Raw genomic sequence first — 132,072 nt, forward strand, 5'->3', positions numbered from 1 at the left:
AAAAAATCAGTGGGAAGTACACTAAGCTGGCGAAAAGAGGGAGCGATATTGAGAGAATCATCGTGGACGACGTGGTCGCTTGGATAAACAGTGAGCCGGAAGGCACAGAGGAGTCGCTAGTGCGTGAACTTGTCCAGAGATACAACGAAGCCATCAGCAACATCACGATAAACCCTTCACGATTGTTCAGCATGAACATGAGACGAATAAAGCACAGGCCGGTGAAAGAGCAGAATGACGCCGAGGCGTCGGAACCCGAAGAATCGCAAGCCAAGTCTGAATCGAAGCCGAAGACAAAATTCGAATTTGCCATTGGGATTCAGCCTGGAATGAAATATGCACAACAGCGTATAGAAATCACGCCAAAAGGATTGACGGGGGTTGAGGTATGGTCCACGGGCAAGGTTAACGAATTGATGTTTTTCGTTGGTGCGGCCAAATATAAGCGGGAACGTAAAAGAATGAGAGCTGTCGGTCAAAGTAAGGCACTCTCGGAGATCTTCAATAAAAGGTTGACTGTGGCCACACGCCACCATAATGCCATCATTGTACCTGCAAATGATCAAGAAAAGAACGACACCATTGCTAAAGTTATAGCGTGGATTAACTCCATGCGCCACGGCCCAAGCTACACTGACCCGACTAGGCGCGTGGTTGCGGAGGCTACCCCAGCTCATCAAACGGTGCCCAAGCTCCAGCAGGAATTGGCCAACATGTGCGTGGGCAAAATGCGACGTCTCACCCCTTCAACCATCACTGACTTGCTCCAGAACGCCGGTTACATCTCCATCGGTGACGATGACAAAGTGACCTACTGTCTCCCGACCAACCGAGGAAGCAATTCGCCCTCCTGGCAGCAGAAGACAGTCGAGTCAGCCGTCAATAGCTGCAATCTCTCAAGCCTAATGAGGCAAGCCTATCCTCGTTATAAACGGAATGAGTGCGGAGAGAAGATTTTGAAAACGTCTGGGCACTGGCAACTAGTGAAAGGTCCAGGCCAAGAAGAGCCAGTTTGGAAGTTGAGACATAGAGATGATCCAAATCATTGCGCACAGCAATAACATGAGACATTGAAGTCATACAATATCGTAATTTGGGGTCAAAGGGGACAATAGACTGGTTTGGATCAACATTGAAATAGACTTTCGATGAGTGATGCAAGGATAGGAGGGAATCCCACAATGAAAGAATCAAAGAACTAGAAAAGGGAAACAAAATTTAGAAGAACGTTACTTTTTAAATTCTACCTTACTAATTTAGGGAACTTGTCTAAATACATGTATCTCTTTGCCGCGGCGTCGCATCTTTTAAGACTCCTAACGATCCATTCCATATTGACTAAAGGTGAAAAGTGCTCACGGTATTAAAAGAAAAAAAGGGGGACAATCTCACTAAAGAAAGCCTATTTAAAAACGAACCTGGCACTTTCTTGTATAAAACATCGTACAAAGTATTTAGGATAAATGTATTTGTGATTATTTCAGATATCTAGTCATCACTCATCAAGTTTGAGCACTATATCGTAGCTTATTTGATGTTTATAAAAATGTAGAATGTTTTTGTTGTTGTAAATTCCTATTCGTCGTTATTAAGCTAAGCTTTAAAGACCAGTGATTTCTTGGATATTGCAGTTTGGTGCATTGTACTTGTAGAATTATACTTACTTTTTAGGAATTTGTATGATAACTTTTGGGGGGAGAGCTGTGGTTTTTCGACCCCCCCCCCCCCTCTGGATCCGCGCCTGAGTACACACTGTTTGTATCCAAGTTGACCAGCCAGCATATGCCCTTTTATTTTAACATTATGACAATGTACGTCCCAATAAAAAAAAATGGCCTGCCCCCTTGTCGAGGCTTCAAGTATAACTGAATCGAAACCAGTCTTTGTCTTTTTCTATATGTAAATTTTCCACCCGTCATTCGCGCCTGTCTGTTACGTATGTTATTTCTTGACTAGTGACTACTGGTATATACAATTTAATTATACGCACCAAAACCAGTTCACAGGTTTTTCAGCTTTCGGCGAAGGATTACTACATTCCTTATGAATAACCAGCTACCCATACATTTTGTATTTAATAAGCCTTTTGAGACATTTCGGACACAATAGCAGGGCGCCATTTGGTTTGGGTAAACTCTTTTGCATTTTTTTTACACTATCCACAAAGTGCCCTCGTGTTGTGTGTGTTGCTCCCTCCGATTCTGAAACTTCATCTAAAAAATCCACCCCTCCCTTGCCACACATGGAGGGGATATCTTTGGAGCTGAAAAAAGTGGGGTTCGATTGAAACATCCAGAAGACACCTGGCTTGGCTTTTTCACAGTCTCCAGAGTTTAGTTACCGATTGTTTTTTCCCCGTCGTGTTCTGATTAGATGATATTGATACACACGTCACAGACACGTATACGCAGGGGTTTGGAGGGGGGGGGGTTGCTACTGGACGCTAACTGACTTCAGGTGGCGCTGTTCAAACCTGTATACATGTAGTAATTATAGGCATAAAAGTATACGTGCACTTCTCATTTTTACTGAACTTCCCCAGTACGTAATGCTGAATTTACGCGTAAATGGGGGGGGGGGCACTATCAGAATCTTGGAGTTGGAGCTAATGTGCAAGAATATTAATATTTAGGTAAGTTGGATACATCCTCTATGCACTCGGAGCGTCTTCTGCCAAAGGTCTACCCCCCCCCCTCCAAAAAATTAAGAGGAACAAAATATTGTAGGCCCCTACCTCGAAATTCACATGAGAAATAATTACTCGAAAACCACCCTGTTCCAATTAATGTATTGTTCTGTACACGTTCATATCGTTCATTGAATTGAATGATTTTTCATTAGTAATTTTATCGTTCAAAAACAAAGCCCATTTATTTTGAACCGAAAGCAGCGGCATTCAAGATAGTCTTATCAATATTTTGATTGGTTGGCTGCTCATAAAACTCGCATAAATTGCTCACAGAATATAGCAACTTATAATATAGTCCCTTTTCCCCTCTTGCCCACATGTTTTCCTACCTATATGATCACGGTAAAAACCCGCTATACAATCGTTTTCTGCAGCAAAAAAAACTTAGAAAGCTGTCTTTTGTGTTGTGCAAGCTGTGCAAATACAGCCAGCAGCATGTGCACCGTACCGAATAATGACCCATGACACGTATTGTTGCTATGGGTATGGGGAAATCCCTGATGAGAAATACATACCGGTAATGTCATATGCGTGTCGATATTGATCTGTCCGCATATCCGCAGAGTACCAGTCAATTATTATGCACACGTACGTACGTATACATGTACATGTACATGTAGTAATATTTTGAATGACAATGCAATCATTTCAGTGTGAATAATTCTTGTGTACTGGGTGCGGTTATGAACGTTCTAGTACATGAACTCGACTGAAACAGGATCTGTTGTAATTAATTACAAACAAGTGAACTTGGAATAATGGCGTCCACACGTAGCAAACCTATGGAGCATCAGATTGACAGGCAGAAATCGGGTACAGCAATAACAGGTGAACTGCTGAAAGATGCCAATGATTGTCTCATTGATAAGGCACTGAGCACGCTCGTGGCTATGGCACAGAACAAACCCAAACTCAGTTCAACTCTGCAGAATGCGCTTGTGCCATGCACGGTAGTTGCACCGTACATGAATCCACTGGATGCGCTGGCTGCAGCTAACGAGACATCCACTCAACCAACAGTCTCCGTCGATGTTCCTCACGCAAAGAGGCGGGTTTACACGGTGCTGGAAACGGTGCAGAAGGCAAGCAAAGCATGGCTGGGATTGAAAAGATCGGAGGGGCGGAAGTACGATTTGGCACCGCGACAGAGCGACATAGAGAAGGAGATTGTGATAGGCGCCATCGAGTGGCTACAGAGCTTACCTGAAGGCACTGAGGATTCCCTGGTGGCTGAACTTGTCCAGAGATGCGAGAAAGAAGCAGACTGCTCCAGGTTGGTTCTAAAAAAGTTCCAGAAGGCAGGTTATTTGCGATTGGATGAGCATGGTCGACTCACGTACCACTTGCCGCAAACTAAGCCAGGACCGTCATCTCAACCAAGGGGCGCCCAAGCCCGTGTTCTTTGTCGCCTGCGTGATTGTCCACCCACAATCAGGCCAGTGACAGAAGCCAAATTTCTTGAGTTTGTCCAACCGGTCTGTAAGGCGTGGTTCACTGTCCCACCTGCTAGATTTCTCGGAATGAACATGAAACGAATAAGGCACAGAAATGTCAAAGAGAGCAAAAAATCTGAATCGGGGAAGAACGATTCAAAATCTGAGCCGCAAAAATCGAAACAGTCAGAGACAGAATCGGCATCGCAGATGGAAACCGAATTTGCTATTGGAGTATACACTGGAGAGAATAATGTCCGAGAGCACATTTCCATCACCCCCGGCGGAGTGACCGGTATCGAAGTATCGGTTACTGGTCAGGCCACCCTAGCCAAGAGGCTTAAGAAACCATCTGCCAAGAGACTGGATAATGCCAACAGGATGCGCGCCGTCGGTCAAACCAAAGGCCTATCTGACTGCCTCACTCAACGTATGACCGTCGCAGTACGTGGCCATAATGCTGTCCTTGTGCCTGCTAACGAGGAGGAAAAGAAAAACATCATCTCTAAGGTGACAAGTTGGCTTTCATCAATGCACAACTGTTCATCTACATGTACAGGACAATCTGCACAGCAGCAAACGGTGCCCAAGCTCCAGCAGGAACTGGCCAACATGTGCGTGGGCAAAGTGCGACGTCTTGCCCCTTCAACCATCACTAACTTGCTTCAAACCGCTGGTTACATCTCCATCGGTGGAGATCACAAAGTAGCCTACAATCTCCCGACCAACCGAGGAGACAACACAAGCAAGACGGCGACGCCTACCTGGCAGCAGAAGACAGTCGAGTTGGCTGTCAAGAATTGTAATTTCTCGAGTCGTCTCCGACAGGCTTTTCCTCGCCGTAAGACAAAGGGTGCGAAAGAAGTCCCAGTCAAGAAGACTAAAAATGTCCAAACACAGCAGAGCTACACGGCTGCTATGCTTCAGGATGATGAAGACATCGGTGACGATTATTTATGTGGTGACTACGGTCTCGATGATTACGGCGATGCCTACGATGATGGTATTGGTAACTTTGATGATGTTCTCGACTGTTACGATCCATATGACGATTATGGTTGTGAAGACTATTAAGGTGACGTGATGGAAAAAAGGGGGAAAAATTGAAACAGTGCATCATAGCTCTCTGATTTAGGGGTGTTGGTATAGCTTCGTATACGATCAACAGTAACCTTTGAGACCGGCTTGTCATTGCATGCAGTGCAATGTCAGCCCTTTATTACTTCGGCCGCGTAGATTTTTTTTGTCGCCCCCCCCCCCCCAAAAGGCGAAAAGTGCTTGTGATTTTAGCTTTCTGATGTTTTGGAATCTACTCTACGAAAATGCCTTGCAGATGCATGTATACCACTGAACCCTTGATATAAAGGGCGAGTCAAAAAAAGCGGAACCAAAACCCAAACAATTATATTTCATATGTAGAAAAATATGTAGCACCAAAAATAATAATGACTGGAAAGTCATCATAAGCTACTTTTAGATGAAAAAAATTACTGAAATTGCTCATTCCGTTCAACGAATATCACCATTTAAACGCAATTACCCTAAAACCTGTCTCGTCAAAAAAAAAAGCAGTATATCGTGTGTTTTGAATGTTTGGAACAACAAAAAAAATGACACAAAATACTTTTTTTCAACAACTGTCACCAACTGTAGCACACAATAATATCTTTATTAACAACCCTGGTTAGGCCAACAATATGATTTATAAAATCTGCTTTTTTTTAAGACGAGCCTTCAAAAGGACTTTGTTGAATATTGTAAACGTTTAAAATGAGATTTTATCGCTGGTGATGTTTGAAGACAATTGTGACGACGATTCTTGAAATCGCGTTTTTTGGACGAGACAGGTTTAGGGTCATTGTGTTTAAATGGGGATATTCTTTGAACGGACTGACCAATTTCAGTACTTTGTTCATCTAAAGGTAGCTTATGAAATGGGCTTTCCAGTCATTATTATTTTGGGTGCAACATATTTTTTTAAATATGAAATAAAATTGTTGGGGTTTGGGTTCCGCTTTTTTGACTCACCCTGTACATATATTTTTTAAAATAAGTTACCATGATCAAAAAAGGATATAACTTCAATGAACCAACATGCAATGTCAAAAGTTGCATGATGTTGCATGTGATTTGTTCTTATCAAACGTGGTCAAAAATTGAAGTTCATTATTGTGTAAATTTCGACTTATTACCTCATTGTAAATATAAATCCATATGAGCGATCCCATGAAAGTAAATTTTAGGAGAGAATTTTTTTTTACATATCCGCAAGGTGTTGAAGAAAATGATAGAATATTGTAAGTCATGCGGTCTTGTGAACATGTTTTAATGGGCGTTTTATACATAAACATAATGGATTTCCGGACTGGGTCACACAATGGGGACAGAAGAAACGAATGTCGGACTAAAAGTACTATTTCGACAGGAATGTGTGGCGCGGACTGTATATAATTACTAAATTTTGATGTTATGATTGTAAATTTAATGTAAATTTAATGTTAAAACACAAGATGCTTTTGTAAAGATGGACGTTTACTGATTGACGTTTTACTGGTTGAAACGAGTTACTGGGAAAAATTGTTGTCCTTTATTTTAATCACTGATCTTTATAATGTTGAACAATCTGCCGACAACTTGTGGTGTACGTTCTCTGCTTCTTGCGTCTAATTATCAACATGCCTGGAAATGGCACTATGAAAATTGAAAATATAGTTGCACGGGCTCGATTTGCACTCCAAGGGTTTAATTTTGTATAAAACCTGTTACATGGGCCCTTAAATGGTCCATGCGATCAATATTTCTTTAAGAACAAAGTTTGCCTAATTTTCTACTCCCCTTAAATGTATGAGAACCATTTGACATCCTATTTTAATTAATTTTATAGAAACATGCACTTATTTAAGCCTAAACATTTAAAATTGTCCGTGCTTTTATTGACAACTGAGGGTGTTGTTGCTGTGAAGTCATTTCAGGAAGACGCTGGTTAAGTTTAGGGATTTTCTGTTCACATCGTGAACCCAAAATTTGCTCGTTAAAAACATTTGTAAGAGACGGTAGCTCATTGGCTTACTGCCATGTACTTAACACAAAAATGAATCGCCAAAGAAAAGAACATTAATTTATGACAGCAAAATATCCAAAATTCTAGCAACTTTTGGTGCTAAAATAGCTGTTACATTGAGGTTTCTGCCCCGAATGACTTCACAGTTTTGCTCATGAATATGGAAATTACCATTAGCATGAAAATCGAAATACACCAAGATTATAACTTCGTAGATCAGCGCATTTTGAACCAGTATGCATATCACCGACGTATACATTAGTTCTGATTTGAATATGTCTGGGGAATATATGGTTCTCACTTCTCAGTTGTTCATGCAAATTATTCCATACAATTATTTGCACCACTCACAGCGAAACGTGTGGCATAGCATTTCCTTTTTTTGGCGAAAGGGACTTTCAGTGCCATGTTAGTTGATTATCTTGTTTCACTAATGTTTTGCGGTGTGAAAAGATTCGTCATGTACGAGGAGTCATGTTGTTCAATTAAGTGACTTAAAGTTTATGATTTGTATTGAATTCCTTAAAACAATAAGTTTCTGATTTGACATTGCAGCAACAGCACCTTCTGGTATTGTCATTCAATAAGTCATCATTTTTGTTTTTGGAAATAAAATGAAATGACACCAGTAGTATTTATCTGAAATGGAAAATTGTCCTGCATGTCGTGTATTTCCAACGATCGACTAAAATACATTGTAATCTAAACAAGACAGGCGAATCTAAAGAAAAGATGCAGAAAAGTTGCAGAAAGAAAAGTTGCAGAATGACGGATCAGAATTTTTGGGGGGCGGGGGGCTAGCAGTTGCAGGATCGGCTGCAGCTTATTTGACGCAGCAGGCGTGCTCTTTCCTGACCCTTTTCCTTTCCTTCTGTCTCTATTTCATGAATCCGTCAAGGATTGGGGATGATTTAGCATCGATTGAAAACAGTTTGTTCACTCCTGTTCTGGTCTCTTACCCCCCCCCCCCACCAAAATAAAGATCATTGCCATGGCCCCCTGACCACACCCCTTTCGGATCACCAGTGATTAACAAGTGCGTGACCGATGGTGCTACGTCGTAGTACTAGCTCATACGATCTATCAATTCTCCCAAAGATGCCTCTTCTTAACCCAGACTTTCAATTTTACGAAGGCGAGTGCCCGTGCCCCTCCCCTTTGGGGCGTGGCTTCAAATCCCACAAACATCGCCCCTCGGCTGGAATTACCTTTCAAATAATTAAATCAAAAATAGCAAAGTAATGAAAATGTATAGTGATTAACAGAGGTGGCAGCAAGCCATTTTTTGCAAGTCCAACAAGTCAAGTCACAAGTCATTGTTTGCAAGTCCAAGTCAAGTCACAAGTCATTAGGTCCAGTCACAAGTCAAGTCACAAGTCATTAGGTCCAGTCACAAGTCAAGTCACAAGTCATTTGGTCTAAACACAAGTCAAGTCACAAGTATCTTTGTCAAAGAACACGTCAAGTTGCACATTATTTTGTCCAGCTGTAATAAGCTAAAAGAACCTGGCGTCAACTTACGAGTTATTTTGAACATGCCTCCTTAATTCCCCTTTTTCAATGTATTGCAAATATATTCTTGTAGTTTATCACATATTTGTCGGATATTAGCCCTTTGTATACTTTAATAAATTTACTTTACATTGTAGAAATAAATGTTGAGATGACATGAAAAAATACTTCACTCACTCGATTACATGTAGTATACTAACACTTTATTGTTCCATTTTCATGTATACTAAACGCCTACCAATGGGTTAGGCTATCCGGTATTTTACATGCAAAACAAGCCACTTCCAAAACCTTTGACCAGCACACATTTGTATTGTTGCCATGGAGCTTTACATGCAGACATGCCCGATCTGGAATTAGGGAAAATATACATTCAGTCAATAGGGCAGATTTTCAAGTACTAGAGGCTAGAAGTTATTTAGATTCAATAGCCATGTACGCGTACGCAACGTAACAGCTCAGCTCACTGATAATGATCTACAGCTGCAGCTGGGCGAAGTAGAAACCGCGTAAGCCAAAGTCCGTTTTTTAATGCACGTAAGGCGTACTACCGAATAGCTAATTAAAAGTGTAATAGCTTAATTAAAGTGTATTGGCCATTGGGTCGCTCGAGTAGCGTCTGACTTGGGTTGGTAACAAGTCATTTTTTGCAATCCCAAGTCAAGTCACAAGTCATTGTTTGCAAGTCCAAGTCAAGTCACAAGTCAAAGCTGGTATTTACAAGTCAAGTCACAAGTCACAAAAATAGCGACTCGAGTCCGACTCGAGTTCAAGTCACATGACTTGAGTCAGCAACTCTGGTGATTAAACGCACTGAAACTAAATGGAATGGTGAATAGGTCTCGGACAAAACGGGAAGTACACAATAAGCCAGGTTGTTTGGCGTAAAGAAGGGAACACAGAATAATAATGCTTGGTGGGGGGGGGGGGTCAGTATTCTAAAGGCCATCAAAATGCAAAAACAACAGTCAGCTTGATAAAGTTGATTCTTCTTTTTTATTGAGATGTAGGATAGCACGTTCAAACTTCTAGTCCCAATGAACTTGAATCATCTATTAGGCCCATTCACAAACGCCCTCCCCACAAACAACCATTCCCGCCATGAAGCATCTTAAAGGGAATAAACAACATTTGCAAACATCGAAAAAAAATTAAAATACCAATTTTTTACGAAAAACCTTACTAGGATGTTGGTAAATGACAGTCTAAAGCATCCTGTAAAATTATGGCACCCGGTGTGAAGTCATTTTCAAGAAAAGTGGTATTTTTGTATTCAGTTTCAATTACTGCTCCAAATTTACCATTTTTTTTCAGTCCAAATATTGTTTGCTATTGGTTACATGTTCATGAACGGGTGCAGGCCAGCTAGACTGGTTCCCTTATACCGTACAATTTTCCGGCATCTATAAATTGATACATTTCATAATAGTGGAGTCAGGGAGCCAGACTACTTGAACATTTTTTGTTTTTGTCTTGGTTTTTCCCGCATTTTCGAACACAAAACTTCACAAATGTCAGTGTAGCAATATTTTGATCTAATTATACTAACCCGTCAACTAGTTCATTTCTGAAAATTACAGCAAAAGCCAATAATGTACATTCCCTTTAATTGAATATTGAAATTGTAACATTCAGTGTGTACAAATATTTACAGGTTCGGAATTATTTAGACAAAAGTGTTTATAGGAAAATGTTCGACAGGAATTGTTTAATATAATTGTAAGAGCGTAAGTGGAACACTGAAAATTAATGTAGGCCGCGCCGGGGGGGGGGGGGGGGTTACGTGGGATGCGGACGCCATTTTCCGTGTTCCACGCACTGATCTCTGAGGCCGTTCACACCAAAATCATAATAAAAAATGTATAAATCATTTAGTAATATTGTTGCAAATGCTTTCAACAATTTATTTTTATCCATTCAGCAGTTAACAACTGTCGACTGCTGTGATATTGAATGTATGGCGATTTTAACACCCGAAGTGGCTCAACTAAGCGCCCCGATGAGGGTGTTATAAACGGCATTATCCCACTCGCAAGCTCAGCAAAGCTTTCTTATATCGTGCGGTTCGAGCCAATTAGTTAAAAAGATAAAAGTTTTAACTTATCATTGAAGAAATAAAAAATTAACTTCACTGCAGTTTAATCTTTTGTTTACTGTTTGCTTTCTAGTTGGACATGACGGTTAGAGGCGCGCGAGCCCACGCATCATTCACGCGCGCGCAATATTATGCAACGCGATGTGCATAAGATAATTCATATGCAACGCGGTGATGAAGTAATAATTTATAGGCAATCCAACGCAGAGTAAAGTATCAACCGTCATTTATATAGACAGGAAACGTGGCCGTTCTAGACCAGTGACTAGTATCCAAGACTCTATGTGATAATTTAATAAAGTTCATCATCATCATCACTAGATTCCAAGTGTTTCGGCTTCTTGTTCATTCGGAGGCAAGCCCCGCCCCGTCGTTGCTTCCTCTTTCCGATCTTCGTTCTCGATGGCGTACGCGCGCAGACGCCGGGTGGGAATGCACGCTTGAAGTAGACGGAGTAACACTTGCTCACCGATTGCCTGAATTCCTCAGCGTGTTGCTGCCACGGGGCCAGGCCGGCATCTCTGCGCACCGGGCCTAGATGTGTTCTGACGTCAGTTATGTTGTAGGTAACCTCCGGTGATTCTCCACTATGAACGGTAACGTAGCCGCTCTTTTGCAAACAGCGCACGATGGTCCCCGGGGCAATTCGTCTTGGTCTGATAGCGCAGAGGCCAATGAACTCCCTTTGCAACTGCTTGATGGATTTTAGTTTCCTCAGTGGGACTTTGTCTCGGTCGTCATGGCGAGCGGGTGAGCGGTGTGCATCCACCCACTCCAGTATGCGCGAGATCGTCTCTTCCTTCTCACGTTGAGACGCTAGGACTGGAACGGCATTACTATTCTTGGCCCTACGTGTCAACTGCTCGAAGAGGGTTGCCGCGAACTCCTTTGACAAGCCATTGGCGCGTGGCTTATCTCCAGGAAGCCAGTTGGGTGGAGAATCCATGGGCGTGGTTTGATGCTCACTGGGATTGACACGTGCCATTGGTTCTGGATTTGGGGTACCGATGTGAGCGTGGATGCCAAGTAGGCCCTCTGGCGTCAGAGGAATCAGCTCCTGTGCACTGGTCTCGCCTGGTGCTATGCCAAGCACAACCTCCGTCCGCACCTGGCTTTTTTGACCACCTCTGCTTTTCCGACGCCTCCCACCACTGCCTCTCATGTTAGTGATCTGAATCTTCCTGTGTCTTACCCGACTGGAATTCTTGTGTAGAATTTGCGAGGGTGGGACGGCTAAAATCAGGCTCTCCGGTTTGATGAAGTTAATGAGATCGCTGAGGGTATTTGGTCTGTCCTCTGGCGGCAAACAGGACAGCAAATATGCAACAAAAATGTCCCGGAGGACATCTTCAACTCCATCTCTGGACACACTACGAAGGGTGCCATGATTTTCTGCGGCATCGTCGCAAGAATGTTCATCGGTGTGCTGCCGGCGACTGTTGTTGCGGCCCCAGTGCTCGACGTCGATTAACTTGAAGCCACCATAAACACTGTAAACATTCTGCAGCAATGTGTTCGAGTCCAGTTCAAGGTAATCTCCCGTGCAATGACCCTGGTACAAGTGAAACAACGTGAAGATATTTTTGCTGGCGCCACTGTTCCGGAAATCCTCCAGTATTCGAGACTGTTCGCTGTCGAATTCCGGAAGGGAGTAGCTTACTTTGTCTTCATTAACCTTCCAGAACCCCCTAGACTGCAGTCTTGAGATGATCTCGAATGAACCGCGGTCTACCTTCTTCTGGCAGCGCTCGAAGAGTCCCTGGACAAGTTGTTCTTGCGTCCCCTCTCGCGTTTCCCACTCGCTCAGCCACGCCAAGGCGTTTCGAGTGATTTCATCATGGGTCTCCCCTCCCGGCAAAGCGAGGTCGTAATCTCGCTCAGACTCTTGCGCATTCATAAGCACGCTCGTCTGAAAATCGTTGTCACTACGGGGATTGCTGTAAGACACCTTTACCTTATTGTGCTGGACGTTCAGTACATGAGGCTCCAGGTGTTGAGACCTTCTGTTGGCAATCTCAAGCGCCTCCAACGGGTCGACGTAAGGCGCGACCATCGTGCACGGGCGGAGGACATTCTCTAGTTTCTTCAGTGACTTGGGTCTGCCGTGGCTTCCCATGGAGATGAGCATTGACAAGGCTTTCTCGATGAGACACGGAACGGAGGAAGATTCCATGCTCTCAGTTTCTGCAAGCATGTTAGCGACAGTCTGTTGAAATTGATTTGTACCGAGCTGTAGAAGTTAACTTTATAGAGGACCCATTATATAGGCCTATGAAAATCTTGACGTTTATAAAACGTTTTTTTTATAAGCTACATTGAAGCCTAACGTCAGACTGCAGGTTTGCTGACAACACAAAACTATTGTTGGTGAAGGCCTATATGCTTATTCACCGACGACAGCGAATCGTTTCCGCATGAAGGTGACTTTGTATTGTGCAACAGACTATGAGTCATCAGACAGCTGCTAGACTTCACTCGAGTCTGACTCTTGCTCGATCATCATAATCGCACCTAATTCGCGAGATGTGGCTTTTTAATAACAACTTGAACTAACGAGCAGTTTTTTCACCCGCCGGTACTAGTGGCTTTAAAACTCTGCAGTAATAAATACGGTATGCTCTAGATTCGGTGTGTTTTTTGCCGATTAAAAAAAACAGCAGGCTCACAATAATAATAATGATCGAAATTTCAACTCACGAGATACACTTATACTTTTCGGAAGAATTAAAAACTGTGAAAATACATTTTCGTTTTTATCGAAGCAAAGCAAAGTCAACCTTCAAATTCAACTCAAACTGAGTTGGCCTAAGCCTAGACTATTGCTTAAAGGCATCAGTGGCGCACCTAAGGGGAAGGGGGGGGGCCCTCGGGGGGCTTAAGCCCCCCCCCCCCCAACAGGTTGTCCTTTTTAAAAATTATTGTTTGGGTCAAATCTTTTTTAGTCCCACGATTTGACCGTGGTGATGTATGTGGCCTATTTTCGAGTAGTATAATATGGGTGTAAATGCCGCCACAAATAGTCCCCCCCCCCCAAAAAAAAAAAAAAAAATTACATTTTCTGCAGCCAACAATTTTGGGGAACATTTCTGGGGAAAAAATCAAACCTCTAAAAAAGTGGGAGCCCCCCCCCCCCCCCAGCCAAATCTTGGGTGCATGCGCTACTGTATCATTTAGGCGCAAACCCATGCGGCGTTAGAATTTCTAAATGAATTGTATATTGGTCTCACATTGAATTTTAAGATAAAAACTGAAATGTATTATAGTTTAATAAAGTATATAAGTATGTTTACTACATGTTTTTGAAATATGACCTTTTCTCAAAAAGAGGTATTTGCCGTACGTGCTATTTTCGACGTTTATTCCGAAAACAAAATTAGGCATAGGCTTACTTTTTTAAATTGCTATTTTTTGAATAGCAATTTCTAAATTAATTCACTTTGAATGCGACCGCGACATCGACCGACAAAACTTAAAGCGGTCGACGGACGTTTGATTATTTCAAACGGTCGGCCGTTTTTATTGTTTCGAGTGGGCATGCATGCACTTGGACCACATACAATAAATTATAATTATGTCTATGACTTGGGCCTGCAAATATGCGGCATTCCCGCGGGGTAGGCTGTAGCACGCCCATAGAGCTATATATGAGCACGCCCCACTTACGAACGGGATCGGGAGCGTATAGCAGCTCAAGGCGGATTTGTTTGTGTGTCGGACCTTTTACAGGGGGTTGCACAGACCCCCCCCCCCCCCCAAAAAAGAGAGAAAACAACAAGTAACAAACAACCAACCCAAAGCGAAGAAGTGTTTTTTGTTGGGGGGGGGGGTGGAATAAAACATACAAAGTGAACCTGTATTTAGAATAAAATCGAATTTGCAGAAGATCACGGGGACTGAATAATTGTCGAGTTGCATTTTTATCACTTCCTTTACGCATTGGGAAAAAAAGGAGGACTCCGCTAAAAAAAAAGTGTCCCGTATATCCGGCATGCATGCACCACGCGTAAAGGCAATGTATGGATCATGCAATCTTTATCATGCATCATAAACAGGCATATCGATGTTGATGTCGTAACCTTGGCCTTCCCCCTTCCCATCATGCATCATTTCAAAATGGCCGCCAACCGGGACTTGTTTCAACGGTTGCCTGTGAAATACCAACTTAAGTCTTACAATTCAGGTCCTTAAGCAGCCACAGACATACCGACGGTAGAGTTAAAGCAGAAGACAGTATGTTTAAGTATAAAGCAAGCAAAAGAAGCTCTTCACAGCTTCCTCCAAAGAAGAAACTCAAGGTGGAATTGGAACCAGCAGCTGTCGACGGTGAGATTTCATTTTTCGCCGTGGATATCGTTACGGCAGTCGACTGTATGGTTCCCTGACGTGACAGTATTCGACGTCATGATCTTTTGGTCTCGAAACCAGACTATCAATCGAATGGTTCTTTATTTAAAAAAAATACTCTGGCTCTAAAGCCACGGATCATCACCAAAAAAATATGAAAAGGAAATATAGCCTAGATCTATGCCAAGGCTACTTTTAAAAAGTAGGATTTGGAAAAAAATGTTGCAACCTGACGTCAATCTCAGCTCAATGAGCATTGAGCTTGTGTTGAGGGTCAGTCATTGCAAAAATGATGATAATATTAATAATTGATAAGACATGAATCTGACTGGGACTGAGAAACATTTCCTATTTTGTTCGGAAATACTTTTAAAAAAATTCTTGACTCTCCATAGACTTTGTACACAACCGCTGAAGTGGTGTCAGGTTGCAACATTTTTTCCTAGGATTGATGAATTTAAAAAAACAAAAACAAAAACTAAAACAAAAACTAAACAAAACAAAACAAAGAAGAAATTAATAAGAACAAAATGACAGCTAATAAAGGCAAGCAAATGAAATATAATTCTACATATCAACGACACAGCCCAAAACATCAAGGTACGACGCAATTGAAATACGTAAACCCAATGAAAGAAAGACATCACACAAGTAATTTAGCATGTCAAACGAAAGAAACAAAAACAAAAGAGACACCTATACAAACTGCCCAACAAACAAACAGAAAACGAGCAAACCAAAAATACCCCAATAAAAAGCAAACAAAAACCCAACAAACAAACATCAGACACCCAATTACCCCGCAAACACCCCAACAAGCAAACAAAAAATAAACAAACAAACACCCCCTACAACCCAACAAACAAACAAACACCCTGCAACAATCAAACAAAAACATTCAAAATCAAACAAACAAACAAACACCCCAAAAAACATAGAAACGAAATGCTACTTAAAAACACACACATAAAAGAGGAGTTAGACTTAGAGATATTTTATATCAGGTGAGCACCATAGAAAAGTTATCCAAGATCTTGGAAGTGGTCAGACCGAAGCAGGTCGTTTCGTACCCAAGTCGTTTCGTACCCAAGTCGTTTCGTACCCAAGTCGTTTCGTACCCAAGTCGTTTCGTACCCAGTCAATTATGATGCACTAAGGAGATTAAGCCAGCGAATGTAAGTAAGAAAACAATAAATACAAGCATTTTTTGATGCACAAGGGTTGTTGAGAGGTTCTTTGTAAAGACAGACAAGATATAAGATTTTTATTTTTATTTATTCAATCAGTTTTTATTGCCGATACAATTTTTAGGGTCGCAGCCTAAAAATAGGGTCGGTCGGGTAACCGGAAGCAGAACTATTCTCTTTTTTTTTGGCCTAATTATAAAAAGTACAATTTCGAAAAACTGAAAAGCAACCAAAGAAAATCACGCTACAATATAGAAGACAAACATCGTCGATCATAACCCAAGCTCAAAAGACCCACAAACCGCAGGGTAGATAAAATCCAAGCTCCTAGAAGAACAAAAAACATGCAGTGGCAGGTTAAAAACATCAGACAAAACACACCGCAGCGCCGTCAACACAAGTCCCGTGAACCACCAAGAGTGATTGACAGTAGCATTGTTGTTCAATAGAAAAGGATTTGGAACCCTTTGTCACGTGTGCAATGAATCCTGGGTGCGAAACGACCTGGGTACGAAACGACCTGGGTACGAAACGACCTGGGTACGAAACGACTTGGGTACGAAACGACCGACATTCGGTCAGACAGGCTTCTGTTAGATGAACTTAGAGAGTCAAGTGTAACTGAGTCTTTAATATGAGAGGGAAGGTTGCTCCAGATGCATGGAAACGAATGGGTGATGGAGTTCTTGAGGAGGGCAAGAGTTCTGGCATACTGGTGGTTAAATATGACATGATCTTGGTGGCGAGTGTTTACTGTTATATTGCTACAAACAGAATGGCAGTCAATGAGACCATACAGACATTTCACTACATATGTGATGGACTACTTTGTTCTCCAAAGACATCCAGTTCAGGGCTTGAAGTCTCTCCTCGTACGTACATGTAACTATAGCCATTAGCAGTTGAGAATTGCATTTCGGCTGCCGTAACGACAACCACTGGGAACTACGTTGATTTTTCCAACATTCTTTTATCAGGGTCGATCATCGCATGTACATGTATGTGTTAAAGGGAATATACAACATTTGCAAACATCGAAAAACAAAACTTTTTGCGAAATACCTTACAAGGATGTTGGTAAATGACAGTCTAAAGCACCCTGTAAAATTATGGCACCTGGTGTGAAGTCATTTTCAAGAAAAGTGGTATTTTTGTACAATTTTCCAACAGTGGTCGGCCAACCACCGTTGGAAAAACCTAACTATTTTTCAACTACTGCTCCAAATTTACCATTTTTTGGTCCAAATTTTGTTTGCTATTGGTTACATGTTCATGGACGGGTGCAGGCCAGCTAGACTGGTTCCCTTACCTTACAATTTTCCGGCATCTATAAATTGATCCATTTCATCTTTAGTGGAGTCAGGGAGCCAGACTATTTGAACATTTTTGTTTTTCTTGTTTTTTTCAGCATTTTCGAATACAAAACTTTGAACATATTAGTGTAACAATATGTGATCTATTATACTAACCCCTCAAATAGTTCATTTCTGAAAATTACAGCAAAAGCCAATGATGTACATTCCCTAAAGTTTAAGGGAATACAATGTAGGCCTAGGCCCAAACAACATTTGCTTGTGCTGTAATTTTCAGAAATGGATTGATTTGGGGTACTTCTGAAATCGGAAGGCTGCCCAGCAGCCTTCTGATTTCAGAAGTTGATTTGGGGGGTTAGTATTTTATGGCAATTTTTGTGACCTGTTTGAAGTTTTGTGTTCATAGATGCTGGGGGAAAAAAAAGAAGGAAATATGCTGTTCTTGTAGTCCGGTTCCCTGACCCTACTTGGCAATTTAAAGCCGTCGGATAGGTCAAGGAACCAGACTAGCTGGCTTGCACCCGTTCGCGGATGTGTAACTCGTTGCAAACAAATTTGAACCGACTAGATTGGGTAAACTGTGGGCAGTATTTGAAAAATTAGTCCCAAAAATTCACTACACATAGTTCAGTGGGAGTGCCGTTGCAAGAGCCAAAAAATCAGGGACAGGCTCATGGTCAAATACCGTGTGCACTGCTTTTTGGAAAATGAGAAAAATGGGGAAAAAAATAATAAAATGTCTTGTACATGTATTTACATTTGTCTATTTGCAGCATTTGAGTTCACAGACTCCGGCAGTGACGATGAGCGGATGCCATCCTTCAATCTGAATCGCAGGACCTCCAGCAATGAAGCGATCAGCCCAAGCCTGGCCCCAGGCCAGGGCCAGAGCCTTGACCATTTCTCCCCAAAGGTGGACAGTTCTAGTAGCCTGGGTAGCCAGCTGGCCAGCCCAACCTATGCACCATTTGCTGAGTTCAGGGAGTCCCTTTCCCCTGAGGCCCGGCCCAAGCTAGGCCACGGAAACTCCAGCGGCGACAGGTTTGTCCGGTCAGAGAGCCATTCCTCAACAGACGACTCAATGTCTGAAAAGGAGGTGTCGCCTTCCTTTTCCCATCCGCCACCGCCAGTGCAACGGGACACAAGCCTTGATGGCAACTACAGCAATATGGCACAGAAGATGATGGTAGGTAGTGTATTGTGACAGTAGATCTCTTAGAAATAATTCATCTCCTAACATTAGTACCTAACTTAGCTTTTTACTGGCAGTACAGTGACGTGTCTCTCTCAAGGACACAAGCATCCCTGATGATTAAAATATTCTCTGAGCATCCTGCATCGTTCACTGAGATGTAACCACCACCCCTCCCTGTCCCATTACCACCCTAAAGAATACTTGTTCTAAACTTCTTCTTTTTTTTCCTGACCCAAGGAAGATCTTGTTGATCAATCAGCTACATACAAGCACTCAATAATTATGTACATGTACATTTTATAGAGTATCATGTCTATACAAGTAACTTTTTGCTACCAAGCATCATATTGACATGAACGTGAACCTAACCTCTTCGAAGCTTCAAAATAAGTCAAGATGTATTTTCCTTTATTGGATCACATAGCTCCTGTTTGGTTGTAGCTGGGTGTCTGGGTCTGTTACACAAATTTCCTGCTTATTCTTGTCAATGCAGTAGGGCCATTCCAGTGTTATGAAGAAAATGTAATGTAAGGCCCAAAAAAAAAAATATTCGGTCTCTGGTCAGACCAAAGTTCCGGAATTGACGCGGGGACGCGGCTTTTTTTTTTTTTTTTTTGGCTTTTTTTTTTTCTTCAAGCTTGGATTGTACAGACAAGGTGGGGTACTATTTTGCTGTTTGGTGTCCTCATGTACATTGGTGTCCTCCATAATTTGCCTTGGTGCTCTTGATCGTTTGCCTTGGTGCAATTTCCCATTCCTTGGTGCTCTTTGCGGCAATAGAGGGCGCTGTTGGAGCTACCGCGGAACATTTTGGGAAAAAAAAAGATTGACGCGCATGATTAAAATCGACGCGCGCGCTGACCAGAGACCGACCTAATTTTTGTTTGGGCCTAAAGTCTCTATTTTTGGAACTTGCGTGTAGAAATGAAAGCAATGAAACCAACTTTCATTACAAATGAACACCAGTCTGCTGATGAATAATTAAAAAATTGTGATGAAACGCACCCTGATGTTTTAAGCCACATAGTAAGAAAATTTAAAGTGAGGCTTGGAACGCACTCCAATCATAAAATTGTCTGGCACCATCCCGTTCAACAGTGTACAATTTATAAAATAGATTCAGGGGACATGATCAAAAATGGTTTTTTGAAACCAACTTTCATTACAAATGAACACCAGTCTGCTGATGAATAATTTAAAAATTGTGATGAAACACACCCTAATGTTTTAAGCCACATAGTAAGAAAATTTAAAGTGAGGCTTGGAACGCACTCCAATCATAAAATAGTCTGGCACCTGCACTAGAATGCAGGAGGTCGTGGGTTCGAGTCCCACCCGAGTGATTTTTTCCAACTTTCACTCTGGAGGTAACACACTAAGTATACAGTGTTTAAACGTCGGTGAAGGGCAAAACCTAATTTGATTTATATCACCCCGACGCAAAATTCCATCTTATAAAAATGGTTTTCTCGTGAACAAGATCTATTTGCCATGATATCTAATTCAAAACTGATCCATAACTCCTAGTCTGTGATCTCCTTGACCATTACTTAATGATGTACGTATATGATTTGAAAAATACATGTTTTAGTGAGCCCTAAGCTCTGTCACAAACATAACAAATGCTGGATTTCCCAATAGATAAACATTGTCTGCCCATTTCACAAATGTAATGACCCTCTAGTTTCCCACTGCATCTTATGGTCAGTGTAATTGCTAACAACTTTTGAAAATGTCTGCAGCACAAGAAATAATTGGTGCACAATAGTTGCTTTTATCCCCAACCTCAATACCTCACTGCAATCTTTTTGATGCTAAATGACCCAATTAAAGGGAATATACATCATTTGCTTTTTGCTGTAATTTTCAGAAATGGATGGAATTGGGGGGTTGGAAATATATAGCAAATATCGTTACACTGACTTTTTTTAGGTTTTGGGTTCAAAAATGCTATAAAAACCAAGAAAAACAATCAGTTTCCTGTAGTCTGTTTCCCTGACTCCATTTAAGAAGAAACAGAGCAGTTTACATACATTGGGGAATTGTAAGTCAGGGAACCAGTCTAGCTGGCTTGTACCCGTTCATAGGTGTGTAATCGATTGCAAACAAGTGCGATGGTCAATTGGGGCCAGTATTTGAAAAAAAGCCAGTTTTTTTTCCAACGCTGATCGGCCGATCAGCGTTGGAAATTGATACAATAATACCACGTACATGTATCTTGAAAATGACAGTATACCAGGTGCCATGATTTTACAGGATGCTTTACACTGTCATTCACTAACAGTCCAGCAAGGTATTTCAAAATGATTTGGTAGTTTTATATTTGGATGTTTGCAAATGTTGTATTTTCCCTTTAATGTGGATACCCCCTACCCACATGTACGTGTATTTTGTCAGTGGCGGCTTTTAGACTTGATGTATAACTTCTCACCACGTCCATGTTTTTAATCAGAATTTTTGTTTTTTAATATCAGGCCAACATGGGATACCAGAAGGGCAAGGGTCTGGGTCTTCGCGGAGAAGGTCGGGTGGACATCGTTGAGTCATCTAAGCAGCGCGGGAGGCGTGGCTTGGGTCATGTGACTGAGGGATTTGAAGCCAGCGATGACCTAGTGTGGGAGGACAACGAAGAGGTAAGGAATTTTTATTTAATGGCTTTGGTACCTGAGAACCACTTCTATTTTAAAAAAAATGGAAAATTTTCAGAACTCGCAGTAAAATTACAGGCAAAGTATTTTTAAGACAACAGTAATGAAAAGTTTGTTAGACTTAAGATTAACAACATATGTGCTGTATAGGAACACAAATTTTAAAATCAGTGATCAGGTGACCTGTGATGAATTGTCTACAACTCTGATTAACCCCAGTGTATATACTTTAAGAAATTTGATACATTTGCACACAGAAAAAGATAATTTAAGATAAAAATTAGTTGGTTTGAAAATAAAACCAATACATTCCATTTGTTGTCAATAACCCTAACAGTCTCCATCAAGTCAAAGTCCAACACCAGGGTTTGTTGGAATCTGTTGGAGTGAGGACTGCACTAGTAAACTGATCATGCTTTACATGGGGTCAGGCATACCACCATAATCAGAGTCCAACAGTTTGGGTGTTGAGTTTACCATATGTTGTTGGATTTTGCAAGAGTAGGGATGGTTCCTAGTAAATTACTCAAGGGGATTAGGGTTAGGTGTACTTAAAAATAATTATCAAACTGCTGTTTGGTACTGTGTGAAAGAAGAATCCTGAAAATGTGTGATAATACCTTAATTTATTTTGAAAATAAAGGTTTAAAAATCTCAGTCCTTCAAATTCCCCAGGAGGTTTGTAGGAAATCACAGGACTATGGAAGTACGATCATAACCATCAGTCATTAACTTGAGTCTGCAGATTTGGGGATTGGAAGGAATGCATAGGGTTAAATCTGATTTCAAAGTTCCTTTGTACTGTAGGATGTACAAAATGAAAGACCTATATGGAAGCAATGCTGTCAGGGACCTGTACGTCTGCCTCGGTTTGACCAGTGCAGATCATAGTATTTTGCTGGTGTTTCCTTATAGGTTTCTGCCCACGAGACGTATAAATGGATGCCTCCCTGCAATCCAATAGAGGAAGCGGAATTGGCTCAGTGGAGAGACTGGAAGAGAGAGAAGGTACATGAATAGTCAACCTAGTTGAAACACAGCCTCAGTATCTCTCACGGCAGATAAAGAGTCAGACAATGGCCAGTGCATCATTGACTTAATGACCTCTGACATGGGTGTCAACATTCAGCAAGTTCGGGCTATAGTTAACCATAGTTCGACTAACTTTGCTAGAGCTAAGAATGTACGGACTACTCTATCTAGTCGACTATTTGGAAACTGAGCCTGAGGCACGGTTTCATCACTGGTTACCAATAGCCACGGGCATCGTAAAGCACAACGGGGAGCCAGGACTTTTGACCATCGTTTGACTAGAGGCATTTGCACGTTGCTGTTAGTGCGCAGGCTTAAGATACGTCACAAATCAACCACTAGTTGACTAATGGTAGACGAAAAAGGAGGCCATGTAGAACAATGTGCTTCACACCTTACTTAAAAGAATTCTCATTGGCTTTGTAATGTTGCACATACAAAGCCAATGGGAATTCTTACAATAAATCCCTAACCGCCCTGAATCCTCCAAAATCCTTTTTGCAAATTGGAGGAATTTGCAGGATTGAGGTTACATGGCAAAAGTGCGTTGCTGATTTCGGAGTATGCACTGTGTCAAGGTCTTGGGTCGGACCTTGTGTTGTTTATGCTCAGCCGTGCATAAATTTAGTCCTTGATTATACTTGACATCCTCTGCACTGCTCCAGGATGTCACTGCCTCTGCCTCAACCTATTGACAGTCCTAGCCGGAGGATTTTGCAGGATTCAGGCAGTGGTCACCCCTCCATGGACCATATTCAAGAAATAACGGAGGAATTTGCAGGATTGAGGCTATATGCTATTTTTCCATGAGGCCAATTGGAGGATTTTGCAGGATTGAGGCTACATCCTAGCAAAAAGGCCTAGGGAGTTAGGGTTTTAAGGTATGACACACGTCGTTCCAGATGGCCTCCTTTTCCGTCTACCGGTCCTCGCCTGAACTTGCTCTTTGATTTCCAGGGGTGTGTGCATAGGGCACTGCCTTTTGCATGCAGAAATATGCCAATTATACTAGACGGGGGAGGTTGATCAATCATCATCAAGGCGCATTTGGCAACCAAGACAATAAAAGATACTTTGAGAACATTGCCCGTCCTCCCATGCGTGAATGACATGCAATGATGATATATTGTCAGGTCGCTAGTCTATTGTGATCCACCCACTGTTGGTATGCCATTTGTCAAACAGATTTTTGAGACGTTTTGACAAACAGTATCACCAAATCAATTCTATCAGCGTTTATGTTATTTTTGATCAACATTCATTTTGTTGTCCTTTCTATTTTTCCTTCTCATGGTTCTATAGGGTGCCTCTCTCTTACCACTATGTCCAGCTCATGCATTAATTACCTGGGTCTTTGTTATTTCTTTGTCAGAGAAAAGACTACATTGATGATGAAACCCACTTCTGTGACCCAGACATTTTGAGAAAACTTTTGAGTGCAAAGGTAGGACGAAGCTGTCTGTATTATGGAATTTGCAAAGGGGAGATGTTGTTTTTAGGAATCGGGTACCCAATTGAAACTAACACGGGGACCCTAACCCTAACCTTCCCAAATCCTCCAAAATCTTCTTTGCATAACAGAGGATTTTGCAGGATTGACGCCATATGGCAAAATGTGCAGCTGATTTTGGAGGATGCACTGTTTCAAGGTCTTGGGCCGGACCTTGTGTTGTTTATGCTCAGCTGTGCATAAATTCAGGCCTATATTGTACTTGAAATCCCCCGTACTGCTCCAGGATGTCACTGGCTCTGCCTCAACATAAAGACAGTGATTGCTGGAGGATTTTGCAGGATTGAGGCAGTAGTCATTCCTCCAAGGGCCACATTCAAGGAAAAAACAAGGATTTTGGAGGATTGAGGCTGTATGCAATTTTGACATGGATGCAGTTGAAGGATTTCGCAGGATTGAGGTTGCATCCTAGCAAAAATGCCTAGGGAGTAACATGTAGGGTTAAAGGTAGAGAAGATCATTTGCAGCCATCCAAAAAGTAACTGACAAAATTATTGTTGAAAGTAACGGCAATAAGCTCCCTGCAAAATTATTCTTTCTGTCATTTTGATGAAAACAATAAAAGAAGGCAATTTCCAAAGATGCACCAAGTGACGCATTTTGGGAATTTCCGCGCATGTAGCATGTAGTTGGTTTGTAATTTGGCAAATCAGTGAACAGGTGTTTACACGACGCACACACGCCCGCGGTTGCACGATTATTCATCGGCTCTGTGAGTGACATTGCGTACATGTAGCTGCAATTGGCTGAATGAGAACGTGTCCTGAATGCTGATTTCCGGCATAATTCAAAACATGACTCTGCAACTTGGAATACCGGTATACGGCATTCACTGATCTAAAACTTCATATTAATTGTTAAGCACCTGTCATCCGATTTTGAGCACTCTGTTGCCCCAAACATTAAAAAAGTGCCCAAATGACAAATGATGTACACTACCCATAAATTCATGGATAACAGGAGCATTTTGAAATACACTGCCCCACGGAGGCCACTTTTCAACAGGAGACATACGGTGAATTGTATTGAATTATCCTGCAATCAATTATTCTTCATTGTTTTTCACATGTTGGTTACACACAAATGCAAAGGCATTTAGAATCCTTAACACTTAAAGGTGTCATCATTGAGGGAGGTTAATTCGGTTTGTTAGTAAAGGGGGCTTTCACGCGCGCGCACCACTGATTACTAGCGCCCATTGGACAAACGCTCGAGTTGCGTTAGTTTCCCGGTTCCAATGGTTCCAACGCTACTTTAATACGTCACACTAACGAACCGGATAGGAATGTCATTGCCTTGACACATGTTCGGCCTAAAGGCAAATGTATTGGCTGCAAATTTGCAAAGGCTGACCCCATTTCAATTTGAGCAACTTTCAGCAGAAACATTTTGTGACATAAAAATTGCACTTGTGTTTTCATTGATGCTGTGTACGAACCAGTGCTAATAAGAAATAATGTAGGAGTCATCTCATTCAGTATCTGGGATATGATGTGAATAAGTTTACCTGCAATAGGCTGATTGAGTTGAGTGTTGACTGTGGGATTGTGAGCAGCTTCAACAGAAACATCCTGCAATGAAATTATGAACATTGTCTACAATGTTATTGCGGGAAGATTCCAGAGAAGTTGCTCAGAATCCTTCAACTACATGTAGCACATGATACAATGGGCCTATCCGGTTCATAAGTGTGACCTCATTTCAACTTAAACCACATCCCCTACACACGGAGTAGCACTAAAAATCAGTGGAACCATTGGAACCAGAAGAAGTGTAAAGTTGTGTGTTAAGCCAGTGGGTGCTAGTTATCAGTAGTGCGCGAGCGTGTACGACAAAGTCACTTACGAAACGGATTGTGGAGAAACTTGTCCACAGCTTCCCAAATATTGAATAAAAATGACATCTAAAAATCCATCGAAGCTGCTGAGTACCTGTTGCAACTTGTGAAATGATATGCCGTCCTTGTTGATTCCCAGTCAGCGTTTGACAAGCTTGACGATCCTGAGGAGATGAGACAGGCCCGGACTCGGTCCAATCCCTTCGAGACGCTCCGCGGTGGAATCTTCCTCAACAGAGCTGCCATGAAGATGGCCAACATGGACCAGGTCTTCAACTTCATGTTCACGTCGCCCAGGGATGGGCATGAGGTGAAAGATATTTGGATGTTTTCCCCCCAGAGACCAGAGTTGTGAACAGGTCCATCACAAGCCAGTCACTAGTCAAATCACAAGTAAGGGGCCTTGTCAAACTTACAGGCTGTTGGCTCCAGACAAGCTGCAAAAGGAAAGCAACAGGCAAATGGTTATTTTCTAAGGAATTTCCATAAACTGTCAGAAGAGAATGTGTTATTTCAGTGAAGATTCCTTGCATTTGGTTGCCTGTAAAAATTGACTTGTATGACTGGGCCCATGGTCTTAAGTAAAAAGGGATGAACAGTTCATATGAGCAACCTGTCACTTGATTAGAATCTGGAAGATGTGTCCAGCAGCAGATTTCACAAACATTTACGCAATTGCATATTAAAGTTAACACCGCCACAATTTATTTTGTAAGTTGCGTCACATTTCATGCTGGGCAACATTTCTGTAACGACAATTTCACGAATGTTTCGTAGTGCATAAGTCTGTGACTTTCGCAACAAATGATGGCGTAACTTGCATAATAATTTTAGGTGACTAAGTTGTGGTGTAGCGACTGAAAATGAACTATTTTACCAGCAAATCGTGATCGTCGTGGAGCCTGTTATTGCGCAACTTATCAAGTTTGATACAAGACACTCACAGCTTTGTACTTGAAGTAAACAAATTGCTATTTTTAGAGTTGCTGCACGATTCCGAAGAAAGTCAGACAAAAGTATTTTCAAAATGGCAGGCAGAGGTGATTTAATGACTGTTTCATGAATGAACAAAATCATTCACAAACAGCCATCGTAAATGCTGTTATTATCCTCGTCCAAGATGTTTAGATTATTTAAAATGTTGCACAGCTACGCCACATTTCGTGAAATCGATCGTTAGTTTGTTGCGCAGCTGCGCCGCTGCGCAGCAACAAATTTGTTGCGTAAGTCCTACTCAACGCAAGCTACGGCCTTTTTCGTGAAATCGGCTGCTGGACTCATGATTGACTTGTGAGGACTTTAATACCTACACATCTGGTCTTTTTGCATTTCATATTTTGGTATTGTGCCAGGGCAGGGGCACTCATTTCAGTATTCTCCAACCTGTACAACAAACCTGGCACCCCGCCAAGCTAAAAAATATAGCTCATGAAGAATGTGAAGCATGTACATGTACGGTCAGGATAGTCAGGTCCGTGATAGGTCAGGAACAGTGGCAGACAGTGGTTATACAGTCACATAACAGTTATTTCGTAAATTAACAGATCTTTCTCTTCCTGTGTTTGGGCAGAGACCTTTGGTAGGCCACAATGACCTGCTGTACTTTGCGGACATCTGTGCTGGCCCCGGTGGCTTCAGTGAGTACGTCCTCTGGCGTCGCAAGCACAGGACCAAAGGGTTTGGCTTCACCATCAAGGGACCCAACGACTTCAAGTTGGAGGAGTTCTTTGCTGCATCGCCTGAATACTTTGAGCCTCATTACGGTGAGAAGAGATCAATCTGACTCGACTCAAATCCATCGCAAGTCAGTGATAAGTCAGATAAAGCAACAAGATGGAATAAATAGTATTATGTTGTCACGCTCCATTTGAATAGCTTGTCAATTGAATAATTTGCCTGGCTATCAGTCATCATGGCAAGACCTCAGTTTAATGCTCAAGGGCAAATGATTTCAATCCCCAACCGAAGCAGCCCCTTTTCACAGTGTGAAGAATTTTACACAGCTTACATAACAAAGCACTGAAATTGATTAAAGGCAAGGAACTTGGTCACAGTGTCCAAAAATGTTGTTGTGATCAATTGACAATTGTGCAGTGAGGCCTAAATTAGAAACTCATAGGGGTTGAGGCCCAGGATTTAGGAGTATCTGCACAATTCCAAAAATTCAAAATTTACTTTGTGATTTTGTTGTTATTTTAAAAAATATTTCTGGGGAATGTACTGTAGAGTAGATGTCTTGGGAGATTGACTTGTCAGAACTTTTGTATTTTTCATTTTGTTGGAGGAGGGGAAATGTTGTCCGTTGGACCCACCTGCTTATACTTGTACGTTTTCTTTGTTGCCTAGGTGTGAATGGTGCCAATGGGGATGGGGACATCATGAGCAGTGACAACCAGATAGAATTCAGGAAGTTTGTCTTTGAGAATACAGACAACAAAGGGGTGCACTTTGTCATGGGAGATGGGGTAAGATACTCTGTCATTGACCCCAGACCTCGCCTTTGAGTTCCTGTAGACATGGGCGTCGCGAGGGGGGGGGCACTTGCCCCCCCCCCCCCCTGGAAAAGCAACCAAAAAAAAGAAGAAAAAGAAAAAGAGGCGCGAAGACAAAGTGGTGTAAATTTAATGAGTTGGGGGAGGCAAAATATCCCTGCCCCCCTCTAAAACTGACAAATCGAGAATGTATTGAGAAATACAAGCATTTTTTGGCAAAAAAAATTGTTTGCCCCCCTCTAGAAAAAATCCTGGCGACGCCCATGCCTGTAGACTCCATGCATGATAAGTAGATCATGCTTTGTGACCATCAAGAGCTCCCGTTTGTAGAACACACCTTGTGTGTGGTAAAGCATTCCTGACTTTTTGTGCAAACCATGAGGAAACAAAATAAAAAACAATCATGTGATAGGTATAGACAAATCCGGCGGCAGCCTTTTTCTGTGGTGGCCCCAGGCTCGTGCGAGTCACGCTTGTGGAGTACGCACACTCTCTGGGCTCCTTCGACCAATAGGAATACCACAATGCCAGTACGTCTCGTCTTTAAGAACACATGCAGCATGCGAGTGACACCACGGCAATAAAAGCTTCTAAATCGGGTCGCCGGATTCCACTGTTCGCAAACTATTTTGAATGTCAAATGTTTTTCAAAAGAGAGTCTCCCAAAGACCCATCAGTTTTTTCATAGACAAGATAAGTTTGCGGTAGCACCATGTGAATAAATCTCTTTTGTGAGTATGTGTGGTTCTGAAAAGAACCGGAGGGACTCAACGTTTCGAACAGTATGCTCTGCCCGTCGTCAGTCTAGAACCACACACACTCACAAAAGAGATTTATTCACATGGTGCTACCGCAAACTTATCTTGTCTTAGTATCTTTTCACCATGCAAATCTTCAAATCTCAGTTTTTTTCATGTTTCAGAAATGTTTTTGTTTATGCGCAGGGGTTTTCAGTGGCCGGTCAAGAGAACATTCAGGAGATACTCAGCAAGCAGTTACTACTGTGTCAGTTACTGGTCGCCCTCTCTGTACTCAGGCCAGGTAAATTCTTAACCAAATCTTTCAGATCTCCAAACTGTGTGGCCTTCTCATGAGAGCCAGTGTGTGAGGGACACAGTTGAACTGGTTTGTGCATGTAGTTGTGTGTATATACTGATTTGTTTTGGGGGGTTTTCCGTTGGAATCCCTCAGTCTCCTGACGACGGTCAGAGTATACTATCCGAAGCATTGAGTTTTTCCTGGTTCTTTTCATATATCATATCTGAGATGTTCTGAGATATGATAAATACAAACTTTTCGGTCCAAAAGTCAAAACAAGTCAAAAATTATAAATTTCTAACGATATTTTTTCAACAATTTTACTTCATGTTTTTAGAAACACCCCTGTAGCTGTATTGTGGTAGTGTCCATGTCGTAATCAACGCCTTATATGGAAATTGGTGCGTGCGTCGCGCAGAACGCAGCTGTGCTCGTGTAGTGTGAATTTAGGACTATGAAATACTGACTCACTGGTAGTATTGCACATGCCTATGTGTGCATTGTGAACGTTCAACCAATAAACCGGTAACTAAAAGGCATCGGATTTCAAAGGAATCACAATTTCATGTGACACTGGAAAAGTGTTTAAGACCAGCCAGCCATGTCTTTATCAACCGTTTAAAACCGGCCACGTGACGGACTCTCGACCAATAGGAATGGGTAAACTGTCTTAGGTATTTATGAATAGCATTTTACTGATGCTGGGAGGTGCCTACTTTACTGAACTTGGAAACTAATAGGTTAGCCCTGGGCCATCACATTTGTTCCTAGTCCATTTCATTGATTGATTTGCATATTAATTGTCTTTGCAGGGGGTAGTTTTGTATGCAAGACCTTTGACCTTTTCACGCCCTTCAGCATCGGCTTGATGTATCTCCTGTACAAAGCTTTCTACCGAGTATCCTTGTTCAAGCCGGTCACAAGCAGACCTGCCAACTCAGAAAGGTATTGTTGATTTGTAATAAAAAACAATTAACATCAACAAGAAACAGAACTTAAAGGCATTATAGGGGCAATTCCATGGTAACTAACATTACATTTAACAGGGTTCTTCCATCAACTCTGTGCTGTTATTCTATAAAGAAGATCCCTTGAAGTTAAGTGTCTCAACTACAAAAAAGAGGCCAACAAATTAAAGTTTTGTTGGTTTGGCAATAAGTTTTTTATTGGTAACTCACGTTATAAAGAATGGACATTGCAAAAATGTTAATATCCGGCATTTGAAAGTTTCTTCATACTGTGCACTGTTAGTAGAATCTTGTCAGTGCCCTTGCATCATTAGGGTGTAATTTGTATGCTACCATAACAATTAATCAAAAAGAGAGTCCATCATGAAATCTCTTAGAGGGATATATTTCAGTAACTCACTTTACGGTAACACGTGCAAGTTAACACATGCAAGTTAACACATAAAAGAAACTATAAATAATCAAACAAAAAAATCTTTTTACATAGAATATGAACCTCTCTCTCTGCCTACATTTGACCCATATTCCATACCACATATTTTCAACTTTTCAGCCATGTCCACTTTTCCATGGAATTGCCAAAATGCAAAGTAGTTTTTTGTGCTTGTAAAGCTGACAGGTCATTTGATGCACCATTGGGTAGAATACACATACAGCAGGGTTTGAGGGGAAGAAGTGGGAATTACTGGTCCTGAGGTGTAGGTCAGCTTGACTACCTCCTTACGGGAAGAAGCCTCACTGTCTTTTAGTAGCCTCATTGTCTTGTCGATAACAGCCTTTGTAGATTTTGCATCTTTATTCAGCACACTTCAAATTCTTCTTCACAGCATGAAATAGTCTACTGCAGTAGTAACAAGGATTACAACAACAGACGGGTTCCGCAAAGATATAGACTACATGTCTAAAAGGCGGGTTCCAGAGGGAATTTGTGGTGCAACCAGAAAAAAAATATCGCACCGCAGTGAGCTGGATAGTCCCCGGGATGACGTCACCTGGGCACGTATCGTTTTTACTTCCCGGACATGCGGCGTAATCGGTCAATGACGCGCTGCAATTTCATCATGAATATTTATGAGGTGTAGTAATAGGTTCTAGGGACAATTTCATAGAACTGCTTAATGGTTAGCAGAAATGTTGTGCTAACTACATGTCCATATCTGGAAAAGCTGTGCTTACCGAAGTGTATTTCAGATGAGCTAATGGTTGCAAGTGCATTGCAAATTTTTTTTTTTAATTATTTGTGGGACAAATGGTCTCTAAACACTGATGATGATGATGATGATGATGCATGACTATTTGAAGTGAAATTTGGCCGCCTGAGGTTAGTATGCTCTTTGCTGTGCTTAATACTTAAGTTCGCCATTAAATGTGGATGCTCTGTAAGCAGAAAATTGTGTGCTTAGCAGCGCCATGAAACTGGGCCTTTGCAAAATGGTCTTTCATTCATGTAAAATTTCTAAGCACAAATTGTGTATTTGAAAGTTGACATGAATATGTGTGTCACAATGCCTCATTGTGACACACATATTTGACTTGGAATTTTCATTGATGTGAACCTCCCTCTTTCCCTCCTTGCGCCCCCCCCCCCCCCCCTTGGCTTCACAGGTACGTGGTGTGCAAAGGCATGCGGACGGGCGCCAACCTGATCCATGATTACCTGTTTGACTTGAACAAGGCGATGAACAGACTGAAGAACACCGGCCAAGACATCTTGGAGTGTGTTCCCCTGGATGTCATCAAGGCAGACGCCCAGTTCACTCAGTACATCAAAGACCAGAATGAGAGGTGAGGCTCCTTCATGGCAGTTGAATTTTCTTTCTACAACCAGTTATTGTAAATTTCCATAACGAACACGCTTCAGTTTTCAGCGGAATGGTTTTGTAAATTAGTCGTCTAAAAAATCCTATCAGATAGATAAATTCAACCAGTGAAGCAGCATCACTGCTTCCATGTATGCATGAAGCAAGGGCATGAATGTATACGGGCAATTCCACTGTTACTCACGTTACATTTTCGTAACGTGAGTAACCGATGTTGTGCGTCTTGTTTATCATACATAACACATTTTTCTGGATGTTATCTTTGCCGCTTAGGTAGGTCTAGGTCTACTCTATCTACCATGGGGATAACAGTTATTAAACCTTTTCAGTAAGGTAATTACAGCCCAAGGAAACTCAAAACTACATCAAAAATGTAACGTGCAGTGCATATGGCCGTAAACTACTTACAGCACTGTGCATTTACACCACAATAGAGTGGTTTTGCATCCAAATGGATCCATGTATACATACGCATACGTTTAGCTACCCATAACCGTTATCGACCATTCCATTGTTTGGCATCATATACGCGTATGCATACGCTTAGTCATCGAAACTGTTACCAATAAAAGCTGTAATGTAAAATGGCAGCCACCAATGCAAGCCTCGTATCTGCGGATAATCCTGCTTTGAAACGCAGACAAATGGCACATTATATGTTAAGCAGTTCATCCTCTTTCAATCAAATCTTACATGATTCAGTAACTTATAAAAGAGGGTAAAGATCGACAGTTTACTATGCATTTTGCATTGACGCACGATATCTGTGCCATGTACACGCGTAGTGGATAGCGAGTTGCATATGATGTCACGAGACCACAAAAACTGATGACTTATCCGGTGTGCTATTTATGTTTGCTGGCAAAAACCTCTCTAATATGCCCATTCGGTGATACAGTTTTGTTCGTCTGTAGTTCTGTATTTTGTAAAGTGAAGCAAGATGTTGTATGCTGTTGTTGTAATGGTAGAACAAACAGCAATAGTAGCTGTCTAATAATTGGCCAAATCTGTCTCTCTTCTGCACAGCCAAGCTCGAAGCCAAGCCCAGGGTCTTGCCAAGATCCAAGCCTTCGTCCGCAACACCACACTGATTGAGCCCAAGCAGGCTGATATGAGGGAGGAGTGCCTTAAGCTGTGGGGGGTAAGCATCGCCGGGCCAAAGCCTGTCAGTTTGATTCAATGACTCAAGATGCACTTGGAAACACGAAAGCTTCAAGATCTTTAACATTTATTTCTGACAATATTTAAGATTCTTCAAAAAAGCCCACAGGTTTCTTTTTTACGCTACGAATACAAATCCAGTTTCAAGACCCCAAAACTTGTGCATATGTTTTTTCCCCTGTTTCTCAATATGTATAGTATCCACTGAGCTGAAACTTCAACAAGTCAGCTATGCACCCTTCTTAATATTTTTAGCAATTTTGTTGCTTTAAAAAAAAAATCACAAAAAGCCAATGATCAGTTTTACCTTTAATGGATGTTGGGCATCCTAAAGAGTCACAATAATGTAGGGAGTTCCAATTGTGAATGTTTGATTTACCGTTCAAAGAGCTGTTCATTTTAAGAGCTGTACTACATTTTCCAGATGGCATTTCGTGATTAGTTTCTTCTTCACCGTTTTATGCTTATTCCGCAGGTACCAGGTGAGACGAGGTCCACCCCCAAACTTCCAGACCCGATGACAAAGTTTAATCAGCTCAATAAGGTCAGAACTGAACGCTAAGTGGCCTTAGAGAATCTTGTATGGTTGAACTTATTGACTTTGGCGTTATTTCCATGAATTCTTCAGAATTGAAGCAGTAAGAAATTGATATTATCCAAGTATGAACCGAACACAGTGGCGCACCCAGGATTTGGCTTAGGGAGGGGGGCTCACAAGTTATGAATTATTTTCAAAAAATGTTGCCCAGCTTTTTTGGTCGCAGAATTATTTTTTTTTTTTGGGGGGGGGACTTTTTTTACATTGGTGGCGCCATTTACACCCCTATTATACTACTCGAAAAAAGGCCACATACATAATCACCACGGTTAAATCGTGGGACTAAAATTAAAATTTACCCAACAAAAAAATCAAATTGACAACCTCTTTGGGGAGGGGACCTCAAGCACCCCCCCCCCCCACCCTTGGGTGCAGCATTGGCTGAATGTTTCCAGCAGGTGCCATCTTGAGCTGTAGATAAAGTGTTGAAACACTTACTGAATGTTCCAATAAAAAATACGACAACCAAAAAGAAAATTCTGTGCCTATCAAAACTTTTGGCGGGTTGTTAATCACATGTAATTTAGTTATTTGCGGCGCTCAAAATTGAAGTTCCGTTCCATGGTAGATAGAAATTCGCTTGCACAGTCACACTATTGTGGCATTATAACGGCTTTTATGTTTCTATTGACAAGGATTTATTCAGGCGTTGTAAAATGAACGTTTCATGTTCCTGCAATGGAAAGAATAATTTCATTCTGTGACACATGCAATGTTCCATTCCATAAGGCTTCACCTCGTAGAATGGAACATTCCATCTGTCACCTCGTGACATTATTCTTACCATTGCACTCATAAACATTCGTTATTCATTAGTTGTATAGTAACTCTGGCAAATGATCATTTCTATATTCTACTTGTTATGCTAAATTGAGTAGATTTGGAAGAATTCCTTTATTTTATCTCTAAAAGACTGTTTAACTCTTTCGCTACGGAATTTAATTTACCTTTTTCGTCCCAACTGGACGTAATTAAAAGCTGAAAATTCCGCCGAGCGTCGATGTGGGCGCCGCCATCTTGAAATGTATCTCCGTAAACAAACTGCTCACAATAACCAAAAGCGCACCCCGGCCAGACGGAGAGCCGCTGGCAGCGGCTCAAACTAGGGTCAGAGGTTATACGATATAAATTATGTAGATATGGCCCACGTCATGGGGATACCCTGTTTTTTCATAGCGACGCAACCGAGCCGCTGCCAGCGGCTCTCCGTACGACCTGTACAATTTGTATGGGCCGCTGTCAGCGGCTCGCCGTAGCGAAAGAGTTAATAGAAGGTTGTGGTCTGATGTTTCTGGTCATTCTCTTCACCAGGATGACAGTATCGAGTTCTTCCATCATCCCCCCACGGTGCTGGACAGGGAGAGCCTAGGTAGAAGCATCCGTAGTATCTTTGACTATCGCTGTATGGTGTCTGGTGGAGAGAGGCTCTTCATCATCGGTATCGGGGTAAGACACTCAAGTCACAAGTTTCAGTGATGTAAATTTTTGTCCGGGAGATTTTAATTCAGTATAGACCTTTATCATGCTGCCACCATTTCAGTCATGTTCCCTGTAACCAGTAACGGTACTGAATGATAGTGTGTTTTGTGCAAAAAGGAACCAGACTATTTTTCCTTCCAGCCTTGCTTTGGTTACGTTGATTTGAATGGGAAAAAATCAAGATGGCCGCAACATGATCATGGTCCTTTGGGTTTTGCCCTTTCGCGACGCATTTTCACAAACTCTGCGTACTCTCTGCTGACTGAGAGATACGTACAAAATGTGGATGGGACCAATAGATGGGACTTCTACACTTGCAAGCTGGAGGTCATGGGTTCAAGTCCCACCTGATTGAGCTTGCCAATTTTTTTCTCGCAATCTCTAGTACAGCACCGAGTATGCAGTGCGTGTAGAATTACATCAGCTTAAGTGTAAAGCCCAACATTGAAGCCTCAGACTGTTGCACCCTCTAAAACAGAAACGATTTTTGAGACTACTGTTTATTATCAAAATCAGTTTCCGTTTGTGGTTTATTTGAACATTTGTAATAAAAAAACCTGTATCCGCTAGCATTGTGACTTTGGGCGTGATCCCTGGCTACATGGGATATACAGGTTTATGGTTTCTGACTAGCGTCCCTTGAACAAAGACATTGACAAATTGCGGATCCGCCAATGTAGGACTGGATAGCTCAGTTGGTAGAGCACCAGAATGGCAATCTGGAGGTTGCAGGTTCAAATCCCGCCCCAGTCAATTTTCTTTGTTAACCTTTGTAAAAAATTATTAACAAAATCATAAGACGACTGGACTCACTCACCATGGACATCACTAGTAGAAGTCTCGGTCAGTAAAGTAAAGTCTCGATGGGTAAAGCAAAGTAAGGAAAAAATTCACCCTTAATACCTTCCGAGTTCCTTAAAAACCACCAAAATTTGGAGACTTTTGCAGGTTTCAGGAAAGAAGAGATTAGCCGCCTTGGGATGTACGGCCCTTGAAAGTTCACATACAAAAATGCGCCATTGGTTTCCAACACACCAGGAGGATGGTGGAGGATTTAGGATGGATTGTAGCAAAATAGTTCTTTGAAATTGGGCTTGACGTGAATATTGATTAATTGTGTCATTGTGGGACAGAGATCACATGTGTTCCAGTGGGACGGCAGGCCTGGCAGCAAGTGGAGCAAATTGCAGCATTGTAACCTACGGCTTCCTGGAGACACGCTGTTTGAGGCTGAAATGATGGAGGAACTACGAGGAGAGGTTGGTTGGGATCATAAAGCCATAATTATTACCGAGAGCTAACTCACTGTACACAGTGTAGCCTGCTGGGCGACACCATGTTTGCACACAAAACAGAGAGCTCAACAATTTTCTTGGGGTTTTTGTATTGGTATTTGTGTATCTACATTTGTGATGTGATCAAGCTAAATGAGTCTTTTGTCTGGAATTTTCATTTGGAGATTCAGGCCAAAATAGGGCCACTTCATCACATCACTTCATCACATCTCTTGGTGTTCCGACTTCCATAATTTTTGAACTAAAGATGGTACCAGCATGCGGTTTCCACACAGCAGTAATGCTGAGATTGTGCTCTTTTCAAACCTGTAAAAAAAACAGGGTTAACAAACGACTCATTTAGATTGATCGCATCACATTTGTGTTTGAAACTGATACGTGAATAAAGCTGATATCTTCAAAACTTCCAAAGTCTCAGATGATCAGAGCATTCCACTTGTTTCCTCAGGGCTATGGCCAGAGAAGGATGTGTGCCTTACACATGCTGGATGCTATGTGGTTGGGAGGTGAGGATGTCAGGCAACTTCATTTCACTGAGAGGTAAGAGAGACACATTGCGTGTACCTGCCACTGTTTGATGCCGTAGGGGTTAGGATGCAACCATACCTTGCACTAATAGCAGACTTCTGCTTGAGTCACCAAACATCGAGTCCGAGTCCCAGTCACCTATTCCGAGTCCTGAGTCATGCAGAAATACATGTTTAATATGTCAAACACTATCAAGTTTGCATTTATGCAATATCAAGAATGGACGCTGCGGTACATATTTCGATACATTGATTTCCCAAATCAATATATCGGAAACAAGCCAGCCGCACGCGCTGTGTATGTACATCACTTAGCTGCGTTTCCTCTGCACTGCACTGACTGTATCGCTTGCTCATGAGAGGATCGTTTTTCAAAATAATTTACAGTTACATTGTTGAAAAAAAAAAAAAGTGATTTGTAGTAATTTTGGTTGAATCCCGAGTCACGCAGGTCGAGTCATTAACCCTTACTCTCTGAGGGTAGTTTACTGCATGTCAGTTGGTTATGCCAATGCCCTCCAGCTGCAGTTTATCGGAGGATACTTTGATGTAGCAGTGAAGGCTCCAATTGGCAGGAGTTGGAGGCCCTGGAGGGTGCCTGATACTGACCAGCTGGGGGCACTTGATTGTTATCAGAGGACTCTCATTGTTCTCTGTGGCATGTATTGGAATGCCTGTCCAGTTACCCTTGAAATGATATGGCAGATATTGGAGGGCCATGCAAAAAACATAGGAGATTTTCTTGAGGCACAATTGGCATGCGTTGGAGGGTCTAGTAGGGTAAGGGTTAATCATCGTGAATCGAGTCTGAAAATGGGACTCGAGTCCGAGTCCAAGTCATGAGTCGTAAAAGTCTGACTAATAGCCATTCTGAATACTCACAATATAAACAAGAGCACATGGCAGGTCTCACCAGTTTTCACGACGACTTCATGCCAAAAGTAATGTCTATAACACCCGCGTCTATCCATCAACAACTCGACACTGAAATAGCCTGCCATTCCATCCTTCATCAATGCCCCCAAATCTAGAACAATTCAAACATGCCATCCCTGTTTTCTGTGCAACACTAATATCCCTCATGGCTCCTCTGAGTGGATGCAACTGGGTCATTCCTTGCCAACTGTCCTAAATTTATGAGAATTTTTCTGGTCACAAATTTATTTCAGTCTCCATAGTGGCTCCGTGCAAATTGGATGAACCCCCCCCCCCCCCACACACACATAACCATTTTCCAGACAGATATCTTGCTGCAATTTTGAGATGTAGTCATTTAAAAGTGAAACAATCTCCAGACACAACAGAAAAAGTGAAAAATAGGGGCTGGGATCGTATTTTTCAGGGGGTCATACCATACCTTAAAGTGATGTCGGCAGCTAAATTTTTTTCATAAGAACCATAGAAGTATATTTAAAAAAAACCTTTCATCCTAATTGGAGTCGGTGACCTGACAACCTCATTTTGCTAGAGAAACGCTGGTTAAAATACAGATACTTTGCTGTATCAAACATTAGACTGATCCATTAAGCCTTGTCCACTGCGCACGTGGGCCACACCACTTGTTCCTCGCCAAGACCTTCCTCCCTGTTTCAGCTCTTTGTATCATGCGAAGGTGCAAGCATGTCGGACTATTGTGCAAGCATGTCGGACTATTGTGCATGCATGTCAGACTATTGTGCATGCATGTCAGACTATTGTGCATGCATGTCAGACTATTGTGCAAGCATGTCGGACTATTGTGCATGCATGTCGGGCTATTGTGCAAGCATGTCAGACTATTGTGCATGCATGTCAGACTATTGTGCATGCATGTCAGACTATTGTGCAAGCATGTCGGACTATTGTGCAAGCATGTCGGACTATTGTGCATGCATGTCAGACTATTGTGCAAGCATGTCGGACTATTGTGCATGCATGTCAGACTATTGTGCATGCATGTCGGACTGTTGTGCATGCATGTCAGACTATTGTGCATGCATGTCAGACTATTGTGCATGCATGTCAGACTATTGTGCATGCATGTCGGACTGTTGTGCAAGCATGTCGGACTATTGTGCATGCATGTCAGACTATTGTGCAAGCATGTCGGACTATTGTGCATGCATGTCAGACATTAATCGCCAGCATGATTGGACACAACACCATAGGTCAAGGTTTAATGGATTGGTCTTTTGCCTTGAAGGATTTTTTTTTAAAAGAATGTCTGCCCATTTTCCATTCCATGAATACAAGGATGGTTCATGCACCACCCGAAAGAACATTTGAATGTGAATTGATGCTTTGTAACAAGAAATTCAAGGCGTTAATTTACAAAGGTTTACCAACTTTGAACTCCGGTAAATTTTGAAGTGAATGTTTGGTGAAAGCAAATTGATTGACATCTGCAGTATGAACAGGTCTAAAGTTGAACTGGTCTAAAATTGTATTAAAATTCACGTGTATGAATTCTGATTTAAAAAACACAATATTTTGAAATTCAAATGTTGTGCTCAAGGTATGTTCTTGATTGGGTGGTGATTTGTAATTGGGATTTGTTTGTCACAGGATAACCAAAGCCGAGCTGTTTGTCAAGGCCATCCACAAGCCCACCAAACCCACCCTCACTCCTCTCAGAGTCAAAGAAGTCTTCAGATTTGAAGAAATTCACAAAATCTTTGACAGGTAAGTGAAACCCCAAAATATGCAATCTATGATTAATCTATAAGCTTCAGAGCAGTGTCCAGAGTGAATATTTTTCAAGTTTTAGGAGCATTGTATTTATGATTACCTTTTTCCCAAGGGGCAATTCCACGGTTACTCACGCTACATTTTTGATGTACTTTTGAGTTTCCTTGGGCTATAATTACCTTTCTGAAAAGGTTGAGTTAACGTGAGTAACCAAAGAATTGCCCCAAGGCTTTTTTGGGGGGCAGGGATTGAGGACCCTCTCAAATCCTCAAAAAAACTTTGGAGGATTCGAGACAAAATTCTGTGTACTTGAAACTTGGTAGGTGCATCGAGCATCATTTTTGTAACAGTCGCTGGGCTACAGACCAATCCAGTCACAGAGTTGCTGTACACTCACAGTGGCCCCCATTAATGGCAGAAGCACTGTGTCGGTCACTGTTTAGAATAACTGTCATGGCATGGTGGTTGTGCACAGAACATGTAGCTGACACAATGCTCCCGCCAATGCTGAGGACTACCGTGAGTGTAAAGCAACTCTGTTCCCAGATTGCTCCTTACCTTCCTTACTCCTGAAAATCCTTCAAACCTCGATGTGGGTTTTGGTAGATTTGGGGGTTTTAAGATCTGTCTTGCTTGAGACAGTGTTGAATTTGTTCGTGAATGATAACCGAAATACAACAACAAGTAGCTACAGATTACCCCTTTTCCCCTACTGCTAAAATACAAAGTTTGTTTACAAACATGACTTTTCCTATCAGATTTTACATCACACTACAGCCAGCGCTCTTAGCAATCTAATATACCAGTGAAGACCTGTAAATTAAAATGAACCTTGTAAAGATTGGAGATTTTTAAGCTCCATTGATGAATTTCCTCAATATATGTTCCACTCGACAGACTGGAATTCAAGCAAGTGAAAGGATCTGGAAGGCAACAACGTTTGTGCTTCCGAACCAACACAGAAAGACACTTCATTCCCACCGGTGTCTGCCTGGTCAAAACTATCAACGGTGAGTTGAAAACGTCCGGCAGCTAACGAAACAAGTCTGGCACAATTAGGGGTCAATCTCATGGAGCTGCTATGCACAGAAATGTGCTGTAAAGCACAGAAATATGTGCTAAGCATTTATGACTATACGGCTGATTTGTCAGACAATCAGCTCATTGCTTTCTTTGCTTGTTGACAGCTGATTGCCCAACAGTTATTTTCTGCTTAGGGCCCTAAGCATCTTTTGATCACTATGAACCAGGAATATCTGAAACCTTTGTTTTCCTTACAAACTGTCTGAATAATGAACAATGGCGAGTATATTTAAGACATTTGGTCACAGATTCAGACATTTTTGAATCCCCTCAATAGTATTTCAGACATTGTGAATGTCTGAAATGTAAACCTGTTAAAACCACTTACATTTCAGATGTTCTGTTAACCTCAAAATATCCCGTTAGCTCAGTGGTCGAGTGGTAAGACATCTGCACTAGAACGCAGGAGGTCGTGGGTTCGAGTCCCACCCGAGTGATTTTTTTCCAACTTTTACTCGGGAGGTAACACACACTGAGTATACAGTGTTAATACGTCGGTGATGGGCAAAACCTAATTTGATTTACATCACCCCGATGCAAAATTCCATCTTATGAATACTCAAAATATCTGAAACATCAGCCTATCAAAAAAGTGGCTATTTTAGGTTTCAGAGATTTCGGGCAACCTACAACTAATTATCTCCAATATATTCAAGGCCTACTTGGGGATGAGGACAATGTGTTCTAACCAAGACAACTGGCCAACCTTGATCCTAGTGATCCAGTGATCCTAGTTGTTGGAAGCAACTTGTGGTTGCCTGCAGAGCAGCTGAACAATGATGATGATGATTGTTCACGTTCAGACATTTTGTCCAGAACAAACATGCGTTTTCAGATATTCCTGGGTCATAGTGTTGTAATCCCATTTCCCCTCCAGATCCATGGACGATGCACTGGAGTAGGACTAACCAGAGGAAATACTTCTACAATGCAAGCACTCGGGAGTCCAGGTTTGATTGTCCACCTGACTGCATTGCATCATTCAAGTAAGTCACCGTTGTGGGTGTTGATCAGTGATGTTAGGGGACAAACACTGGGAATGTGAAATTTACAATACTTGACTGCTGTGATTTGGGTCATTGATGTAATACTAGGACCCATACTTAATTTTGAGTTGCTACTTTCTGTGATGCTTATTTCTAAAACGAACATTTTGTACTTGCTAGTGATAGAGTTAGAAAGGTTTTTGTTTTTCAGTATTTAACCATTTCCAAACTGATCGCAGATTATTTTGAAAAATCCAACTTATTTCCATTCTACTATATTTTCACTCTGACTTGTGGCATCTCCTTTGGTCATAATTACAAACCCCACAGTTTTCCAGCGGAAAAAAAGATTAATTATCTTTGATTGAAATATACCAAACTTGAATCTTAAATTTGTTTTTTTGTACTTGTAGAGCTTGCCATTTGAACAGACTTCAGTGGGTTTGGGAGGAAGGGGTTCAGATCCACGAGAGGCAGTTGCAGTATGACCAAGAGAAGCTATCCAAAGATGACATGCTGGACCTGGTAAACAGACAACGGGTGGTGTGAACCTTGAACCATCCTCAACCAACGGAAAAAAACAAACAAAATTGGTCATGTCAACTCCATGCAAAAACAGTCGACGGGGCTGGTACATGTATATTAAACCAAATCATCAGGCTACAGTGCATGCCTGAACTGGTTTAAGCACGGATGGCGTGGAGTACGTACAACCAATATTCATCTGACTGTTCACCAGCCCGTACCATCTTCCAAGAGGAATGCACCGGACTGTTGGCACATTGCTCCAAGGGAGCTACCAGTGTCCTTTTGGTCGCATTCATTAATTCTCATTGTTGAGGGGGCTTGTGTGCATGGAGACCACAAGCAACCAGATAATCACCATGAACTTTATTTCTCTTCAAGGAGAGATTTCCAAGGATACTGCGTGAGGCCAGGAGAAAATGATATGCTGGACTTGGTGAACAGACAATACATGGTATGAATCTGGATCACCCGTTCCCCCTCCCTTCCCCCTCCCCCCCCCTCCCCCCCCCCCCTCCCCCTCCTCCCTCCTAAAAAAAAAATGTCTTAGATGTTAGCCGCATCCAAATCTCTTGTCAAGAGCCGTTATCTAGTTCTTGGACAATAACACCCATGTGGGCACATGCTGACAATAGACGTAGCCGCAGCTCTAGGCGCCTGTACCAGACACGGCTTTGCATTGGAAGGATTTTAGGGTCAGGTCAGCATGTTGTCACAACTTTGTCTCAGACTCTTTGGATTTACAAAGCATTGACCTTTTTTTATGAAGGGTCTGGTGATGAAAATCAAAAGCGAACTTCAGCTGCCCGATTCCTTCACCAAAAAAATGTCACCCTCTCAAACTTAGATTCAAAGGTTTCTTGACGAGATCAGCATGGTGTCCTCACCAAACTATTTTCAGAAGTACATGTATTGTGAACAGAAGCAAATTTGTTAATTTCAGTGCGAATGCTCTGTATCGAGGCCAACATATTGAATGTTTCAAGACAGGGCTGTGCCAAATATATCAAATATTCAAATTTCCAGTCATCAACTGAATATCCCGATAGCATTTTAATTTTTTTCATCGATTCAAATATTCGAAAAAATTTGAGCGGTATTGAGGAGATCATAAAAAAACATCAACAATGTTATATTAATCGTATAAGTTGCGTGGCTGTGCTGTATGTCAAATCCAGATTTGGAAAGCCACTTTTGCCAATGGTTTGAGAGCTTCCATGAGGACTATTAGCTCAAATTGCATCTCTAAACAGGTCAAATATCAGCCAATCCACTCCCTGTTCTTAATATTATATCATTTTAATAAGTTCTTTCACAATTTTCAACAGGTGCAGACGCACGCAAATCCTAATCTGTGGCCACTTTAGAATGGCGCATGTTAAACCTGATCAGCGGTTGTTTGAATTTCAAATATTCAATCAAGTCCAAGTTAGAATAATAGTGCACTAAATTACTCGAAAATGCACAGCACTATTTCGGGTGTATGCAATAAAGGTGTGATTGGACTGCCAACTGATATTCCCATCGACAAAAAAAAAAGGGAGGAAAAGGAAAAGCAATACATGAATGTGGGCAAAAATGATTTCGTTGTACAAACAACCTGATTGTCGCCATTGACGACATGCCTCCTAAAGGAAGAAGAGATTTCCTAGAATACTCTGTGAGTCCAAGTCACTCATTTACATTAAGGTTTTTTTTTAATTTGTCGTCAAATTAAAAATTGTAACAAAAACTAAGACCATTCTTAATTGATCCATTGACCTAATAATAATAATGTGTCTTAATAAAGTGCAGGTATCCACTAGTATTGGTGCTAATAAAGGCACTACATCATTATTACCCTGTTCATTGGGCTAATGAAAAATTCAAAATACCATCTCAGCTCCCTGGGGAGTATACAGCTCGATGCTGCCATTTCGGCGCAGAGCAGCTAAAATCAACCACAATAACCATATCTGCCCTCAAAGCTACCCATTTACTCCTGGGTGGAGAGAAGCAATGAGTGACAAAGTGCCTTGCCCAAGTGCACACGCACCATAGCCGCAGACTGGAATCGAACCCACAACCTGCAGAATTACTCGCAGACCACGAATTCAATGCTCCAGACCACGAGGCCATGTCACTCCACAAATATAATAATTACCATAATAAATATCAAATATTGAAATATCAAATAGTTACCTAATAATGATCATAGGCCTGGACTCACAATCCTGGTTCCGATTTTGGAGTCAATTCTTAAGCCTAAGGCTGAAAGTGGGAATGATTAAAGAGAGGAATTCGGAGAAAGACTTTCCTCCAGATTAACCCGTTACAAGAAAATTGGAGATAGCAATGATTGCAAATTGGACCAAATTCTTGTTTTCTGTTGCATGTCAGGCGTAATTGTCATGAAAAATAACATCTTGCATATTTTTTTTGCAAGTTCGTTAATCTAGAAAATTTAGGATTTCATAGGTATCATTATTTGGTCGAGTTTTTCTCATAGTAGTGTAAATTAACCATGCAAGATGTATAAAGATTTGATTCATTTAAGGCTGTTCATAGCAATTTTTTTCCATTTGACAGCTAGCCACAGTGATTAACTGCAATGCTGTTGAGGTATTAACATGGAACATTCTAGGTTTTTTTTCTCCAGTTAACAATTTTTTTGGTTGGCTTCATCAATGGTACAGTTCATGATAAGAATTTCTTTATAGTAAGTATTTCTTTCATTGCGATTGTCTCAACATAATTATACTTGTGAAATAATTTGGAGTTTAAGGTCTTTTGAAAACTTGCCACTTTTTTAAATAATTTGAAAATTTGACATATGAATGCCTGGTGTGTAGAATGCACAGTGGAAAATTAGTCTGGTGCCGCAAATTAATCGTAGAGTACCAATGAGGCTTAGTCTAGTAACCCATATTCCACCGTCCTCTTGGGGTTTTTTTAAGCGTGTTTTGATGTGTTCCTTTTAAGCTTGCCAACACTCAACAAGAAAACCAACTCTAACACCATTGACACTTTCGCTTGGCTAACTTCCAAATCTTATCCTCCCTACAAGAAAACAAAACTGCAAAACAAGAATATCAGAGATATATATTTTTTTTTCAGTTACCTCCAGCCATCTTCTCGCATTAGCCCCGAAAATTTTCCAAATATTTTGATACATATTTGGTCTCCTGACCACCTTTAAAATAAGAGGGAAAACAGTTTTATATGTGTATAACAGAAACATAATATAGCTTTTGCATGTGATGCAACGTATGTTTCAAAAGTTCTTTTCTTCAGTTCCATGCATTTTTCTTTTGTAGTTTCCCCTAGTGTGCAATTTTTACATCTTTTTACCAACTTTTTTGTTTGTTTTTGTTTAATACGTTTCCAAGCCATCACAAGTGGATGTCTTAAATACTAGAACAAGAAGTCCCCAAGTGACTAGTATAGAACACATTATACATGGAAAATGGAAACAAAGTTTGTTTGTTTTTGTTTTTTTATTTTGTGGGACGGATTGAGTAGTATGGACAGTGCATGTTATATATATTTTCAAAACATCTAACTCCACTTCATTCATACTTGCGTTTGTATTGTTGGGTCAAACCAGTTTGACTAGTTTGAGCTATAGACCAGTACGAGCATGCTATCGAGACATTGTGCTAGCTGTTGTACAAATCAACTTCCCCATGACAGATTAACTGAACAGAAGCCAGCACAATGCTTTGGCCATTGCAGGGGGCCCTCTTTGAGTTTACAGTGACAGTGTGCTCGCATTTGTCTATATCACTAGCATGGCTTTTATGTTGCAGTCGATAGGAGTTTATGTGACCATAAAGGCCAGAATTTCAATGCTTATAGCGGCATGAGCATGAAACTTCACGGTGTGTAAAATCTCGGTCCAGTGTCATGGAGTGCTTGATGGCAAATGTTGCAGAGCAAATGTATGTGCTTGGACACAGTCAGCAGCTAAGGCACAGTCATAAACAGTGTTTGAGTGCATGAACATTGCATGACAATTTGGCTAGTAGACTTTTTGCCGAAATTTCTGTACTCAACCATGTCAGCGGCACTATGAAATTAGCCCCTGTTGAATTTGCTTCATTTAAGGAAATGCTCTCGGCATACAGCATTGCACAGAAAAAATGTGATTAGTAAAAGGGTCAATTATTGGTGCACAATTGTTGCCACATTGATGCCTCCGTCATGTGGTACATACGATCCTTCCATGGTCTTTCTGTCGGAATGCTTGCAACTTTCAATGTTTCACGTTGGACAGCCTCTCAGATTTACCCATTTTGTTCACTGTATCGTTCAGTGTTTCTCTCGTTCCCACGTCACATTCCCAAGACTGGTTTGTGAACCCAGACCCGGAGGGTAGTGACCGACATCTGCCGGGCAGATTAGTCTCAGCATCCGTGATTTGCAAATGCAACCCCCCTTCCTTCCTTCCTTCCTTCCTTAACCATGGCACGATACATTCATTTCAAAGAAAACCAATTCATGTAGTGTGGTACATCCATCACGGTGACTCACTCAGTGCTGAAAGGAAGAAGGCAATCTTGGTGGTTTTTTTTTTTTTTCCTTTTTGGGTCCCCTCCCCCTTTTTGGTAGACGCATTACAGATGAGACGTCACAGTGCTAGCGTTGTATCCATGATCCGTGCGTGGGAAACCTGTGCCACTTCTTACTTCGGAGTGTGGGCTGTAAATGTTGTCTTCCATTAGATAAGATCTTTTTAGGGCCAAGGGGATTTTTCACACTAACTCAGTTTGTCTGGGCCCCGGGTATTATGACTAGATGTCAGGGCTGAAATTAGGGCTAGATTGTGCCCTGGTTTGGGGACGAGTTGACCCAGAAAGCTGCTGAACAAGAAAGACTTGAGTCGAAACCACTTGATGCAAATTCCAGAACTCAAAAACAAGTATCTCCTGTACAATGACATCTAAACCAAATGTTCAGAAAGTTTCTCATCTGGAACTGTATTTCTTCTGACACTACGAAGTTTGTACTTTGGTTCTATGTCTAAAAAAAAAATGTCGCTGAGCAGAAAGTCCAGAATTTGTCAAAAAGTGATCAGGGGGCAAATGATTCCAAATTGCCACCTATTGCTTAGCATCTTATTTTATTATGCCATTTGTCACAAATAATGCAAAATAGTGCAAAATTACATAGACAGAGTGGCACTTATTTTGTTAGCTGTTGACATTATAGCTTGGCTCATGCTCTCATTTGTTGCATGAAGAAAACACTTGAGATAAAATGCAAAAATCATGCCATGATCAAAAATAATACAGTTGAGATGATAAAGTAGGATTTATTTCTTAAGGCCCAAGTACAAGTATGGAATATGTTTTGTTACAGACTGGACTGTATTTTATAATAGTAGCATTGTTTACTCAGATTTTTAACTACCTAGGCGTTAACTGTTTTTTATTTGACCTTTGAATGTTTCACTTGTCTTAGTTTTTGCCTTGTAATTATAGCATGCATGCTTCTGTGTTTGTATTTATCTGTTGTTGCATTGAATGGCGGTGCATAAAGAATAGCTTCAAAAGCACTTTTGAAGGGTACTGTTTTGGTAGCTGCCAGAAGTAGTTTACTTAAAAATATTACAGTAAAGTGTCACAAGTTTGTTTGACAACCCAATCATGTTCAGAGACTGGTAACGTTTGGCAACAATTCTAATCAATCAGACGGGTATATTCCGTTGTCATATTTCTTTCAGGGGATTTGCTAATCTGGGCACAATTTTTTGGGGAGCTGCCGTGTTCAAAATATCATGCTTGGCAATTTCCTGTCCTAAGCAAGCCAGCTGAGAACTATTTACTGGCAATATCTGCGTCACCTGCTAATCATGGCTGATAAGCTGATATTGCGAAGCAATCTGTGCTTTACAACTCCTGTTGAATTTGCCCATGGATTATTTGCCAATTAGAAATTAATTGTGATTTCAGGTTACCTTATTTATCAGGTGTCTGGGGGCGCTGTGGTCCAATGGATACGGTGTCAGATTCATGTGCTGTGGTACGTGGGTGCGAACACTAATGAGGAACTTGGTGTTTGTGCCCTTGGGCAAGACACTTTACCACAATTGCCTCTCTCCACCCAGGAGTACAAATGGGTACCTGTGAAATACCTGTAAAGGTAGAGACTAAATGGCGCATGGTCTCGAGCTGCTGCAGAAAAAAAAAATGGTCTCGTTCCTGATGAACAGGGACAGTAATTGTAAAGCGCTTTGGAACCTTAGGTATAAAGTGCTATGTAAGCACCACATTATTATTGTTATCTAAATCAAGCTTAGAATTGTTGACCAATTTGACGTAGTCCTCTCTTTATAATGCCAGTCACATCTCATGAGCTCAGTTATCAATATTTTGCAGTTTTGGAGAAAAATTTCACGCTACAGCAATCTCTGCATTGTGCAAACGGTACCAGTAGACCTTGTTCACGAGGAGCCATTTTTGATCGTGTTCCCTGAATGTATTTTGTAAGTTGTAAACTGTTGAATGGATGGTGCCAGACTATTTATGCGTTCCAAGCCTCACAATGAATTTGTTTTTAAATGTGGCTTATAACATTAGGGTATACATGTATTTAATCACAAATTTTTGATTATTCATCAGAGCAGACTGGTATTAATTTGTAATGAATCCTTATTTCATTGCTTTCATTTCTTCTCACAAGTTCCAAAAATGAATAATTTACCTCGCTTCAATTTAATATGGCCGACTTGTGAATAAAGCCTATCAGGCCCAGTTTCATGGTGCAGCAAAAGCAGGCATTAGGCCTATTACTTGTGCTTCAGTTAACAGTATGAGAGCAAGTCATATGGCCTTTTTACTGTGAACAAAACTTTTGTCTCACCGGTTTCACAAAAATGACCATATTGGGAGTAATAACAGTGTTCATTGCATTATCATCAATAGTCTATGCTTTTGTTTAATAATGCATTGTAATCCAAATGCTGCCTGTGTATACCATTGTATATATTAAACAAGTGTAAATAATTTTCAAAGATGCAAAGACACACAGTGACAATGATGAAGATGAAAACTCAACTCAATAAAGTGATCTGCAAGTATGATTTCCAATCCGAGTGGCTGAATTTGACTCTGTGGTGATTCTGTTTCGCACTATTATGATTTTAATGATTTAGTTTGTCAAGTTGGACCAATAGTAGGGCAGATATTTGGGAGAAATTTTAGGGGGAATCGTGCCTTTAATGATACAAGCGTGGCATTTGGTACACTAGTCAAGGGTATGAAGTTGATTTTGAAAAAAAAAATTGTCAAATGATTTGACATGACAAAGGGCACTCTACCTTGGACATAGGACACTGCCCAACCAATTTATTCCCTGTTAATAAACTACTGTACAGTAACTACAAATACTTAAATATTTTCAGTGTTCAAAAACACTCTTTAATTACCTGGTGCACTGGCCATACTCCCTTATATACAAATATACATGTCTATTTATGTACATTTTCCCCTGGAATTTTAAATACGCTGAATACAGACTATCAAGGGAGGTCATGAACATAAAACTGTAAGATCAAATCTTTGAGTTATTGTTAGATTCATTCGTTAAATAAAGGTCCTGGCATTGCTCATACAAGTGAGGCACAAGAACTTAGATTTGCTTTGAAAAACCAAAAAATTAGGAAGAAAAAACAAAAACCAACCAAATTGTACATATTGAATGAAATCTATTCCTAATTTCATGACTCATCGATTGGGGACATCTGGAATAAAATTCAGAAAGCCAAGTGCCATCATTCCAGAGTCGCCGACTTTCAGGCATTGTACTGAGGTGTCAGATGTACTATCAATATTTCTCTGAAAGGTGACAATACAAAAAGTTTATCAAGTCAAACACTTGTAAGGGTGAAAGGTTGCTTATCTTTAACTGTTTGCAAGATAGCAGCGACATCTCAAAGCTTGATCGTTTTCATCCGAACTGTTGAAAGTCATGTGTTTTCACTTCCATGTTCAAACCAATAACAACTTCAGGGCAAAAACAAACATCAAAACTCAAAAAGTTCTTTCCCCGGCGGACAACGGCACGAATACAAACAGAAGAAAAACAAGTTCAGCAGGGAGGTCGGTAACCGGTTACTGACCACAGCTCATCCCAGGGTACATTCACATGAGAGTGCTTCCAACATGTGTAAGAGTTGCTGTATAGCTAGGCGACTCCCCTTACATTCATTAACCCATATCTCCGCAGAGAGGGCCGTGAGTGCAAGCGATGGTAGGTCTTTCACCCTCGTGCGCGAGAGCGAGACGATCCCCACCTGTCAACGCTTTCTCCCCCCCCCCCCTTCCTTCGCTGATAGCTTGCAATGGGAGCCTCATGATGTCTAATCTGGCCCAAAACTGACAACAGCCCCCCTTCCCCCCCATGGTGTGCCAAGGTACAGGCAGGCGTCGTAATGAGTTAGTGCTAACATACACAGACCAACAAAAGCCTGACGCTGCTGATGTAGGTGATGATTTCCACTCATGACTCGCTTCATGTAATCCTATCTAAATCCAATCAGATATGATCAAGCCTGCAAGTAGGGCATCATTACGCACAGTACACACACAGAGGTAACCATGACTCATCTCCACTTCGCCCCATCGTCCCTTTCTCTACATGTAATTCACACGTATCACATCCCCCGGTTTTCTTTCGTCAAGTGTCTTATGTATTTCTGTATTCTTCTTTTGTCTCTTTAATCCTCGTCCCAGGCTCTGTGTCTCTGTCGAGTGATTGCACATTTGGGGGAGGAATCCGATTTGATGATTTAGTGGATTTATCGCGAGCAGGCAACGGTGGGAAATTTACAGTACACCGGGCGTGCCTACTTTCCACAAAATTTGATTATGCTTCAAGACGTAAAAATAAAACATGATGTCCTAGTTACAGCTCTGTAAATCACAGTGGCTGAGCTACACAACGGAGCGTGTGCTTCAACTACAAATTGGCTGCTGACTATAAAACATAATGTTTCTCCCAGTAATTTGGCTTTCTGTTAACAGGGGCCACATTTTTTTTTAAACTTCTTTTTTTTCAATTATAAATACAGTATGAGGCTACAACAGTCCGACAACAAATGTCCAATTCTTAGGATCTGATGGTATGACAAGAAATGCTATGATAAGAAATAACATTTTAGTCATTGACAATTAAGTTCTGGTTTAACCATGATCCCTTTTGTTTTCAACAAAGACAAAAAAGCTGATTCTGATCTTGCAACTTTTGTGGCTTTACACACACCTCCGGAAAAGTCAGTCATTTGAAACCTGTGGCAGCAAACTAATCAGCAGTTTATTGCAGAATGAAACCTTCCTTTAATTTAGACTCCACTTTTTCTCTGAGGAGACATTATAACAAACAAACAAACAAAATAACAATACCCCCCAAGAAATCATCTTCAATAAGTTTTCTGAAACTTTTTGTGGTTACTGAAAGAGTCCAGTTCCATCTGAGAGAACAGAATCAATCAGATGTCAATCACAATTCAAATCTCAAGCCAAATCACAAGTCTGGCCACATACAGGAATGCCTTTGCTGCAGCTAATACTGCAATAGGTTGTGACTTAATAAGACTGGGAGAGTGCTGAACTTGTGATGGCTTGTGGTGACCTGTGAATGAGGCCGCATCCAAGATACGTGGCTATGACTGGCGATAACACACGCGTCTATTGGAAGTGGATGCAGCCTCATCCGTATGTGTGTTAGTTATTAACGGCTCTAGCAAAGTAATTCGGACGCGGTCTGACTCTAGAAAAAAAAACAGTAGTCTGGTGTATATAGATGTGCATGCATGCGTGGAATCCTGACCGCATTTTAACGTACATTGTAGACGCTGACAGATTGAATGAAATACTGTCCCAAGACACGAGTCCCAAAGATCCAGACACTCAACATGTCAACACTCAACATGTCTGGAATTCGCCTCAATTTCAGTAGCCCACCCGAACTCTACTTGAGTCAAGACCAACTCTAAATGTAGCAGCACCTTTTTTCACGTTGAAGCCCCACCATATTGATATATTTGCATCATTGTAGAACCGCTACTCCAAGTCATCCATTTCAAAGCCATCTTGGTAGTCATCAATTCCTGTATAATGAAAACCAAAAAGAAAGAAAAAAAGGCTAGAAATTCTTCATATCAGTAAAGTACATTAAGTACACACCGCACACCAAAACGGTGAACTGGACAACTTCATTGGCAGTTTGGCGTGACGAAATGAAACATTCACAAATAAACAAAGGAAGGGAGAGGGCGATGAATGAATATGCCGACTCATGACAAGTGTTGGCATAGCTGAGAGGTTCCTGCAACATAAAAACACATCAATCTTTGGGAAGCTCATCAGATTTTTTTTCATAACGAAAATTCCTGCCAGCTGTACATTTTCCTTTCCCAGGTTTCATCAATCAATTAATAAAATGGAAGGTATAAAGGGGGAATTTTAATTGGTGTGAAATGAGGAATTGCCTGCTGAAATATGTGTGCAGAATTATGTGCACTTTAGGCTCAGTGCTCTTTGTCTACACTGTGCTTCTTACTATGAAAATTTGTACTAGCGTAAAAAGAAATAAGATTAAATTAAAAAGGTCATCAATTACTAAAAAAAAAAATCATCAGCGAATAAAAACAATGTAATACAATGTAGTACAGGGGTTAATCATGGGTTAAGAGTAAGTAGGGCTGTGCATCGGAACCGGGTACCAGAGTACCCGACCGTCGATGTCAGGAACCGGTTCCAGATTATGAGATCGGGTCCCCGTAACAAACTTTTCAAATAACTTAGTAACTTCTTAGACAGTGGAAAAGAAAGATTTTGAATGCCATTTGTGGGGAATTTTCAAAATGAAAATCAGGCAACATGGGAAAACACAACATATTTCACGTTTATGACGTTTGCGAAAGTTGCAATTTACACCGTAAAGCTATAAAGCTCACTGTACACAATTTTATCTTGCTGTATTGACGCACCGATGTAGTTGTAATATCACCGATGTAGTTGTATTATTATGAACAATCTGAGCAGCATCTTTCAAGATTTGAATTTTGGGGTTGTTTTCTTTAACAGGTACTCGCTACTCGGGTACCCGGGTACCCGGGTACCCGGGTACTCGTGTTTATTTCAATCGGGTACCCGGTTCCCAAACTACCTGTAAATGCACACCCCTAATAGAAAGGGGTAAAAAGAAGAAGCAAAAAATGGTAAAATGGAAATACAGCTTCATACCTAGGAATCTATGTTACAAAAACATCACAACACTTTAAAGAATAAAACAGAGGGAAAAAAAGTTGATTGGAGAGAGAAACTTTGGGTCATTGACATTTATGTTGTGACGAGCGTCAGCAAAATGCCTGGAGGCGAAACATTTTCCTGAAGAAGTTCAGGTTGCAACAGTAGAATGTGGAATTAAACAAGCGTTCTCCTGGAGATGACAGGGAGAGAGACGGTACTGATTGAAGAAAGGTCAAGTGAAATGGTTCGTAAAAGAGCCATTCTCTGGGGGAAAAGACTAGAGAAACTAATTCTTATTATCTACCAATCTATTGCTTTGCTAGGAAAATTTCTCTTCGTTTGAGTATTTTTTTAATGGTGTTAAAAACAGATTCCCTAGCCCAAACTTCCCGAGCCCAAATTGCTAAAATTCACTTCCGCCTGAACTTTTTTATTTACTTTTGATTATTCTTTCTCTTTTGTGGCATTCAATAATGAGTCGTGTGCGGCATGAAAATCTTTTCGCCAAATCAATGTTGAAAAAACTGAGCTGAACCCCAATTTCATGGAATTGTTAAGCACAAAATTGTTATGTGCTTTGCAAAACAATTAGCCGAGGAAACAGTCACAAACAAAATATCCTGTATGATGTTTTTAAGATGGTAACTTGTTTAACCATTACAAGTACTTAGTAGCTCGGTGAAATCTGCCCCAGATATTAACCAGACACAAGTTTGGTATGAAATTTAAGATGCATCTCCGACAATAAGCAGCACATACACGGATGCAAACACACGCTGGAAAAAAAAAGACTATCGGCAAGAAAAGAGAGTCCACTGAAGCATCTAGAGGTTTAATGAGAAGCGACGGTGCATACACCTGCATCGTCGCAAACACTTCTCCTACCGGGGGGGGGGGGGGGGGGGGGGGGGGGGGGGGGGGATGGAGGAGCAAACTTGTGATCCAGAATTAACAGGGGACCTAGGAGAAATGAACATCCGGATATTGAGCAGATGGAACATTTGCCAGCGCGCGGCTTCCATTAAACTGTCTGAGTAGATACGTCACCGACGGCCGGGCATGTCTGGGGGGAGAGAGACAGAAAGAGATCAAGGTGTCTTCTCTCCTGCGAGCTGACAAGTTACCTGCAGCCAGCCGAGGTCAACCGAGATCTGGAGCAGGGGAATCTAGACCAATACACGCAGTGTGTTCTCATTTCTAGAGTGATGTTGATGTACGCGCAGCCTAGTGGCATAGTGACAGAGAGAGGGTTCGACTAGCGATTGGAACTCTAGAACTTTCTCTCCCATCCCCCCGCAAAAAAAACATAAGGGAAAAAGAAAGATAGAAACGTGATCTGAAGCAAATATTTTAATGTGAATTCAATTTGACTGTAAACGCAGCTCTCTACATGCATGTAGTCTATTTCATGAAAACCGCCCCTCTCCCTAGTTACGGAGGACGTTTTCCCAGCCACTATTCCAACTACCCTCCCCCAGAAAACCCAAACACACAAAAACACCCAAAAACCAAAACACAAAACAACAAAATCAAAAACAAACAAAAACCAAAGCACCCAAAAAAAAACAAATTTAACAAATATTTAAATAATCATTCCATGACTGAACAATGTTTTAGCTTCTAAACTTTTATCAAAGCAATAATAGTAATAAAACAAAAAACACGAGTAATGTTGATGAATCCTCAATCAAAAGGATGATTGGGAAGACCAAAAAAAAATATGGAAAACCTATTACTATTTCTTCATCTAACAGGAAAATGTTGACCCTATGCAAGAAAATGATTCTGAAATCATCAAAGCTTCTTTGAGTAACGACCACTTTTGCAAAACTTCCACTTTGAAAACAAGTAGGAATTGCAAACATTTAGACCCACAAACAGATGTCAAAAACTGCGATATACAAAAATGAAGAGCTGAGCATACTCGTTTTGATGTAAAGAACTCATTAATTGAAAAAACTTGATGAAAATTGAAGAAATTAATTCACCTTGATGGCCCATCAGCTGAGCAGCACTTTGCAATGTTGTTTCTTCTTCGAAATATTCCCCTCCTACTTCCTCCTCCTCCATTCCCACCCCTTCAATAGAATCAGCTGGCCCGTCTTCTGTGGCATACTCCACTGGGCCAGACTCCACCACTATGTTCGAAGGAGTGGATTTCTCCGGTCGAACCCCCAGTTCTAACTTGAGGTGCTTGACAGCAGACATCTGAAATACATGTAGAGTAGAATGGAATGAATTCACATTTACAAGTCAATCACAGAAGGTCCTTTGTCAACATTTGCCCCTTGTTTCATATGAGCTCACTTATCATATGACAATTGACGTGACTTGTGGTTGACTTCAGATTTGACTTGTGAATTCACTTTTGATTGACTTGATATCCATTTGTGACGATTGACTTGACAACACTGCATTTGGACAAGGGCGGATCCAGAACAGTTTTTTGGGGTGCCAAAAAAATTTTGGGTCCCCAAAAATGGGTCCAAAAATTACGGCAAGGGGCTCGGGGCCTGCTTAAGGGCCCAAATTTTTTGATTCTAGATGCTCTGTGGTGCGATCTGAGGCAATTTCTGACCACTTTTAACCAAATTTTTGTAAGGAAAAGATGGTGGTGTACACAGTGCCTGCCTTTTTTCGCGAGGCCATTTAAAAAAAAAAAAAGGGTTTGTTTTGGGGGGGGGCCATGGCCACCATTGGCGCCCCCCCCCCCCTCCCCCGGATACGCCCTTGCATTTGGATGCATTGCCACATCTCTGGGCACGAAACAAAAACAAATACAGAACAAAACACTGAAAAGAGAGAGATAAAGCAAAGTAACCCCAAGCCGATTTACCTCCTTCTTAGCTGAGGCACCTAGGAGGGGCCTGGGTCTCTTGTTTACAGAGGCAGCTGGTCTCAGCGGCAGGGCCTTCTTGATAGGGCTCTCCAAGATAGTAGGGGTGGTGGGTGTGGATGGTGGCTGCTGACCTATTGCCAAAGAGAAGGTTTCCAAAATAACATTTTCATGAAATTAGAAACAAAATGCACCAAATTGTCAGTTGAACCACAAACTGACATATCTTGTATGCTGGGTGCACCCAGCATGCCAAGAAGTGAGATAACTGGTGAATGAATTTGATAGGCAAGTTTGTGGTATACCCAGATTATGTTTATTGTTATTATAATTTGAGGTGGATTTATCTTCTACTTAGTAAGACTGACCTAATGAAGTTAGATGAGGTCAAAGGTCAAAGATGAGGTCAAAGGTCCAAGAGTCTAATACCTCACCTGATGACCTGTTGAGGTCTCGCAACACCTCATAGTTGATCTTACTGGATATCTTCCTTTCTATCAAGAGTTTCTCGATGGCCTCCCCCGCCGTGCTTGCTTGTATCGGTGGCTTCCGCACATGCTTTTTCCTCTAAAAGAAAAGAAAAGAAGGAGATTGTTTGGTAATGTTCATCAAATGTGACTTGCTTCGTTTGTGGAGATCCTTTGTGGAATACCTGTCTTGATTTATGGGGCACTTTACTGTTGGACATGAGCAAGAGATGATGACAGCAGAAAATTGGGAGCCTCTACACACGGGAGTGCTCATATTTGGTGCTTTACCGTAAGTTTTACGAGGACTTCAATTGATGTTTCAGTGTGCATGTATGTCTTGCCTGAAGTTTATTAAGCTCGGCAACTTTCTTTCTTTTTTCAAAATAGTGATAACTTTAAACATGAGTTGAGGCAGTTTTAAGATGGTTTCAAACTATTTCTGCAAATTTTGTTTAGCAGGTTTGGAAGTGTTATGGCAAAAAAAATTTGACCATAAATACATTTTTATGGTTTACAACAAATCTAATTTAACCTCCATTAGGTTAAATTACCCCAGTTCCCCTTGACATTTCTTTATGAGCTTCTTTATAACATGATTTTTTTTATGAGCTTCTATGTGGAGAGTCAGGTTAGCGCAGTGGTGCTTTCCTCGCCTTTCAGCTCTATGGCCCGGGTTCCATTCCTTCCTTGGTCCACATGTGGATTGGGTTTTCAGTCCCTACCCAATTCCGTGGGTTTCCCTAGAATATTCTTCAGGGGTTTTCCTCCCACGTCTTATAATAATAATAATAGTTACTTCTGTGTCTGGTGCTGGATTAAGTAAAGTCCGTCATGAGCCAATGTGGCCAATCAGACCGGCATGTACATGTACATGTACAATGTATCTCCGGTTTCAGTAGCATGAAACGACTGAGAAAATTTCTATTCCCCCTGGATGGGATGCTAGTTCGTCGCAGGTTAATCCCCAGCTAATGTCGGTACCCATTTATACTCCTGGGTGGCGGGAGTCAAGTGGGGATGAAGTGGCTTGCCGAAGGACACAGCATATGACCAGCAGCTGGATTCGAACCTGTGACCCTCTGATCATGAGACACGAACCCTAACCACTTCGCCACACTCCCCCTGGATTATGTAACCTGGGTTAATGACAATTTTTCCTCAGCATGAAGATTTTCATAGCAATAGGTCGTGTCCCAATTGCTTGGCTACGGGTTGAAATTATTCACGTTTCTATGGGAAGTGGCTGCCCCATAGACTGGTGTGTGATATCAAGCCCTATCCAAACACGACCATAACCGATACAAACTGTTACTGGAACTTGGATAATTCTTCTTTTTTTGCCAAGCACACAAAATTTGCTGAGCTGCTTAAGCATGACATGTCGAGGATTAACCACCGAGGTCTGAAGCTAGCCACAGCCGCTGTTGAATCCATTAGTCCCTATACCGCCCTCAAGTGCTCTACCTGTTACTCCTTTTACTGCCCCAAAGTCGCTCGTACCCCCCGCCCTGCAAACAGGACGCTGGGATACTCTGATGAGCTGCACAGAATCTTGTGAAGGAAGTGGCCTATGACCTATGTATAAAGCATCTGGCTACAGCTGTTCAAGACCGCAGTTAGACAATGTGCGCAAATGCTATCCAAAAACTTCCCATGGAATTGCGCACATTCCATGCCGGATGTGATTTCTGTTTCATCGCGGACCATGTGGACACAATTTTGAGCGTCGCATAATGCAATCCGACCGTTCGTGATTCGAAACGGAGCCTGAGCGAGTGACGGGAATTGTGAATTTACAACACAGATAAGTTTTACAGAATTTCTTAAATTATTGCGCTTTTCAACGAGAAAAAAAAAATCTCTAAACTGGAATAAAAGAGTAATGAATCAGTCTTAACGGCCGTTTCAAACCTTGCAGAGTCATGACCTTGATGACGCGCAGGTCACTGGTCACGCATAATCCAACCAATCAGAGCGTGAATTCATCAGAGTATCCCAGCGTCCTGTTTGCAGGGCGGGGGGTGCGAGCGAATGCCCCAAACTGCCTCAATAAGCTACATGTATGGTTGTATGGATTCAACGAGGAGTTTAAACAGTGTAGTACAATCATGCTAAAAGATCTATTACCTTCTTGGGTTCTTTCGTGATTCCTTGTTCTTTCTCAAGCTCCTCTTTCGCTTTTTTCTCTGCAAAATAAAAGACAGAATAGACTTTTCTAATCACTTTCATCCCCTTTAAACTACAGAATACATTGCAGTTTGACAGCACTGAGGTCCAATGGTTACGGTGTTCGACTCACGTGCCGCGGTACATGGGTTCGAACCCTGGCGGGGAACACGGCGCTTGTGTTCTTGGGCAAGACACTTTACTACAATTGCCTCTCTCCACCCAGGAGTATAAATGGGTACCTGTGAAGGTAGAGACCAAATTGCGCTGATCTCGAGCTGCTGCAAAAACTGGTCTCATGGCCTGATGAACAGAGATAATAATTGTGAAGCGCTTTGATACCTTTGGTATAAAGCGCTATATAAGCACCACATTATTATTATTATTACTTCCCCAACAAAATTCTTTTAAAAACTTGTGCAAGGGATTTTATTTTTAGTCGAGGGTGAAGATTATGACTAGCAACCAATATTACCAATAATTCCTGAAGTGAACAATCAAATGTGGACAGTAGGTGTCACAAGTTATTGGGCAAATTCAGCATATCAATTCCAACTTGTTGAATTTTACTTTGGAATTTGTTTCACCCATTTATCCCCAATCAAAGCAGAGAGTTGTCAGAAAGGTGTGTATATCATTTAAAAGCCCCCCTCCCCTTTTTTAAAACTCCAACCTCATCAGGAGCATGCCATTTTTCTAAAGGCTTCCAGCCTTCCAACACAAATCAATTTATGAACCACACCGGGGTCTCGGGGTTCTCGTCGAATAAAAAAGCCACAATTTAGCCAGCCCAGTGTTCCTTAAATGACCTGGATGATTGGATTGGACTGGTTAAATTGATTCTGGCAGTGGCAAACAAGCCAGACAAATTGATGGCATTAACGGCAGCGAGGTATTCAGAGGGTTTCAGCCCGGACACGGAAGCCCAGTGCCAGACAACAAACCTGTGAATGTTGGTTGATGCACCCCAGGCGTAGAAATCATCAATATAAATCGCCAAGTGAGAGAGAAATCAGGAATCTGGGAACTCGAGCTGTTGTTTTGGTGCGAGTATGTGAGTGTGAAGAGATTGGATGTTTTTGCCTTGGGTGCGTTTTCAACATTCGAGTGCCTTTTTTGCCATAAGATGTGAACTGTAGAAGACATGTTGGGATGAGAAATTAAAAGCTCCTGTGAAGTTTGATATAAACAGACACAGGGGACACTTGTAAGACATGGGGTAAATATCTTAAGAAACATTAGGTCAGTGTGTTTTTTTCATGGGGGATGCGTGTCTCTTTACCTTCCATTAGCTTGAGGTACTCGGCATTTTCTTTGGTCCATATCTCCGTTTTGATTGCAACTTCAGCTGGGTTCAATATAAACTGAATGAAATAAAGGAACAGACAATAAATGGTGAAGTCTGTCAACAAGATGTACAAAAACTTTACTAAGAAACGAGTCATGTGACATGTCAATTTATCCCCTCAATACATAACGTCATGTACAATTACCCCTTGGTAGCCATCGTCATCTGTCTTTGTTATTTAAAGTTTAATGTGCGGATTAAATCTCAGAATATTTTGTCCCGTCCAGGGCTCACCTTTGAAGGAGAGACCTCAGGTGCGAATCCAGAGGAGGGGTTGCCCCCCCCCCCCTGCTCTGACAACCCCCCCCCCCCAAATAAAATAATAGTAACAATGTGCTGCATTACCAATACCAACATTTGGACATTAAAAAATCCGACGGGCCAGTACCCCCCCCCCCCCCCTGCAAAAATTCCTGGATCCGCTCCTGGACCTTCAAAGGACATTTCAGATTTTGTTCTTGGTTTGTTCTTACTATCCTAACAGACAAAATCATATCTTGACCCCAGGTACATTGGCATAAAGAAAACAACTACACCAGAAAACAGTTTGTCATGATTCATCAGTTAAATTTGTTTTCCCTTTTTGTAGAGGTGAGATACAAGTCAGTAAGGCCAGTAGAGCAGCCTAGACGCCGAATACAACCCTTGAATACAGAAGATGGTAAGGTAAAAAGCCAAGCCAAGCTCTATCCCACATTCATCATGATGGATTAAAGCCGCTGCGGCTGTGACAATCTTCACTTAGCGATTCCCCACTACCCTCCCCTGCCTGTTATCATCCCCTATCACAGGCAAATTAGCTGGGCAGCGGGACAGATAGACCATAGCATGTCTGCCAGCACCAGCGGTGTGACAAGAGTGTTATGTCTGGCCATGTATACAAACACTCAACCGGTCCAGCCCTGCTAAGACTCTGAACTAACCCAAATACCCAGGGCAGCAAAAATCACACAAGGGCAGATTTATCACACGCCAGCAAATTTATGGCGATTCCTGATTATTTCAGCAATCCCATCTCGGAAACCTTATCGCTGAGCAACATTTTTTCTTTCCTTTTTTTTTTTTTTTTTTTTTTTTTGGAAAGGTAATTTAAGCATATTGAAAAGTTTCCCAAGCATAATGTCAACAATTTCGGAATAGGACACCAATCATCCACAGAGCTGACATGTGCTCTCTTGAATCGCAAAATCATTTCGTCTTCAAAACATTTAGTCTGGATATTCTGTTTGTTAATATAATATAAACTCAGTGTGATATAGTGGGAGCCTGCTTTGGCATTTTGATGTTGTAAAATTTGCCTCGCCTTTAATCTTTGTATTTCTGCCCCCCCCCACACAAAAAAAATGTACCAGGCAAAATTTTAGAAACTTTGGTATGATATATGACCTGCTGCAACAGAATGAGAGGAAGTTCCCAAAGCAAGCAGAAAAAGAGCTCACAGTACAGTACGTACCGGTGTACATGTACATTTTTTTGTACAGTGTATAATACTGCTGATGCAAAAGGTTTTACTGGAATTTTGCAAGAAATTACATCACTTCTGTCATTACACTTTACAGTCTTAATGTAACAAAAACTACAATTGTTTTCAGGCAAAGGACATTTGACCACATTTTTTCACACATTTCATTACACTATATACAGCAATACTTTACCCAAAACTTTACTCGTAAATATACCAGGTCAAACAAATATCAACCACAAATAAAATGGATGAAAAACATGGAGACAAACCGAATCAATTTCTCTGTCGTCGATATCCGTCAAGTCCAAATCACCAGACTCCTCTTCAGTGCCTGTGAAAGGGGAAAATAATACTGTTCATAAAAAGATGCCCCATCTTAATTCTGGTGACTACATCTGTCTACAATTTGATATATGCATGCAGTTACAAGTAAGTTCGCCCAGTATTGGTTTTGTTGCTGAGTGTGTTTTGTTTTGGTTTGTTTGTTTTGTTTTGTTATGTTTTAGTTTGTATTAATTTGGTCTCTAGCAGGAATTGTACTCAGTGCAAATTGAAGATATGAATTTGTCATGAACTACAAAAATTGCAGAGCATGTTTTTTTTTAAAGGTATTTAAAACAAAGATTAAAGTTTGTTTGCTGGCTTATTTCTGTCCAACCTATATTCCTAAATATTGTTTAGTGATACCCAAACATAATACATGGTATCAAAAAAGAAGGAAAAAACAATAAAAAGGGACAGTGTTAATGGGGGTGGCATCCAGGGAAGGACTGGCCTTCTGTAGTAGAAGTACACAGGACTGCTGTCGACAATTACATGTATGGTTTTTTTTTACATTTCAACATAGAAAAAAAAATACATAAAAATGAATTAAGAGCACAGTGACCCGCGTTTCACTGATAAATTATCACAAAGAAGTCCGGCTGACACCACACTCCTGGATACAACACCAGAGAAAGATATCTTCTAAGATAGGACAGCACAGGAAAAAGTCTTTCTGAGATAGGCTATCACAGAGTGACGTCTTTTTGAGATACAATTTCAGGGTTTTACGCAATGATGTTGAATCCTGAAAGCCACAGACACAGTACATCGTCCTCCCCTGATAATTTATCGTGGAAAGACAGATAGTCTCATGCTTGTATATATGACTGCATGACAAGACGAAATTACCCATAATTTTATTCATGCACATGTATGTATTTGCATGCATACATGTACGTATTGTCTTAATGGGTGTACAGATTTTCCCAACCGGATTACTTTGATTAAACCTGACAACGTTGATTAGGCCACCAAAAAAAATAGTTCTGCTTCCCTATTTGAAAATAGGGTGGGTAGGTAGGGATTTCAATTTTTTTGGGGGGGGGCCAATTTTTTTGTGTACAATCATATGGAGGTGTCTGCGTGTAATCAAGGGTAAAAGGTAGAAATTGATGGTTTTCAGGTTTTTTTCCTCATTTTTCTCCCAAAAAAAATAGGGTAGGGGCTGTCAAACCAGGGTAGGTAGGGTAACCGGAAGCAGAAGTATTATTTTGTTTGGCCTTAATGACGGTATCCGACTACCATGAATGATGTACATGTACACATGTATTTGTATGCTGTAGTCCTTTTTCCACATTTAGTTAATCAAACTTTGTTCTAGTACAGTCTTCTTTGAACTACACCATGTAGTTACAAATTTCTTGTACACTGTGCAGCTGAATGCCACCACCATTAAGGCAATGAACATCAAAGGGTCCACAAAAAAAGAGGGGTAGTAGCTATTACTTTGTGTATACTACCTCCGGCTGATGGATCCAAAGGACTAGAGATGTTTGCTTCAGCCTTGCGCTTGGTAAAGTACGATTGTTATATTTTTTATAAAAGCATCATTCTAGTACCTAAGTTGTAAACGTTTTGTTTTATCCCCTGCACACCCTAGGGAAGCATTCCGTTGTAAGCAAACATGCCACAACGTTACCCAATCTGATAGCCACTTGCGGCTGTCCAAACACCTTGTGAGCTCTGGTGTTGTTGTCATAACAACCTCAATCTAAATAGTGGCATTATGGGCATGAGCGGTCATACTCTGGTATAACCACGGGCGGCCACTTAACTTTAAGCCATGGATGTCACTCTGATTGGGTCACAACGCTGGTGGGGGAAAAAATAGTTTCTTGTCCATCACAGTGCTCAACAGATGGAATTCGAGAAAAAAAAATTGAGGATTTGAATGCAGTACGGCTGTATTTAGGCCATCAGTGTATTGCAGTTTGCAGCGTTCCCACAGAAATCTTAAAATGAAATTCCATAACTTTTCCCGGCCAAAATTAGGGCTTCCAATGACCAATTGTTACGCTGTTTTTTTTTGACATCTGGCCTGCAGTCATCACACTGGGGCAAGGAACGCCACTGCCAGACTTGAAATGCCCAGAAGTGTTAATTGCCTTTCTTTTTTCAACTTTTCAGACATCTTTTGTGCATACTGCATTGCACACTGAGAGAAGTGGGTCACTAAAAGGTTAAAGATCAGAAATGGATCCTAACTATGTAGTTTTTCTTCTTGAGAGTTCCCATCATCAGGAAGGGAAAAAATGTGCCGTTTCATTCATAAAAATAATAAGTTGACTTGCTTCGTGAGAATAAACAAAGAATTTGTGTTTGTTTTGATAAACCAATGGACCCGGCACCAGACTGGGCATGACAGGCATAACACTATGACAGCTGGGGAAGGTCATGTCTGTTCTTGAAACAGAATTCAAAGAATGGTAGAGGGTGAGTTTGGAAAATGGAATACGAATGTTGAGAGTCTTTTCGAATCAGTCGTTGAAAACTTTAAACTCTTCATGGAATACCACGTAGGCTTCACCCCCCAACTCTCCCAGATCTTGAGGTTTTGGCAGATTTTCAAGGATTTCACAAGATTGAGGAAGATGGGTCATGTGCAAAAAATCAGGCATTGGATTCATGCACAGTGGTGGATAAATGAGGATTCAGGAACATCCCTCATCCAAAAACGTGTTTGTTAAAGAATTAGTGTAAAGCGCTCATGTAACCAAATGTGTCTAATTAACTAATTATCACTGCAACTTTGCTGAAAGAGTGGGCCAAAAAAAGAGAGGAAAACAGTGTTTGCTTTCCTTGTAATATTTTATTGCAGTTCGTAAGGAGCATGAGAAACAACACAAAGTTTGACTTTGACTCTGACCTTTCACCTCGGGCTGTCGCATGCACTCCTCGATTGTCTCAGTCAGGCCTAGAGACAGGGCCGAGGGGGGCAGGCCCCGAGGGGCCTCTGCCCCATTACTGCCCCAGGGTGGGGGCATCAGCAAGGAATCCAGCACATCACCCGCCCCACCGCAGGAGTCATCCTGGGGAGCAGGGACAGGCGGGTCAACAGCCCCCGAGGGCGAGTCTGTCCGCGTTCTGGCTTTGGCCTCCTCCTCAACCAGAACGGCGGAGGTACATGTTTGCCCTACTTCTGTCCCTGGCACCCGGGTCGAGAGTTCGTGGCCTGATTCCGGTCGGGGTTCATTCCCGGCAGGGGAGCAGCTCTGTCGCTCTGTTGGCGTATCCTGAGGGGAAGTGGAGGAAGAATTCTCCCAGTGTGCGGCATCTTTGCCGTCCCTCCTCAGAGGATGTGGAATGTGGTTCACATCGTTCAGTCTATCAATGATGTCAGAATCATCCTCGTCATCGTCACCCATTGATGAGGTAATGCTGGCATCTACGAGTGAGAAGGAAAAAAAACAGATTCAGTCCAAATCTCAAAGAATGTATACAACTTAATCTTTTGCAGAGATAGTCAGGTGATGAAATGATAAGAGGGGTGTACATTTTATACATGTGATCAAATATGACTACATTTGTATTTAATTAAATAAAAATTAAAATCTAGTCTCAAGGTGATTTGCTGAATCAAAATGCATATTATGGGTATTTGTGTGTCTCCCTTTCTGAAGATAAAGCTGCAATGGAAACCGAACAGACATTTATTGTATGGGCAAAAATGGACAAGACGATCTGCACAAAAATATGAACATTACATGTATTCTATTTTCAATCCATTAGTACCGTCGAGAAATTTGCAAGTTTGTCATGTTATAGATTTCTCAATTTGACTTGACTGATTTTCCAAAGATTTAGTATTCGCACTTTCAGACCTGGGGTGAATCACACCAGTGGGGATTGGCAGGAAAATGAACATGTGGCCAGTACACAAAAATCGTTTAAAACAGTTGTTCATTTTTTTTCATTCAGTTTTTGTTGAAGATCATATAGGCTCTATACATTCACAGCTAAGTCAGATTGGCTTCACGCGCGGGTACATGTAAACTATAAAACAAGATTTTGCCATTTTGCAGTCCATACGCAGTTATAGAAAGAAAATGTTGGATGGCTTAAAGTGATATTTGAGGAAAACTACTGTCTTTAAGTCAACTGCAGTAAATGTTGGATATTGGTATACTGGATGAATTTCAGGAGTTGTCAATGCTAAATACACTTTCTCAATATGAAGGCAAATCTGATTTTTGTTTTTAGGGACAGGATGGTGTGGGGTGGGATCTACAACATGTCAGTGTGGATAATTGAATAGAAAGATTAAAGATATCCTAGAGTTCTAAACTGATGCCATTAAATGTATAAAAGGGACTGGAATCTGTGTACGACTAGTCGACTGGTCGCCAATGCTCAAAAGCATTGGTAGTCACGACTATCAATTTACTCGACTAGTCATTATGCCTCGACTGGTTGTTATGCTGCGACTAGTCATTCCGCTGTGCATATTTTCCATGCTCTACAGTGCTATGCAGCATCCCTACATTTGTTCTATGAACACATGTACATGTATGTGGTATTACTGGATAAATAAATGTGTTACTACATGTAGTTGCGACTGTTGAAATCACCCCCGTAAATTTTCAGTGGACTGCTTTTGCTTCTTTCCGCCAGGCCCATTAATGCACATGTTCACATTAAGTTGAATTTATTAATAAAAAAGGTCCATTGACCAGAGGTATTACTGGAGAAATAAATAATGTGTTACTAGTCACGACTAGTCGCCGGCAAATTTTGTATCGCAACTAGTCGCAACTATTGAAATCGTTAGTCGCCCACGCCTATGTCACTCTTGTCACTTGAGGAGGAAACGTGGACGAACGGGATCAGTCAAGAGGAAACATTTCTTGTTGGTCAGGGAAAAAAATAGTGATGGATGAAGGTGATTTGACAATCTGATGAGGAAATTGGTTTGACACATTTGCAGTTGATATGGTGAAGAATGTATCACATCATTGGATGGAGGCATCATGGGCTCATAAATGATGCACACATAGGCCCATTAGAGTGGCGAACATTCATCGTAGAATTAATAGGGTCTAGGATCATGTTAAAGGCTTTGATCACATACATGTGCCTGTATGTGTTCAGTGCACTTATCAGATAACAGGACAAAATGAACTAACACAATCTATTTTAATATGCTTTCACACGCAGAGTGTCACATTCCCAAGATTTCATTGAAAAAAAAAAAGGTGAGGGAACACATCTATTTTTGCTGAGGCAAATGTACAAATCGAACGTCTGTAATTGTCTGACCATTACTTTAATCCTCTGTGGTACTAGAAACGTAGGCAAAGGCATACAAATGCTGCTTCAGAAAACTTACTTTTGTTTAGATTATGGAAATTTTTATTGAATTTACACGATACTGTCTTCACTCTGTACAGTAGACTGTCTGGTCGATTCTAAAAGACCATTTTTATCGTCAACATTAGAAAGTGAACCCTCTTTGACATACATGTAGATGCGTATATGGTGCAATTTATTAATTTTTTTAATTCATGGAAAAAAATACGTTAACTTGGCAAAACTTACATCTGAGCTTTTTCTAGCTCCAGAATCATTAAGAAGCCTTTAATTTGCACAACAAAAAATTGAGAGACTCTGGAGTTTGGCCCAATATTATCATGATTATAGGATTTTATGTTCCTGAAGTAAAACATGAATCTATGAGCCAGAGTCCCCAGAATGGAAGGGGGTGGGCGGCTGACGAAATCTCATGGAGCCAAAGCTGAAAAAGGAACCATGGTTTCGAAACACATTCCCCTGGATATATATATTCAACATTAATCTCACACTCTGCCAGGGAATGTACCGTAAGCTAGAAATCATTGGACTCTCTTATAGAGGGCTCGGAGTGCACAATATTTATTGGGTTCAGCAAAAGGTTTAGGCCTTCGAAATAGATACCAAATGGAATCCATCTCTAGATCTACATGTATGCACAAATGAAAATGGATCAATGCTCTTTGTGCGATGCCATGAATTACCGGCCAGAGATGATGAGGACAACAATAACTCAAATTTATGGCACGAAACAATGTGGAATTTACAGTGCGGTATGCTTAAAATAGAAAACCATCTTTCTTAAGTAAATTATACGTACTTCATTTCAAACACTACAGTAAAATGTCAACATATTTGAAAAATCCCATATTTTTTATATCAAGAGAAACAATCTATTTTAGGCCAAACTCTATGCATTTGTGTAGAGAATCTTCATGACTTCTTCAAACATCTTGTACATGTATTTCCTTGCTCAACGTTTCATGCTACCAGATTTCGTAAGTCAACCAAAAACACAGAACCTCAAATTTCCCACATCAATGTCCCACATCTCCCACAAAAGTTACACATCCTTAATATTTATTTTGTCCCCTGCTTTCCCACCACCACCACCACCACCATCGTTTGGGGGGAAGAAATGTAGGATCCAGCCCCATTCCCGATGACAGGTCACGTTCATGTCCCAAGCCTCCCAATGCATTAATAATGAGTGTCATCTAATAACACCGACAGCTCATCCATCACACCATGTGCCACACATATATAACTCACAGCCCAGGGAATGTATGAGGTCTGGTTGCATGCCGACACCCCTAGGGCAATATTTCAACCAGGCTGGAACATTTCCATCCATCTCAACTTTCACGGGGTACTTAAAATTTAGAGTATCACATTCGTATTTCTTAATTCCCCTTCTCGTCCGTTTTCATGATATACACGTAAACCAAGACAGACTTCATGACTTTCTTTGTAACTCGACCGCGTGTCATCAGTAACAAATGTGCAAACTTTTTATGCATATTTGCCCTGAACAAGGCTAAAAGCCACTCAAGGTACAGGGCTACAAGAGAAATAAAAGGAAGAGAAGGTACTCAGAAAAACTGAAGGTAGGAATTAACATTCCTCTTGAAACTGGACAGATCGTATGTTACAGGGAAACAAGCACCAGGCAAGAATTTTTTTTAAAAAGACGCAGCACGTGGGAAAAAGCTAATGGAATATCTTTTTGTTCAAAATGTACATGTGGCTACCGTACTACAACACTCTATGGATGAGAACAGGCAGAAAACTGAGTTTCTCTCAAACACTCTGATTGGTGGAACCAGGTTGGATATAGACTAGTGGAGCAATGACCATGAAAATATCTGTAAAACAAACTGAGGCTGGCAACAGACCTATGGAGGGAAATAAGGCTGTAATAACAAGCCTAACTCCACACCAGCCAGATTAGCTATACGCATGTAGGCTCCTTATAGCTACAGTCCATCATTTGTAATTTGTGCATTTTGTTCGTTTGAAGCAACAAAAGAGTTCAAAATCTAATGAAAGATACTAAGCAACTAACCTGATGAAGTTTCAGCTAAGCTTCAGCTGTACATTCCGAGAAAAACAGCATTCTAAGATCTCAATTTCAAATCAAAGGTTACTGAATCATGTTTTGAATTGTTTTGAATTGCAGCTATACGCGGCGTCGCGCACTGATCCGACGAATTATAACAACCGCGCGCGCGTGTGCGTCGTTCCAATACTTGTGCGCGCTGCGCTGAATAACAAAACGAACTACTAATTTAAATTTTCCTACGGTGCTTCTTAAGAATCACCGTTGGAAATGCCTTCTTTCGTTGATTACTTCAAAATGACAGCTTCCCAGAAAGAATAATTTCACAGGGAGTTTAGTCCCCTTACTATCTTTCAACCAAGTTTGTTTTTCAACAGTATTTACGCCAGTTACTTTTCCGATGGCTGCAAATGATGGACTAGGCCTATAGCTTTAAGTGACAGGCAGAAGCTCCAGCCCAGACAATGCCAGATGTGGCAGCAGTACTCCATATACAGACCCTTTTACACTATTAAAAATTCCCTTGTTGGTCCCCAGTCAAACCCTGAGATTTTAGCCACCCCTTTCACACTAGCAAAATTCTGACACAGCCTCTACACAGGTCCAACACTCTTAATAGCAGGTGAAATTCAGCCGTGATCGGGACCAATTTGAGAGGCTCTACCTGGGTAGAAAATCCAAAATCTACGGCCTACCCCTGAAAAAAAACGTGTTCAATTAGACCTGTGATGATTTCAACACCGAAAGGCAAATTAATTTTTCTTTGAGAACGATAAACGGTGATGTACCCGGGGAAACTTATTTATACCGCAGAGTCCAGCAGCTCGTCATACATGAACTGTTACAGTATGTCACATGAACAGTTCTCAACCAATTAAATTGTAAAATCGTTACCATGGTCAAACAAAAATACTTGTTTTACAAGCTGTAACAATTTGGTTCAGAGGACCTCTTGTGTTGGGGAGGAAAAAAAGGCAAGCTGGCTACTGGCAGAGAACTGTGCACAGTGCCCCTGTCAGCCTGTCAGGACAAATTTACGAGTCCTTCTCGGGTACTGCACATTTCTAGCCCAGTTAGTGCATTCTGCTGCTACTACTACTAAGTCTTCATTAGACCGCAGTCTGCAGGCACAGACACAGCACAAACACACACTAGAATGGTTGTGTTTTTCCAATACCTCGACTGAGAATTGAATGATGGGCATGGGTGATGGCACGGTTGGACTGCAAGTCGGTCAACAGCTGTCAAACCAAAAAAACCTCAACAAAATACAAAACTTCTGCGGCCTCTGCAAGATGTGCAAAAGATTTCCTGTTGTTCATGTTATTCAATCATAATATCAGCATTTTCTCATTTATTTTTATTTTTCTGACTTGGTTTCCTGATTTTAAATTTTAAAAATCACTAATGCACATTCAGCATTGTATATTTTGTCATTCGACATTACATGTTTAACATCAAAGCGAAGGAAAATATGCCTGTGAAAATGATGTTGAACACCATGCTTAGGCTGTTTTGGGATTTTTTTTGGGGGGGTTGTTGTTTCCAGTTAGGTGAAATTAAACAGAAAAAAAACTGCATAGTCAAAGAGACCTTACACAATCAATTTTGAGTTGTCTCATGCACGGTAGCATGCACTTTCAGCACCAAATTTTGTCCGGACAAATACAGGTAAATGGTCATCATTTGACTGGCAACTTTAATTTCACCCTCTCAAGGAGTACATAAAGAATGAGACCCATACATGTACATGAGATACCGGTATGTTTCAGACATGTGTTTCTTCTGGGACTACAATTGAAACAAAATTTTATTAGTCTCTGCTAACAGTTATTTTCATACCAGAGTGGACATAATTTTATAAGGAATAGTGACCCAATAATTCAGCAATTCCCTGGAGAGTTCTGAAGCATTCAGATCAGGTAAATACCTGGACCAAGTAAAGCTCAACACCCCTCACCCCCCCCCCCCCCTTCACACTGTACTGTAGTCCCTGTGGACGACCACCCCTAATTGGAACTTCAAAGAGGAATGCCGCCGTACTAGTACGTGTAAAAATGGAGGGGCTCGAAACGAAGAGGAAGGGAAAAAAAAACAAGAATCCTAAGAATTCCGCCATTTTTATGAGGTCTTTCAATGCGGCTTTGATGAAGACACCTGCCCAGAATACCTTGGCCGTGGCAAAATTACGATCTATTTTCAGCGTCGTGTGGATCTCGGCTGCACTGATTGATGGGGCAGAGGAATACTTTAAATAATTTTGTTGGTCTTTTTTTTATGTTCGTTTTCCTTCCTGGAAGATCAATAGCGGCGACCCAAGTGCTGCATATTCTTTCAAATATCAAATATCAAAAACACTTGTGCTTAGGGTTCGGTTTGATTTTTTTTGCAGATCTCATTTCCCGATTGAACAAATTGCATATTTCAAGCAAATACCTATTTCTTTTAAAGGGAATATACTGTACAACATTTGCAAACATCGAAAAATAAAACTACCTAGTTTTTACGAAATACCTTACTAGGATGTTGGTAAATGACAGTCTCAAGCATCTCGTCAAATTATGGCACCTCGTGTGAAGTCATTTTCAAGAAAATGGTATTTTTGTATACATTTCCAACGCTGGTCGGCTGACCAGCGTTGGAAAAACCTAACTATTTTTCAACTACTGCTCCAAATTCACCATTTTTTCAGTCAAAATTTTGTTTGCTATTGGTTACATGTTCATGAACGGGTGCAGGCCAGCTAGACTGGTTCCCTTGCCTTACAATTTTCCATCATCTATAAATTGATCCATTTTATCTTTTGTGGAGTCAGGGAACCAGACTACTTGAACATTTTTGTTTGTATTGGTTTTCCAACCTTTTTGAACACAAAACTTCAAAAATGTCAGTGTAACAATATTTGATCTATTATACTAACCCCTCAAATAGTTCATTTCTGAAAATGACAGCAAAAGCCAATGATGTACATTCCCTTTAAGGAGAAAACTGTGCACGCGCGGATGTAAAAAATGTTATCTTAGAAAAACACTTGCGAGGACTCAGAGCATACAGTACCACTAAAGCGTTGGTCAAGTTAAGAAAGTTTAAAAGACTGACAGACAAAAGCAAACAAAAGTTTACAAAATTAAAGTATTTTAACAGCTCCGTGACATTTGCCTCCAGGTAAGTACTTACCATCAGCCAAGCCCGTTTTCCTCATCAAGGCTTTCTCTATCTCTTCCTGCATCGTGGAGATCTCTCCAGATAACTCCTGAAACTGCTGCTTGCTCATCTCAGTCAGCTAACAGCGAGAACAGAATAAGGAAGAATACTGAGGATTTATACCACTTCAATTTTTTTTTTTTCAAATAAACCTCAAAGAGAAACTTACTAGAGTATTATAATAATTTAAATTTGACAAAAGAAGTTGACGAGGTTTGAACCTGCGACCTCCGGATTACCGTTCCAGTGCTCTACCAACTGAGCTATTCAGGTCAAGGTTGGCAGTTCCCCATTTTGTCAATGTCTTTGTTCAAGGGGCACTAGTCAGAAGCATTAAACTTGTAGCCATGGATCATCACGCCCAAAGTCAAGATGCTAACATTAGAAATACTGCAAACCTCGGAAATGGCAAACGGGGATCAATCGCAGGGATATAGCTTTTCATTTACAACTTTTGAAATAAAACACAAAAGGAAACTAGGTGCATTATAATAATTTTAAGTTGAACAAAGACATATTTTAGGGGGTGATGTAATACTCGGACTAGCACAAACAGCAAAGTGTATTCGGTCAACTGACTTGATGACAGAACTGACCTATCGCCGTTTGCGAGTTAGCCACGCCCCTTAGACAACCCTATGGAATTTGTGTACACTACGTTTTGTTTGTCTCCGGTTTTGTGAGTTCCGCGTCCATTTGTATATCATGTTATTGGACAATATTTCACAAGCTGCGTTGACGCGATTCTACCGCGATTCTACCGCAATAGGTCAATAGTGCATGGTGAAATAAAGCATTCTTATTGTACACACATAGTTTTGTCAGAATTTTGTTTCTGAAATTCATGTATGAATTTGTGATATGCTGCTTCTTTTGTTTTTGAAAAGCTTTCTTCTGGTAAGAACACGAGGGATTTTTAACCCTTTATCACATAAATCAATCAAACCATAGAGTGCTGGAGCCGTTTGGGGCGGTTTGAGGAGTAAATGGCAGGGTGGTTGGGGGCGCTGTGTAGAACACTTCATGAATGACATGGCGTATCACAAACACTTCCACTTTAAGCATTCTTTAAAACTACCATAAATGTTGCACACAGACACCAATGTTGGATAAAAATATAAGTGATCAATTGTCAAATTTACTTGTACAATGTACAGTAACTCATATAAATTAAAAGAAATATCAAATCTTTCCAACATGTATATTCGACAGTTCTACTGTTCTTCCGAGCTCCATAACACACAGAGAATGACATGTGACCCACTTTCACAAAGTGGGTCGATCACTCTGCACAGAACATGATTGTACATGTATGTGTACAATGTGCGTGTTTATGGTGTACATGTACATTATAAATCGATGACACACACGTGCAACATCATCGATGAATCGAGGACAGGAACTGAATCGAGGACGACCCCGATTAGAAAACGTGTACAAAACCAATGAGAGCTGTTGCAAAAAACTTCAGAGTATCAACAAAGGAAAAGGGAAGAGGAACATAGAAAATCCTTGATTTACACCATAAACAAACGTGCTTGTACATGAACGTGTATCATGCTTCTAACCTCTGGTTATTGATTTCTACAGTCATTTTCCCCATAGCTTTAAACTCAGGATCTACTTTTCCCGGGCGAGGGGGGGGGGGGAACAAACTTTGTCTGTGTCAAGATCTAACTTTGAGTCACCAACACCACAGCCAATGTTTGCTTTGAAGAAATCCAGTGCTCCTACCCTCTGGCTTACCGGGGAAATAAATCTGGCCCAGCGCTGTCAAACATTCATGATTTCTAGCTCACAGTCAAGAGTGTCCTCAAATGTGGCTCCAAAACAATTTGCACAACTATAAATAACAGATGAGGCAGAAAAGAAAGCAACCCTGCAAGTTCTCCGAGGAGGATGCTCCATTTCATGTGATACCCTGACAGTTGCCTCAAGTAACTCAAAACCTCCCCGGACACTTAGAGGATGTATGTGATGAGAATGTTCTGCCAGGGAGTGAGAGACGACGGAACACAAGGGAGAGTGGTGATCAGGTTCACTGTCTGACATTTTGCTAAATTAATCATAGTTTTTTGTTTTTTTTCCCTTTTTCTTTTCCCTCCTGTCGTCGTTGCCTATCAGTTTGGTTGTTTAGACAGCTACATCACCTCATTGACAAGGGAATCCATTATGACGGAATGCCAAGCTTGCTTTCCTCTGAACACTCAGCAAGCACACGAGTAAATCAGCCGGATGTCTCTCTCTCTCCCTCTACTTCTCTTTCACTCACTCTAAAACATACCGTTACAAAGGCATTCCCCGCATCTCCATCGCCACTCTAATAATGCTGGACCGTCTACATAGCCTAAATGCATCTAGTCTGACGACACATCCCCCCCTTCCCAATGAAATATATGACAAATGTCCAAAGAATGCTACTTGATCATAGGGAATACTTCTTCTATTTATTTGTTTCGCAATGGAATACCTCCCTATCTGAGGGTCCCTGTGGAATATTTCAACAGCTTTTTCTGTGGAAACACTTACAAACTGGGCGATTCAATGTTACAAGCCAAATTCATGCAGGACTTCTATCCCACGTTCCCTCACTTTGGGATGTAGCTGAAGCTGTTGTTAAATTATCTTGTGAGGAAGACTTACATGGTTACTATAAACCTCTAAGATCTGTCAAAATCAGGTAAGATGCTTTACAGGTTTCTGCAAGAAATTTCAGTCCGGGCACTGTTACTTCAATATCTTGCTACAAAGGAATATCTTTTTTGCAGATTCCTAGCAAAAAGGGAGTTTGGGTTAATTGAAAAATGGCATTGAGAAGTTTCTCCCCTGTATTTGGCTTGTGTTAGGGTAAGAGAAATCACTCCAAACCAAAAAAAATAGACACATTGAACTGAAAATCTACACTGTACTTGACACACATTCTTCTTCTGCTTATTAAGGGAATAAATGTGTGCTCCGGAGGTTTTTATCACTCTGTTTAAGATCGCTTAGAGTCTGGGTGCTGATAATTACCTGAGCCGGAGGCGAGGGTAATTATCAGCACCCAGACTCTAAGCGGTCTTAAACAGAGTGATAAATACCGACCGAGCACATATTTATTCCCATTCATAAATACCTTTTCGGTAAAAAAAAATCAAATAATTCGTTCAAAAAATCCCGATTTTGTTCAACAAGTTCACTTCATGCTTTTTGAAACATCCCTCTAGCAAAATAATGGAGTGTTCAGCTGGCGAGTAAGATGTAAACAACCCTTTTATGGAGATTGACGCGCGCGTAGAATGTTCTGCGCGATGTCACGCAGAACGCACCTGGGGCGTTGCATTTTGAATTTAGAACTATAAAATTTCGACTCGCTGGTAGTGTTGCGCATGCCTACGTGAGGATTGTGAACGTTCAACCAATAAAACGGTAAGAGGCACTGGATTTTTAGGTGTCCACATTTTATGTGACACTGGAAAAGTGTTTAAGACCAGCTAGCCATGTCTTTATCATCCGTTTAAGACCGGCCACGTGACAGGCTCTCGACCAATAGGAATAGCTAAACTGTCTGAGGTATTTATGAATACTCAATAATGGCTAAAACAGCTCATATACTGTTCCCTATTATAATTGTTGGAAGAAACATACACGTATGTAGAATGCTAGCCATAAACGGATAGGAAAATAAACCACATCCAAACAAAACATAGTGCACCAACTCCACTGTATACAATGTACACGTACATGGATCTGTGATGATTCATCTCAAGGTTTATGGGCAATTCCATGAGGAAAGTGAACATGACTGAAAATAGAAAATTTATGAAACCTTCCAAACTACAAGCATCACAACCTCAAACGTGGTATCAAATTAAAGGGGACAAGACCTTTCATTCAAGTCATGTGGCAGTGAGATGGAATATGGTCAAGTGTATTATTTGTCAAAAACTGGGGTTTTGGGGGCTGAAATTATGGAATTTACGTGTAGGTAGTCAAAAGATGTTTTCAATCAATGCACAGTATGAGGAAAACTTTCAAATGAAGGGTATTTTAAATTTTTTCTATATCCTTTTCTTGTAATGCGAGTTAATTAACGTGAGTTACCGATAAAAAAAACTTATTGCCAAACCAACAGAAGTTTATTTGTTGGGCTTTTTTTTTATTTGTCGTTTAGTCACTTAATTTCAAGGGCTCTTCTGTTAGAAAAATACACCCTTTAAATACTTTGACTTTAGAATAAAGTTGGCAGATGACCCTGCTAAATTCAACGTGAGTTTCCATGGAATTGTCCTTTTATCAAATTCATGCTTGAACTCGGTGCATAGTAAGCTGACTTGAACTAGGGGGTATTCAAAAGCAGAGGGGAAAATGATTTTCTTGATTTTTTAAATAATTTTATAATAGTCATCAATTCGAGATATTTTCAATACATTTGTTATAAATTGTAATACTTTCTTTTCCTTTGGAACACCCATTTATTGCAATTGATTGGATGGGCCCATTCAGGACACAAAAGAAATGCAAAAAAATAGTATGTTACACACATTGTACACGGTGCCCAAATGTGCTGTTTTCTCGTAAATCTCTCAAGTTTTTGAGGTCAACTTGCACATGTATGCTCTATCAGTATTAGATAAAACAGCTACATATACTAATTGCAGGAATTCTGTGCTTTTTATCCATACCTGGGCAATCTTGAGTTTCCTGCGCCCTTTGGTGAATGATGGAGGGTCCTGTTCTTCCTCCAGGTCAATCTTATTGAACTCATCGATGGTCAGCTGGCCTGATGGTGTTTCCTCAAACTCTGTCAGCCTGTGGAAAAAGGAAAGAATGAAGAAACCACGTTGAAAATCAAAATGCAACATGAACACAACATGAAAACAACCCAAACGAGAGAAAAACGCAACATTGTTGCAAGACTACGAGAAAAAGTACATATATGTGTACATGTATATGCAATGTCTTGCATTAGTAACCAATGCGCACGTGCTCAAGGGTTAAGTTAATTAACGAACAAGCCTCTCCTTCAAGAAACTACATGTATATCCTTATCAGCATTTGATAATTATTACAAATTTCTGTCCCCAAATTGGTTAAAGTTACAATGTACGTTCCCGTGCTCTTCAACAAATTGCCTTTTTGTTTTTTTCTTCTAACAACAAATTTTCAAAACAACACCTTTTTTTCCTTGTTTTGAACGTCTAACAATCCGCTGAAAAAAAAGGATTTTGTTTTGGGCACAAACAGATTCGCTTTGTGAGCAGACTGGCTCCTTGTTTGTACCGGTATATTATCGAAACTGATTGTGGGGCAGGACCCAGCCTACCCCGCAAAAATGGAAATTATTGTCTGGCAGCCAAAAAAATTAAAATTGTGAAGTAATAATTCAATAACTAAACATGGGCCAATTGTTTTGGTCGATTTCTCATTCAAAAGTGAATAACTTCAGTTAACCAATTGGTTTCTATTCACTTTGGTGCTATCAAACTTGTTTTGAACAGGTTTCATATGCAATTTTGCAGTGTACAATTCAAAAACAAAAAAAATACATCCAAGTTCCAACAAATGTATACTTGGCACAGTAGCATATCTTGTTAATTAAAAAAAATTATGAAATATTATGAAATATATTTCATAAGGAACCTATATATTTACTCTCACACCAATTTGCATACACATGGGCATGTGCATCCACATGCACTCATCAGGGCCGGATTAAGCTCATCATAGGGCCTAGGCTTCAGCATTTTCACGTTATGGAATTGGCTGGGAAAAAAGCCACGGCTAACTCAATTTATTCTGAGGTTGATTCAAAACAATACCTCGTCCTTATTGATTTGGTGTGAATGTGTGTGTTTTTTTGTGTACCCTAAAAAATAACCTTGCTACATCAACTGCAGAACGATATCAGATTATCCGACCGGCCACGAAAATGTCACGAATGACGTTGGTTCCGACAGTTGGGCAAGCAGTTCATCAATTTCAGTGCAGCTTGGGCAACTACTTCCTCAGCGCAAGATCTGATGCTGTGATGATGTGATCATCTATCTGATCAACCACCAATCAAACGGACTAGAAGGTGAGAGAGGGAGTACAAATTGGGACGGTGAGATTCATGGAACAAACAACCCTAGGCAAGGTAATCAAACTAAATTTTGTGCCGTCCAACAACAATCCGTGTGCAGGGTCCTTAGACGAAAGGAGATAAACAAGTTGCTTTCAGTTACCAGTAAATCCTGAAATGTCAGAGTAATACTAACAACTATTTTTGAAGCTTTGGAACATAATTGAGCCTAATTGATGCCATTTCCGCTACAGATGTCAGGTGTTGGGACCTTTTCTCGGGTTCAATATCATGGTGTTCTGTTGACTTTAAAAAAGTTGTTTTTATGGGCTGCATTCAAACGCCGAGCTCATAAGATTTTATGGACAAAGGCAAAATAAAAGCAAGTACGCGTGCATATTAGGGTGGTTTATATTTTTGGCGAATGGAAGCACTTACATGCATGCATGTATTTGTGATGTCGTAAGGCAAGCTTTTATACTCCGAATTCGCAGAAGTTTAAGAATGATTTTGGCCCTCACAAACAGGTTACAATTTTTTAGAGATGGGAAATTCTACAAATTTAGGAGCCAAAATGTGACATTTTTTCCTGTCCCTATCACCTTGGTACTTTGCCATTCAAGTATCATTAAGAATGACTTCAGACAAATGTTATTTGTTGGGTAGGTAGTTTGCTATTCATAATCACTCTTGGAGGAGGGCGGCATTCAGGAGTGCATCAGAATTATAAAATCAAAGATGTCCGATGTAACAGGGACAGGAAAAAAAGTGGACCCCAAATTTATAGAATGACCCATAGATGCGTCATTGCCTGTCAATTCAAACACTCTCCTGGGTCAATCTCACAGATTTCCTTTAAATTTGCGGACATTGACCCAAATTTGGAAGTTTTGGGTCAAGCAGTTTGTGAATTACAAGTCGTCAAACTTTTGACTTTGCAATTGTTCGCTATAAATTTGAATGTTTGTATCTCAGGTTAGAAAGGTCGGACAAAACTGATTATTATCTTTAAATTAAAGTTCTTAACATAAGAAATTATCTAGTTTGCATATTGAAAAGAAAAATTTGAAATTTCAGCATGAGGTCAAACAAAACAAACTTTGAAAATTTACTAGAACGCAAATTGAATCTTTCATTTTTTTTTTTTGGCAAAGAAGGCCTCAGGTGTACTCAGTGTGCTTGCAAAATATAAAAATGGAATCTCAAGAGGTTGAAACAGGATGTCAATTTATAATTAAAAAAATGAGAGCAGTACATGTACCTCAAAATGCATTAAAATGTACACGTCCGCCTTTGAAGTTAACTATGGTCATTTGATGCCTATATAAAAATTATTCCATGTAATGCCATGTAATTATATATTTTTTAACAAATTCTTATTAAACTACCTTTTATTAAAGTAAACAATCTTGTATGGTATATTGCCATCTGACTCAAACCCATTTCCAAGTTCTATCTAGGTATTTCAGTATCAAAATTACCTAAATTAATGATTGGAATGGTTACTTTTAGTTACACGTAGTAAAGCCTGATAAATTTTACATGAACTGGTTAAAAGATTTCTCAAATCATAAAAACTAGAAAACAAAATCAGAAAGTGGTAACAGAAACAGTCTCCTACCTTTTTCTGAGGGTTGCATCGCAGACTTTTACAACTCGAATGATATCCTTCTGTGTTCGATTGAAATTGTGCAGACGGGCTGAAACCAACAATGCTATAAGAAATAACATGCGACACAAAAAAAATTGTCACTTCAAAACTTTATAGAGCGGAAAATAATTGAAAAATTCTAACTGAGGTTGAGTTACATTCCTCTCTTACATGTACATACATTCCTTTTTTCAAAGAAAGAAAGGAGTTTCCCATCTTGGTGAAATTTTATTACAGTGATATTTTTTTAACTTATGATTCTTTTCTGTGAAGGGGATTAAAAAACAAAAGAGAGGCAATTTCTGTTTAAAGAATTGAACACAAATTCCAATCAGCCTAGACTCATGAACTCTGAGAGAGTTGAGAACTGGGTGGAATAATCAAGCAAACAAATGAACACCAGTTCACCAAGTTGTAAAAAACAAAACGGACCACGAGAAGGTTCAACAATTTACAGGATTCCTTCTTTGGAAATTTCTTCATGCTGCAAATTACAACATCATTTTTACATGTACTTTCAAAACATATATATCTTAAGAGTTTTAAACACCTCCCCCCCCAAAAAAAAATCTTAAAAAGGCCACACAAAAAAAGTCTCCAGTTTCTGGTATGCGCGCGCGCAGTAGCCATGCGCGTCGGCAAAATGAAAAAGTTTACAGGATTGTCTCATAAAACCGCCAAACTCACTGGTTTGACTGGAATCCTGCTGCTGCTCAATTTTAACAAGTTTTTAGATGGGGTTACGATCGAGTATAAGCTTTATGTGGCCTCTCTGGACTCCCATATATTGTGCAATAAATTTAGTCTGGCACCATTTGCAGTCATCAGCCGACATTTGAAGAAATAAAAAAGTAAAAAATTTTTAAAAGCCGCGTCGCCGCACCACTTATGGGGCAAGCTCCATACCAAAAACCAGAGACTTTTTTGGGGGGGAGGGGCCATATCTTTTGATTATAATTTTGTTTATTATAATTTGAATTAGCTGATATGTTCATTTGACATCCACTAATAACAGTGCTTAAAATGACAGCTGAAACAGTAACTTCTGATGATTGCAAGTAATTTCAAGAATGGAGTTGAGATGGATATTATTATTAAACCATCCATCAATTACAAGTACATCCCCAAGGACCCTCAACACATTAGCCACCAGGCCTACAACTGTTTTTTTTTTCAGTTTGATGGTAGAGAAAGATGGCATATGTGCATACCAGCCCCGCAGAGGCCTGATGGTCTACGCCCGGTATGCATCCAGTCTCGTTTCATTCGCCCAACCAACCGCAATGCCGTCATGGAGACTTCGTGCGTCTTGTCCGTAAACTCCAATTTGTGGGCAAAACGGTGGATGTATAAACATGGATCTGTAAACAAAATATTAAAGCAGGTCAATGAAAGACACAGAAAGGCTAAAGGGGATACTGAAAAAAAAAGTTAAATTTATATATCACTTTACAGTGTGTCCCAGGAAAAGCGGGCCCGAACAAATCAGCTGCCATATCTAAAAACCTTTTCACGTCAGACTAAATTTTGTTTTTGTGTTACCATGATGTTGGTGTAGTTGTTTATTGTCTGTGAAGAAATAAAGTGAAGTGATTCAACATTTTTACAACTATGACTAGAAACGTAAGGGCTCTGAAAATCAAAATTGACACATTTTCACGTCAACAATCTAATTTTCGTCCAGCAGGATTTCGGAACTTTTTAATGAATTTATTTGTTGAAATATTATATTCAAGGGGCAATATTTAGTTTTATCAGAATCAGATTTTATTAGTAAATTAGTGGAGAGAGGGAGACCACGAACCTGTATCACACACAAACACATTTCACATGCAAACAAGAAGAGACTATGTCCTTAGTTCATAACACATTTATTTGTCATGTTCATAACCAGCACAAGCTAATGCCCCAAAAAGTGTACATTTTTATTTTATGGAGTTCTTACGTTTGGAGTCATGGCTTTAAAAGTTTTCAATCAATTCAGTTTATTTTTCCACAAGCAATATACAACATCAACAGCATGAAAAAACACAAACAAAATTTAGTCTCACACAAAATATTTGTTTAGATATGGCCGCTGATTTGTCCAGGCCTGCTTTTTCTGGGACACACTGTAGGTAGAAAAATATGCACTGGAATTTGTTTTGTGTTGGGCAGATCCACAGTGTCAGACGTACATTTTGCACAATTCAACATTGTGCATAATAATAGTTAATTATAAAGCTGATTCAACTGATATTCCGTATCAGTTAGTTACTACATGTACAATGATTTTAAAAAGGAAATTATTTCTCCAACTTTTTATTGTAGAAGAAATCAGATAAAAAAAAAAGATGGTTATCGGATGCACTCAGGCAAATAGAGTTTTTGTGTTAGGTGTGCATCTGAACCGTGCACCCGGGTTTCTGACCGCTTACGAATCGGGTACCCACCTTTACAAATTACTTACCGGTAGTACATGTAATTTCTCAGACAATGAAAAAGAAAGGTCTTGCATGCCATTTTGTGAGGAATGTTCAAAATGAAAACCAGACTTCATGGAAAACTAAAACAGATTTCACATTTATGTGCATTTAACGCAGGACAGATTAGTTAATTGTGTGCCCGCTAGTTAATCTTTCAGTTAAAAGTAACAGCCAAACTGTTGAACATTATTAGAAAAAAATGTTTCAATAAAATACATCTAGTTTTAATTTTGGATTTTGGACCATTTTGAAATTTGATGTTATAATTCTGGGGAATTTCCCCCTTTTATGCCTCAAAAGGAAAAAACTGAATAAATTACAACAATGTTTTCATGACTTTTGTTTCGCATCTATGGGCCAATAATAGAAATTGCTGGGGCAAGACATTCTTTATAACGTGATTATTAGCAATAATCCCATAGACTGCCCAATGAACACAGTTCCCCTCATATTGTGCTGCACTAAACACCCCCGCTTACTACAATAGTTCAGTCCAGTTGGCCTTTACCAATGCACTCTGGGTAATCAATGGCTGCCAGGCAGGAATAACTTCATTCTGATTCACTCAAGTGATTGTCTCTCAAGTAAGCAAACCTCTTCAAGTTACAAATTATACAATTGCTTGTGATACATGTAACAGTCACATTATATACGTTAGTTTCTGTTTCGTGATTAAAGGGTATTCTTATATTATTAACACTCTCACAGTGAGTGATTAACACAGCACTTAACTTTATCATGCATAGACATAGACCATATCTGTTTTCGAGGCATCAGGTTTTCGAGGTTTGAACTTGTACTTTGGTAGCAACGCACACGCGCAGATTTGTACCACGCAACCAATTGATTTGTTACACATGTATGCGTGCAGTACGTGTTACTGTTTCACCGCCAGCCAAAGAAAATTGTCGGTGTTTTTCTCTTGCTTGAAATAGGCCTAAATCTTTACAGTATAGTCGGACTCCCTATTATCGCGGCATCCCTATTATCGCGGCATGGGAAATTTCTCTTTTTACAGTGTCAAAACTCCTTCAAGTGGCGATTTTTATCCAGTTCACCAGTCATCAAGGATTTTCTACCGAGTTGTATAAAAAGGACGATTAAAAAATGTTGTGTCTTTCGGGACTTTTAACGATTTTAATAAATATTAACGTTTTCCAAAACTTGCAAAATTTTCCCTCGCCGTGTCTGCTAAAAGGTACCGTTTATATTTTAACATAAATCTTTAATTGCGCTCTATCCATGAAAGTTCCATTGTTTGGTTCCCATTCTTCAGCTGCAAATGTAAAATGAAGTCGAACGACGATATTTGCAGCGCGAAATCGTAACAACTTTTACGGGATCAAATAAGCACCGCGCGTTAGCGAAAATAAAACGGCACACCGTGTAAAGTGAATGGCGCCCTCAATCGCCGATCAGTAGACTTGCCTCAGGGATTTGTGTTCTCCTTTCGGGGGAAGGGCAGGGTCTTAAGAAATCATCCTGCAGACATTTTGTCTTTAATCAACTTGAACGTTACAGGGAAAATATCAGACTTTATTCAGGGGGTGTTTTGGTCAAAGATAAACTATGAATAAAAAAGTTGGGATCATTATAAAAACCACTTCCCGCATACCGCGATAATAGGGAGTCCACCTCCGTTCGCACACTCCGCGCATGTCTATTTTCACAGGCATCGTACACGGAATAAACTACACCACCTGTCAGATTTTTTTATATTAATTTAAAAAGGAAGAGTTATACTACACATAAGACAGGACAATTCTGGAAGGTTAGTGGGCAATCTCTATTCCGAACGAGAAACGTGATAAGTACCGCGATAATACGGCGTTCCATCCTACACCCTCGAAAACCGGTACATCGAGGACACGTAACTCAGTAGGCATGATATTGATAGGAGTGCTGTTTTCCTTCCTCCGTACAAACATTTGCATGCCATAGTCCATGCGGCGTACATGTAGTTCATGCCAGCTTGGAAAACCCAGCTCTAATTAGGCTCATGACATGAGAAATTCTAAATGACAAATTTCCCATGTCACGAGTCTTAATTCATGTAGGCCTAATTGGAGCTGGGTTGTTTTCCGAGCTACATTGTAGGTTCATGCTATTGGTATTGCTACATGTAGTTCAATCAATCATGTCAATTAATAATTATTGATGTAAAGCCTAGGCTTTACCATGCTTACCATTACCATGACATGTTAACTTTTTTGTAAATTGTATGTTGTCTGTACCGTGTACATGTATAACATGGTGACTGTTCGTGATTTAACATCATGTCACACCGGTAATGTCACCAGTGTTTCCCCTGCCCATTCAAACGTGAGGCGGCCCACCTCGCTACTTTCAGTGACCACCTCGCTCAATTTTTGCCAATATCACCAAATCGCTGTGAAAATTTACATTTTGTGTAATTTATGAGCGTTTTCCTTGACCTTTATGTATCAAGAACTCACAATTTGGATGTTTAGATCTATGGAATCGTCTCGCATTTTTGAGAGCGCTGCATCCTTTTCAATTCACAGACTGCGTCAAGTTTGTTTCAATCATCAGTTTGAATTTTTACCACCTCGCTCAGTTCATTAGCCAGGGGAAACACTCAATGTCACACAGGCCAAAAGAACACTAATTTAATTACAGTTTTAGTTTTAAGGCCCACATGTGCAATGTACCATAGTTCTTCTTTACCAGTCCTGCTTAGGGAAACTTAACATATATTTTATTTCTTTATTTTTATTTAAACTCAGTGAATGTATAATTATGCCAAGTTCATCTTTGAATTTGGTTTCTTCTTCAGTTTTCATTATATGACATGAACTAGACATACCGTAGCATGGCCTATTTGACAGTATAGAGTATTGTTCATGCCCCTAGGCCTACATGTATAGGGCTCGCTCAATGACGGCCATCTCTGTAGGAGAACTGCAACTGCATATTTTAAGCAATCAAGCACGCATTACGCAGTGTTGAAAATGTTCCAAACACGCGCTCTTGTTGCTCGAAATGTGTTCGAAATATGACGCTCAAAATGCCGATGCACGTGGATGATCTGTAGGAAGTGATGTCATTTGAACGAGACCTAATGTGACCCGGCCCTAATGTGGCGCACTTTGATATTTTGCCTCTAGTGCCTTGCTAGAGCTAAAGTTTTACTTCAAGTTTCACAGTAAGTGAAATTTCATCGAGCTCTAAACATTCCCATTCATAAATCTTGAGTTCACCTACCCGTTACAAAGTTAACAGAGAAGTTAATTTTGGCGCGATTTTCTGATTTTAATTTGAAGTGCACACTCAACCCATTTACAATGCGCCAAAAAGAAGAAAAACAATTTCTGACAAACTTCTAGTTGGGTGTGCGATGGAGCTAATAATGGTCTATCAGAATTTATAAACTAAAAAAAATTCTTTAATGTTAACTTCAGATTTTCCAAGATTTGTTCAAGTGCACCACTTTAGGGAACACTTGGACAACTTTGTGCCCAATTTCCAGACACCACCGTTTTTGAATTTCGGACTAAATTTCTTGAGACTGGATTTGTTCACAAATGTTCAACAGCAAGCATTATTAAAGTAAAAATACCAGAATTTAACTGAATTAATTTGAAGTTTTTCAACAAGGAGGTTTGGCAACACTGCATTTACATGTATATGGAAAGTCGAGCTAGAAATGTCAAAGTGCGCCACGTTACGGGACTCCACTATATAAAAAGTTGTCCTACTCCAAATTTCATAGCATGGTTGAAACCATGACTTGTTTGTCATGTATGTACATGTATGTACACAAGTGGAGCCACCATCACAATGAACAGTCGGTACATTTTTTTGAACATGTAACGGTGTAAGACAAATTCCTGTTTTCCAACATGTCCAACTTTCATGTTCATGTTTAACTACACTGGTTTATACTGGCATGCTCCTGTGACTTTTTTTATTGTACATGATTGAGATACATCTCCTATATGTACATGTATGTACATATGTACCTCGATCCAATTTATAGGCCCAAATGACAGAAATGTCAGGGTTTCTCTTTTATTTTGATGTATGTAGTAGTACTGGTAACTGTACGTCTTATTAAAGATTGTTTTCCTAGCAAAAATATGCCACCCTCTGCAGTTGCCATTTTCTTGTGTGGATCGGGCAGTTGGGCGAATCAGTGTCATTTTATTCAACCACAAATTACATGTAATGCAACTGCTATATAATTCCTTTATCAATACTGTTTTTTCACAGACGATCTTAGTTAATTCCAGCAACTTCATTCTCAGATGCCGAGTGCCTGCCTCACATACTGATATGGAGGCGCTAAACCTCGGAGAGCCCAATCTGCAGAACCTTAGCGGCGGGGAGAACCGGGAGGTAGACACCCGCCCCCCTAAGCACCCGACAGCCTCAAAGAGTCCCAGCAGCACTACTGCTAGCACCACATCCGGCCAGGGTGTGTCACAGAACACCCTACCTATCCCTATCCCATCCAAGGACCACCGTACCCCCATCCAGGACGTCATTCAACCCGAGAGCCCCATGCTGGTCACCCCCCGCCGCCCACTGGGTGAGAACTGGCAGACCAAAGGGGCCACAGTGCGGGAGCGCAACGCCTACTTGTTCAACAATGACCTGATGAGCGACGTCAAGTTCCTGGTGGGGCCCAAGAGTGGGGCACAGCGGGTGCCGGCCCACAAGTACATCCTGGCATCTGGTAGCTCGGTCTTCTTTGCCATGTTCTACGGAGACCTGGCTGAGAACCAGACCGAGATTGTCATCCCTGACGTGGAGCCGCAGGCCTTCCTCACCTTGCTTAAGTAAGAGCATTTGATTTGTTTGTTTGGATATGGATTCTGTGGCACAAGTTCCCTAAACGGTCAGACAAAAAAAAGAGTTTGATTGGACTCTTGAACACATTTTGGCCAGGTGCTAATGCGAAGTCATATACGGTCGTGTACCTTTAGAAGGAAAACAGTCTTGCATACTTTGCCCCTATCAGACATGTAATGTAATACATGTTCCAGTGTACATACACACGGTTCCTTGTGGGGCAGAGTAACAATAGACCCCACAAGTCAGTCTTTAGAAATTTACTACATTGTATCTGCCCCATAGAAAAAAAGAAACCGAGATATTATTGCTAATTGGAACAGAAGTAGGGCACATGTGAATCAAAGGGAGATATCCTCTGTTAGGGTTGAATCTCCTCTTTAAAACGACACCCTGATCATGTCCTTACATTCATGGTTGACTGAGCAGTGACCAATTTTAAGAAAGGGTCTATTTAGAGAATTGCGCCACTTTTCATGGTGAAATCTCTTTTTTTCCCCCATCTGTCTTGATTGGCAACCATAGCCTTTCACTCTGTGACAAATGACACCACAAAAACAACAATTGAAAAGTGGCGCAATTCTCTAAATAGACCCTTTCATAAAATTGGTCACTGCTCAGTCAACCGTGAATGTAATGACATGATCAGGGTGTCATTTTAAAGAGGAGATTCAACCCTAACAGAGGATATCTCCCTTTGATCCACATGTGCCCTACTTCTGTTCCAATTAGCAATTATATCTCGGTTTCGTTTTTCTTTTATCCACCCTGTATAATATAAAGGAAAATGCTATGGGGTTTGAGATTTTAATAGAAACAAAGGAGAACAAAAGAAGAGGAACAAAGGTCTTCCCCACAAGTATACATGTATGTACATGTATGTAAGGCCGTGTGGATGCACGTGTGTCCAGGTGTGTTGTCATCTACTTTTCATGCACAGACTTACAATTAATGTTGCACACTTTCTTGAGTAGCCACGCTTTCAAATGAAAGCAGTTATCATCGAATGTATGTCCTGTCTTTCATTTCTTTTTTTCTATTTTGCTTCCTTTTTTTGTGGGGGGTGATACTGGCAGTTCTTCTTACAATGGTTATTTCAGGTGGAAAAAAATCTCATTAAAAAAATTCAAAACATTAAAATAGACTTGGGTGCATTGCAAATTAATTGCACGTTGTACATGTGCATGTGCCAGTATACGTATGTATTGTACATGGATTTCAACAAGTTTACATGTACAGTGTACATGTATATTAGATTCACACCATTTATGTGCATTGTGTACGTGTACATACTGTCATGACTGTGCACGTTATTTGCGTGCACGTCTTTGTTTCACTTTCATATTACATGTAACAAGATATGACTATAGTGTCCATTTCAATTTTTATTTTCATCCAAATCCTAGTATTACTCATAAGCTATGTATGTGTAATGTACACATTTAATACCAGGATGACTCATCCAACCACTAAGCACATGCCCAGTCTGGTGTACACAATGAAATGCCCACTGGCCACAAAGACACAAATACCACAATCAGACAACCAGTAATAATTATCATGACTCACGATGACTGCACACAGTGCAGTCGTCTACAAGGAACCAGTGGAATTAAAAGCTCAGAGAGATGAGTAGGAAAAATTACTGTAAAAGGAGAATTGCGAATGTCTGGTTGGAAAAAATGAGCACATACATGTACATACCGGTACATGTAGCATGTAAGAACCATCCTAAGGGTTTGTGGTTTACTTTGGATGGTTGGAAATTTGATAAAATACTAATGCACACTACATAATTTCAAAGAAACCTTATGGCGTGGGTATTTGGCACATTAAAAATAATTTGACCAATCACAGTTCCATTTTTCAATGAACAATAGCTTGAAGCAGAACCATGGTCTTTCTGAAGAAAAAAAATCAAAATGTTGCACTAATTTAGGGGGAGGGTGCAGAGGCTTTTTTTAGATTTTCTTTTAATTATTTCATTTTTTTTTTGGGGGGGGGGGCGGTGTTTGGTGGAGTGGGGTGGGGTTGAGATGGGAAAGGGTTAAAATCAGGGTTTTTTTAATACCGTTCTCCAAAAATTGACTTATCGCCGTTTGCGAGTTAGCCACGCCCCTTAGACAACCCATATGGATTTTTGTACATTAAGTTTTGTTTGTTTCAGATTTTGCACGTTACGCATCCATTTGTATATCATGTGATTGGACAGTATTTTAAAAGCTGCGTTGACGCGATTCTACCGCGATAGGTCAATTGACGTTGCTCCATTTGTTTTTCTGACACACAGTGTTTTGAGCAACAGTGGGTTTATACATGTACATGTAGGAATCACCGATTTCATTTTTCAAATACACTTTGACACTGTAAATGTTGATTGTAAGTTTCTTTCAAAATGGCTTATGTTGCAGATACCTCTACTGTGATGAGGTGGACCTTACACCAGATAATGTTCTGACAACCCTCTACGCAGCCAAGAAGTACATAGTGCCTCACCTTGCCCAGGCCTGCGTCAGCTTCTTAGAGCGCAGCTTGAGTGCCAGGAATGCCTGCGTTCTGCTCAGCCAGAGCCATCTCTTTGAGGAGCCTGACCTGATGCAACGCTGCTGGGAAGTCATCGATGCCCAAGCCGAGGTGGCGCTGGCATCCGACAGCTTCCTAGAGGTCGACCATAAGACCTTAGAGAGCATCCTGATGCGGGAGACGCTCAACGTCAAGGAGATAGTGCTCTTCCAGGCCGTCTCGAGGTGGGCTGATGCCGAGTGCAATCGGAAAGGGTTGCACCCCAACCCCGAGAACAAGCGCAAAGTGCTGAGTAAAGCCCTGTATCTGGTCCGCATCCCCACCATGCCGGTGGGAGAGTTTGCCAACGAAGCAGCCCAGTGTGGCCTGCTGACCCTCCAAGAAACCACCGACGTGTTCCTCCACTATATGGCCAACACCAAACCCAAACTCCAGTTTGTCTCCATGCCCCGCAAGGGCCTGCGTACCTGCAAAGTCCACCGTTTCCAGTCCTCGGCCTATCGTAGCAACCAGTGGCGCTACCGGGGCCGTTGCGACAGCATCCAGTTTTCCGTGGACAAGCGTGTCTTCATTGCGGGCTACGGGCTCTACGGCTCCAGCTCCGGAGCCGCTGATTACAGCATCAAGATCGAACTGAAACGGAGCGGCAAGGTCCTTGGAGAGACGCAGACCAAGTTCTTCTCTGATGGCTCCAGTTGTACCTTCCCCGTCATGTTTCCTAACCCAGTGCAGGTTGAGCCCCATGCCTACTACACGGCCAGTGTGATACTGTGCGGCTCGGAACTGAGCTACTTTGGCCAAGAGGGCCTGACAGAGGTCACCGACCACGCAGTGACCTTCCAGTTCCAATGCTCACCGGAGAGCACCAATGGAACTGGTGTCCAGGGAGGCCAAATCCCTGAATTGATCTTCTATGCATAATTTATTACACAAACTCAAAAACTGTTATTAATCTTAAGGCATCTTGTTGAATGAATTGGTTTTTTTTTTATAATTTACTATGACTACATGAATGAGTTGTATTTGCGCACATGTATGCTGTATTTTACCATGTATGTCGTTTTACCATGAGCAAGTTCTAGGTAATTGGAATTGAAATGGAAAAAAAAACAAGTCACTATTTGGAAAAATTCCGTAGTTGTACATGTATATCAAAGCTCCTCCTGGCATGCTGTATTCTCAATAAATGTACATGGATAGTATGTTGATGTAAATGACACCTCGCATGTTAATGTACATGTACATGTGTAGCTAGTCACATAGGAATTCCGCAGTTAAAATGAGATGATTAGGCTATGCACTTGTACAAACAAGCATCGTTGGTTCATAAATCTGCATGCCATTTCAAAGTTTGCTAAAAAAAAAGTCAATGCGCAGCTAGCCCAGTAAGCACCTTTTAAGCCAAGATTGAACGATCCAAGATATGTAATTTTTAAGTACATACATGTACATTGTTCATGCACCGGTAGTAGTTATACATGTACACCGTAAAATCAAGTACAATGTACATGCAGTTGACTAGTTTCAGTGTGAATTGTCACTTTCGTGTACCATATACCAGAATACGCAAACTAAGACACGTATTTAAGTCCAATATTTAATCCTTATTTAAAAGATGCATTCGAGTAGCTCACCCGTATCGACTGGGGTAAAACTAGACAGGTTAGCCACGACAGCCTAGCCGGGCTAATCGAATGCTCAACCACGGCCATCACGATCCCCATTGTGACACCCGTAAAACTCAAAAAAGTTTTGGGCTGGAGTTAGAGCCTCTAAAGTCGCAATGAACTCAATAAAAATGTACCTTTAGATTTCAAATAAACTTGATTTTTTGGGTCCACTTAATATTTCTGCCGTCCAGCCACCATATTTGTCTGTTTCTTGGAATGAACAACCGGCATGCGTGACGTACTTCCACCAGTGACTCCACGAGCAGGGTCTGTGGTGGCTGACCCGGGTGAGCCCTGAGAATGACGTCAGAGCTAATCGCACGGCACGGGGCTAACCAAAGCTGATTCGGGTGAGCTACTCGAACGCACCCATTAACTGACCATATATGTTTTTATAATAACACTGTATTTTTTCGGTCCCAGATAAACTTTCCGGGGTAGGTTAATAAAATATATGCGGTAATCAGAATTAAACCTGTCAAACAGTAGCATTTGCAAGCTAGTGCAGATGGCTTTGCTATTTGTAAATATACATATATGATATAAACTTCTGTTAGTGAAATCCTGGACAAGAATGTTTTAAAAACTGCATCGTTCCTGCCAATCTTGGGAAACATTTCACCGACAAGTTTTAAACGACAACCAGTAGCACTCCCTATTTTGATGGGGGTTGCTTGATTTTATTTAATGTGTTTTAGGTTTACACATCATACACATTACATAAACAGGTCTATTTTTAGTCAACCCTTCAAAATGAAGGCAACTGGGTCATTCTATAAATTTGGGGTCCAAAGTGTGACATTTTTCCCGTCCCTGTTACCTTGGTACTTTGTCATTTGCCATTCAAGCATCATTAAGAATGACTTCAAATGATTGTTTATTTGTTGGGTAGGTAGTTTGCTATTCATAATCACTCTTGGAGGATGACTGCATTAAGGAGTGCATCAGAATTATACAATCATAGATGTCAGATGTAACAGGGACGGGAAAAAAGTGGACCCCAAATTTATAGAATGACCCACCTGCTTTAGATGAAACACAATCATGACTGTTATCCTGTAAATTGTACCATGAGAATTTTTAGATTTTTTTTTAACAGCACAATTACTGCCTGTAATAAAACTGCCATTGTCTGAAAGAAGAAGTGCTGTATAATCAGAATACTGTCTAGTCTTGTGCAATGTTATTTATAAATCCAAAATGTGTACATGTACACTGTTGCCTTTTAGCCCACCTTAAAATCCAACCACTGGTTTGAGTGTACATGTATATGCATGGTATTTTAGCCCATTATATGGACTCCTTCTATGTACACTACAACAGAGTACATGAAATAACTATTTCAAAACCATGGGAAATAAAAATTGTAGAAAACTTCTCAAAGCTTTATAATACTGATATGAAATTGTTGAAACTTCCCATACATGTACATGTAGGTCCAATGTTCTGTGACTTAACACCCCACAAACATCAATATGGCAAAAGTTGATCAGTTCACTCCCTCATATTGCCTGTCTTGAGAAGTTTTAACCCCAGAAATCATTGGTAAACTCTTGCATTCCTATTCCTAAACTCTGTTCATCATTTCATGCGCAAACAGCCACCAACATTATAAGCCTTTACGTATGCCCATGCAAGCCAGCTGCTCGACAGATGAAAACAGCGACATTAAAGATGCATATAAGTACTTAATAATTATCTCTGAATAAAAAAACACAGAGTCTAAGCTTTGAGAAATTTCCATGCAACTATTTCATCACAAGCAACAGGGTCGCGATATCAAACCCCAGACCCACAACATACAGTTGTGAACAGACTAACAGTCACATTTAACCATGTTATGAAATCCTGATGCTTAAAAATGTAAATTGTACATGAAAGTCAAGTTGTGAACTTGTGACTTAGTGTTTTCAAGTATAATCAATTATTGTACACGTAATTAAGAAACCCACAATAAATTAAACAATGTAGTCAGGCATGTCAGGTAGATTGGTGCACAATATGATGGAATTGTTCATTTGATGATAAAAGCATGGCATTTGGCACACAGTCAGAGTATGTCATGGAAAGATACTAGGCTATAGTGCCATCGCAGATTTGTTCTTTGGAAAAAAAATCATAGAATAACATGCAATGGCCGCCATTTTGAAAATTTTGAAAATTTCTTGTTATCCTGTGATATTTTTTTCAAAGGACAAATCTGCGATGGCCCTATTGCCAAATATCTTTCCCATGACATACTCTGACTGTGTGCCAAATTTCATGCCTTTATCATCAAACTGAACAATCTTATCACCAATCTGCTGTACTTATTTACACTATAATAAACTTGGGTTTCCCTGACACAACTGAAATGAATTTGTTCTTGTTCTTTCTTGGCTTTGTCTAATAGCTTTGCTGTGGTTGTACTGTCAGGTACAGAATAGTAATACACATTTCCCACCTGAGAGGATTTAGCAGGCAGAACTAATAACAGTCAATCATCTTTGTTCCCTGTTCTGTTGCTGAATGAAATAGTTGTTCATTTTGTAATCATGTTTTACCCTATACAGGGCGAGTAAAAAAAAATGGATACCCAAATATCGGGACTATTGTTTTAGTGAAGTTCTGCATGTAGCCCTTTCAAAATCTAGGATACGAAAGCCCAATTCATAGGCTTTCTTTTAGTACAAGAATCATTCAAATTACTCATGTACATGTACTTTCAAGTTATGGAATGTTAAACACAAGCACTGTTTTAAAGTTCTGTCCACGGATCACAAGAAGGTAAGTGTTCTTCCAGCAAATCGAAAACAAATCACATAGGGATGTGTGAGAATTGTTTTCGTTTTGCTGAAAGAATGCACACCTTTTTTGTGATCTGTGGGCAGAACTTTAAAACGGTGGTTGTGTTTAAAATCCCGTAACTTGAAAAGTACATGAGTGATTTGAATGATTCTTGTACTAAAAGAAAGCTTATGAATTGGGCTTTCATATCCTAGATTTTCAAAGTACTACAGGCAGAACTTCACTAAAACAATGGTCCCGACATTTGGGTTTCGCTTTTTTCACTCACCGTGTAGTTTTGTTTTGGAATGTCTCAAGAAGATAACTTCAACAAAAACGACAAACCACGAGGGAAAAAAGCAAAATACTGCAATGTTTTCAGATCAAAAGCGATAGACCTACCGTACATATGTATGCGTGTACTTACCAATTGCAGGCACATTGATGTGAAGTTCTTGGGACAGCTTGAGGTATGTTTTGCCCAGCACATAAACATTTACCTGTTGGGGGGAAACAAAACAGCCTTGACAATGTGTTTAAAAATTTTGAAAAGAAAACAATGTATATATACATACACACAGCATGTACATTCCATGTTTAAAAATTAAGGGATAAATGAGTGATGAAGCAGTTTCAAACTTTAAGGAACCGAAGTTGCTGCCAACAGCTGTAAAAGGAATGTTTTCCAAGAAAAGTGAGACTTCAGTTTTGCTGAAAATGGCCCCCCCAAAAAATGAAGGGAAAAAAAACAATTCATCTTACCTGAAGTAAGTCACTCAGATCCAAAAGCATATCTGAATGGAAACAAGTTAAAGGGAAGATACAACATTTGCATACATCACAAAATGAAATATCAAATTATCACGAAATACCTTACTGGATTGTTAGGGAATGACAGTCTAAAGCATCCTGTAAAATCGCGGCTCCTGGTGTGCTGACATTTTCAAGAAAAATTATATTTTTCCAACGCTGGTCGGCCGACCAGCGTTGGAGAAAACTGGGTTTTTTTTTCAAAAACTGCTCCGAATTTTCATAATTAGTTATTCCGCATTTTCTTTGCAATTGATTACACACCTGAGAAGGGGTACAATTCTGCTAGACTGATTCTCTGACCTTACAATTCCCCAAAGTATATAAATTGCTCCATTTCATCTTAAGTGGGGTCAGGGAACCAGACTGCAAGAACATGATTGGTTTTCTTGGTTTTTCCAGCAACTACAAGCCCAAAACGTGAAAAAAAAATCATTTTTTTATGTTTCAAGATTCTTCAAATCCATCTGGAGGTTTTGTAGGCTTCTTCAGGATTTAGGGAGGTTGAACCTAGCCAATGTACTACTTAAAGGTAATATACAACATTTGCAAACATCAAAAAAACAAAACTACCAAATTATGATGAAATATCTGACTTGACTGTACATGTACATGTAAGTGAATAATAGTCTCAAGCATCCTGTCAAATCATGGCACCTGGTGTGCTTTCATTTTCAAGAAAAGTGAAATTGTTGTATCAATTTCTGACCATCGTTGGAAAAAAAATTGGTTTTTTTTCAGATATTACCCCCCTTTCACCACATTTAGTTAATCCACATTTTGCCAGCTACATGTAGTCTGGTTCCCTGACCTGACAATTCCCGATGTCTATAAATTGCTTTGTTTTGTCTGAAGTAGGGTCAGGGGGCCAGACTTCAAGAACAGCCATTTTTGTCTTAGTTTTCCAGCATCTATGAACACAAAACATTAAAACAAGTCAGTCTAACAATATTTTCTTCAAAATACTAACCCCCAAATGCATCCATTTCTGAAAATTACAGCAAACGTAAATGTTGTATATTACCTTAAACATAGGGCTTAGGCCAAAAACAAAAATAGTTCTGCTTCCTGTCACCCTACCTAACCTATTTTGACAGCCCCTACCCTAATTTTTTTTGGGGAAAATGAGGGGAAAAAACGAAAACCTTCAATTACTACATTTTACTCTTGACTACACGCAGACACCTCCATATGATTGCACACACACACAAATTGCCCCCCACCCAAAAAAAAAAAATTCCCTACCTACCCTATTTTCCAATGCCATGTAATCGGAAGCAGAACTGGGTTTTTTTTTGGCCTTACCACTTCAAAGTAAAAAGAACAAAGTTTGTGCCGCATGGTTTCTGTACACATGTAGTAGAAAATATTTGGGGTATTCAGGAAGGTTTCACTGCAAGGCAAACTGGCGCAGGTATCATACAGCATGTAATGAATCTATAGATTGAAGTTGAACACATGGGGACATTACATGTGCTTAAAGCTACAGTCCATCATTTGTAATTTGTGCATTTTGTTCGTTTGAAGCAACAAAAGAGTTCAAAATCTAATGAAGGATACTGAGCAACTAACCTGATGAAGTTTCAGCTAAGCTTCAGCTGTACATTCCGAGAAAAACAGCATTCTAAGATCTCAATTTCAAATCAAAAGTTACTGAATCATGTTTTGAATTGTTTTGAATTGCAGCTATACGCGACGTCGCGCACTGATCCGAGGAATTATAACAACCACGCGCGTGTGTGCGTCGTTCCAATACTTGTGCGCGCTGCGCTGAATAACAAAACGAACTACTAATTTAAATTTTCCTACGGTGCTTCTTAAGAATCACCGTTGGAAATGCCTTCTTTCGTTGATTACTTCAAAATGACAGCTTCCCAGAAAGAAAATTTTCACAGGGAGTTTAGTTCCCTTACTATCTTTCAACCAAGTTTGTTTTTCAACAATAATTCCGCCAGTTACTTTTCGGATGGCTGCAAACGATGGACTATAGCTTTAAAATAGGGCTATATGGTGCATGGATATCCGCTGCAGGTACATGTATACACTTTCATTTAAATGGTGCCAACATGGCTAATAGCCATTCACCTAGCATCTCCCCCTAATGCATGTTTACATTTCTATTATATCTACTCTCAACAGACTTCTTTTTTTTTCTTCAAAATTTAGAGCCTCCCATCTGATTGTTTATACAAAATATATGCACACATGTAATACTTTGAATACTAAAAATGTTTTCGGTTCGGCTCAGCTGTTACTACAAACAGTATTAAATCATGAGATTTAATATAGTGTCTGTAGTAAATTTTATTCGCATTTATCAAATTGTTGGCACGCTTGAATCGCTCTCTCCGGGCAGTGTAAGTGAAGACGTTACAAAGCCAGCCTGAAAGCCCTTGCTTATTTGCTTTCACCATTTATTGGGCATTAAACGTCTGTGGATTACATTTTAGGCAAGGCTGGCCGTGCGCTGGAATTACTTAACGGGTGAGATACCCGTTTCCCAAAGTGTCGAGAGAGACTTCAATGAAAATAAACCATCCACGGGAGGATGCGTCTGCTCGCACGAGCACGTTTGCCCGGAATTATTAAGAGGGTAAGAAAAACATCGTAAAACATTGCAGCATGAAAACAGTACCCAAGGGACAGAAGCACACTCAGTATGTGGTGTGTCTTGGGATTTTTTTTTCAGGGAGAAACTGCAAGCTCTGATTCACATACATGTGAGTGAACTCGGCTTTTTATCTGTGTCACTTTCGTCTTGTGAGGCAGCCTCTTTTCTTCCTTTTCTTTTTTTTTCTTTTTTATTACTTTATTTAACTTGAAAGAGAGTGAGGGAGCTATTAAGACAAGTAGCACATGCCTCATGCCTTGGACAGCTGGATGCATGCTGGAGAAATTGTGACATCGTGCAAGCCACCAGATTATTGAATTTGATCAGAAAATCTTTCTGTTCAAGACTGGAAGTGTTGTCAGTATGCCTAACTTATTTATTTCAAGACCTGTCAAGGTCTCTCTGAATTTGAAATAAAAGATATTAAAATATAAAGAAAATAAACCAATCAATTTGGACACAATATTTATAATGAGCATTTAGTATTCATGAAGGCTTTTGCATTAAATCAAACATGCTTTTTATGGGGGGGATGCAGGTTGGACAACACACAACATAGTATTGCATTTGCACTCCAAAATCAAAATCCTATTTTTTTTTCTCAGAATTCTTGTTTCAATTATCTCTTGAAGACAAGAGACAACAAAGGGAGGAACTTCCACAGGAATACAAGACACACAATTGTGGAAAACATGGCATACAACATACATAAGCTTTTGAGACAAAAACAATTCAGATGTAAGGGCATTCACTACAAACACTCTTCAGGTACTTCCAATGTTTTTTGTTAAAGCATGCAAGACCACAACTAGGCTCATTGCAACTTAAAATTAAAACTGATACTTTGCAGCAATTTCTTGAACTGCGAAACAATCTGTGATCTGAAAATTGATAATCATAAATATAAAAGAAAGCATTTAAATGGTGCTTTTACGCAGCAACGGGGTATCAAAGCGCTTTACAATTATTATTTTCCCTGTTTCAACAGGCAAACACTCCTGAAACTGTCTCAACTCCCTTGGGAGTATACATGGCTGGTACATGTAGGCAGCCATTTCAGCGCTCTTGGCTGTTATCAAACTCCCACACTAACCAACACAGCCCTCACAGGTACCCATCTACTCCTGGGCGGAAAGAAGCAATCTGACAAAGCGCCTTGCTCAAGGGCACACACACCAAGACCCCAGGCTGGACTGGAACCCACAACCTGCAGAATTAACCACAGACCACAAATTCAATGCTCCAGACCACGAGGCCACAGCACTCTTTTTCCAAAATTACAGAGTTATGTATGTGTTCATTATGCACATGATGTAGCTCCTCGGCCTCATATGCCTTTAGCCACCCCCTTAAAGTTTGATTGTGTGCTAGTTGAGCAAATACACGTACAGGTAGTACATAAATCTCAAGAATTTGGCCTGGCTTCGGACACATTTTGGAAACATTTTTTTAATGACTGCCCACGGACAGTTCTACTCAGAATGATAAAAAAAGAAAGATAATAACTGTAACATATTACTTGTATGAAAATCAGGTAAATTACAGTTTTTCTAACTTCAAGATATATAATGCAGTGAAAGACTATCACAGACGAAAACGGTGCAATAAACCATGCCACCATACAGTACGTCCGATGACCACAGTCACGCAAACGTTAATCCTAGCCAAGGGGCATAGGATTACCACAGAGTCTTTCTGCAACTCATTCATCAGTGCTTGAGGGGGGGGGGGGGAATCACTCAGTGTATGCACTCCTCACCCCCCCCCCCCCCCCAAAGGTCCGTCTCCTTTCAAGGCCGCTAATGCACCATCCTTTGGGATAAGTTTTTAATTGTCAAATTCCACAGTGCCAAAGGCCGCAGGAAGTTTATTTTGGCTTGAGCATTTCAAGCGCCGATTCATTGATTAACTGTGGTCATTTTTTGTTGTTTGTTTGTGGACGTTTACCTGCAAGCTACTGATGTGGTGCACCGCCAATTAAAAAGCTCTCAACAGTAAAAATCATTCTGAGCAATGTACCGTGGATAATAAAATATCTCAAAGGCTCACTGATGCAAACAGAAGGAAGAAATCGTCCCTTTCAGCTGGACTTCCGTTGTGAGCCAGCCAGCCATCCACCCCCCCCCCCCTTGCAGCAATCGACCTCTTAATTGATTGAAAGCCAAATATTATTTTTGGACCGCAAATTGAGCATGAATCAGGTGAATTCTGTCCCAGGGCGATCAAGGAAAGCCAAGGATAGAGCAATTAACTGAAAAAATGGCAGCGTTTTGGAAGGGCCTTCAGCTTTGGAATAAACGCTTATAATTTGTGCACAAACGATGCATACTCATTTCCATTACAGATCAGACACAATTGTGAACTTGCTACAGCGTTCTAAGTACTAACTCTGTTTTTAATTTTTTTATGTATATAAAACAAAAATGGGGGGGCAAGGAAATAATTTGGGGGGCAGTCAAAAAATATCTCAAGCCTGTGTACGCGAGCGCATACCATTGTCAACGGTCCGGAAATAAGCCACTAGAACACTTAGAGGTGTAGTCATGTTTATGAACGAGAAATGTATCAAACCGCAGAGTGGTGTACAACAAATGAACATGTATAACAAATGTACAAAGACGTTGGCTGCACGCTATCTACGGCTGTTAAACGCATGTGTGGCGTGTGCCGTACTGGATTTTGAGAGTCACGGTATATACCGCCACAAAAATATTGAGGTATTCGGTTTTATAGGGTTCTTTTCTGGGCGGACTATTGCTATCAAAGCACGATAAGACATGTGGTGTTAGGGAAACTGCAAACAGGCAGCATGGGCAAAGGCCCTGCTGGATGACTAGCACAGTGTTCACCTTACAAAAATGTATCTAGACAGCGTGACCACAAGGAATTTAAACAATCATAGCGAAGACCTGGCCAGGTTGTTTCTGTCAACTTTTTGTTAAAGAATGCGAACCACTATGCGGCTGAATCATAACAAGCACTCAACAGCTCGATTTTTCGGAGACAAAATTGTGACCCCGAAATTCATTCTTGCAAGAATAACACAAAAAAGCCCAGTTTTTAAAGGGAAAATACATTATTTGCAAACATCAAAAAATATAACTTCCAAATCATTTTGAAATACCTTGCTGGACTGTTAGTGAATGACAGTGTAAAGCATCCTGTAAAATCATGGTACCTGGTATACTGTCATATTCAAGAAAAGTGGTATTTTTGTATCAATTTCCAACGCTGATCGGCCGATCAGCGTTGGAAAAATCTGGCTTTTTTTCAAATACTGGCCCCAATTGACCATCGCACTTGTTTGCAATCGATTACACACCTATGAAAGGGTACAAGCCAGCTAGACTGGTTCCCTGACCTTACAATTCCCCAATGTATGTAAACTGCTCTGTTTCTTCTTAAATGGAGTCAGGGAACCAGACTACAGGAAAATGACTGTTTTTCTTGGTTTTTATAGCATTTTTGAACCCAATACCTCAAAAAGTCAGTGTAACTATATTTGCTATATATTTCCAACCCCCCAATTCCATCCATTTCTGAAAATTACAGCAAAAGCAAATGATGTATATTTCCTTTAAAGGATGGTTGTGTGGACGTTTATATTCTACTTTTAAATGTTCTTTCTATTTAATATCATTTCATTTAAAATGCGTTTTCTAGCCCAATTGGGCGCATTCCAGGTCATAATGTCCCCTTTACCCCCTTAGGTTTACTTTGTGGTAAAATACCACATACTACCTAGTACTGCAGAAATTATGTATGCAGGCAAAGAATACCAGAAAATACTATGAGTGCTGTGCCCACTTATATGCTGAAGTACTGCATACTACAGTTCACTACTAGTAGTATTTGTAGCTTTAGGTGAGGTTAGGGTTAATTAGTTACATTAATTGCCTTAAAGGGAAGATACAACACTGCAAACATCAAAGAACGGAATGATCAAATTATCACGTAATACCTAACTGAATTGTTAGGGAATGACAGTCTAAAGCATCCTTTAAAACCATAGCTCCTGGTGTGCTGTCATTTTCGAGAAAAACTGTATTTTTCCAACGCTGGTAAGCCGACCAGCGTTGGAGAGAACTGGCTTTTTTCAAAAACTGTCCCTACTTTTTCATATTTAGTTATTCTGACTTTTCTTTGCAATTGATTACACACCTGTGAAGGGGTTCAAGCTTGCTAGACTTATTCTCTGACCTTAAAATTCCCCAAAGTGTATTAATTTCTCCGTTTCATCTTAAGTGGGGTCAGGGAACCAGACTTCAAGAATATGATAGGTTTTCTTGGTTTTTCCAGCATCTACAAGCCCAAAACGTGAATTAAGTCAGTTTAACAATATTTTTTATAACATACTTACCCTCCAATCCATTTATTTCTGAAAATAACAGCAAAAGCAAATGTTGTACATTCCCTTTAAGCGACATTGAGCTGATGTATCAGCTTGCCATTTTTAGCAGTTACCATTATGATCGGATACATTGGCTCGCCCTGGAGTTAACTCCTTACTACAAGCCTCCTAAAACTAACAGACTTTGGTCACTTGCTGCCAGTACTAATTGAGTGGGGCTATCATTAGAAATTGATTGATAAATTGACCGTGAAGAGCGGTAATTATTCATACTTAAGCAGGCTTGGAAAGTCAAGGTCTGGGCAGTGCTGTGTTGAACATGTTGAACGTAACAACACGGGTGTTTTCAAGCCATGCATTGTCAATCTGTGCTTCAAACTCAAGAAATATAAACCGAAAGACTTTTTTTCCGTCCAATTCTATTGCTCTATTTGTAATCAGACTTCTGTGACTTATCAATCTAGGAACAGAGGGTTTAGGGTGTTTTCTTACGTACAGCAAATGACTCATGGAAAAATTCAAACGAAACACCTTTTTTTTCCCTTAGGGACAAAATGTTCATTTGTACTCATGGGTGAAGAAAAGGGAGGATGAAGTACATGTACATTTAGTTACGGATAGGATTCCGTTGTCTGCCAGATAGAAATTTAAACCCTTATAACTTTCAACATTTATGTGATGCTGACATACTTTGTACTTTGTCCTGGGCATGACCAAAATACACAGGTCACAATTCCTGTTAACAATTCTAGGCACTTCTTACTCAGCATATAAGTGAAGCAATGTCTTGACCAAATCTGAAAGTACATGTATACGTATCACCATCTGCTGGACTCGTGGCTGGACATTCTCAAAACCAATTACTATAGTACAGGGACTGGGCATCAAAGAAACACCAACAATCAGGAAAACACACACAAAATATTACACCTTTATTACCTTGAATTCGCAATTCGCTACTGTAATACGCTACTTCTGATATTCACTACTAATATTATGGAATATGGATGTTTTCCTTTTTTTTTCGCCGGCAATAGAACCGGGGTCCGCTCATAAGTCCGACGCCTCATAGGTCCGACGCTACATAAGTCCAACGCTTCATAAGTCCGATGCCTCATAGCTCCGACAAATTAAACGCCTCGTTTTTCCGACGTCGGATTTATGAGGCGTCGGACTTATGAGGTGTCGGACCCATGAGGCGGAATAAATAAATGTTATGTCTCATAAGTCCGACGCCTCATAAGTCCGAAATTTCGGACTTATGAGGCGTCGGACCTATGAGGCGTCAGACTTATGATACGGCCCCATAGAACCATACTTGATTGAATCAAGATTGATTCCAAAAATGTTGAAGTCGCCCAAGCTTACACAAAAGGACCTCACTGTGCATGCTTACCGCACTGACCAACCAGGATGAGGGAAGAAAAAAAGGATACGAGGTGTGCCCTCTGTTCTGCAGACGAGATACAAACACGCAGCCACTATGTGACTGGTTTTTCTTCCTCGGGTTAGCTTCTTGGAGACGGCCATCTTGAAGAAGTTGTAAGCAGTGTCCAGACAATGCTGGTTCAACTGCAGCTGGCCTCCCAGCGCATTGATTTTACCCTTGCCTGCAAATAGGAACCATGCCAGATACTCATTATACTAGGCTCTGTGCTTGAACAAGTAGATGGCACATCGTGACCACTGGATAGTGTACAGAGAACCACAGAATGAACTCATTTGAAGCCATATTGGGGAGACGGGTCGTTGTTCTATAACGGCCAACTTGCTGTCTTGGTCTTTTCTCAAGCGGTTGTGATTCACTTTTGTAACATCTTGTTAACATTTTGTCTGCCACGGTTCACAGTGTTTCAGACATGCGTGGTTCACTTTCTGAATGCCGCAATTCACATTTTGCGACATTTGGAAAGTATAATCACGGCAGAAACTTGACCTTTTTTTTAGAACATCATAATGTGTGTACGTAAACAAAAAGCATGTCAAATCTTAATACTGCGCAGGCTGTACTTGTGTGTACTTGTAGAACGTTTGTATATCGGCAGCCATTTTTGGAAGACCGGGGACGCACTGGTCAAAAAGCAACAATAAGTTAATGTACGGTGTAATGGGCATACGCTATCCAGTCAGTTTATAGAGATCTGTGAATGAGAGTAATGAAGTCCATAATGAGACACAGAAAGAAAGAGAACGGCATTGTCATACTATGTGTTTCAATTCAATTTTACCTGTTTGAAGAGTAATTGCCCTGGATTCCTTGCCAAATCCATGTCTGAAGCCACTTCCTAAAGAGTGACTCTTTCCACCTGGGAGAGACAAATAACATATTATCTGGTTAATATTGATTGTAATCTCACCAGCATAGAGTATTATTTGTGGTGGTGTTTTTTTGCACAAGTTGCTAAATTTCAATGAAAGTGTGGAGATTTTTCTGGAACAACAAACGGTAGGTTAACTAATCGCATAACAATGTACATTCAGTGTTGCATTATCTTTCAAATAAACAGCAAACTAACATAGTCATTATATCATTTCTGAATGAGCAGAAACTGTGCAGAAAACCTCCTCAACAAGGCATATCAAAAGATGGGTTTTCCAAGTGAAGTATTTATTATTGTATTATTCCCTGATATCTCTGACCCACCTTCTGTGGGCACAAACTGGCCAATCACAGACGTTCCCCCGATGCTATTCTCGGCAAAGTTGACCTCCGAAACGATAAAGTTGTCCTCAATGACCGAGCCACAGTTTACACAGACTGCACTGCCCCGTGCCTGGTCGGTGTCTATCTCGCTACCCCCACAGGTTTTACAGACGGCACTCTTGGGTTTCGACATGATTCTGTGGGATGTACAGAGAGTTATTTGGCATGCTGAATGCATATATGTTAAAGATATACATTTTTAAGAGCACAACAGACTGCTTATTTAACCCTCCAAAGACATGTTGAGCTCAGAAACTTCTTCCTGAATCTTCAAATCAATCATTGTGCAGGAAAAGAAAGGCACAATCTTTGACCTTTAAACTATTCCACTTTCACAAAGGCGCAATTCCATTTCGACAAAGTCTGAAAATCCACTTTACATGTCCTCAGGACCAGGGTACTAAGGTTGGACTTTTTGGAACAGCCCCATTCACTTTTTGTGGCTTTGGAGATTGTATTGGTGCTCTTTCTTCAAATACTGGACTTCCTCCATAGAGCCACACAGCGATACGTGCTAAGTTTCCAAAAAAGTTGTTCCCTAAATTTGAAATCTAGGCTGAATATTAGGCCCTATAATAACCACGGAAGATCATAAGGTCACAGTACAATGTACATATGTGTAGCTTGGGAAACCCTACTTCTAGAACTAGACCGTGTGCCTTCTAGCACTACCATTTTTTGGGGCCCCGTAACACTATGGGATTGTAAATCCAAAGTTGATTGACAAATTACTTGCACCCAGAATTTCACTTTCTCATACAAAAATCTCTCAAAAAAGCAACCCTGACTCGTTATCTCGTTAAAATTTGGGAACAATTTTTAGGACGACGGACCAACATTTTTTTTTAAATCAGTATTTTACATCAGATTTTCAAATTGATGCCAACCCATCAAGATATTGTCCCCCCTTTAGAAAATGGATTGCTTGACCTACAAAGTGACCTCGTCGCATACAACTGTCAGCAACAGGCCCCAATTTCATGGCACTGCTAAACAGTTAACAGAAACGTTGTGCTTACTACAGCAGAAAATTGTGCTAACCTCAAGCACTATGACCTGGAAATGCGAACGGCTGCACGCGCATGGAGATTCCTATTGTTACGTCACTGATTTAAGCAACGTTTTGCTCTGGGTTAAGTGTGCTTTTGTGTGCTTACTGCTTGCGGTCTCCATGAAATAGACGGTGGCTCAGTTAGCAGAAAATTGTGTGCTTAGCAGGCAATAGCAGCCCCATGAAATTGGACCCAGGTTTGCATCAAGTGTATGCTGTTTATAATGTTTATAATGTTTGTCAGGTTGAAAATCTGATGTTGGTGAAAACTCTATTTCTCAAACAAAATTTGGTCTGACGTCCTAAAAAAACAGTGTTCCCAAAATTTAACAAGATATGGATCAGTCAAGGCTGCTTTTTTTTCAGAGATTTTTGTATGAGAAAGTGTAATTTTTGGTGAAGGTGACTCGCCTATCATCGCAGGAATTTAAATTCCATAGCATTATAGGGCCCCCAAAAATGATAGCGCTAGAAGGCACTTGGAAACCTCGGCTCTAATCAATATTCAATACTCATCAGAAATTTGCCAATTAGATTTGAAGTGACTTGTTAGAGTTTACATGTGGGTTTAAACATTTAGGCCAAATTTTTCCATTTCCATCATCGTATCAAGGAAACACTAATCAAAAATCATATAGCAATCATTCAGTTCATGAAGCCTGGACCCACTCTAATTGAGAACACAATCAAGTTGAACAAGACAAAAAAAACATGTGCTTATGGTGCAGTGGTAGGGTTCCGGTCGTGCGCAAAGACTGTTCAGCGCTGCGTAACAGACCAAAATATTCTGATTTAATAATTTTGTTTGATGATGCACTGTAAGTGGTCTACACAATTCATACCATCTTCCAAACTGACCCATGACCATGAGAAAAAAGCGATTGTGTAGTTACGGGCCCCTCTTTAGTTTTGGTCAAGTTAGAGTCAAGAGTGTTTTCTATAATTCCGAAATATATGAAATACATGTAACTTCTCCAACCTTAAGCAGACTTCTCATGACCCAATTTTGAACATACAAACTGTATGAGACTGATGTGAACATTTTCAAGTGTTTTCTCAGTAAATACTTCAATATTTTCCCTGCTAAATTTGACTTTTTAGGACATATTATCACTTTCTGATGGCTAATACATGTAGGTCACTGAAGGGAAATATTAGTGATGGCCAGATATGGGAATCCATAACTACACAATCGCCACGCCCTTGAGAAAATCTTGCGGTCACTTTTGGACGGCAACCGGCAACCACCATGACCTTGGTGATCATGATGACCACACACTCCCCAAATTTCTCCCAAAAATTAGGCTTACAGGATAACTAGATGATCTAGAGCTGAAACTTAAGTTTTCCTGATTAATAAACTAACCAGGTAAGTAGCTAGCATGCGTACTGACATGACTGAATATCAAGTGAAAAAAGTCTATTAACGGAACTTAAAACATTACATTAGGTGTCCTAAACTACAGGATTACCCGAATCACTGCAATGTTTGTGCAATCGTTGTGGCTATTGTTACGACAGCCGTGACACAATTTTCAAATACTTACTATTGCTACGGCATTGTATTCAAAACACAATGCGAATGTTGCCTATATTGCAACTGCCCAGCCAACCAGAATGCCTCGGTATTAACTCGATTGGTACAGACATAAGCACTGGTTAGCTCAATGAGCTGGGGACCCTGGTCATGCTGGTTCGAACCTCTGCATTGCCATTATTAATTTGTAAGCCGCACTGACTAGTACTCAATTTTTTTTTCTTTCTTTTTTTGAATAGATTTTTAAGTCTTTTAGTTTTTTAATCAAGTTGTTCTTTTTATCATGTTTATTTAGGCCAATGTACTATGTAGATTTCATTTAATTTAGTCCCTTTGCTTTGAAATCAGTGGTTTTACTTTTGGAGGATTTTTATAAAAAGGGAAAGAAAGTCAGTGGGAACATTTGGTTGATAGTCTGGTTCCCAACAGCCAAAGATCATGACGCTGAATACTATTACGTCGGGGAACCAGACAGTTCCGTAATGATAGCATTAATTTGCAGTTGAACTAGAACAGTTGAAAGCCGCGTTACGAATACGAATGCCGTAACGTTGAGCAAGAATTGAGACCTTCGTAAGCTATCTATTTAACTATCAACAATGAAGAAGTTAACATTTTAACCTACCTTGGTATTTAATCAATATTTTAAGGTACTCTCTAGTCTACTACTTCAGGAGAACGTTTGCACGTGTAAGTAACATGGTTTTAACTGCTGAGAAAATTATTCGGTTTACTCAACCTGCCGGTTCATGGAGTCCGCCATGTTTTAACCTCGACCCCAGGGCCTACTTTATTTTCATCTTCCTATCTAATGAGAGAGAAGGTAGTGGGAGCGTACTGCTTAACACCACGAGCACGAGGTGGGCCAATGTTTATAACTTTTCTGAACGGTCTGCACATGCGCACATTTCGATTGTTTGTGTGAGTGTGATGCCTCCACGTATGGAATTATCCATTGATTTTAAGGGGTGGCAGTCAATGTTTTGTTATGGGATTTTTTATCGTGCAGAAACTCAGTGTATTTCACTTTTCAGCGATCTGAGCAAGTCTGTGATGACCTCCGGTTAAACAGTTTAGAGGTAATTTTGTTCTTGATGTAGATCGTCTTTGGAAGTTTGGTTGTAGGACAGAATAAAAAATAGAATGAGAACAATATACAGCCCTGATAATGTCTCAAGAATATTCCAGTAATATTCTTTCTCCCTAGAGTTCCTCAAAACGCTTGTAAAAAAAAAATGATTTTCGATTCTCCAGCAGCAAAGTAACCGTGAGGAAATGATTAGGCGGAGTTACTTGTCGACAGCACACGGGTCACATTCCTGTCATTCCCTCTCATTCTCATGATTGACGAAACTAATGCGGCCACCTTCCAAGGGCGGATCCAGGTGGGGGGAAAATGGGGGCAATGCCCCCCCCCCCCAAAAAAAAACCCTTCTTTTTTAAGTGACGTTCCAATAAAGGCAGGCACTGCGTACACCACCAACTTTTCCTCAAGCAAAGTGGGTTAAAGTGGTCAGAAATTGCCTCAGATCGCATCACAGAGCATCTAGAATCTCAAAAAAATGTCGGGCCCTTGAGCATGCAGGCCCCGAACCCCCCCCCCCCCCCGGCCCCCGTCCCCCTTTTGTTTTTATTTTTATACTTTTCATTTTTATACTTTTCATTAAAAAAAATCAGAGGGCATAGTCATGACTCACTTGGCATGATCGAACCTTGTGCATGTATTGTTGTGTTACTAAAGTAAAATGACAAAGAACACCCTCTGAGCATAAGCACGGCGCTGAGCTACCTGCTGCCACGGTGCCGAATTTCGGCTAAATTTGACATAATTTTTCAAACGAGTTTGACAGAAAATTTAGCAGAACGACTTTTTTAGCAGATTTCTAGCAGAATTCTGTAAAATTGGCGATCTGACAGAAAAATACGGCAGATTTTAAAAATAAAGCTGATTAGTTTTGATAAAGTAAGCTTCAATTTGAGGTTTCCTGACCTGTATTAGTACGCAGTAAAGTACTTGTACGTGATATTTTTTTAAAAGGAAATTTTATGATACAAGTATTTGTTTTTGTTTAAGGAAATTTGATAACATCAACATGTGAGTATAAGTGTTTATAATGTATTTCGCGCAATAATAGGTGATTTAGCAGATTTTTGTTAAATCTGGCAGATTTTTTAAGAACATCTTGCAGAATTTTGCCATTTCCTTACGGTCACCCTGCCTGCTACAACGTTCACATCGGTGTAACGTCAGGCTAGCAATTGGTTCGCTGTATATTATCCCAGCTCCCCAGACGATCGAGCGTCAAGGGGGGGGGGGTGTCCTGTCTTCCCTGCAGGGACCATAGAATAAGGAAAGGATGGTGCATGCCTCTGGCATTCGCTCAGACCCTTGCACCAGAACTTAAAACCTGTTTACATCCCCGCCTGTTTTGTTGGGTTTCTTCTTTTTCGTGTAAAAAAAGGCCAAAGTAATTTCACGCAACAGTTGATAATTGCCGAGAGAAGCCGGGACCGGCGGCAATGGATAGCCTCCACCAAGGAGTTGGTACAGTTTTTTATCACTAAAGTACTTTTTTTGGTAGTCATAGCTGTGGGGTGACAAAAAGTGTAGTACTGACGCGGCCCGACACTACATACGTATAATACAGGGTATACATTGTATAGCCTTGTGGAGGCGTTCTTGCTTTCTATCCGCGGAAGGCCTGAGGCACTCAATACCGTACGTGTCTTCAACTAGCCTTGACCAAGGCGTTGGGCTTATCGATTCGCCGATAAAAAAAAAATCGCCGATAAGAAAATCCCTAATCAACTTGGCAAGGCATAATTGCGTGCACATATCGATGCCCGTACGCTGCTAGTGAGAAAGTAACTTGTACCATACAGCGAGGCTATGCTTGCACCTACGCACGTACATGTACACACACGTACTCGTACAACAGCCATGCACACACAGTACATGCATGAGCTAGTCCGCGTTCGACAGGCCACGCGGCGCGTATACGTGTGTGTGCTTGCTGGTTGTGTTAGCCGTTCGTACGGACAAGGGTCGTACACGCACAAGGGTCGTACACGCACGTAGCCGCGTTGATTGTGGGTGCAGGGCCCGGTTCAACCTCGTCCCAGGGTGTCGAGCAGTACGCGCCCACCACTACCTTTACTATTGGAAACGCGGTTGGAAATAAAGTAAGCACTGGGGACGAGGTTGGGCCCGATTATCTCCCTTCGACAAAAAGCCGAGAGACCGCATTGAACAAGGCTAGTCTTCAACCCGTTTGCCGCGCACGCAGAAACCAGCATAATGCCATGCATGCTGAGCTTGTCTTACATACGCAGTGTGGACTTCCGAACAAAAGACGTCCACATAATGTAGGTAGCAGCGACGAAGTGTGGACTTGCCCACGTCCACACAGTGTTTCCCCATTTCTGGAAAACAGGTTTAGAGGCATTTTTGGGTTAGGTTTATCCGTAGCAGAATGAAGAGAAACACTAAAGGGAATCATTGAAAAAAAATTGGGTTGTAAGAGTTTTTACAGTTTGAGAAAAATGAGTTTTTCCACTGGTGTTCCTTAACTACACGAAAAGAAAGGAAAGTCCACACTAGGTATGTGAAACAAGTCTGTGTGTTCATGTGTGTGCATAGATAATTAGGAGAGGGACCGGTCACGTGAGAGGGTTTAACCAATAAAAGGGGAAAAGAGTCCGATTCATACGAGTCCGATTTTCATATGACACCGGCCCTGTAACTAGTTGGCCCATGTAATGTAATGTGTTAATACCATCCTTGAATACACACAATTGTGCCCCATTAACCTTATTCTCAATTTTCATTTTTGCCATTTTAAGGGCATTTTGGTGCCTTTTGGTGCCTTTTTGGTTTTTATTCTGATGCAAATTTCCATATTCATGAGCATTATGTGATGTCATTTTAGAAACCTCAATTGTACAGCTATTTCAGAACCTAAATTTGCCAGAATTTTTGATAATTTGCTGGGGGGGTTTTTTTAGTCGTAAATTTTCGTTTCTTTGGTGATTCGTTGTTGTTTCAGTACAATACAGGCCACTGAGCAAAGTTTTCTCATAAATGTTTTCAATTAGCAAATGTTGGGTTGACAATTTGAACAGAAAACCCCTGTCTTCCTACATCACAGCAACAACGCCCTCATTTGTCAGCAAAAGCATGGACATTTTTAAATGTTGAAAAAAAGTTCACTTTACAAAGTTAACCAAAAGGGGATGTCAAATAGTTTTCATACATGTTTAAGAGGAGTAGAAAGTTGCACAAAATATGTTCCCAACTAAAATTCATGTCATGAGCACTTTAAGCGGTGTCCGAAACGGGCATCCAGACTTTACGTCTATTGTCAACTTGTTCCAAAGTTGTCGTAGGCCTAACGGGTGAAGACGTACACAGTAGCTCAAGACCAGAGATTCGGATGTAAGAACAACAATGCTGGTTGTGTATGCCGCCGCAGCAGCACCTATGCATTCAATTTTTCAGTGGTATGCTCGGACAGTACGACGGTGTCCTCCCGCAGACTACTGAGACCGCCTTGGACAAGGCTAGGGTACGGTATAGATGGTATTTGTGCTTTCAGAGGGAAAACGCGGCTGAGAACTTTTATTCCCAGTGAACTTCGCTTGTATAAGCTATAGAGCTTGGACCTTGTGGTTGAATCTGGGTAGCTTCTGTCTTTTTTCTTCCTCAAATCACGATGCCTGTAGCCAATTCGGTCCTGATGGAGGCTAATTTCAAGTTAAGTCATGTTACTCTAAATATTGTACCATCATGAGGCTTGGCGACCCCTGGCGCCAAATTAGAAAAAAAGCCTTGCGGGCAAAAAGTCATGCTGAAAGTAAAAATAATTCCGCGTCCCCAAATGACATCCGGGCATCGCACGATAACACACGCCAAGCCTAATGAACACGTAGGCCTATCGGTACGTAATCAAGGCTTTATGCAGGACCAAGGTCATTGTCAATCCGATTTACACGCATATCCTTCATACCTTATCTGGGCTTTTAAATTTGATAGCCATAGGACAAAAGCTCTTGCAGGAATTTTGACAACAATCGCGCTTTGTGCGTGCGTTATAGGTAGGGGGTAGGGGCAATGTCCGGCACTTGGTTGATTTAACAACCTGTCTGCAGCTTGCGTGTGATTTACAAATGCGGCTTTTCTTTACACCTGTGCCATGTCTGATTGATTGTATGTTTTCAGGGGGGGGGGGGTCAACACGGTTGCATGAATGCGACGTCTGTATCTCTTCGGCCAAGTTCAACCAAATCGCAAACCCCGGGGCCCAACATAAACTGTAAACCATAAAATGTGAAATATGAGAAGTCTCTGAAGCTGATTCACCGGGCTGGTGATAATGCTAGAATTCCTTGGAATGTAAAGACTGAGAAGTGTTCTATTTCCCCCTGGGTGGGAGGTTACTCCTCCGTTGCCGATGTACCATTTTTTAAGCTAAATGCTCTCGGGTGTGGCGAGAGGCAAATGTGGTGAAGTCGCTTGCCCAAGGACAGCAGCAGAAGGATTCGAACCCATGACCCTCCGATCACGAGTCACTAACCCAAGCCACAAGGTCCACCACACCCCTCATCCTAATTCGTGGGCGCGCATGTAACTTAAGCAGCATTTAGGCCTGTAGGGCCCTACCTGTTTTTAACAATACATGTATACCTGATGCAGTGATTACATTGTGTCATCTTCATCATTTTGATGGGCGTAATGTGGAGTTAAGGTTTGCTCGTTTTTGTACCAGCACTAATAATGCATGGACAATTCTGTGTATAAAAACTGCAGGGAGAAGGGAGAAAAATCAACAAGCAAATAAAACAAACAAACAAACAAAACGCGGCAAACGTGTAAATCTGAAACAACATACGTCCGAATAGCAGTAATATTCATCGTAAACTGACCGCACTGTTTTCCCTCTTGTGTGTGTATAATTGAGGTAACACTATGTCTAACTGATTTATAGTGCCCAAGAATAATTCATATTTAACGCAGGCTGAACGAGATTATTTAGGTAATACCAACGGTATGCTCGAATGCACGATAATGGTTTTGTCACGCGACTTCCCGTTTAGACGTCTGATGAGAAGACCATGGTTGAACTTGATGGTATATCTAGCCACAGTGTCCGTATCCGCTGGCCTTGAAGCTGTCATCGTGGTCTTGCCTCGTCTACAGAACCATCCTCGTGCCATATACTAGTATATGCATGCAGTCTTTAGTTTCATCACTGCTGCGTTATGTGCGCATGCCCGAGGGTGGCGATTGACGAATGGACGATCTGTCTCCGACTCGAGCGCGCGCGGTGCGGCTGACTGAATGATGACGGGAGGAACATTATTAATACGAGATCCGAAATGAAGCATGTACCATTGCGTGACTCGCTGATATTGCCGCCCACCTTCGTCAATAATGGCAGTGAGCGGCTGAACATCGGTGTTCTTTTTTCTACCATGAGTGGTTCGCGGGGCTTAAGTACCGTTACATTATTCATCAGTGTTGGTAGAGAAGCCACGACGCAAGACATGGTAATGGTTTCTTGCTGGAAAAAAACCCAGTAATTAAATAATACCCGGCGTATGAGTTGAAAGTCGTCTGGACCACAACCTGAATAAAAGGCCCGAGTTGTTCCGCATGTGTGTCATTTTTTCTGTGCCACCGATCGAGCCGTCTTCGCCTAGGCCTGAGATTGCCGGTGTTATAGTCTACTGCTTGGGAATTCCATCCGGAAGTCTGGTAGTCTATAAGAGCAACGGATGTACAGTGTGGTGGCTTAAACTTGACCGTGGCGTAACCCACATCGCGGTATACCACCAGCCGTGTTGAGCTCAGTGTGGCCGGCAGTGAACTAGGTCAGTAGACGACCCATAACAGAAACACCGAGTACAGTTTCCGCAGAGCCCATACATATCGACAAACAGGTAACGAAGTAATATAGAACATATTCGCCACCGTACTTTGAACTCGTCTTCCGACAACTAAACTGCAAACAGGACCTGGCGCCATGGCGAACGAGGCTGAACTGTTGAAATTCGCTGGGAAATGGAAGCTGGAAAAGAGCGAGAATTTTGACGAGTACCTGCGGAAGATGGAGGTGATGCTGCCCATGCGGGCGGCCGCTAAGGTCATGACGCCCACGTGCGACATCGTCGTACAGGGAGACAGCTTTGTGATCAAGATGAACGTGCCCGTCATCACGCTGCACGTGCAGAAGTTCAAGATCAACGAGAACTTCGAGGATCTCCTGCCCAATGGCAACAAGCAGCTGACCCAGGTCGGATGGGAGGAAGGCAAGATCGTCCTACGGGAGGTGGACAAGGGGGATCCACCTCACGTCGTCACCAGAGAGGTCAACGAGAACGGAACAGAAATGATCATGACATGTATCAAAGGGGACGTGGTCTGTAAAAGACACTACCGGAAAATGTAAGATGAAGAAGATGCGTGAGGTCTATAGATGTGCATTTTACTGTGAAGTGCTAGGGCCAAACAACCGTAATGAGCATACATAGTGCGTATCGCGTGAAGGCACCGAACTCTTTTTGCCTCTCCAAAGCTTCTTATCTCCTTTAAAGATTCAAAGAAAGTTGTGGAAGAACCTTGCCCCAAAACTGAGCGTCAGTCCTAAAAGCCTGCCCACCGGCTCAAAAAATGACTCACCCGCCCGCTAATCTCATCACACGCTTCCGTGTCTGATGTCAGCACGGCCTGTCAGACGGACGTACCGACGTAGTTCGTCCGGCAATGCTACAAGGTCGCTTGATCGACCGTTAACCTTCAGCGCACGCCCGTAGAAGACGGAAACAAAATATTGGATTGCCACGGACGATTCTGATCAAGCAAGTATTGCCCATCCATCCAAACTCTATATCTCTATATGCCTGAGTACATGTTTCTCTACTTTAAGATGTTCCGCTCGTCGAAGCTTTAAGGGGTGAGTGCCACACATAATTCAAGTTCAAGTTCGCTCTAACAGCAGACTTTGCAGCGGTACTCAGCTATGTTCAGTTCTTTTCATTTCTAAACTGATCATTTGCAACATTTAAATTTATGAATCGAGCAGCTCAAAATGTGTTACCAAAGAAAAGTTTTTAAAGCACACCGCCAATTAAAAGTTGATTATAGGAAATAAAAGTAATGTCTTATTTGTACGTTGTATAATATAAAACCGACCAAAAATGCATGCGGCATGTATTTTTGTCACTTTGAGTAATTGTTAGGGCTATAAGTCGATTAAAAAAATGTACGGTTCCAACGTATTTATTTATCAATCCTGTGTAATAATATATAGGCCTAAGAAGCAACACTGGTTAATTGCGATTTCAGTGGGAATTTGACATGCAGTGGTGTGCTGTACAAACACTATAAGTTACTTTTATTGTAATAGAATTATGTATAATGCACTTGTTGTCGGACAAAACAGTAACATTTCAAATTGCTACTCGGACGCTACTTCCCTATTAGAATTAACCTATGATGTGTCGAAAATAGTGCAGAACCAATGAAGGGTTAATGGTGACTTCGGCAGTCTTGTGTTTTAACGATTTCAATTTTTCCCAATTAAAAAAATGTTAAATTAAAAAGATCACATCTTATGTTCACATACAATTCACTTTTTAACTGCGAGACATGTTTTTTAATAAACCATTATTGAATTGAATTAAATTGAAGGAATGGTGGAAAAAATCTTCCATTTTCGAGGATGACAAATGAATTAATTTGGTTGCAGATTTGATCAACACTTCACCAAATTCAGCAGGATTTATTCAATTATTCATATCTGTTGGGAACTAAACCGGATTTCCATCATCTATACTACGTTGTGGGAAAAGCCATGTTTGCCCGTGTAAAAATAGATTAATTCATGCAAGAGGTAGGGGGAATGTTTTTCCCGTGAAGTCTGTCCTGTTTTGTGGGGATCATTATGATGATAAATTGCCCTGCTGTTATGGTTTTGCCGTCTGTGTGCGAGACACGAGATAACCTTGTTATACGCAACCACGGTCGCTTGTCCGTGCGGGTATGTGACGGTTGAATGGCGTGTTACGCGCCCGCTGAGGATAATTACTGATTAAGTACTGTGTCAAGTCCAATATCCATAATATCCCCTGTATCAACACGAAACCATTCAGTCTCACAATGTGGTAAAAGATTCATGTTTACATGAGTGCATGCAGCGAACTATACCGTTTGGTTCGAGGTATGGGAAATTTAGATTTGTGCGACGCAATAATCATAGTTACATGCGTCAAAATGCAAAGGAACGGTCTATGCAACGCATCTAATGCATAATAAAGCGAAGGTCGGAGAGGGTTTTTGAGGGCCAGTGGTTAAACCCCCCTTGCTACTTATATACTTGTGAAAACTATTGCCTGTAAAATATATTGTGAAGTTAATGAGATTTGAATAATGCAAATTGTATATTTTAGATAGATTTCCGTGGTGTTGATGTTTTGTGATGCACTCATTATTGAGTATAAACAACAAGTGTGAAACATGACTGTGTTATTTGTGTATTGTAATCTTTTTCAAGCGCACGTCGCACTAAAGGTTGTGATTGTAGTAGCCTATATGTATCAAGTCATGAATTCAAGATTTAGCTTTTGGTACGAAACAAAATTAGTCTAAAGTATTTTATTTGTATCGCTTAATGTTTAGCAAGGCCGAAATTGCGCACTTTTTGTCTGTGTAGGTCTATAGGGCTCTATTTAAAAAAGAAAGTGTATTTTGACTCGTACGGACCCTATTCTGTAAACATGCATCATAATCAAAATGCTTTGAGCAATAAGCCGATACGAAAAATAAGAAACTTTGTTAATTATTTGTATTCCTTTAATACTGTTTTTGTTCTTATTCCAATTTGTCGTGAGAATAACGATTTTATACTTTTCGGCAGTTTTCTTCCCGTTAAAACATAATACTGCACATAACAGTATGTATTTCTCGTTAATGAACCCTTGCCAGAAATTGAAATGGGAACACAACAAAGTTGGCTGAAGTTTTTATATCTGTATAATGTTGTGTCGAAATGTATGCACAAAACCAAGTTGAGTTAAACAATTACCGATGAATATATGTGAGCTACATATATTTTCTGTCAGCTGAACCACTGAACCACTTCAATGGAACAATACTAAGCACACCCAAAGTAATTATCAGCCGCATTGCTGATGACCGCTTCTTGGCTGAATAGCGACAAGTTCCTGCTTAGAAATTCCATGAAATTGGGCCCAGATGTTGGAATCACAGTTCCGTTATACAATCACTTTCAACACTTGCTGATGATATGTCAATAGTAACTCGCATTTTCAGAGCAATTCATGAAATCTTAATAAATAGGCTGAAAACCATTTTATAAAAATGATGTCTTTTTTTTTTAACCAAAATCAAGCAATGTGCATTATAAATGTACCGAATATTGTGTCGTGCACTATGACAGAGGCTGCATTGTCTCCATTCATTTCTAAACTACTCTTTGTGACAGCGTGTAGCACGCTCTAGATTAATTGATTAAAACAAATGGTAAAATAAAATGTGCATTTTACTCGTACCATATAATCATTGTGTGTTTTGTGTTTCAGTCGGCGTCCATACGTTACTGTGTGTATAGCATTAAAGGTGGAAGTCCGTCCAGAGATCGCTAACAAGTTTGCCGTATCACGATTTATTCACCACATTTGAAGGACTGGTGGTCAAAGGGAGATCCATTTAAAGGTTTAACATTTGCAGAGGAAATGTTCAAAAGCCTTTTAAATTACGTAATATCTGACGACGCAGAAGCGGATGCAAGATATTTCATAGGTGAAAGTGAAGTGAAGTGATGTCCAGAATGTTTGAAATGGTGGATTGGTTTGGGTTGGTCGAATGATTGAAGTTGTCACATACAATGTCCACAAGCAATCAACCCAAGAGTTTCCAATATTGTTTTAGAAAAGAAATATTAGGATACTTTTGAACAATTACGATTGGTCAGAAGGAATGGGGTGGTTATCCGTGACCCCACACATCCCCTTCATGGGGCTAACCCCGCCCTTGCGGGCTATTACAAAAATGGCCCACGTTGAATTCAACAACAACCAGTGAAATCATTGTACTACTTAGAATTACAATATTTAAGAACTGATATACAAGAAAACCAGTTGACGCTGACTTTGACTAAGAAGGTTCTAAAAGTGGAATGTTAACAAGGAATAGAAAATCAATGAATCCAATTTTGTCGTTTTACGGGAGACACACGAGAGGACCCCTCTAGGCTTGCTCTAGATTTGACGCTGACTGCTAGTCTGCTACACACTCGAGACGACCGGTGATTTCACAAAAATCGTTGCATTCTTTCTAAACCGTCCGAATGACGGACGGAGTCAGCTGTGCGCGTTCTCCGTACCCTTCCGTGAGCTTGGCACCGTGCCCCGTTATCGCTTCAAGTTCATCAGGCGCCGACAAAAATTGGCGTCACGCACCCTAAACATTTCGAAATGTGGAGCGGGACGGGGATATGGGGGATCGCCAGGGAGGAGGCTTGTTATGCGAGGAATGCCGGCCGGGCGCGCCACGCATGCTGCCGACCAGAAAAGCTAAATGTTCCCCTTTAATAATAAAGAACGCAGGTTCGCGGATGCTCGCCAGTTATACGTTTTCTCGGATGTACATGTACTTCATGTCACTGTATCGCATTGTATCTTGGTCGTAATGGCGATTTCGCGATTCATGCTCACAGTATATAGTGATTGAGTGAACAAGATTTTGTACAATCGAGCACCCCAGTGATTGACAATGGTAGGGATTACATTAAAAAAAAAAAAGAAGATCACTCTTCAATCAAACTCAGCTTTCACTATTTAAATATCTAAATATCGTTCAGTTTTCTGTAGACGTTTAATATCGTCTGGACATATTTCACAACCAAAGTTTCATGGCCGAATATAACAACAATAAAATGTTCTCCGATTCCGCACTATTCTCCTGCCAAATACTATTTGGACTGAAGGTGACCGGGGGGACTGCCCACTCCGAATGGGCGTGAAATAAAGTGATAAAATGCAACCGTAGTACTTTGTAAAACGCATGCCATTCTTGCTGTATTAATTTTTTCCCTTGTTTTCTATTTTATATACATGTAGTGTTTATATTTCTAACTTAAATTTTTTTTTTATTTGAAATTCTGATTCGTTTTTTGAGGGGGAGGGGTGAGGGCTGCCGCTTGTGCTTTGATCCCCAGTAGCTTAGACTATTGATTACATGATCTAAACTCCCCTATCCCCCCTCCCATCCCACCCTCCAACCCACCCCAAGAAAAAAAGGTCGTTCTTTGATTTACTGCCTCAAGATGAGTATAGGGCCTACTGTAAAGGCCGGTCGAAGCATAAGGGCGCGGCGAGGAGGGAAAGTCAGCCAGACAATAACGAGTCGATGCATAGGCGCGTTTGGAGGGGGATGAAGACGAACAAACATCCCTCCCCATCATCGATCCCTCCCCCCTCCTTAGCCCATCGATTCCCCCTTAGTCCCCCCCGGGGGCTAACACGATCATCGCCAGGGAGGTTTGTCCCCCTTTGTCTGCTCCGGAAGAACAAATCACCTGCCTCCTTCTGACAATCGACTACCCCTGCGACCTTTTTGCACGCACGACTCTCGGACCGCATTTTCGTCATGTCTGCCGTCACCATGGAGACGGGATGGAGACGGGATGCGATCCTCCGGGGTATGAAGATGGGGAGATGATTCCAGACAAGACGGAGAATATCGATTCGAGTGATAGACTGCGGTCATCAGTGCGTGTCTAGTGCGAATATCAGACGCGTCGACTGATCATTTCCAGCACGTTATACTTTGTCAGCTGGCCCAATAAATCGACCCCCCCCCCCTCACCGTCACACAAACACACATTTAGAAATACGAAATACTAGAGGGGGGGGGGGCAAATTTCTACTTTTTTGTGGGGTGGAAAACTAGGCCTACCTGTACCTGTGCGATCTCGTTCTGTGAAGAGTATCGGGCAAGGCTGCATTCAGTGGAGGTAACTAAATTTGCAGACGCGGGGGAACTTTCGGGTCCTCAATGAGGGACACAGTGCTATTTGGTCACAGTTTAATATAATTGTTCTTATTTGTTTATCTCTGAAGTCTGAAAGGGGACAACCGTGGGATTTTCAAAGGAAGGGTTGGCTGAGGTTTTGAAGTCCAAGGTTTTTTTTCGGTGATGGGAGGGGAAATTTTTTGAGGCGTGGGAGTAAACACAAAAGGACTCTCAAAGTTACAGCCCACAGGCCTGAAGTACTGAATCCTGATAACATAGTTTGACGTTATGTCAGGAAACTTAAGGAAATGTGGATTTGTCGACAGTAAAATATAAATAATTGATATTGGTCAGCAGGGAAGGGGCCGTTCGCCAACCGAAAAACTTAGCCCCTTGCACCAGGACAAAAGGGTTCCGTTTACCTTCCCAACAATAATGATCTCAATCCCCCCCCCCCCCCGGAAAAAAATGTCCCATGACATTAAATTGTATTTTTGTAAAACATCCGAAAACTTTTTTTTTTCAGGGGATTCATGACTCCAGGTGCACGAAAGTCTTGAGACAAACTCATATCCCGAGGATCTACTGTGAAAACATGGAAAATTAGGGCAAGGTCGTGGTGGAATGGACCAGTTGTACCGGGGGGACCGCTTCCCAGGGAGGTATGGCTCGGCTTGCCGGAAAAACATGATCCTGCATACTAGCTCCAAGCCTGCATATCCCCCGGTCCCTGGCCTACTTTCCTCGACCCATAATTGGCGTTTGTGGAGGAGGAGGAAGAGGAGGAGGAGGCGGAGAGGAAAAAAAATAGGTGAACTACCGAGTTTCGGACATGTACACTTTATTTATCCAGTATGTCATCCGGGCGATAAGCCTGAAGTGTGAGACAAGTGGGGGAGTCTGGCTGTGTGAATGACTTGAGCCAGCCGCTTCTCCAGGTATAGGCTTCGAGGGTCTATAGCTGGCTACTTAACAAGCTGCTGCAAGCCATGAGAGATGATCTGGATAGGACGTGTTTTCATCGGCAAATTGGCCTAAACCGTCTGGGGATAATTTCGCAATTTGCCCTCAAGCTCCAGTTTATTAAATCCTATAGCAGACGCGGGCCAAGTCGAGAGCATAAACGATTACGTTGATGAAACATATATCCCATGTACATGGACATACGGAAACAATATGAAGGAACATGAATCCTCGATCAGAAGTGGAAAAATTATGTTAGAAAAAGTTGAGATGTAACTGGATGATGCCTTTCTCTTAATAGCTACCAAATCACGACCTCATTTTTATTGGGAACTTATTTCTCGTACAGTTCAAACTTTTTTCTTTTGGGGAATTTGCATCAAAACTCGAAAAGAACATTCACGACCCAAATCCTCAAATCGTGTTGATGGTTTTTTTTTTATCACCCAACAATCGCCTTGAAATGCAGGGCAATGACTTTACAATGGAATTCAACTTTATGATTGTGGCCCAGTTACCTCAGAAAAGGGGACAGCGATTGGCGATATCAAACCAGCGGGAAATCGATTCTTGCTCCACATACCTGCTGAGAGATTGTGGAGGCAGGGGGATATCGAAAAGTGAGATTTTGTAATCACCATACAATCGCCTTGGAATTCTGAGCCTGTTCATAATTGTGAAGTTCAATGACAGTGGAATTCAACATTATCATTGTGGCCCAGTTACCTTAGAAAAGGGGACAGCGATTGGCGAGAAATGGATTCTGCTCCATATGTGCCAGCTGAGATTGCGGAGGCAGGCCGATATCGATAAGGGAGCGTTGCCCTCACAGCACCCCTTCAGCCCTGTTCTGATCTTTCAGCGTCAAATGAAGGATCTTTCCGCTGAAATTTAGGTGTATTTCTCATGTTTGTTGTCCCCTCCCCTCCTCCGAAAAATCCACGCCCCCTTTTCGCACTCTTTTTCAAACAAAATATAACACACATCAATAGCAACACTATGCAGACCAAAGGTTATGACCGTAGCCACGGGGGGGGGGGGGGGGGCCGTGGGGGAGGCGACAGCCCCCCCCCCCCCCCATGAAACCTTGTCGACCCCACAGTCGCCCCCCCCCCCACTGAGATTTTGAGTTTAAAAAAAAAATTATCATTGATCTACATGACGCCCCCCCCATGAAATGTTCCAGCCCCCAAGCGCCCCCCCCCCCCCCTGAAAAATTCCTGGCTACGCCACTGGTTATGACAATAGGCATATTTTATAATTGTAAACGACAAACACCCGAATTCTGTAACTTGTAACGCCATTGTTACAATACATTCCAAAACGGTGTATATTCGTAACCACCTAAAATATCTTCAGACAATTTTACAGTAGGTGGAACAATGACTGTTCAGGGGATAGATGGCGGTAAAAAAAAGTTTGTTCCAACACGTACCGTACATTCTCGGCATTTCTTTTAAAAATAAAATCCACATGATGTGCAGTAACTGATCAAAGGTTATGACTGAACAATTTATAGTAAAATGGACCCAAAATAATTTTTAAAAATGGACTCAAAATTCCAAGATCTATTCTAAAATTGCCTTAAATTTGGGGGGGGGGGATCCCCAGATTCCCCCCACCCCCACCCCCAATAGCAGGGGCACGCCTTCACTCAAATATCAACCCCCTGTCTCCATGCGTTTCCAGAATGCTAGATTCACTCCTGATGTGGAGTGCATTATGTGAATAAAACGCCGCCGGACGTAGTACACATCGCTCGTACCCCCGCCCTGCAAACAGGAGGAGGGCGTGGGGTACGAGCGAACATAGCTAGCCGACATAAATTGCAAAATGTAAAGAGAGGGCGCTATGACAATCTTACGGTGGTGGGTGTGTTCGCTCGAGAAAATAGTTTTGAACCTCTGATCGACGGCGGCCGTTGCATGTACACGGTTAGAAGACTGTGATTCCATCCGTTGGCTTGTATACATTGCAATGTAGCCTACATATCTGATACAGCTGGAGATGGAGGTTTGGGGAGATTACCGAAGCCTCACTGATAAAAGTGAGGACTTGACCTCATCAAGTGAGGACCAAAAGCCTCGTCACACTTGCGAGCCTACATGACTATCATAATCAACGCCCAAAATGACTAGTAATCAGTGCCAGACGAAATAACCCAAGCCAATGAATGTTGCACTCAAACGATCTACACTAAGATCCTAGTGTCACAGGCAAACTAGCTCGAAACGGAAATGTCACATTTTGTCCCCCCCCCCCCGGCCCCCACCACCAGGAAGTGAATTTATTTTTATTTTTATTGTGTTTAATCAAATCCTAATGATCAATGAAATAAATCTCAACTTTTTTTCTGATTCGTGGCTCTGGAGGATTCTGAAAACCATCATTTTCCGTTACCAATTGACTCATGCGCATTGGTCATTAACATACAATAGTGTGCATTGTACTTTGTTAATGCCCTAACGCCGTGCCAGTCGATCAGTGTAACCATTACTTATTATTATGCCAATGCTGGCACTCTTCTGAATCAACTGAATCCTATAGCTGCTTAAATAACGAGGTCATTGAGTACAGACTCTTGTATTTAGCAGCCATCTTGGAGGTCCTTTTCTTTTAATTTACAGGCCTATCAATTAGTAGTGAACATTTCACTGTGGAACGAGATCACTCCGTGTAAAGCTCTCTTGTGCATTTTTTGTAAAGGGTGAACTTCTAAGCCTAAAAAGCAAAGGACACACACTTTAAAGGGAATGTACAACATATGCTTTTGCTGTAATTTTCAGAAATAAATGGATTTGGAGGATTAGCATGTTATAGAAAATATTGTTAAACTGACTTGTTTCACGTTTTGGGCTTGTAGACGCTGGAAAAACCAAGAAAACCTATCATGTTCTTGTAGTCTGGTTTCCTGACCCCACTTAAAATGAAACAGAGCAATTAATACACTTAAGGAATTGTAGGCTCAGAGAATCAGTCTAGCAGGCTTGTACCCCTTCACAGGTGTGTAATCAATTGCAAAGAAAAGTCAGAATAACTAAATATGAAAACTTAGGGACAGTTTTTGAAAAAAAAACCAGTTTTCTCCAACGCTGGTCGGCCGACCAGCGTTGGAAAAATACAGTTTTTCTTGAAAATGTCAGCACACCAGGAGCCACGATTTTAAAGGATGATTTGGACTGTCAGTCCCTAACAATTCAGTAAGGTATTTCGTGATAATTTGATCATTTCGTTTTTTTGATGTTTGCAAATGTTGTATCTTCCCTTTAAGCTGAAAGCCTATTTTGAGCATAGGATATGCTGTGAGGGACCCTCGTTACTGACTTACTCAAGGAGACAAGGTGAATCTAATAATAAAATACAGGCTGGAATCAAGGCTAACGAAATATTCAACCATTGTTATTCAGAACTCCCGATCTTGTACAAAAGGTGACCTTATACACGTACAATCGTTGTTGTCAGGAATGCCGTTCAAATACCAAAGTTCAAGAGATCGAGTATAACAAAACCGATATTCCAATTAACCCTCTACATGTAGTTGATTTTTTTTACCAAATACAATTGATGATGCTTCTTAACTGCGAACCCGACTAAATGTATAGATAGAGGAAATAAATACCATTTTAGATCTATATTATGCTGGCACTTGAGTTACTTACGGTACCAGCATGTTTTTGACAGTAAACTCTCTCATGTAATTAATGAATTACCATCTACCAAACCCATTAAAGTTTAGTGGTATCTGTAATGCCGACTTCCCAGAAAGTGTTCTTGATGTTTCCGATACCGCGTGTACTATTACAATGATAACCATCGTATACACAATATAGAATAATCATAAACCTGTCTGCTGTCGGGTGACCTGAAGTAGCAGGGAGATATAGAATGAACGTAATAAAAAAATGCACTAAAGAGTTGTACAAAGTATATATTTCAGTTAGTGTTTAAGTTATTTACTGTTGGTTGAAGCCTGGCAGAGGGTGGTATTATATACGTAAATGAATAACTTAACAAATGAATAATATGAATAATAAATGATTAAATGAATAACTGTAGCCTTCTATACAGCAGTATATAAGTTACAATAGCCTCATGCAATACTGAGATAAAGCCTAATTCAATAGTGCGATAAAACATAAAATATAAAAATAAGTCCTCTTCAACACAAGACAGGAAATGTTCATAAAATAAGTATTAACATGAATATTTCTGTTTTGGCAAGGAGACAATAATAGTGGGGCAGATAGGGGAAATATTTGGGGGAATTGTGCCTTTGCTGATACAAGCATGGCATTTGCCACAGTAAGACTAAGAGTATGTCGTAGGAACGATATTTGGCTATAGGGCCATCGCAGATTTGTCCTACATGTATTGGGTAGAATAACAAGCAATTTTCTATTTTTTTTTCAAAATGGCTGCCATTGCTTGTTATTCTTGTATATTTTTTTCTCAAAGGACACATCTGCGATGGCCCAACAGCCAAATGTCTCTCTCACTTTGTGCCAAATTCCATGCTTGTATCATCAAAGGCACAATCCCGTCACCTATCTGCCGTGCTAACACATGTACTACTAAATGTGAAGTGTGAGCATCCAATTCACGGTGTTTCTGTGCATAGTATATCCAGTATATCGCAAGCCATATCCCGGTGGGCTGACATGTACAATCCCATCTATACATAAATGAACACGTTGTATGGCAGGCTACATGGCTCAATATAAACCCAAGGCCGTTCTCCAATTACCATAATGGATTGTAATAAAGGCACTCTGACTCGTGTGACAATTTGCATACATTCTGTAATATGCGTTCTCCAAACCAAGCCTGAGTAATACTTCTCTTGTGAATAATTCTTTAAATATTGTAAAATGTAGAAACGCTGTACGTTTGATGTCCATCTGTGACCATTCACATTATTTGCTTTTAAAAACAAAAAATAAATGCAAATATTTTTCTATTCTATCTAAGTAGAGTTACTAACTTACTAAAAAGCTCAATGAGTTGCAAATAAAGTATATATACATTGTATAGCAAGCAGTATTTATAAGAGCACTTGAAAATGAAGGATAAGTGAATATTTAAAATATTACAACTAATTAAAACTACAAAAACGAATTCTAATATTTTCCTCTTACTTCAAAATACAACATAAATTTGAAATACTTCAGCACTGAAATACTTATAATGGCGAAATACTTGAATTTCCGGCAAGAAATGCTCTCAATCTAGTGTTGTAATGAGAGGTAGAAGTCCTGTATTAAGGTTTTATTTTAATAAACGTTCTCTTCAGCCAATTAAGCATACATATATTTTAATTAGTCATCGCCTAATACTCGATTGGCTTTTGTAGTTATACGGTTAGGTTCTGTGGAGTATGATTGTGACGTTATTTGGTTCCTTTTATTTCTGCTGTGCTTACATTTTACTCATTAATTGCCTCTTCAAGTTTGAATTTTCTTTAGTATTGAGAGAAGGGCTTTGCTTAAAATGTGACTCACATGACATGACCTGAGGAAGGTCATGTGAAACAACTGCTCCCATCCGAGTTAACATTTATTCTCTCTCGTCGCACTTTCTGTCTCACTTGCCAGCATTTTGGATCACCAAAGGTATAGGATACAGGTCACTTATCCCTATATAGTCTAACCTTTGTGCATACGGTATGAAAAATACTTGGTTTTAACAGGCATCTAGAAATGTTTCTGTGCACATTATCTTCATTTTTTGGCCTGAGCATTGTTTCACTTCTTTCTCTTCGTGAATGTAGTTTCCATGAAACTTCCACGATGCAGATGTTTAATTAACATCCCTTTGTGTGGATTGTTTCACATCTTTGTCTAAACTTTGTGAATCCCCATTACCAGAACAAAATGGATCAGCGCTATCACTTGTGTTATATTCCAGAATTTGTGTAACATTTTAAAACTGACATGGAAAGGCTAAAAATACCTTAAGGCTGCCTATATATATAGCTAGTCCTGAGATCTGTATAAATTGAGGAATCAGAAACAGTAAGAATAATACATGCAAATCTACAGCAAAGACTAGATAAAGACTGCATAATATGCCCATCGATCGCGATGTAACCTCAAAATCTGTGTGAGAAAACCTAAAACTCACTTTTTTTGCTACTTTCCTTAAAGGTCTAAATTTCATGAAGCTGCAATACTGAGCAGCAAGCATGGCTGCATGAGCAAAATGGCATGTAAATTTGCATCTCCTTCAAACAAAATATGTTAATAGTCTGACAATATTATTGCATCATAGTAGATCATGAAATTGGCGACTGGTGATGCATGTCTTGCACCCCTACATATATCAGGACCTGATTTCATGGCTCTGCTTGTCACAGAATTCTGTGCTCCAGATTACAACTCTGAGCTTACAGTACTAGCAGAGCAAAACTGCACTATACCTGTCGGCTTACAATTATTACTTACAGGATATTCATGCATGTATAAAACATTTCTTTCTTACTGGTGAAATATGCTAACAGTAAGCACAACATTTTCTGCTGTAGTGCCGGCTAGCTGCCCCAGATACTGCCCCATACGCTGCCCCACATGCTGCCCCACATGCCGCCCCACATGCTGCCCAAGATGCTGCCCTGTATGCTCAGTCCTGCCCCGGATGCTGCCCTGTATGCTCAGTGCTGCCCCGGATGCTGCCCTAGATGCTCAGTGCTGCCCCAGATGCTGCCCCAGATGCTACCCCAGATGCTGCCCAAGATGCTGCCCTATATGCTGCCCCAGATGCTGCCCGAGATGCTGCCCGAGATGCTGCCCAAGATGCTGCCCGAGATGCTGCCCAAGATACTGCCCCAGATACTGCCCCAGATGCTGCCCCAGATGCTGCCCCAGATGCTACCCCAGATGCTACCCCAGATGCTACCCCAGCTGCGACGTATCTTTTCTGTGATTACTGGCTCTCTGATGCGGCCTTCTTAAAGTACCTCCGGCTTGAAACCTCTCCCTTGGTCTGGGTCAGGACCAACTGGCCCCCACCCACCTCCCTAGTGAAGGTGATATCCCTCCCCAGCACCCGGATGACCAGTTTGGTTCCGTCCCACTCTGCCATCATGGGATGCTCCCCGGCCTCCCACGGTATGGTACTGAGAAACTCCTCCCCGACAACAAACCGCATCTCCTGAGTCCGGTACGACGTCTTGGTGGTGATGACGAAGACACCGCCTTGCTCCTGGGTGATGGAGACAGTGGGTTTGACAGAGCAAGCAGCTTTCCTCCAAGCCCAGGATACCCCACATTCTTTGAGGAAGGCATCAAAGTTTTCCTCTGTGCTTTCCAGCTTCCATTGCCCACAGAATTCGACAGCCATTAGGATCGTGAGAAGTTATAATGGCCGACACTGACAGTCCGTCAACTGTACGCTAACACGTACACACACATTCACTATGGTTCAGTCTACTGTACACAATTCAGCATTGCTGGAAATGCTTACTTTGTTATGAACTGCATCTGTGCACACCACACGTACTGAATACTACAGCCACTGATATCGTAGAATATGGTTCGTACACTGAACTAAAACAGTAAATGTGATGATCATACTATACCGTTCAACATGTCGGGTTTTTGTTCCAAAAATGGTTCGTGCATGTGTGAGACTGAACCAGTGCTTCCCGTGAGGTAGCACAATGCAGATGTCCATGTGTACATGTACAGACAGTACATGTATAGTGAAAGTGCAGCAGCTTCCGGGTTCCCTATGCTGCAATACTGCATGGGTATGCACTGTGTATAGCACGGGGACGTAATCGGTACGGCCCGTACCGCGGCGCGTACAAGAACCTCCGTCGACGCGGATCGGAGTGACCGTGCAGAATGCACCGTTCGCGTGCGCGTGCCACGCACGAATGACAAAACATCAAGTACATGTACAATCATACACGTTTACCTTGCAATATTGTACCGAGACAGGGTTTTTAAGGGGAGGGAGACAGCAACAAGCTGGGAAAAACAATTCCGTGCTGTTGCAGAGCACTTATTTTCTTGGTTATGACTTCTTATGTTCGTAGGCCCTTAATGATGTTTGCTAGTGCAGTAGTGGAGGAAGGAATATTCCTTGCTGAGTTCCTCCATGTTTACAGTAGGCCTACATTTATCATCAGGTCTACGATGGGGAGGGGAGGGGATGCTGGGCGGTCTAACACCATTTGGACCACCAAAAAAATCACGCAGAAAAAGGTTGTCGGCCACTTCCGCTTCGCCCTCGACCGCTTCGCACTCAACCAGTTTACCCATAAGTGCCCGCCCCCCCCCCCTTTGCCACTTCGCCCAAGCTCCACTTGTACTTCGCCCCTAATGCGCCCGGCCCGTTCGCCGCGCCCATTTCGCAGCCGGCCACTCGCCACTTTTCCCATGCCCGGACATTCTAGAAACTAAGTTTTACATTCCCGTATCTTGTTAACATCTGGCTGACCATTTTAGCAGAAATAAAATACTAATTGTTGTATTTCAAAAGTTTTTGAAATGTGTCCACAAGAATATTGCGATCATCATGTTGTCCACGTGTACTCTGTGAATTGCATCCTATACTTTGCCTCTAACTTCAAAATACGAAGATGTGAAAAGTAATATTTCAAAACGCTCAGGGTTTTTTTTCCAAAACGTAGGCCTAGATGTCAATCCACCGTACCCATTATATTGATCTTTCACACGAAGTAGGCCCTACGTGGTCCTAGCCTGTATAAGGTGGGTGGGACCGGTCGGGTTTTAGACCCCTTTTACCAGTTCTGATACTTTCTCTCGCGTGGACAACTTATTAGACAAAGACCTATACGGGTATAATTACCAAGGAAAAGTCCCGATATGCTCGTTTCACACTAGATGTAAACTGAACAATTAACCTACATATCTCTCGAAGACGTTCTTCTCGAAAGTATCCTTCCTCGTCAAAAGTGTTATTCAGGCCACCTCAATACCACTTGACTTGGTTTCGAGTTTGGACAACAAGACGAATCTTGTTCGTCATAACGCTGGACATACTTTGAAAACGTCTGAAGGAATGTACATATAGCAGCCTATGAATGGGGAAGAAAACAAGGTCCACCCACGGTTATCCGCGTGGTTGAGTTCACAGACAGTTTAAGTGTAGGAAGTATACATGAAGTAGGAAAAGGCGCATCCGCAGCCCGTCTTAGGTGTCGGGAAAACACTGTTCTCGCGTTCTCAAAATGAGGTAAATCTCTCTTCCCAACTTTGTTGAATCAGAGAAACGCCGAGGGTTGAAGTCGTCTGGTCGCAAGTGCGTAACACGACGCTAGATTCTCGCTGTCTCAAGTGCTACAAAAGGACTGAGGTGAAAGAAACGTGGGCGGTCCTTTGGATACAGAGAAGCAAGTGTGTGGGATGTTTTCATGGAGTACTCTGTGGCGCTGGCCTTATGGCCTTTTGCTTCGCGGGTTGATTTCTGCAGGTTGTTGGTTCGATTCCAGCCTGTGGGGTTTCCGTGCGTGTGTCCTCATGCATGGTAAGAAACTTTATCACAACATGAATTTCTTGTCATGCGCCGCACCTGTGTACTATGTATATTCCTGTGATGGCGGAGTTAGTTGTCGCGTCTAAATTTTGGTGTTTGCTACTGAAAAAGAGGGGCCTCGTAGCCGAGCGGTTAGAGCGTGGAGCTACGGAGTGGAAGGTTGGCGGTTCGAATCACATTCTGACCAAAAACTGGAAAACTCTCTCTGACGACCCAACAGTAAAATGGGTACCTGATTCGTTCAGGGAAGGTAAGACGGCGAGAGGAGAGGACTGGGCGCCGCCACTCATATGCCGCGCTTAAGACACAGTGGACCTCTAACATCCCACTGCCCCTACGGCCAGTGGTACTAGCTATGGGACCTTTACATTTACCTACTAAAAAAGACGGCATTGAGCTATAGGACCTACATGTATATATACTGCTCTAGGAGAACTGAGACGCGTAAACGGCTTCGTGTTGTCAAGCGCCATACTTGTTCTCCAGGGTACAGCTAGATCCACCATTATCAATAAATCGACATAAAATGAATTTCCTGAAGTACAAATCGATCCGGAGTGTAATGTTGCACCAGGCAAAAAAAAATTACATTTAAATCATGGCAAAGTTAAGTAATAAGCGTACACCACGTACTGAGTAGAGCCCAATGAAGATGAGCATCACTTTTCAAAAGACACGTTTGTTCAATGCGGCA

The 132,072-nt window shown here is 40.9% G+C and overlaps 6 protein-coding genes across 6 annotated transcripts; 4 read left to right on the forward strand and 2 right to left on the reverse strand.

The window, feature by feature from the left end:
• The first annotated feature begins 3,225 nt into the window (after positions 1-3,225).
• On the forward strand, positions 3,226-5,516 carry LOC119743628. The gene has a single exon (XM_038220042.1). The coding sequence runs from the start codon at positions 3,448-3,450 to the stop codon at positions 5,194-5,196; it is 1,749 nt and encodes a 582-aa protein (XP_038075970.1). The 5' UTR covers positions 3,226-3,447; the 3' UTR covers positions 5,197-5,516.
• Positions 5,517-14,872: 9,356 nt separating this feature from the next.
• LOC119742607 (cap-specific mRNA (nucleoside-2'-O-)-methyltransferase 1-like) lies at positions 14,873-44,437 on the forward strand. The gene is made up of 20 exons (XM_038218725.1): positions 14,873-15,113; positions 18,408-18,820; positions 21,304-21,462; positions 22,393-22,485; positions 23,882-23,953; positions 25,996-26,166; positions 27,427-27,619; positions 28,203-28,321; positions 29,293-29,389; positions 30,199-30,331; positions 31,960-32,139; positions 33,201-33,315; positions 33,811-33,879; positions 35,245-35,379; positions 36,546-36,671; positions 37,156-37,247; positions 39,779-39,895; positions 40,799-40,911; positions 41,862-41,970; positions 42,384-44,437. Exons 1-20 carry the CDS (start codon positions 15,023-15,025, stop codon positions 42,517-42,519), a joined length of 2,733 nt encoding a protein of 910 aa, XP_038074653.1. The 5' UTR covers positions 14,873-15,022; the 3' UTR covers positions 42,520-44,437.
• A 7,892-nt stretch (positions 44,438-52,329) lies between these two features.
• Positions 52,330-108,680, reverse strand: LOC119742393 (transcription factor IIIB 90 kDa subunit-like). Its single transcript, XM_038218290.1, has 18 exons — positions 108,510-108,680; positions 105,237-105,433; positions 104,821-104,898; positions 104,029-104,202; positions 95,583-95,614; positions 95,248-95,320; positions 81,793-81,942; positions 80,552-80,645; positions 77,552-77,678; positions 72,861-72,966; positions 65,205-65,723; positions 62,284-62,345; positions 60,484-60,565; positions 59,163-59,221; positions 57,000-57,132; positions 56,566-56,699; positions 55,718-55,937; positions 52,330-52,585 (listed from the first exon to the last, which is right to left on the reverse strand). Exons 2-18 carry the CDS (start codon positions 105,427-105,429, stop codon positions 52,539-52,541), a joined length of 2,283 nt encoding a protein of 760 aa, XP_038074218.1. The 5' UTR covers positions 105,430-105,433; positions 108,510-108,680; the 3' UTR covers positions 52,330-52,538.
• Positions 83,571-92,206, forward strand: LOC119742394 (BTB/POZ domain-containing protein 6-like). Its single transcript, XM_038218291.1, has 3 exons — positions 83,571-83,630; positions 87,280-87,848; positions 90,273-92,206. The coding sequence occupies exons 2-3, from the start codon at positions 87,343-87,345 to the stop codon at positions 91,303-91,305; spliced, it is 1,539 nt and encodes a 512-aa protein (XP_038074219.1). The 5' UTR covers positions 83,571-83,630; positions 87,280-87,342; the 3' UTR covers positions 91,306-92,206.
• Positions 108,681-114,134: 5,454 nt separating the features above from the next.
• Positions 114,135-118,460, forward strand: LOC119742395 (fatty acid-binding protein, liver-like). Its single transcript, XM_038218292.1, has one exon. The coding sequence runs from the start codon at positions 114,907-114,909 to the stop codon at positions 115,330-115,332; it is 426 nt and encodes a 141-aa protein (XP_038074220.1). The 5' UTR covers positions 114,135-114,906; the 3' UTR covers positions 115,333-118,460.
• A 6,791-nt stretch (positions 118,461-125,251) lies between these two features.
• On the reverse strand, positions 125,252-129,717 carry LOC119743427 (fatty acid-binding protein, adipocyte-like). Its single transcript, XM_038219828.1, has one exon. The coding sequence runs from the start codon at positions 129,213-129,215 to the stop codon at positions 128,799-128,801; it is 417 nt and encodes a 138-aa protein (XP_038075756.1). The 5' UTR covers positions 129,216-129,717; the 3' UTR covers positions 125,252-128,798.
• Positions 129,718-132,072: the final 2,355 nt, after the last annotated feature.

The sequence above is a fragment of the Patiria miniata genome, unplaced genomic scaffold, assembly GCF_015706575.1.
Source record: "Patiria miniata isolate m_02_andy unplaced genomic scaffold, ASM1570657v1 HiC_scaffold_6, whole genome shotgun sequence".
NCBI lineage: Eukaryota > Metazoa > Echinodermata > Asteroidea > Valvatida > Asterinidae > Patiria > Patiria miniata.

Excerpts from the sequence above, each read along its gene's own strand:
- LOC119742607 (XM_038218725.1), top strand. The coding sequence starts at position 15,023 with ATGTTTAAGTATAAAGCAAGCAAAAGAAGCTCTTCACAGCTTCCTCCA. Across the intron at positions 32,140-33,200 it reads ATCAAAGACCAGAATGAGAG|CCAAGCTCGAAGCCAAGCCC; the intron begins GTGAGGCTCCTT and ends TCTTCTGCACAG. Across the intron at positions 37,248-39,778 it reads CAACTTCATTTCACTGAGAG|GATAACCAAAGCCGAGCTGT; the intron begins GTAAGAGAGACA and ends TGTTTGTCACAG.
- LOC119742393 (XM_038218290.1), bottom strand. The coding sequence starts at position 105,429 with ATGTCGAAACCCAAGAGTGCCGTCTGTAAAACCTGTGGGGGTAGCGAG. Across the intron at positions 65,724-72,860 it reads GAAAACGGGCTTGGCTGATG|ATGCCAGCATTACCTCATCA; the intron begins GTAAGTACTTAC and ends TCTCACTCGTAG. Across the intron at positions 55,938-56,565 it reads GTGCCTCAGCTAAGAAGGAG|ATGTCTGCTGTCAAGCACCT; the intron begins GTAAATCGGCTT and ends CATGTATTTCAG.
- LOC119742395 (XM_038218292.1), top strand. The coding sequence starts at position 114,907 with ATGGCGAACGAGGCTGAACTGTTGAAATTCGCTGGGAAATGGAAGCTG.
- LOC119742394 (XM_038218291.1), top strand. The coding sequence starts at position 87,343 with ATGGAGGCGCTAAACCTCGGAGAGCCCAATCTGCAGAACCTTAGCGGC. Across the intron at positions 87,849-90,272 it reads GCCTTCCTCACCTTGCTTAA|ATACCTCTACTGTGATGAGG; the intron begins GTAAGAGCATTT and ends CTTATGTTGCAG.
- LOC119743427 (XM_038219828.1), bottom strand. The coding sequence starts at position 129,215 with ATGGCTGTCGAATTCTGTGGGCAATGGAAGCTGGAAAGCACAGAGGAA.
- LOC119743628 (XM_038220042.1), top strand. The coding sequence starts at position 3,448 with ATGGCGTCCACACGTAGCAAACCTATGGAGCATCAGATTGACAGGCAG.